The following is a 133,220-nucleotide window of genomic DNA, read 5'->3' as shown; positions in this document are numbered from 1 at the left end:
CCTGTCAGACACTGAAACAGGCTTCATTACAGCACGAAAGCCAGCAGCACCGCTGCGGCTTGAATGGACCACACACACAGGGTGGGACGAGACATCACAGCTGCAGCCACGTTAGTAATAACAGGCATGGAGCCTGCGCTCACAGGAATTGGGCCACAGACAGGGGATCCTGAGCCCACCACAGCAACTGCAGCAGGCACCATCTCCCTATCTACAATGGCCGCGGCTTCTTGCAGCTCCGTCACTGGCAAGTCACCCTCCATTACTCTTATATTATTATATAAAATGTTCTCCATTGGACCTTCACCATCAGAAACAGGAGCATTAATAGGCAAGAATTCAGATGTCAAGCACTCCTCTTTCTCAGACAACGATTCTTCTGACGGTGAGTGTAACTTTTCAATTAACCCTTGCAGTACTTGTTCTTTGTTAAGAAGGATTTCTTCCAATTTTTTAATTTCTGCTGTGAAGGTTACCCTGTCAGTGCTATAAGCATTGTTCCTTTTCCTTTTCTTTGCAGCAATTTGTTTTTTAACCCTTGCAATCCCAGATTCTAGGTCTAGTATTTGCTCCCTAACCGCAGACTCATCTTCCTCACTGGGAGCTGATTCAGGGAGGCACATATCCACACATCCTTTCTGTGCCGTATCAGTGTTGCCGGCAGGCACCGTCTCCATAGCCACTTCACATAATACAGGCTCAACATTAGCTTGCACATCCATACTACCAGTACTACCAGTTATATTTACAGTGACTGAGCTTACTTCTGTATTAATGGAGGCAGGCTTGCTTGGAACAGGGCCTGGGTTAGGAATTTGTGCCTTTTCCACTGCAGCAGCACTTTTAGATGCAGGGTCTGGACTGGATCCCTGAGCCTCCACCTTAGCAGTAGCTGTACTTGTTTCCATATTTCCAGAGGTAGGCTTGCTTCACACAGAGCCTGCATTAGGAACTTGTGCCTTTTCCACTGCAGCAGCACTTTTTGATGTAGGGTCTGGACTATATCCCTTGGTGGTAGCTGGATTCACCACCAAGTTGTTAGTAGAAACAGACTTACTTGATACAGAGCTTGAAATAGGCCCATGGGCCTTTGCAGTAGAAACAGCTGAATCCACAGTCTGGATACTCTTCTGGGTATGTGCTCTCAACACAGGGCCCGGGCTGGGCCTCTGCAGCTGGGCCTTGTTTCCATCCTCAGGTATTACCAAGGTTTTCCCTGGAGCTTGCACATTTAAAGAAGGGCCTGTGCGAGGCCCAAAAGCCTGGGAACTTGCCTTGTCCTTTTCAGCTTGATTATGCTCCTTAGGAGCATGGCCTAAGCTAGGCCCAAAAGCCTGGGGACTTTCCTTTACTCCTCCTCCAGGATCCTCCATCCTCTCTGGGCTTGATCCCAGAGTCCACTCTGGTTCTTAGACAGCAAACACACACCTCCTCACTCCAAGGCAGCTGAATCCAGAATGAGGCTGCATCACCCCTAGCGCAAGCATTTCCTGTACCTTGTATATACTTTCCTTGGCCTCTGGCGAGACCCGATAAGAGGGTTGCCTAACTGGGCTATGCTCACCAGTGTCCAAATGGTGTATCACCAAGGAAGTCCGACCGGGCTTCCTACTGAACTGAGCCGCAAAGGGCCACGGCACTGCCTCAAGCTGCTCCCTCTTGCAGGCACTCAAATTCTCATCCCAGTCTAATTCCTCTACACCACCTTCCTCTCCTGCATCTGCGAGGAGGTCAGGTAGTGGGTCATTTCCTGGTTCCTCAGTCAGTAAGCAGCAAACCACTGCTATTGACTCCACACACTCGTGGTATGCCTTCAACATTTTTACGTGGTAGGTCCGCTGCCTCCTACCATCACAATCAAATGACACCATTTAAGTGATTTATCTCAGGCATTTTGAGACCGTTTTCAGTCCAGCCTGGAGCTTGTTCTGGCGCTTGGGCATCAGAACAAGGACCTTCTGCTCTACCTCAAACACTCTGACACGCGCACCACAATCATGCCAGGTCATCTGTTTTACCTGCGCTTCCAGCTAGGTTAGCCTGCGCGAGCCCCATGAGATTCTCTAATCGATCTCTGAGCTTCAACACATACTCCAAGACAGAGACATCCTGAGTGGGTAGCTCCCCTTCCCAAGACTCCTGGAATTTTTGATAGACGGGATTGCTTTACGTGTGCGCCTCTGACGGAGTCCCTAGAAGTATATCAGCTGTGAGTATAGCTGACCCATTTGACTGACCCTCGTAACCCCTGGAACAGGTCAAGAGGTCCACAGACTTTGCGGCCATATAGTTGTACAAAGGAGGAAAAACTGGTAGACTCCCACTGCACCTCCTGATAAGCAAACAGGAGCGTTCCCAGTCCCCCCTCAAAGTTACAAATGCCCGTAGCATGTGCTTCAGATTGCCAATGAACAGCTTACACAGTTCGTTAGTCTGGAAATGGTAGAGGGCAGTACGGAGTTACCGCACTCCGCACTTTGCCCAGAGGCACTGGGACAGTTTACTCATGACCTGTGTCCCTTGATCGGTTAGGCTCTCACTTGGGAACCCTACTCTGCTAAATACTCCTAGCAGCACATCCGCTACCTTTTTGTAGTTATGGAAGACAGAGCTACAGCCTCTGGATACCGGGTAGCGTAGTCCACCACGGTGAGGATGTATCTCTTCCCCAATCTAGGGCAGGGGACCTACTATGTCCACAGCCACTCACTGAAAGGTTTTCCCCAACTATTGGCAAGGACCTGACGGGAGCACAAACACTGGGGCACACAAGACGCTGACACAAATCACAGGACTTACAGTAGGTCCAGACATCATCTGAGATTCCCGGCCAAGAAATAGCTCTGTGTCAGGTGTTTCAGTGCTCGGTCTCTTCCCTGGTGTCCCGCCTTAGGGATTTCGTGGGCAACTGACCTCAGTTGCACGTGAAAACCCAATGGTACCACCAGATGAACTTGTTCTCGGACTGGTCTATCCCATCTAGCTGCACGGCATAACAACCCTTTACGCCAGGTCACACTCCCCACCTCCATTGCTGGAAGACTGCCACCAGCTTGGAGCCTCATGCCTTCCAGTGAGGGATCAGAGAGCTGAGCTGCACTGAACTCTTCCCTGCGGCCCTCACTATCATCTAAGTCAGGAGGGGGTCTAGGTTGGGGTTACGAGGGTCAGTCAAATGGGTCAGCTATACTCACGGCTGGAGCTGATATACTTCTAGGGACTCCGTCAGAGGCGCACACGTAAAGCAATCCCGTCTATCAAAAATTCTCAAGGGCATTTAACATACAACCCAAACGCTATATTGAAAGAATTCCAGACATACTACTCTTCACTATACAACCTGAATGCCTCAAACCCGTCACCCCCTGACTTAGATAGCAAAATAAATGCCTACCTGCACTCTTGCCACCTCCCGAAATTATCTGATTCGGAGATCCAATTTCTCGGTTCTGACATAACAATCGAAGAAACTACTATAGCCTTACGTAGTATGAAGATAGCTTCTGCCCCGGGCCCGGTTGGCCTCACCACCAAGTATTACGAAAAATTTGCAGAGATTTTCAGTCCAAAGCTAACTACTTGGTTTAACTATATTTTCGATGGGTCCCCCTTTGATCTGGCCACGACCCGAGCCCGGATCACTTTCATACTGAAACAGGGTAAAGACCTCTCTCTTTGTAGTAGCTACCGTCCCATATCCTTACTTAACATAGATTTGAAAATATATGCCAAAGTCCTTGCAAATAGAGTAAACTTTATCCTCCCGAAATTGGTACACCCCGAACAGGTTGGATTTGTCCCAGGCCGGCAGGCGGCAGACAACACCAGAAAGACTATAGATCTCATCCAGCATATCAATGAACGTAAACTACTGTCCCTCCTTTTATCCCTCGATGCTGAAAAGGCATTTGACCTCGTTGGCTGGCCCTTCATGATGAAAACCCTCTCTCCTTATGGCTTCAAAGACCGCTTTCTTAAAGGGGTCTCCGCCTTGTATGCCAACCCAATTGCTTCTGTCCAGGTGAATGGGTGTTCCTCCCCATCCTTTCAAATTCAAAATGGAATGCGACAAGGTTGCCCCCTCTCCCCACTTTTGTTTGCACTAATCATAGAGCCCTTGGCCATGAAAATACGTCAAAATCCTAACATCTCTGGCATACAACTATCATCCAGCATCTATAACATTGCGCTCTACGCAGATGATATCCTCCTTTCCATTACCAATCCCCTAACATCTTTACCAAACTTATTCCAGGAACTCGATAATTTCTCTGTAGTCTCGAATTTTAAGGTCAATACGGCCAAGACAGATATCCTGGATCTCAATATCCCACCTAAGCTGAAGCAGCTTTTGGAGCTAAATTTTCCTTTTCACTGGAACTCCGATAGTATCAAATACCTGGGTATAGCAATTACCAGAAAGGTAGAGGACCTCTACCAAGCAAACTACCCTCAATTGATAGCGTGTCTTAAGAAAGACATGATTCTTGGGACAAGCTAATAATATCTTGGGTGGGGCAGATTACATCAGCGAAGATGAATTTGCTCCCCAGGCTGCTCTACCTTTTCCATACCCTCCCTATCAGAATTCCTCCTTCTACTTTTAAAATGCTACAAACTTCTATCACGCACTTCATTTGGTCAAATAAAAGACCCAGGATCTCGGCTCGTATTTTGCAGCATCCACCCACGGCAGGTGGTCTTGGCATACCCAATCTCCGCAATTATTACTATGCAGCATGTTTAGCACAATGCGTTCAATGGCACTCCCCGCCTGGAACCAGGGTCTGGGTTGAGATAGAATCAAACCTATTAGGAGGCTTGCCGATTTGTTCTATTCTTTGGCTTCCAGTTGCACAGCGTCCAGCCCCCTCCCGAGCTCACCCAGTAATAGCTCTCTCCTTCTCAATCTGGTCTTGGTGTAACAGAATGGCATCTCTATCTTCTGCCCCCCCGATACTGATACCTCATTGGTCAAACCCAGCCTTTGCGCCAGGCCTAACACGTCCTATGTACACAAAATGGGCGGGGGGAAGTAAAATGCTGCTGCTAAATCACATAACAAGGACCCTAACATTCCCCCAGTTTTCGGACTTAACTGAACGATGTGGGTTTGTGATGGGACAGTTTCACCAATACTTGCAAATCAGACATTATCATCAACAGGTTAGGGTTCACTGTGTTTGAGAATTTATGCCTATCTGGGCCATCCTCAAAAGGTCTCATCTCAACTCTGTACAATGCCCTACTTCCCACCTCCACAGAGGTCAGGGACCGAATCCAGACACAGTGGGAGGCAGATTTGGGAACATCTCTAGATCCAGAAGAATGGTTGGACATCTATGAATGGACAGCACGTTGTTCCATAAATGTCCGTATTAAGGAAAACGCCAATAAGTTGCTACATAGATGGTACTACGTTCCTTCTAGGCTCCATACTATTTATCCTCAAACAAGCCCAACATGTTGGAGAGATTGTGGCCACATTGGCACCTTCATGCACACTTGGTGGGACTGCCCCAAATTGCGCCCGTTCTGGACAGAAGTTCTCGCATTGGTAACGGCTATTCTCGACACACCTGTGCCCTCCGACTCTAAGCATGTGTTAATGCCCCTACCTCTCCCAGACCTCCCAACACATACCTTCTTCGGCATATAATCAGTGCAGCTACCTGTCAAATAGCTGCCTTCTGGAAAAATCCCACCCCCCCCAACTCTCCAAATGGTCTGTGGTCGGGTCTGGCACACCTATCAGATGGAACACATCACCACTGGTCTCCCTGGGCTTCATATTACAATCAACCCCTGCATTCTAGATGAACCCGACTCGCTACTGGAACTACCAAATTAAACGGTTTTCTCCTGCTAAATGCGTGAATTATTTTTCCCTTCCCCTAGTCCACCCAACCTGTTATTTCACCCCCCATCTTGGCCTGCGCCATTCCTTCCCCCCCTCTTCTTTCTTTTCTCCCCTTTGTTTGTACAGCTCAAAACAAAATAACATCTTCATGGTACCATGTTGACATGAAGTTGAGTTTATATTGTAAAAGCGCTGTGATAGAGTATGAAACATATTGTTCAATTTACATGTGTATATGTTATCTCACTAATGTACCTTTCAAGAATTTTTCTATTCTGTAATGTTGTTCAAGACAAGATGTTACTAATAAAACGTATTTTAAAAAAAAAAAAAAGAAATAGCAGATGTATTCTTTTCTTCTGGGCTAGCTGAAGCTGTGATTGCTGGTGATGGCTGTTGTCTAGCAGCTGTGGTCTTTTCCTCTGGGCTGGGTTGTGCAGGTGTAGATCCTGAAGACTATAGTTTAGCAGCTTGGCTCCGGATAATAGAGTTGAGAAATGCGGTCACAATTCAACCCCCAACATTGTTGCCCAAGATCACATCAGTTGGGAGGCCATCCCTAACGGCAACATCTCTCAACACTCGGCCATCTCCCCAGTCCAGATACACCCTTGCTACAGGCACTTCCTTCTCCAGTCCATCTGCCTCTGTAACTTTGGCAGAGTGACCCTGCAATACTGCAGCAGAATCACTAAGATGGGGGCTCACTAAAGTTATGGAGGCCCCTGAGTCACTCAGTCCTTTTCCCTGAAGGGGTCCCACTTAGACCGGCTGCAGGTTCCTCCACATGTTTTCGGGCGGTCTTTTGGACACGCGGGTGACTCTCTCCACTGAGTCACCTTCAGACACGCCACACTCCATTGGCAGGAGTGGAAGCAATCTCTAATGGCTCACCTTCGCCAGTTAAGCAAGTCAACCAGGTCCTAGGTTCAAATTTGGTGCATTGTACACGATTTGGTGCAACACTCTAGGTTTCAATGTAAGTTTCTTTGAAAAAGTCTAAATACTGAGTTAGCTAAAGAGTTATCCAGAGCTAGAAAGCTACCCAGTGACAATGCCACCCACCCCTGTGATGTCAAATCAGATTGAAGCTGGGAAGCTCTGGGATGATGTGACAGATGCAATTGGTTAATACTAGCACAGAGAGGTAACTTGCCTGCAAACAAAGTATATATATATATATATATATATATTATTTATCTCGACACTCAACCAAATAAATCCTTCTTCTACCTGGACTTATTGCACACACATCCACACATCATGAGTCTATGGTAGCTGTGACCTAGCAGTGTCTGGATCACTGCACAGCCCTTCCTATCTCTGGCAAGTGAGGTACCTGGCAGACAGACTCAGAAGTATGGTGGCAGTCTCTGTGCCGTTTGAAGACAGAGGGAACGAGCTCTGATGCTAAAGATAAGCTGATCAACCAGACATGCCCAATCCGAGCAGCTTCACTTTCTCCCTGCACGGCAATCTGCATGCTACAGGTAAGTGCTGTGCCAGTGACGAGGGAGGGGGGAGCAGGGAGGAGAGGGGAGAGTGGAAGGAGGAGAGGAGAGGGGAGGAGGGAGCGACAGTGTGGAGGACGGGGGAGGGGCACTTCCGGGTGAACATAATCAATAGTAAAAAAAAAAAAGTTACATTTTTTTAACTGCTGTCGGCGTTGCAGCCCCCAGGTCCCAGTGCCCCAGGCTGCAGCTTTATCAACCTATTGATTGCATGTTAATTTATTGCCACAAATATTTTTAAAATCAAAAATATTTTATGGACATGGTCACAGAGACATATAGCATCTCTGCAACCCAGTTTTTATGGGAGAAAAACCTGCATCATTTTTACTGGCATTAGGGTGACATATTTAGTTTCAAGTAATAGGAAACCTTCAAGTAGTAATGTATACTTGTAGACATATATATCCATATGCATACCTTTGCATGAAATATGAGGAATTTGTTATCATATTATTTAATCTTGCAAGTGTTGTCATAATAATTTTTTTTGTATTGTTGATGTAATTGTTGATGTAATTGTTGATGTCATAGGGGTAGTGTGTATGTCAGGGATCACTGTTGTAATGTTTGAACGTTCTATGTGATGTCATCAGTAGAGGTCATTTACAGAGTGCAAAATTGAACTATGTGCTCATCAAGTGTGAAAGTAGGATGTGAAGTTTCAGTGTAGAAACTGGCAGAGCGGGGAGGTGAAAATGGAACAGTATTAGAAGAAAGCCAGTTTTGCCGTCGCAAGTAAGGAGAGATGAGTGAGAGGGATGACAGACACCATGAGTTTGAAGTGGTCAAGGAAGGAGATAATGAGAGAGTGGATGAGAGCTTTGGTGTCATTAAGGGTGACAATGGCCCTTATCTTGGCAATGTTTGAAGGTGGAAGTGACAGCCTTGAGAGAAAGATTAGATGTGGGAAGTAAAGGAAGGAGTGGTGTCAATCATATCACCCAAGCAGCAGACAGGAAGATGATGTACTCAGTTATAGACATGTAGGGCACGTCTGCTGAAATCAGTCTGCGCATGCTCAGAACAGGCAGATACGGCCGGCAAAATAGCCCTTTTCCATGCTCCAATGCAAGCAAAGGGCATTTACTACAGCCTACGATAAAAGTGAGTGATCGGGGCGGGGAAGGGGCATGTGGCCATAGATAATGTACTGTGTGGGCGTGCAAACCTCAAGCACATGCAGCCACAGCTGTAGCAAGCTCTACAGCTATGGATGAAATTTATTTTTTCTTTTAACTTTGCTAGTGGAAATGCATTATTTTTGAGGTATATACCTGATGCAATAAGCCTTTATTGAGGAATTATTTTGTGTATTTTGGTAGGGAAATGACTAGTTTGGGGTTTTGTAACTTTTCTTTGGGAATGTGTATTCTGAAACTGTCTGAAGAAAGGACCCATGTTAATCTCATGTTAATTAGACCTTTGATGTGTGAGGGTCCAGCACCTGAAGGCACAGAAAGGTTTAATTAGACTTGCTGTTAGATTTCCTGTGTCTAAAAACAAGATGCAGGAAATCACAGTAAGTTTTAGGATATCACAGATAAGTGTAAATATTGCATCCTGAATCTAAAAATAGCTCAGACCTCAGGGGGCTGGCATACCCTGTGAGGCTGTGTCCAAAACTGTACAAAAAGCACTGTTTTGTATTGAAAATTGTTCTTGTTTCATCTGACATGCTCACTGGTACTTTCAACTAGGGCGAGCAAATAAACATCACTTGCTTCAAAGACATGCTTGTAAACTTCTGTATCCCTGTGACCTACAGATTAGACCAAACTCTAATCCGTTCCTGGCAGTTCTGAGATTTGGACCCAGCTTTCCGGTACCACCCCTCTGTCCGCTACCCAGCAGCTCTGGCCAGTGTGATAGGCCAGGGGGGATTCATCCACAGCAACCCTGATCCATAGGAAGTGGTCAGACGTACCAGCCCAGGTACCCCGATAACGGGGTACAGTAGCAGCGTCAGTTACCCAGAAGAAACCTGGTACTGGATGCCAATAAGGAGTCCAGTGGTGGCAGCATTTGTAAGCCCCACCTACTGGGGTTAGAGGGCGCATTGGGGATAACAAAAGGGAATGGTGGCAAAGTAAGCCCAGCCAGTTCCCAATAACAACAGACAGGGTGGAATAGGTGGTCTGTCCTGTCACAGATTTCTGGTGGTAAGCAGAGGGATAACCCCAGGCGGCTTTTTGTGCACCAGTCAGGAAAGCTGAGTTATTTAGGAAAGGAATAACTGCAGCCTGGAGAACGCACAAGATGTTTAAGTACAGTAAAATGTCCAAGTGGACCTTGAGATACTGTGCCAAGCAAAGAAGTTACAAATTCCTTACACAGCGACAAAGAGCGAAATGAAAAAGACACTGAAGGCCTGGGATGCACAGTACGGGTCAGCAGATGAGGAAGATGACTGAGACAGTGCCCAGGAGGAGACATTAACTCTAAACCTAGAGGTACCTGCAGTAACATTCCAGATCACAGCACCTGTTTCCAGTGACAGTCACCCCCACCAGAGTGAACCAGTGGTGCAAGTTCAACAGCATGGTGGCTAAGTGGTTAGCACTTCTGCCTCTCAGCACTGGTGTCTTGAGTTTAATTCCCTACCATGGTCTTATCTGTGAGGAGTTTGCATGTTCTCCCCGTGATTGCGTGGGTTTCCTCCGGGTGCTCCGTTTTCCTCCCACACTCCAAAACATACTGGTAGGCTAATTTGCTGCTAACAAATTTACCCTAGTCTGTCTGTGTGTGTTAAGGAGCATAGACTTTCTATAGTAGTAGATTTCTGCAGTCAAATCACAGCTATTTCATTATAAATAGATTGCCTCTTTAAACCTGTTCAATCTTCTACAACTCACTTTGTGAGCACATAATTGCAGCAAATGACCTCCCCACATCAATTCTAAAATGGTAACTGAGAACATGATGGCAATTCTAAAATGGTAGCTGAGAACAGGATCTCAATCCAAAACATGCAAGATCCAACATTTTTTGGATCTTTTGCCTTATTTTCAGATCCAAAATTGGCGCAAGAAACTGAGTCATACCCCAAAATGAGTATTTGTCAGATTCTTCAGTATCCGAACCGCTCATCTCTAATACCAATATAAGACACACTGACACACACACGCACACACACACACACCATCATCCTATGAAAAATGACCCAATTTTAGCATGTTTGGAACTCTTATTATCTGAAAAAGTGTACCAGATACCATAGTCTCCAAAAAATACACAAAGGTGTAGATTCAAATCCCCGCATTATTACTGTTACTATGGTTAATTTTAACACCTATTTATGCTGGCGGCTTAGGGAACTGCGAGCAAAAATCAGCACTAAATGACCATAGTAACTGGTAGTCTTAATGTCAGACAGTGACAGTAATCATATTCAATTAGCTCAGTGGAGTGGAGCCTTATTGCAGTGCCACGGATTACCTTTGTGCCCCGTTCCGGAGCATTACCGTTCCGGAGCATAGGCTGGAACCTAATTGAATATGCTCCTTTAAATTTACTCTCTACAGTACTTTAGAGTTATCTAATATTTATCTCTGGAAAACCTTACACTTTTTTGGAGGCTTCAGACATGTTCTTCCCTCATTTAAAGCTCTACTGTGTACACTTAGATGAATAAAGAACGACAGGGATTGTTAGAGGAATAAAAAAAATGAGCACCCCGACACACCTGGAACATTTAATTGCAATATTTTTATTTTTTATTTTTGTGCTTTCATGTACTATGCAAATATTTGTGTAATTGACAAACAAAGATAAGGCCTGTTTGGGAAGTTAGGGACAAAAGACAAACATTACATCAATAGGCCCAGACACATTTAAAGACAGAGTCATTTTCAGTTATATTCCAAAAGAAAAATGTATATCATTTTCTCAAAAGTGTAGAAAAATCATGTTTATTTACATTTTTGCTGGTGAAAATCTGGCTATATGAAAATTTTTTACATTTAGTAGACACATCTAAGTACATGAAGAACAAATCATTACTTTGTAGGCAGATATTTATGTTCTACAATCCTTATCAATATAATATATAAAATGTAATTTTGTGCTTTAAATACACCTATGCAAGAAATAGCAACTATGAAGCATAGGAAATACAAATAGTGGATAATTATGGGCTGCAAAGTGGCACATGGTTAGAATAGCTTCCTCACAGCACTGGGATTATGGGCTTCATTCCGAGCAGTTGTGGTGTTTGTATGTTTTCCATATGTTTGTGTGGATATTTTTCCAGGTGCTCCACTTTCTTCCCACAGTTCAAAAACATACTGGTATTTTACGGTTTGTTAGAGATTGGTAGATAATTTAAAATGTAAGCTCTATCAAGGCAGGGACTGATCTGAATGATTAAATACTTTCTGTAAAGTGCTGAGTAATCTGTTGGTGCTATATAAAAAAAAAGCTAGACTTTTGAATCATTTTAGATCCTGAGCTAGGCTGGCATGTAAGAGTTGGGCTAATGTTAAGGCTATTATTGGCAGTTTCATATTTTGCGCCACAGGTTTCAGTGCTAAGTCCCATTCCAGAACAGTGCTGTACAACATTACAAATGATATAACATTATAGAAGTTCAGAGTTACAGTGGAAGTGGCAAAAGTGTAAAATAAAGTACTTGAGAATAAATAATTGTCAAAAACAATAGTAACATAATTTATTTATGCCTGTGTATATATATATATATATATATATATATGTATATATATATATGTATATACTAATGTTAAATCATTACATATGAGCAGAGTAGATCGAGCAAATGACCTTTAATGGTTTACCTGACGTCAATGTTCTATGGTTATATATGGTTATATATAAGGGTAAGGAATTTAGGTTTAAGACTGAGTTTGATGTTAGCATTGTTTTTAAATCTGGAGACTTCCGTCTTTGAAGCAAGTGGTCTTTTGTTCTCTTTAGGATTATTTACCAAACAAGTCTAGCACATGCCTAAGGCACTACTGTTTATGTAAGGACTTTATTAAATCAAATTTACTTCTTTAATTTAATTTTCATAAACAATCCCCATTTCTCCAGCTCAAACAATGGAGAAAGGGGTGACAGATAATGTGGCTCAAACATGAGGAATGCACAATTATCAATTTAGGGAATATTTGCTGACCATGACTAGGGCAAAATAAACGCTAGATATGGCCTAGCCGTAGACAACAAGATCTTGAGATAGAAGCTACTTGAGAGCCTCTCCTAGTGAGTCCTATTACAAAGCCCATTACTAAAGTTGGAATACGGACTGAGGGTAAATGCCCTTTATTAAAATGGCAAAAAAGTATTGCCTATGAGGGCTTGACCAAAGAGGCATAATCATGTTAAAGTAGGCCCAGCAGGGCTAAATGAGATGCACAGATTTAAACATTTTCAACAATTTGTTGATAATCTTAATGTCCTAATAAAAAGGGCAAATGTAAATGCTACATCTTAGTTTGCATAGTTTTGTAGAGTGAGTCATCTTCACCTGTATCCTTTTCTAGTTTGTTGTTTGGTAATTTTTTATTTTCATTGTATTCAACAAGTGTATAAAGTGCCATTCCAAGAACTAACACAAAAAGAATAATGTATAACTTCACAGACACACATAAAAATGTGCTATATCCATAGGCTATAACAAATCCCAGAGACTCCCATAGACGATAGTTGGCGAAAGCAGCTTCTTTGTGATCATCAAATAATACTCCATAAAGAGCTAGAAAACAAAATGTGCACATTTATTAGCAACTGATTATGTGTTAAAGTTATGCACAAATAAGCAATATAATACAGGCAATAAAAATACAAAACCAATATACAATCAGTACAAAATCCATTCTCACTGCATCACAATTGCACATTTTAAGTAAAAAAATTATGCATTAAATTATTGCACTTATTGAGAGCAAATTATATTATTGAGAACAAATCTGGAATAGTCATGTTAAATGTCTTTATATATGTTCTAATGTATATATAAGGCAATACGTTTAATGATACACTGATGTAATAATATATGGCTCCACTCTACCAGGCACTGGTAGTGCACTTCCTACCAAATTCCCTGATCTAACTGATGGCTTTTATGGTGAATAGCATAACTCCCAATTGCTCCAGCGGTCCCAGTCCTGATGTCAGAAGAGTGACCTACTTCCCTGGTGAGCAGGTGCCTTGTGTGCCAGAGGAAGATGACTGTGGTACCTGTGGTAATGGAAGGGTGTTTTTAGGGGAAGGGCTTTGAGGGTGGCCTAGTGCTTCGAAAGTGCTGGGTATGCCTTTCAGCATGGTGCAGCAGTGCACTTAATTTTTCCTATTTATCATCAGACCTTTAATCTGTATATATAGCTCCTTCTTCTCATTTTCATCCACGTCCCTTTAGACTAGTATATAACTGAATGAACTATAAGAATCATCTCTCGACCCTGCTTCGCTTTCTAACTACCACTCAATCTCTCTCCTCCCTTTCAACTCCAATTACTAGAGCTGCTTGTCTATAACCACATTACCAGCTTCCTCTGCTCTCACTCCATCCTTGACCCAATCCAACCTGTCTTCCAACCACTCCACTGTCCTTATTATAGTCACAAATGGTCTTCTCTCTGCCAAGTCTAAGTATCATTTCTCTTTACTTTTTTACATTTCTCTTCTGGCCCTTTCTATGGCTTTCAGCATTGTGGAACAACATCTCTTCCAGCACACCCTTCAGTCCTTCTGCCTTTATAACACTGTTTTCTCCTGGTTTCCTTTCTGTTAGGACTATGGGCCGTTTTTTTCATGTAACACACAAATACTTGATAGTTAATTTGTACACTGAAATTTAAAGTTGATATGTGTGTGTTACATGAAAAAACAGACAGTATTTAACTTATGTGCAAAACAGAATACTCATTTGCACCCCTTGCATTGTAACATGGTTTTGTCCAGGAGACTGAAATAAGGATCCTCTTCATTTAAGATCCTTAATGAATCAGGTCCTATGTCTGTATTCTGAATTAGACCTGCAGTACCTCTGTGCTACCAGAGGTGCTGCTGTCATAATAAAAATTCTAATAGAGATAGTCCAGCAATGGATCACTGAAGTCTGTATTAACTCAATTAGTATAGGACCGCTAAAGCGCAGCTGATAAAAAACCTTTGAGTTCCAAATATGATGAAGAGACTAAAATCAGCGCTAAGATAGAAGCCTATGCCAATAAAACTTAATTGGTGATTGAATCCACGATAATGAAAAAAATAATCACATTTAATAAACTGCAATAAATGTAAAGCAACAAATTAAAACAATGTTTAAATAAACATATCAGTGCACTGAAAATAATAATACTTCTGCTCCAGGTAGTAATAAGCAAATATTATGCTATAATTCTTCAAACTTGTTAAATTGTAATAAAGTATCTTTATGAACAAGATGTATAGTTATCTAGCAATCTTCGGAGTATTAATTATTGAATTGAATGATCCACTAGTGGGAAAGTATGTCAGTCCCAACAAATAATATGGATGTTCAGTTCTCAAAATCCTTGAGTGATTAATACGTTAGAATTATCCTCTTCACTTCTCAGAGTGTACCAAGTATAGCAGCATACCACTGGGTGTTGTTTCATAGATAAATAAAAGTCATCGAAAACCTGGTATAGTAAGCAAATGATAACAATGCAAATAAATGATTAAATACCGTAGGTTCCCTCCGTTGGTATTGGAAAGGCACTTGTCCAGCATGAATAATCCAGCTGTAATCTCTGGCGACGCTGCAGATCTCACTCCGAGAAACCTTTCTATAGACTGGTGACTAAGTGAACAGTGAGAGCTCTAATGATATTCGGAGCCACCGTGTGTAAAAAGATTGACCGAGGGTATTGGTGATTTCTCCTACTTGAATAGACTCGTAGTGCGGTCCCGCGTTCTCACCTCTTGGAATGAAAAATATTATCACTGCAATAAATACTCCGGAGTAGATATAAAAGATGAAGTAAATTAGGCAGAAGTATCAAGCGTGACTGATAATCCTTAATGAGTACTGATGCGTTTCATCATACATGGATGATTTCATCAGAGGTAGTGAAGTCTCTGTCCCGCTGAGGTTCTCTGGGGCATATTAAATAAAGCACGATAGTGCTTTTAACGGGTAATTAAAGTCCCACAGTGTCCTCCGCAAATTTATTAAGGGGCATCGCAGCAGATATCATGGATATCTGCTGCTTTGCATTACTCTTCGTTTTTGCGAGCAGTCACCATACAACAGTATGGTGACTGCTCCTGGCCGCAATCTAACAAGTCCCGAAAAAAAAAATTTTCCGGGAACTTGTCATGTTAATGTACGCCAGCTGCTGGCGTACATCATCTGAATTGAGGAAATCTAATGCTGTCAGCTCTGCTCCGGAGAGCAGAGCTGGACAGCGCATGTGTGGAGGGATCACATGATCCCTCCCTGTCACTCACAGCTCTCTCTCTGCAACTATCGTTGCAGAGACAGAGAGGGGATCTGTGTGCGCATGTCCAGTTCTTGGAACTGGACATGCGCACTTGAAGAGTGAAGAGAAGACCCGAAGACAGCGCTTCCGAAGAGGGGGGTAAGTATGGTTTTTTTTATCACTGAAACAGCAGTTTTTCGGAACTGCTGTTTCTATGCACGGCTGTACATAAATGTGAGAAGTAGTTCAATCCTTATCATTGCGATAAGGATTGAAAACTACTTTTCACTTTATGTGAATAATGATAAATGTGCCCCTTTATATGGTCTGTCGGATTTCTCTTCTACCCGGAGCCGTAATCTCAAGCATGTGCTTAATTAGTTGATTAAATATTAACTCATTTGTTTAAATTGTAACGCAACACTTAAGCAGAAACACTCCTTAAAGTTCTATACATAAAAGAACCACAGTTTTCTAATTCATCACAATGACATATCATTACGTGGATTCAAAAAACCAACATCTATCATAATTTGAATTGACAAATATATATGTGTACAAATATATAAAAAATCTCCCATTATGGATATCAATCTGATAAATATTAAACACAAAAAAATCCCTTTAGTAGAAATTCCCTATATATATATATATATATATATATATATATATATGTGTGTGTGTGTACATACATATACATATATACACATATACATACATACATACACATGTTAATGAATATGATATAATAAAAGTTACATAATCATATTAAAAATCATAAAAAATAAAATAATATCATTATCTATTAATATTGGCCATTGGGTCATTGTTACTGCCGTTATACCTCGACAGTTTCGCCTTGCTTACAAGGGGTTAAGCCATCTTCATCTTATCCGGATCGTGATCACCTATGTCTGGCCTTTTTAAGACTGCCTTTTTCCAACAGACTTTGCCAGTTTGTTTATTTATGCTGTTGGTCTTTCTAAGTAACTTCTGTGAACTGGTCCTGATTATCTGACTCCTGTTACATCCACCGTTTTGCACCTTTGTTTATGATCCTTATTTGCAATAGATACATTCTGTTTTCAAGCGCTACAACTCTCTTCGTGGTTTTCACATTGGGAATCTTTAACAACTTCTATCTTTCCAACTTCTTCTTCTCTGTTTCCATCTCTGGTTCCTCCTCCCCTCCTCTCTCTATACCCAAAACTGTCTGTCATAAGCCCTCTTCCCTTCTTGTTGACCATCTCCTCCCTTGGCAAACCCAGTACCATCTCTACATCGACTACATTCAGTTTTACTTCCCCTTCACTTACCTCTCCCCTTACTTCCTCTCTTGAATGCCCAGGTGTCTTTCAGCCTCCTCCTTATGCATGTTCCAGTGCTTTATCAAACACATTCAACTCAACTCAACATTTCCAAAAAGGAACTTACTGTCGTCCCTGTCCTTCATTTCTGCCTGTTCTCCTATGTAATTAGGTTTATATACTAGTGTGTGTGTGTGTGTGTGTGCATGCGTGCCTGTGTTCGTGCATGTATGTGTGTGTATCTACTATATAAAAGCCTAGTGAGGTGTGTCTGTGTGTGGAAAAAAAAAAAACCAAGCTGCAGCGCCACCTGCTGGGCGAAGTTATACACTGACCTACTAAATTCTTAGTGTGTGTAGAAAAAAAAATCAGAAAGGGCTGAAATTTGCTGCAGTGCCACCTGCTGGGCGGAGTTATACACTGACCTACTAAATTCTTAGTGTGTGTGGAAAAAAAACTCAGAAAGGGCTGAAATTTGGTATACTAAGATATTTTTAATTTGTTCATTTAATTTTTTAATTGTTAAAAGTGTTTATAAAGATTTTAAATATATATATATATATATATATATATATATATATATATATATTTCTTGAAGGAGAAGTGACAGTTGGGAGTGGTTGATGCTTGCCGGGGGTTACAGTGGGGAGTGGTTGGTGGTTGCCGGGGGTGACAGAGCGAGAGGAGTGTGATACTCAGAACCGCTGAGAGAGATCCCTGTGTCTGAATAGACATCTGGAAAGATGTGGCGATAAAGATGAAGGATGAGGTGATGGAGAAAAATGATGAGGTGGTGAAATGTGGACAAAACCACGTTAAAAAACGGCGCTTGCGTCGGGAAGTAACGCTCTTCCCCTGAGGAGGCCTGGCCTAGCCCCAAATGCATGACAAGAACCTTTTTAACACCTTAAGTAGCTTGATTTGACTATAATGCATGAGTATCATGCACGGGTTAACTTGTGTATATATATATATATATATATATATATATATTTATTTATATTTACATTTATTATTATAATTTACATTCGCTAGTCTAGTTCAATTAAGGTGAATCTGACAGGAGAAAAGGCAAGAGGAAAGAGGACAAAAGACAAAGACAATAAACTTTGTTTAAATTGTTGTTTTTGACCAGGACCTTGTGAGTTTTAGTGTATTTAATCATTGAAACGTAGTGATAGCTTAATACTTACCATTGGTTTGGGTCTGCCAGATGGAGTCTGCCATACCCCAGATTGCAGGAAACACAAAGAACACAGCAAGCTGATTTGGATGAGGTTTCCAAAGTAGTAGTGCTATAATACTAGCAGCATTTGTGAATGCGGCTATAGATATAAATAAAGAAATAACAGGCATATTAAGAGCAATAAATAAGTAAGGTTAGATGTACTCTCCCTCCCACACCTTTCTCTTTACAACTCATCTAACGCTCTCATTTCTCAATTCAAGAAAATACTGTTTTACCCACTTGATAGGCACATACTGTATACTTTATGTACTATATGGTAACATATAGTAACAAGTGTTTTATTGTAGTAACATGAATTGGAACTAGAGTTAATATAAAATCAAATGGCAGTGTAGATATTCTGGAATATCATGCTCTAAGACTGTGTAGACCACATTCATTGCATCCAAAAAATACTACCAGCAATGGTTCACAAATTATTATACTAGTATTGCCCCCATATGGCATGCCAGTGCCAGACCTAAAATACAAATGGCTGACAACAGAGAAAAATCTAAGAATGTTTATACACATACGCACACAGACTATTTATTGCGCTACTAGTAGTTCCTGCAGCTCTTTTGCCTAAGTTAACTGGTATTTTAGGTTTAGTGGTCATTTAATATCCCAGCAGAGCCCCCGTATTTTACTAATAGTCCTCATGCCATGAAGCCTGTGCCAAACTTTACCAGTAGGACCCATATTATATAGTACCATATATCAGACAATATCAGACAATTCAGTAGCTGAATGAAAACTTGAAAGACACATCACACCAACAACTTTTTTGTTAACTTTTGCAATTTGATCAATTTGAAGTTTTGCTGTATGGGTAATTGACCTGTGTACCGACTTCAACATGCACATTTTATTCTAGTCGTACTGTTCTAAACACAAAATACATTATAATACTTTGTCAGGTAGCTTGTAATTTCCAGACCCTTATTTCTTGGTATAAGTTGATTAATATATATATCACATCCTCATTAAAAGTGTTCATTTCATTAATCCCATTAGTGGTAGTCACTTTTCCGATAGTGACCACACCGACAGTGACTACACAGACATTTAAAATCTGAAGACTCCAACATGACAGAAACAGCAACTTGCCATTACACAGAGACAGTAAATTCCCGACCTGATCTGTTTCCAAATGTTGAAAATTACGTCACTTGAAAAAGCGACTGCTGTTAAAGCGCCAATGCACGGACCCGGTTTACTATAATCTCATGTAAGTAGTATGTTAGGGTTAGGGGTTAGGGATTAAGGGTTAGGGTTTAGGGTTAACCTTACTGTCAAAAGCTGGGTCCGTGTATTGCCGCTTTAAAACTGAAAATTTCCCAGTCGCGTTTTCAAATTACATTAATTTCAACTGTCAGGAACAGATCGGGTCAGGAATTTACTGTATCCTTGTAACAGTAAGTCGCTGTTTCTGTCATGTCGAGTGTCATTCTTTGGATTTTAAATGTCGGTGTAGTCACAGTCGGTGTGGTCACTATCTTCAAATCGTACCACACCTAATCCCATATGGTGTAAAGAAATACATCAATCTATACTGCACATATCTTGGATGAGAATATGCTTAGAGTATGACCCTGATGTATCTTTAATATTTCTTGTGTAGTCCATATTCAGGCATGGGTGTACATGTTGTTTCTTACCAAAGAAAAAGAGAGATATCCTTCCTGTGTATTGTGAAAGTTTACCAAACAACAAAGAACAGATTGCATTGGTTGCTGCAAAGCAAATCATCACATAGCCAACAAAATGTATTCCAAGTGTGCAGGTAACATAAGACTAAAAAGAAAAAGAAAAAAATTAAATAAAAATTTACTAACATGACACTAAATACAAATATCATTTTCAGAACAGATTGACTGCGGAGAATGGTATAGCTTATATTCAAGATGTTTTGTAACAGTCATAGACATAATCAAAATAAATATATATGCTTTTAAAAGTTCGGTATAATGTAAGGAATTTCTCATTACTCATCACTTAAAGGCAAATTTCACACAACACTAAAATTTAGTGTTAGTAGAAATTAAGTAAGATAATATGTTAGGTTTTAGCAGTTGTCCTGATGCATCTACTGTCTCCATTTACTGTCTAAAAAAGGAGATCCTCTCTCCTGCTCAGGTGGTCCTGATGTAGTCAAGGCCTCTTCCTTTATATAACCAAAAATAAAGCCTGTCAAATCATGAGAGAGGTACCTCCTGTTTGAAATAGTTAGGCCCATCATAGGAACCGACTGGATCGATAGAGCACAGGTAAGCAAAATTTGCTTTTTAAAATATTGAAAAAAAAATCAGTTTTAGATAGAATTAACCTTTTATTATAAGTAGAGATGTGTGCAGACCCCCTGTGTTTTGGTTTTGGTTCTAAAACCATCTTTGTGTTTTGGCTTTGGTCAAAAATCTTCATGTGTTTTGTCTTTGGTTTTTGATCTGGATTTAATTAATTTAATTTAATCTATTTATAGCATTAACATTCTTTTACAGTCATTTACAGTCTATTTTACAATAATCTCTTCACAACTGCATCCCCACAACAGAAATGAGTTGAGAAAATTGCTGAAGCATATAAAGTGTGGAATTCCACATTGTTACTACCTCTTGCTGGTTGTTTGAAAGTTACATGTTCGACACTTATATGGCCGACACCATAATTTAGACAGGGTTGAACATTGATGGTATTATTAGGTCAATAATTTGAATGTAGACATTTTATTTATCTCAGGTGTTAGCAGGCCCGAGCTCCACGATAGGTATGGCTCCAGGCACTGAAGGGGACTAGCGCTACACAAGTTAGACCACAATGAGTGGAGTGCTGAGACAGCCACACCTTTGCACCATAATGATACCAATCTACTCTCTGAACAATGAAGGGGCCCTATAAGTCTCCATAAACCAATTTAGATAAGCCAATTTACCCTAAAATTAGTTAATTAGGGTCTCAAGGGCCGAAGCCCCGACCAAATGTGGCTACTTAAGTGTCCAACCCACCCGTGAGCACACATTTTTTAAACTTGGTCCAGAGCTGTAAACATTTTATTGGTAAGCTGTTTGCACACATACCAGATTCCTTTTCATGTTGTTTGCTCCAAATTAATAGTTTAATAAACATATACAATATAGTTATTTACACAAGATGTTGGTGGCTTATTGAAATGTGAGGGCACATATTGGTTGTTTGGTCAAAGGTATGCACAATACATGTACTGAGCAAATTTAGGCATGTTTTATGTATTGACATATAATAACAATGCGGATGAGGAATACTGGCTGCACTCGAAAGTCCAAAAATGGTTGTGTAGTTGTAGACTGTGCCAAACCAATATAAAGGACCCCATTGTGTCCCATTTTATTATTTACTATTGAACACTGCATACACTGGTGACATACAGCTGTGAACCAGAATTCCCTGCAGCTGCTCCGTTGTTTGTCTGCAATTTTATTATGTTGTTAGTGAAAGGCTGATGTAGCAACAGATTGTTTTTGGATTTTTTTTTTTATAGAAGACAACAGGTAGGACAGAATATGTTACACTAAATGAATTTTGTTTTGGAACCTGGGAAAAAGAATAATTTTTTCACATCTCAATACTGTTAAGGCTAAATTAATATAATATATTTTGTCTTTGTTGCATGATCTTACATCATTCATGATTGGGTGACAGTAACGGAGTCCTTTTTATTCCATTATTATTTACGTTTATTTATATTTTGGTTAAGAAAAAATAAATTTCGAGGTTCTTTTAGAATTGGACATAAGAGTGTGATCTATATAAGATACAGATATCTGTACCACGTATGAGCACCAAAACTGTGTTTGCACATCGTTAACTTCAATATAATTAACTTGTGTCTCCTTACAATTGAAGACTCTGTACAGGCAGGCAGGAGCTGGCAAGTGTAGGTCGAGTAGAATAAGGGCATATTCAGGTAATTGCGGCACAATTAGACGTGAACACATTCGTAGGTGCAGAGGGGCTGGGCACTGATAGGCAAATATGATGATGAGTATCTAGTGGCTTCTGAACGGCTGATTTTGTATTGACCATTCTTCCTTTAATTACTAAAGTTGTGGCTATATAATATGAAGTAGTTGGCATATTTGTATTACTTTATTTGATAATTACCTTTGGACATCACTTTTAGAATGATTGGTTAGCTTGAGGTGGACTGGTAAACGATGGTATGCCATACCACCACTTCTCCTATTGATTTGATTGCTCAGCAATCAAACTACATTCACTTACATTTTCCATACCACTTCTAAATTTCCACTTCGACCAGAGTTAATTCTGAACACAGCTACAGTCCCACTATGAAATTTTGTGCGCACTTGTGCAAGCAGGGTTTTGTTGGTTTTTTTTTCACTTCTTTTTCATAAAGTGGTTTATTTGTTTTTTACTTGAATTTTGTTAACTTGTAACTTAAAAGGTGGGAAAAGGTCTGACATGATTTATCTTGATTTTAGGTTTTGCCTCACAAGCACCTGCAATTTCAATAAGTGTGTATAGTAGAAATGCTCACTGACCCCCGTGTTTTGGTTTTGGTTTTGGATCTGGATTACCTTCGTGTTTTTGTTTTGCTGTTGCTTTTGGCAAAACCGCCCTTGCATGTTTTGGTTTTGGTTTTGTTTTGCTTTATTTTTGAAAAAAATACCATTTTGTTGGTCTAAAATAACCTAATTTAGTGCTTCACCAGTTTCTTGGATAAGTGAGGTAATTCTAAAGCTAATAAATTATAAGAAAAACAGTTTAATCCCTGGTAGGCCGTCCTTAATTCTTACACTTGCCTGCAAATTATACAGACAAACATGGTTGTCTTCCCCCTCCATCTTTGACTATTGCAATGTAGCCATCGTCTTTGGGTGTATATTACACCCTCCACTTGTAGTTAGATAGAAAAAAATCAGCCTGCATTGACTGTACGTTAAATAGAAATGGACAAAGGCAGTTTGGTATCTGTCTGCATCAGACCCCCTCTCCACTACTAGTAAAATAGAAAACTATTCAGCCATTATAGACTGTAGAATATAAATAGAAATGGACAAAGGCAGTTTGGTGTCAGTCTCTATAGCTGCCCCCCCCCCCTCCACTTGTAGTTATATAGAAAAAAAGCAGCCTGCATAGACTGAACAATATAAAAAATAAATGGACCAAGGTAGTTTGGTGGCTGTCTATGACCCCCTTCCTCCACTTGTAGTTAAATAGACAAAAAGCAGCCTGCATAGTCTGTAGAATTAGAATATAAAAAGAAATGGACAAAGGCAGTTTGGTATCTGTCTGCATCAGACCCCCTCTCCACTACTAGTAAAATATAAAACTATTCAGCCATTATAGACTGTAGAATAGAAATAGAAATGGACAAAGGCAGTTTGGTGTCAGTCTCTATAGCCGCCCCTCCCCCCTCCACTTGTAGTTAAATAGAAAAAAAGCAACCTGCATAGACTGAACAATATAAAAAATAAATGAACCAAGGTGGTTTGGTGGCTGTCTATGACCCCCTTCCTCCACTTGTAGTTAAATAGACAAAAAGCAGCCTGCATAGTCTGTAGAATTAGAATATAAAAAGTAATGGACAAAGGCAGTTTGGTATCTGTCTGCATCAGACCCCCTCTCCACTACTAGTAAAATATAAAACTATTCAGCCATTATAGACTGTAGAATATAAATAGAAATGGACAAAGGCAGTTTGGTGTCAGTCTCTATAGCCGCCCCCCCCCCTCCACTTGTAGTTAAATAGAAAAAAAGCAACCTGCATAGACTGAACAATATAAAAAATAAATGGACCAAGGTAGTTTGGTGGCTGTCTATTATGGACTCTCCACAGGGATTGGTGTCATTTCTGATTCTGAGCATACATTATCCTCTAATGCCTTACTGTTTTCTTGCAGCTCACCTTTCACACGTAACAGTAGTTGTGCACCACTTTTAGACTCCAAATTACTTGGTCTTGCTTGCTCATGAGTGACCTTACAAGAAGAAGGCTCAGTAACATTTTTAGATTTGGCAGTAATAGAGAAAGGCGAAGGCATCATTCTTTCTTTGCCACTGCATGTGTAGAATGGCATGTTGGCAATTTTATTTTTCTCGCCATTTAACTTTTCATGAGTTACAGCTCTTTTTCTCTTCAACACGGTTATTTTTTTTTTGTGTTTTTCTCCCTGACTTAAAAAGACTATGTACTTTTATATAGGCTTTACCAGATGACGTACTGGGAACACTACCATCAGGACTGGTGCCAGCACCTGCTTGCTGATTCTGCTCATATGTGGACTGCTTTGAATCCATTTTAAGGAGCCCAAACCACTTGTAGTGCAAAATATTGTATAGATAATGCTGCTAAATATGACTTTTGGCAGCCAGAAAAATTATTGTATTACACTGGGGAATATGGGACATCCCAAAGCATTTGTAGTGCAAAATATTGAAAAAAAAAAAAGCCTCCTCTAACAATTGCTAACAGAATTGCTAGCAGAATTTCAATAAAAATTGAAAGAATAAAGTATACAATTATTGCTCTGTCCCTGCTCTTATACAGCCTGTTCTCTCCCTCTGTCAAATGGCGATGGATTGCTGTGGAGGCGGGTATTTATGCATTTCAAATATCGCGAGAACCGAGCCCCGAGATCCAACTACGTCACAATGACATTTTGCCTCGATTTCGATTCCAAATGGGCGGGAGAGTACCGAGCCTGCTCGGTTCGGTACTCGGATAGGTGAAGTTCGGGTGGGTTCTGATCTCGGGGAACCGAGCCTGCCCATCTCTAGTGTATAGACAGAGTATATAGCCTTATAGTTGCTTAAAAGATCCAAAAAGCCAACAGTATTGTAGTGTATAAATGTGAAATAGCTGTCTATGTTAATTTAGATTAAAAATAAGTGGTAGAGTGTCCTTATAGTATACAGTAACGCTCATAAATTTGTAAAGCATTTTTAATAACAACCTTGGTATAGTCACCAGCAAGGAATCCTTGTTCAAAACCACTCCACATTGTGAGAGGAATTAGAAGACATTGGCGCTTATCTCGTAGATGCCTTAGTGTTGCCAATATTTTGATCCAAAATGTTTCATTCTTAATGTCTTCTTTTTTGGGTTCTTTTTTCAGGTCAATATTATCCAGAAATATGGAAACAAGCAAAACAGCAAGTATTCCGCTACCTTTGAAATGTAACGATAATGGGAAAAAAGTTGTTATTATTCAAAAGTAAAAACAGCAATACAACCAGTAATGTATTGCATACTTCACAATAACATATGTAAAGCGTGCATGTAAAAAAGTAAATGGACAATAACAAAGTTTTGTCACTTTGTATGGAAAATAAAAACATGCATTTTTATGGAAGTAGTAGCTCTGACAAGTGGCAAAGAAAACATCTATACAATACCTATTTTTTTAAAGCTGCAAAGTAAACTGTATTTATTAAGAATACTTGTGTAGCAAACTTCCTTCCTATGATTGTGGTGTAATAGGTAAACTTCGTGGTCTTACACAGTATTTCAGTCCTCACAATTTTTTTCAATGAAACAAAAGTATGGAGGTAAATTTGGGAGAATGGTTTTTTATGACACCTGGTTGCTGAATTGTTCATTTTTCAATCAAATCTGTCAAAATGACACAGTAAATAGCCATAGATACAGTGCAGAATCTGTATTACTATAAGTAAATTCTAGTTATTAATACATCAATCGATAAAAATGCAGACAATAAATAACAGATCTAAAAAAAAATTGATTATCCAAATGTTGCAGGTCTCCCAAAAAGACTTTCTTTGAGAAAGTTATATTTTTTGATGAAACGCGTAAATATACTGTATATCCTGTACCTGTAGGTGGGTCCAACAAGCAGGAATTCTTTAATCTTAATTTGTGCACATTAGATTACTGCATATGCAAAGAAAGGGACTGTGTTATAATACACACGAGCTGTACTGATTCAGGGTGTGCATTACTGTTGAGAAACCCTGATCGTGTACTATCTCTGGCTGTGTGGATAATATGAATGAGAGTCCTTCCCTAACAGCTACCATGTCTGATCGGGTGAGATTACTTCACATCACTCTCAAGTTTAAAAATTACCTGTAATTTATGCTTCTGATCAAGTCCCACACAATGTTAGAATTACAATAGGAAGCACATAAAGATTTTCTATACAGATTTTATCCAAAAGGTGAACTGGCCATTCACTTTGGAGTATATATCCAGCTTTTATGTCAGCGCTATATAAGAGATCTGATCCTGCACAATTATTTGGTATTGTGTGTATAAAGTACTCTTTTGCTGATGTGGGCAAATATGAGTACTTGGTGAGGTATAATGGAGATGGGTCTTACCCTATTCTCTCCCTGACAAAGAACCGCTACTCCACGTTCTGATGTCTTTAGATGTCTTGCACGCAGTGGGGGAGTCTTCCGAGGAAAGAAATCAGTGTATACAGGTGGTTCCATTTTTTACATTTTTATCATTTTATTTTTATTGCACTTTATTTTTTACATCTTACTATTGTGTCTTATGAGCCGAGTAAAGAGAGGAACATATTTATTTATTTATTTTTCTCTGTAATGCCCCTTTTTGACTTCATTTATATTACTTGGCAGCTAGGATACTTCTTAAAGGGGAAGCGCCGATATAAACTCTTTTTTCTATATTCTTGATATTGGCTAATTTTTTAGGGATTGACACCCCTAAGATAGGATTTGACCCGGGATTGTTTTCATGAGAAATCAGATGTTGTCATTCACCCTTGGAGTGAGTATGAGCACATGAAAGTTAATTTTTCAGTTTATAAATAGCCATAGATATCTGCAAACTATCCTTAAACTTTTTTTATTTTTTATTTTGTGAATGAGCAGGTTTAAACCATTTCTATAATTAACATATTTAACATGTATCAATGGTATTACAGTTACCCATTATACAATCTCCTTTTCGCCTGTCTAACATATGTGCATTATTTAACACCTGCTTCTGTTTAAAAGTGAATAACAAAGAAACACTTACCTGTATATATACCCAAAAGAGTGTAAATTAAGCTTTCTGAAGGCCGTTTTGAGCTCGTACTGTTCACATAGCTGACATTCACATATGGGCAATCATTTGCTCCACAGTGTGTATAATTTGATTCACCTGCATTATATCCTATATTAAAGAAAAATTAAAGTGCTACGCTTTACTAACTGGAGTGCAGTATATAAATAGTGTAAATGTTATTTAAAAATAATATAAATACATATACTATTTAGAAAGCAACATTGTTTCTAAATGTGATTCTTCAGTGTAGTTTATAACAATAAAACAAAAGTCAGATTTCAAATATTAAAACATTAAAAGTGCAGTTGTTTGGTATTGTGCTGTTACCCCTGTCACTCTTTAGTTTACTGTGTCCTTGTGCATCATGTGATATAAACAAGCAAACTCAATAAAATGAAATATAGCTAATATGACAGAGCTACTGATTCATTTTATTTAAATGTAACATACATTAATAATAAAATTATGCATAAATAAGGGATATAGCTTATAATAAAGTCTAAAATTGTTCAGCAAGACACTCCTATATTTTGTTTCAATACATAGTTGCATATAATATTTCCTCTATTATACTCTGAAATATACTGACACTTTATAAATAAAGGACAATATGGCTGAAACCACAATGGACAACCAGCCCCGTGCTGAATAATACTTGGGCTTATCCAGCACCCAAAGGTTTGAGGGTAGTAGTTTAAAATGAAGAAGTAAGTTAGATTAAGTACTATTGTTGAACTACAAAGTTATACAAGTTATTGAATGCCCATGGGTTCCAGTGGCCGTCAGAGTATGCTGAAGCTTATGAAACTAAAAGCAACTGCATGTGCTTGCAACATGTAATTCCTCAAATGTACTGAAGAGGGGGAAAAAAAAGCATACACTGTTGGCTTTTCACTTATTGATTCCTTCATTCATTCTGAATTTTAAATTTTGGGTGAAAATACCTTTTAAGCATTATATACTTGTTGCTTATATAAAAGAGAATACTATTAAATATATTTGACATACAGCGTTAATTTAATTCTCCTGTGTAAGAAAATCTTCCTGGTTTGCTGATGGATACTACATTAATACTCTTGAAGACAAAACAGACTTATAACAGAAAATTAGAACTATCAGTGAGGAATCTAGATGCCTGAAAATTTTAAATTGGTTTGAAATTCTACTGACTCTGATTTGAATGTGTGGTTCACATTCACTGTTCACTGGTCACGTTTGAGGTTGCCATTCACATTTAATGTTACCATTCAAGTTCATTATTCGAGGTTTGTGTTCATTTGCTCATGTTAAAATTGGTGTTTCCAAATATTTTCATTTTAAACACTATTAAAGTTCCCTCAGTTTTTTCCAGAACTTTTTATTGAACATAAAAAGCTTGACATGTACAATTATAAAGCATATAGTAGATCATATATTACAGTTACATGAATATCACTATGAGATGTACAATGTAGAATATTTTGTTTTAATGTTCCCAAAATATAGTTTTGGGTAATGGAAGGGTGTATTTACATCGGGAGTGGTGGGGAAAGAAGGTTGTGAGATGAAGCCAGGGAGGGACATGCCAAACTAGATCCTTTAAAAAGCACAAGCTATAAAACAAATATCAAGGGAGACATCCTGGTATGTAAGCCACGGAAGACACATTTTATTAAAAATTGTTGAATTGTCCTTTCCTTTGTAGATGTGCCACAGTTGTTTGGTAACAGCTCCAAATAAAGGGGGGGGGGGGGCTTGGATCTCTCCAGGATGTTGCTAGCAGACAGGTGGGCACACTAATTATGTGGTGTATAAGTTTGTTTAAAAGTTTGACAACTCCCGGAATCGGATGAAGGAGAATAAACTAATCAGGTGACAGTGGAACAGACATCTCTTGATGGATGACATTAATTTACGAATCCCTGGCTATTAGGCAGTCAATTTGGGGCACCTTCACCAAATGTAGGCAAACACACCTATTTGGGAGCGCTGGCACCAACTTAAGTTAGCGGAAAGTGCAGTAAAGGTACCTACCCTGGAGGGAAATAAGCAAAATTAGACCATTTAAAATGAAATTAAATGGACACAGTGTTTCCAGTGTTGAGCACGATCAAGGGGAGCTATATAGAGTTCTACAAGGATAAAAATGTCTTAATTGAAGGTATTGTTGAATGTGTTTCTTTGTAGGGGACAGTCCAGATTGTAAACCAGAGAAGTTGCACAGGGGTCAGGAGCTCCAATAATACAAGATCTTTCAGAAATCAAATTTTTCCTTTAAGTCAGGCAGAGAAGACTTGTGGAGTGAGACTTTGTGAGAATTGTGGGTTGTACCATAAGGGATTTAATGAGCTGGACACACAACAGTTTATATTGCTTAGTTGTATAGTTGTAAATGCGATAGGAGAAAGCTGTAGTAGGCTGTATTTGAAAGGTTGTGGCTTTCAATTTCTTGGGGAACCAGACATACATTGAGAATGTTACTAAATTTAAAGATGCAGATCAATGTAAACCAAGTTTCAGAGAGAGAATGCATCTGAATACGTACACTGTGCTAGATGGTAAGGTAATATTATTTCAGTTTTGCACACTTAACTTGCCATTCTTTTTATTGAGATGAAATTAAAACTGAAGTTAATCTCTAAGAATTGTTTGGCCAGGGGAATATTAAAGTCCAAAATGTATGTTATTGCAGTGTTGTATTTAGGAGAGGGCTGGCAAACTTTAGCCCAGGGGGCAATACTCAACTCAACAGCCTATTAGGAACCTTTTTAAGGAAAAATAGTGCAGGTGGCCCAGTGACCCAGCCCAAGTAACCCACTATGGGATCGGCCCGGGGGACAGATGCCCCCTGATCGCTAGCCCAGCCACCCAGCCTGCTCCTGGTTGTATCCAGAGAAATAAATATTTTTGGATTTTACTCTGAAGATTAGGTAGCAAATTTATATGACAGAGGAAAGTGAGTAAAATATCTGCATATACTTTTCTTATGTTCTTTATCTCCAACCTGGATGCCAGATGTTTTGAGATTGGCTCTAATTTTTGTAGCTAGAGGCTTTTTGACAAGCCCAAAAATGAGGGGGGAGACCAGACTCCCCTAATGCATACCATCTGTTTTCTGGAATGGAGATACAGAGAAACCATTGACAGAGGCAGATGGACTACAGTAGAGAGCTAGAATACCTTTCAAAATGCTACCTTAGAAGCACGAGTAGGTGAGAGAGCATTGCATAAAATTTCAGCTGTCTAAGATAGCGGATGCACTTTGCCAGGGCTCCATCTAAGTGACTTTATAGTCTGTCACCATTGGCTAATTTACCACATCAGTTTTGCACTACAATTTACAAAAGAGAATTTTGTGGGCTAACTGGTCAGCTCCTCAAATCTCCGCAGAACAAGCTTGTTCCCCTAGAACTGGGCGTTTCCCACTTCTCATGCCAGGAGGCATGAAGTTTCCAAGTCCCTATAGTCTCTAGAAGAACCAGACTTCATAATGCTGGCAGGCAATAGGGATATGGCAATCACCCTATTGCTGATGAGAACTAGGACCATCAGGTTCAACTCCTAAGGCACAATGGAGACAATCTGCAACAAAAACTCACTATATTGGCCTGCTAGGGCTAAGGTATCATAGCACTATTAACTGTACTTGTAATACCATAATCGCCCTGATCACCAGGACACTCTTAACTTATGAGAGGGGACTTTCATAACAAATTATATACTGCTGGGTATCAGATTTTTGTACACTAAGGCATCTCCCAGCCTGCAATGCTGCACTCCACAATTTACATTAACGCAGCACACTATATAACTGTCACTGAGGCTCCACTCCTTATTCAGCACAACAGCCGGGGTTTCTCATCACATTGTAAATATTACAGGTAATTCAAGCTTTCTAACAAGTACAAAATCAGCTTGCTATCGATATGCTGTTGTACACTGTTACCTACTCACCAACATTCATAAAAATCTCTAGCTGCAGTAATTCTGTCACTGGTTCCTAAGGCATTGCTGCCCTCAAGTGGAAGATTATAACTACTACATTTACAGCTAGTACTGTACAACAACTGAATATTTGCTTACACTTTAAATTGAATTGCATTTCCAAGTTGCGGGATCTGGTAGCATCAAGTTTTTTTTAATCTTTAAATAACCTCACACAAACTGATTAACATCTCACTTACTTCATAACAAGATGTGAACTCTCCTTTGCTCACAGGTCCACAGGGACATGCGCTATGGATAACTTACAGGAGTGCACTGTTTACCCTACTCAACATCTCCCACCCCTTTTCACTTCTTAAGTTCCATCTGATTAGATGCCATACTGTTTTTGACAAGTGTCATCCAGGAACAAGACATCTACAACAGGCAGCACATCTACAATATTCATTAAAGTGGCTTTGGTCTCTTCACATATATCTGACCAGTCTTGTTCTTCCAGGCCTACCTCTTAACCTGAGACTGAAATTGACCCTAACATTCAAGCAGCCATAACATATCTGACAAATAATATCAAAATTACATTTCAACAAGAGCCCAAAACATATATTGCTGAATTTAAGACAGAAATAGCTACTCTTGGCTCCAGGACTGATATCCTTGAATTTAAACCTGATAAACTGTATTGCACTCAAGCGGTCTTCAATAGAAACCTCGAGACATTGAGAACGCCAATGCAAATTATCAAAGAAAAGCAAGAGGACCAGGAACATAGATCCCATAGTGTCACAGTCAACAGGTATCTGTGGGATCCTAGAGCCTGCTAGGTTCAGCACCACCTACAGGGAGGCGTGGGGTCTAACGGGACAAAAGGTTTTCACCAGTGACCCCTGTAAGGGAGTTTGGGCTTAGCGGCTTCTGCCCCACAGGTCACGGCCCTCCAGGTAGGTACTCAGTAAGGCCCAGTGGAAAGGGCAGAAAGGAAGATGTACACGGAGGTCCGTGTAAGGGCAAGCAGGAGACTGGATCATTTGGGTAGATAAACTGCAGCAGGTAGACAGCAGTAGGGTTTGATGAACTGCAGCAGGAAAAGACCAGGGTCCAGGTAGCTGCAGCAGGAGACTAGATCAGAAGGTACTATGTACTGTGAACAGGTATCTACTGGAATAGCTGTGCAGGACATACTGGTAATATGGCAGTACAGATAAACTGGATAGCAGACCTAAATCAGAGGCTGGAGAAGGAGAGAAGCCAGGCTTAATCAGGAGGCACAAGACAGGCTCAAGGGGCACAAGACAGGATAAACCAAAATAAGCAGGGATCGAGATTTTGCCAGGAGGCACGAGGCACAAGGTACTGGATAAAGCACGATAAGCAGATCTTGCCATGATGTATGAGGCACTGAATAGATCCTTGGGTAACAGAATAGAGGAGAGTAAAACAAGCCAAGAGGTCAAAGCCAGGAGAGCCACAATGGTACCAGGGAATGAGCTGGAGTGTAGTCAAGAAGAAGTCAGGAGATAAGCAGCAAAGCTGAGGAACAAGCTAAGGTCAATACCAGTTAAGTTAGCAACAACAGGCAAAACAACAATGAACTGCCACAGTTTTCTGGGAGAGGCAGACTTATAAGGGCAGTGAACAGGTATGGATGCTGATCGAGGAATGAGGTAACTCCTGCTAGTGGGGTGGTGTTTGTAATGATGAGACAGCAGTACCTCTGGTGGTAGAGGGGTACTATAGGCCAGATATACACAAAGGCAAAGTTCAAGCATAGTTCTTAACAGACATAAGCTGCAGGAGGCAAGCAATAACTCAATGGAAGATGCTGCTGTGCAGCCAGAGGCAGATCCTGACACAAAAGAATAATCCATAACATACCATAGTCAGTAGAAAACTCCTCCTTCCAGGATTTCCTCAAAGATATTTGTAAATATCTTATTTCAGATATCTCAGGGGATGATCTCCTGATGGATGGAGTTCACAAAGCTCTTAGGATGTCACAAACTTACCTTACTCGTTCCCCCTCATCTCCGTCGGTCCCGGAAACCGCACTTCCGGGTTTGGCGGTCACATGACCGCAACTCGGGGTGGGGAGTTTGAATCTCAGCTCCAATTTAAAACCCACTCTGACACTCATGGAGTGACAGAGCAACTTACCTGGTTCCTGGCTCCTGTTCTTTTGGATATTCCTTGTGCCTGCTCCTTGTGAAGTGTCTCCTGTGTACCAGTCCCTGCTAGTCCCACCTTCCTGGATCTCCTGCTCTCATGTACCGACCCGGCTTGCTGACCATTCTGTTTGCCTGTGACCCTGACCCAGATTGCTGATGTTCCAACTCTCTAATTCCGTTTATCTGCTATTCCTGTGTACCGACCCGGCTTCCTGACCATTCTGATTGCCTGTGATCCTGACACGGATTATCTGACACTTCTTTGCCTCTGCTTGTAGCTCTGCCGCCAGTCTATGTACCGAACCCAGATTCCTCTACGCTGCACCTACCTGTCTATCCGATTCTATGTGTACCGGCACCAGTTGTCATCATACATCTCCGCTACTCACTGCTCTATCCGCGATACTACATCTTGAGGCGAGCCTGAGGACCATCCCTCCTTGCGGCGGTTCTTGGTCAATACTGGGGAATTTGTTAGACCCCGCACCTCAGGTAAGCCGGCGCTAATGAAGATTAGTTCCGAATCCAGCTAATCCGTTACATAGCACCAAACCGGCCTTGGATCAGAGACCAAGAGATATCATAGAGTGTCTCCATTAATATTGAGCTACATAAAAACTCCTAGCTGCTTTAAGAAACAGTGACATAATTGATTTTCAAGACACCCAACTCCAACAGATTCAAGACTTTGCTCCAGCTACAATTCAAAAATTGCAGGGACCTCCAACCGGATAACTACAAATACCAGTGGGAATTCCCTTTTAAACTACAAGTCCTTTCAGGAAACTCTGTTCATCTGACAAAATCCCTGATACAAGGTCAGCAAATCCTCTCTAAACTCGGCATCCTACTGGAACCAAAACTATATCTTAAGCAAGGCAAACCTTATAAACCTCATAAAGAGGCATACCGATGACAACCTGTTTGAAAAACTAAGCTATGTCATTGCAACATGGCTTATCCCATTTGGACTCTCCTGAGGATATGCCACTTATGATAACGCCACCAATATTATGAGAGCATTACAGCTGGGTAAAATCCGTCATATTCCCTGCTTTGTTCACACAATGTACTTGGTGGTACAGAGCTTTTTGAAAAATGACAGGGACGGGCAGGAGATGCTGTCTGTTGGGCAAAAAGTTTCGGGACAACTTTGGCATTCTGCAACATCATATTGCAGCAGCTGTAAGAACAATTTATTTTGCCCTGCCACCAAATGAAGCAAGAGGTGGTAACAAGGTGGAATATACCAAACTTTCTATGCTTGTGAGAATGCAGGAACAGCGAAAAGTCATCCACACTTACTCCACAAGCCATGACATTGGGAGAGGAGGGGGAATGTATTTTAGTCCAGCGCTGTGGAGAATACTTTCTGTGCTGTGCAAAGTGCTGAAACGATTTGAAGTAGTCCCCGGTGAATTGAATTCAGACACTGATAGCTTGAGCAAAGTGATTCCCTTAATTAGACTTTTGGAAAATCACCTTGAAAAATTGAAGGAGGAGATGACAGAAAGAAATTGTGCAAAGTATGTAGGACATGTAGATGAAGTACTTTAATCGCTTAACCAGGATTGAAGAGTTATCAACTTTTGGAAATCTTATCACTACATTTTGGCGTCTATGCTTGACCCTAGGTTTAATAGCTATGTCTTCTCTTTATTTCCCAATGTTCCAAGGTCAATTCCATCTTACACCCCTTTTCCTTTCAGCTACCGCCATGTGCCAATGTTGCCTACATGTGCTATAAGTGCTGAAGTTTGTTTTCAATCAATCTTTTAATTGCTTCTCTCTCGTACATGTGACTACATACTTTGTTTTTCACTGGGTTCACCATCTCCAACTGAATTTTAGGAGTGCTCTGGGTGACGGCGATATCCTCGTCTTCATCTTCCAAATATTTGCCTGCAGGGGCCGGTGACACACTAATTTGTTTTCTCAGGACTCTTAGCTTTTACTTAACTTGACATATTTATCATCCTGCCTCAGGGCCTTCTCAGTATTATTCTTCTGGAACGCAGTGTATCTATCATCTACAAGCTCTCTTAAATCTGGGATCTCATCCGGTGGGTCACATTTTAATTTAAGTATGGTCTCCTCAACTGCATCTATATATTGTTTTAAATCTCTGTTCAATGCAGCATATTCCAAGATGACGAATTCCATGCTGCCCACATGTTCCGTGTCACAGTCTGTCTGAAGCAAATGTAATGCCACTTCAGTTGTAATATCCATTCCTGTGTCTATAGAAGTGTGGCAGTTCTTCAGGGATGAAAGGGAGGTATCCAGAGAGCAGGAGGAGATTAAATATGCAGCACGAGCAGACATGCTTTAATAATGTAGAGTTCATTGACAGCACTGTTGGGCTTAAGGCAGCTAAGTTATTGGTAAAGATGAAGGATTCCTCGGCGCTATGGTAGTATAGTGTCAAAGAAATTTAGTTTATTTTGTACAATAAACATAAAATGGTTCTGACCAGAACATAAATACAGAGACCAATCAGGCAAAGAAAAATTACTAATATTGGTATGTCATACACATCCCAAATTCTGTAGCAACAAGAAATGTTCCTAATAATATATAGGCAAAGTCCTTAGTAGTAACAACGCAGATTGGACAAGAACTGTCACAGCCAAAGTGTAAATCTGTGAGTTGTCCACGTCTGACATGAAGTTTCTGCACACGGCAGCGTGCAGTTAGTTAAGTCCATACGCTGCATCCTGCCTTTAAACATTGCGGGCCTGAGTCATTAAGGAAAGTAAGGCAAAAAAAGGGAGTAAATGTTCTCCGGGACAAACCATGTTACAATACAAGGGGTGCAAATAAGGACTTTGCCTATATATTATTGGGAACATTTCCCGTTGTTACAGACTTAGGGATGTGTATGATATACCAATATTAGTAATTTTTCTTTGCCTAATTGGTCTCTGTATTTATGTTCTGGCCAGAACCATTTTATGTTTATTGTACAAAATAAACAAAATTTCTTTGACACTATACTACCATAGCGCCGAGGAATCCTTCATCTTTATAACTGTTTCTAGGGATAGGGGTTTCCCTACCTTCCTCTGGCAGGAGCACTGCACTCTATCCCAAATTTATATTTAAGCTATTGGCAGCTTGTTTTGTGGGGGCCCAAACAAACCAAGCACTTCAGCCAGAAAAGTGGCACTCCTTGTTGCTGTAGTACTGGCTTTGTTAAAATGTACATGTCCTTTTTAATATCTTACATAAGGGTGGGTGGGAGGGTCCAAGAATAATTCCATCTTGCACCACTTTTCTTTTCTGCCACTGCTGTGTGCCAATGTTTCCTAGAAGTGCTATGAACTACCGTGTGTTTGTGTCATTGCTCTGTCGTTTAGCCAGGTCGCTGCAGTCTTTCTCCAAAAGTGTATGAAAACAATATTGTGAACTGTGAGGTAGTCAAAATTGACTGGAAATAACTGTAAATTAGTGTTACTGAGGTTAATAAGAATGTAAGAACAAAAAAGATCAAAATTATGTGATTTAGCACATTTTAGCTATTTTTCATAAAAATACAGATCCAAAACCTAAACCAAAACCAAAACACGAACTTAATCCAGATCCAAAACCAAAACACGGGGGTCAGTGAACATCTCTACTTATAAGGAACCTAGATCTCCGAATCTCCTGAAGATTATTGGCGGTCGAAGGCCGGGATGGCCTCACCTAATTGTGGAGATACCTACTTGCAAGAACAGTCAGTGTTTACTTGGCTGTAATGAAAGGCTTTTTATAATATATTGAAGGAGTTGAGAGGCAGCAGGTGAGGGAGGGGGCAATTGTTTAGAAAATTAGTGCAGGGAGTGGGAGAAAGGGGAGCATTTTAAACTTGTAGGTCAGTGGGCACTTATACAAAAATCCCACTGGGCTTGGATCTGGGGGTCCACAGAACTGTGCAACTCCACTATAGGGTTAAAAGGCCTTCATATCGCGTTATTGATTTGAAAAAGCCTATGTCTCCTTAATTGTCAATGGATTAAGAATGGCACCAGTGTTTCTGATGACCAAGTTAGGTAGTAGTGGATACTAAACCCTACTGAAAGGCTAATGTCACAGCCTCTGGGAGAAGGTGAACTGATTATTGTGAATGGCAGTGGGTGCTATCAGGAACTTTATCATAACGTGTCTGTCTCCATTAACCACCAGTCCATGCTTAATTAATCAGAAATACAAGTAATTCCAGTAATGTTTCACATTTTTGTACTTATTCAACAAACTGGTGTGAGAAACAATATGTAGACAGTTCAAGCATCTCTAGTGAGGAATATAACAAGAACCCTTACAATCATCATCATCATCACCATTTATCATCATCATCATCACCATTTACAATGTCAAAATCATAACTATTTCGGTATAATATTTTTTATATATATATTTTTGATTAAAAATATCTTTTCATTTTATAGTTTCCAGATCCTTTAAATCAATTCAATGCAATTATTTTCTGGACTTTCCAATATGGGACTGAACGATAATTAAAATCCACATAAATCTGTATAGGCTGGCTAGATAGAGTAAAAAAATTATATTGTGTTTGCAAATCTTGAATAATGTAATCTTAGCTGCTATATAATCAGCTAAAATCAGTTATATTGGTATGGTTTAGAAACACATTTTGGGGGCGCATATTAGCAGGTGTACATGTGTATACGATTTTAACTGAATTAAGAAATATTAAGTGCAAAGACAAATGTGTACTGTAGATAATTGCACATTTTGGTTGTGAGCTTAATTGTTAATTAAAATATAAATCAATACCACATATTTGTATGGTGCTATATACAGATTTACCCTGGTAAGGATAACAACAGTATTATTTTTATAATGAAAGTCTATTTAAATTGTGCATTAGATTAACATTTTACCTGCATCTGGAGTTTGTCCAAATATTAAAGATGATATCAAATTCCCCCACACACCGGATGATTGGAATATTAGAAAGAAAAGTCCAAAATATTGATTGACAATATCTTTTCCCACCTTCCCTACTTTTTCAGCATATCGATTTCCACTCTCTGTCAGATATGTACATTTTGCAGCCCACAATGGTGCACCTCCAAATCCCAAAATCACAGACGTTGGAATTAGAGTGTACCTGAAAGATAAGAGATTATCGAGATTTAACTTCCTTCATTTGCTAAAATAAGCCGTACCAACTTCAAGCTTCAAATATTTACTAAAAGAGCCTTGTTTTACTTTACTTACACATATGTATTAAAATCACTTAATAAATAATGTAAGGATAAAACCCTAAGTAATATTTTAAGGGCTATTAGAACATAGACCTTTATCCTATGTTAGCAATGAGTATATAGGAAAAAGAAAGATTTCAGTTTAGAGTATAGCCATGAGTCTCATTGAGTAGATGTTTGTTTACTAAGTGCTTTACCAAAGGTGAGCAATATGGACCTTGTTATCTGTATGTTATGTATTCCTGTTATTCTTCTCCTGGGAATGTGTCTTTGAGTTTTCTGTGCAAGCTGAAATTTAATTATTTACTATGTAAAAGTATATCATTTCTGCACTTATATTGCTTGGAGGGTGTTATGTTAAACAGCATGGTGTCTCAGATTGTCACAATGTTATTTCATTCATTAATTGGTATATACCTTGCTTATAATAAAAATACCCTTATCATGAATTTTTTTTAGCATTCTCTTTTGTTTAATTACTACAATAGATATTGAATTAAGGATTCCCTGTTTGTTGAGAGGGAATGCAGTGATCAGGTCTGGGAGTGTGCCAGGAGTAGATTTGAAACTTAGATTGGCCCTGGAAATAAATGTGAAAGTGTTCCCATGTTGTTAGTAATGTCAAATTATTGGTAGGTGACGTTAAATTGCCATGAGGTAAGGACAGCATGAAAAGTCATGGTCTTGGTCATTAGACAGTGCTAGGCCACACCTCCTCCCTTTCCCTTCAAACACACCAGCAATGCTGCAGTAAGGTGCACACAGCTCCTTCCACCAGCAAAGTTTTGAGAAGCTGGACATAACTCCTGACTATTTCAGCAAAATCAGGACTGTGGTGCCAGATTAGCAGACTGTTCTACTTTCTTCTATTAGTTTTTGCAGCTTTTACTGCCTGTTGCTGCTGTCTCTAAAGCTTATTTTTGCTTGCCTTTATCCTGGAATCTTGGGGTCCTGTTTGTAAAATAGAGAGGTACTATTGACCTCATGGAAAGCCGAACAATGAGTGAACACTCTAGAACTCCCTCCCAGGAATGCAAAGAGGATTTTTTTTTGCCCCGGTACAACTTCTTGGGGCCCCATCCACACCCAGCAAAAGGGACATGTACACACCGGGTCAGTGGTTCCTCCCACTACACAGACAGACCTCTTGCCTGGCACTTTGTACCTGCTCCCCAAACCCCCTCTCGGTGTCCCTGCTGCACCCTCTCAAGCAGGCCAACATTAAATCAATAGCACCTACATTTAATAAATAGATCTCCTTCCCCCACAAACTAGTGACATATTTAAATTAATTGCATTCACAGTTATCATATAGACCTATTTCCCACCATTTCTGACATTAAATCAATAGTGATTATATATAATAATAAAGGCTCCCCCCCATATATCTAAATTTAATAAAGAGAACTATTTTCCCCAACCAGCCATTATATAAAGTTAATAGCCCAGCGATCCCCAACATTAAATATATTAATCCCACATTGCAGAAATGACACCTACAATATTTTAATAGCCCGCACTAGACTCACATTATATTAATAGCTCCCCATTTAACAAAAAACACTCACATTACATTAATAATTCTACCAATTCCCACATAACATTAATATCCTCAACAAACCTTGAAAGTAATCGGAAGTAGACTTTTCTGTCTGCATTCCATGCATTTTGTGCAACAGGCCCTCATGTGCAGAGAGGAAGAGGGAGAGTAGAGAGAAGGAGAAGTGAGGGGATGGAGAGAAGGTGATGGGTGTGAAGCTAGGGAGGAAAGTAGAGGAACAAGATTGCTTATTTATGTCACCCAGCAGTCAATTAGGTGGCTGGTCCCAAGGAAGGGGCCAGTCACCAGGAAGCACAGCAATGGCAGTGTCACCCCTCTCCTTTATGTCGATAATGAGGCCATCCTCCACCCCTAATCTGTCCTCTAACCTACCTGGAAAACCAGAGGCATAGTGGTTAGTTGTTAACTTACAGCGCTGGGGCCATCGGTTTGATTCTGACTAGGGCGCTATGTGGAGATTGTGGGCTGATTCATATTAGAACTCAAAGTGACCGCAATTTGCTCGTTTTTTAAAATCGGACCTAAATTACACACACGTTTACTCACATTCAAGTTCAAGCAGATCTCAAGAAATGTTTCCATCTGAATACAGGTATAAGTACACTCTGGCTATACTTACACCTGAAGATGAGTCAGGCCTTATATGTTCTCCCTGTGCTTGCATGGGGTTCCTCTGGGTGCTCTGGTTTCCTCCTACACTCCAAAGACATACCGATTGGTGTCTAATATTAATTGGTATCTGATAAAATTCACCCTAATGTGTGTGAGATATAAAGATATAAACAAATATTTGTGTTGTCTAGTTAAAGATGTAGGAGTGCTGCCAATAGGGAGAGAATTTTAGAGGAAACCCCCAAGTCCTTAGAAAAGCTAAAGGAAATATCAAGAATGATTTGCAAGGCGCACTGTGTAAAGCTGTGTAGCGGTGAAAGTAATATGCATGTAGTTAGGAATGTATACACTAGGCAAATACAGATAACAGCTAAGCTATCTTATCTAATAACATACAGTTTATAGTATTAAAATTAAAAACAGTTTTAACATTAGCAAGCTTAAGAGTAACTGAAATAGCGAGCATGTTAACAGGTGAGAATTGTGTCTAAAGAACAGATAAGTAAATAGAGATCCCTTTATTTCATCCAACATACAAATGTACCAGTAAATAATGTACCTATTGTTAGGAGGTATATACACTTACTTGACCTTTCCAACACTGCAGGCCGGTTAACTATTGGCCTATATATTAAACATTTTCATGAATTAATTTAATATACACTTTTACACTCACGTTTAAACGATTCACTGTTGCGGCGATGGGTATTCCACAGCACACATTTAAATATACAATTTTATTTTAATAAATACATTTTTAGTCATAACATATGCCCCTCAGGCACTGGGTATTAACCCTCCCGGCACTGTAGTTCATTTGAAGGTGGCCGCCTCACATGTGCGGTGGCCAGACTCCCGGGGACCCGGCCATGAAGGCAATGAGAGGTCTTCACCTATAGCGAGCCACCTTTCCTCTAGAAAGTGATATTCTCACAGGTGCTCAGATGCTCCCAGGACTTTTACTCAGATTAGAAGAAGGTATCTTAGAAACCAGATAGCAATGGGATATGGAAACTGGGAGTAGTAGTACACCAAGCAATGTACAAAAGATAAACCAGTGCAGCAAATTATTGAGGTCAGGCAGTGCGCCGGAATAACTGGAGACTAGCCAGAGCTTAAGGAGGGTAACTAAAACGGAGGTCCAAAAAACAAGCAACAGGTCTATGGTGGATAGCAGACAGAATATCCAGGGACTAGCAAAACGTCAAGCAATGGGTAATCTGTAGGAGGTAAGGTTTCAGTAACACAGCAGTCTTCACGAAAATGCAGGGTACAAACACTGTCATTAGCCTGGAGGCTAAGCCCTCCCTGCTATTTAAAGTACAGCAGACCAATCACTGGCTCCTAATGAGGCAAGTCCTCCTCTCCACAGGTATAGGAGGAGCAAGTCAGATGGCAGCCTGAGCAGATGGAAGAAGTGTCCTGATTGCTTGTTAACCAGACGGGCCTTAGCAGAGTGGCAGCCAATCAGAAAGCATCCAGCTGCCTAGCAACAGCCAGGGTGGGAGAATCATAGTGAGCCGTCGAGGGTAGCACAGCAGCTCGTAACAGAACCCCCCTTGAGAAGGTGTTAATAAGCATCTACATCCAGGTTTATTCAGAAACGGATTATGAAAAGCTCTTCTCAGTCCTTCTGTATGAAGATTTCTCCACAGGTCTATAGCCTTTCCAATGCACTAAATAATTAATTCAGCCTTGAACACATTTAAAAACTCTCTCCACTATGAACTCTTAGGGGGGAATTCAATTCCCCCCGAATTTCCGCGGTGTTAAAACTATTATCGTTATTAACCCGGTTTTCTGCCAGGAGCTGGTATTATGTACTTCAGGGAAATCAGTGGGCATCAGATGATTATTAGCATGTTGACCAAACACGTAAAAGAATGGGGATGTAATAGAAAAAGAATGACAGTAGTTGTTGTAGTAAACTCTGCCGACGATAATTGTTTAAGACAGTTATTGTGAAATCCAGAAATATAACATCACAGGTACTGTTACAGAAACTGGTTTACTCTCTGTCTTGTCAATAGATTTATAGGCAAAGGATAGGGTTAAACTAATAACCAGTAGAAAGCAAAAATACTTCCAGAATTGAGCAACCAATTGAGATCATCTGTCCGAGATTATATCAAAAGGCAATCCAAGAAGCCTGAAAACATGTTGAATGAAAAGAGCGGATAAATATTTAGCAGTGGGTAACTTGGTGAGATAAACAAAATGAGCCATCTTGATAAACTGATCAGCAATTACCCAGATAGTAATATGACCATCTACAATGGGTAATTCCACAATAATATCTATAGACACAGGAGTTGAATGTTTATTGGGCACTGTTAGAGCCTTGTGTTGACCAGATCTAACATTCCTAGGAGTTTTATTTCTGGCACAGGTCTCACAAAACAGGGGAAAAAAATTGACATGATGTTTGATGGCAACCAGACTGAATGAGATAACAATCTTCTGTGTTTTGAAAATACCAGGATGGCCTGAGATTTTGAAGGAATTAAGTTAATTATTTACAGCTTTCCTTATACCTTCAGGAACAGACAAGAGTCGAACCAGGTTCAGGGAACTTAATCAATTGAGTTGAGAGGTCTTGTGTGAAACCATCTAAAATTGATGAAGCAGAAGTTATGGGTAAATTCTTAATACTAGGATTGTGCCGAGGAATGTAGCTATGGGATAAGGCATCAGATTTTAAGTTTTTAGAGTCAGGTATAAAAGTAATAACAGAATTGAACAGAGTGAAGAACAATGGCCAACGTGCCTGTCTGGAATTTAGTCTCGTGAGTGAATCAATACATAACAGATTTTTGTGGTCTGTAAACTGAAATGGTATGGTCGGCTACTTCTAGCCAATGAAATATATATATATCAAATCAGGTAGACCTAACTCCTCCTTAATGTCTCAATATTATAAAGGTCTATTAAAGTAATTCTATAATTTTCAAATAAGCATTGCATAGGCGATTGTATTGTGTTTCCAACGCACAAAGTGATTTTTTTAGCAGATGTAAATAGTTAACAGTTCAATACATTATTATATTATGATACAGTACAGTACAGTACAGCCAATACCAAAAGATACATACATACCGCTGCATTCGCATGCACTCGCACTGCGCTCCCACGGTACCATTGGACAGTAGGTCACCCTTGAATACTGTGGTCAGAGTAGACTGCAGACTGGGAGCGCAGCTATGATTATATATACATTCAGTGTTACAGAGAGAACAATGCAGATGACGTGGCTTGCTTCTATAGGTCCAGACTTCCGGTGGGTCCAGGGTAAACAGGACATAGACTAGTTCAAACAACCCCCTCAAACGCTGAGGTCAACATTCCAGATGATTCTCCCGCCCAGAAACCAGTTACAACTAGTCCATTAGCATTTTACAGTCTGATATCAATCTGACAAGATATTGCCTAACATCAATAACTAGAGTATGCAATAAGCGATGTCTTCGGCGATGAAACCGGACAGCTGCTGATGAATAGGGGAATAAAATGATATAAGACATGACACATTTCCTATAACCTGAACCTTAAATAACACTGAAGTGTACATATAATCATAATATATAAACTAATAATAAACTAAATACTATCTGCTCATAAATTTCTGTATAACGGAACAAATATGAATATGAATTATATAAATAACTAAATGTTGTAATGCGAGTGTGTACGTGCGTATTTTACCGTGCGATCGCCGTATGCCACGTGTAGCGACCAATCGACCAATAAAACAATATTAACCAATATACTTTCGTTCATCCAATTATACGACTTCGACAGGTCATTTCACCTTTAAGTCTTAATTCTACCTAAGACATCTAAGGAAAGGTGCACCCACACATATGGATCAATCAGTAAACAAGGAAAAAATTGATAGAAAATGTGTATAGCGGAGCACTCAGAGGTCTAATCTAAATAAAACACGTTTTCCAACTTTATTGGTATGCATTAAAATTGTCTTAATATTTTTACAAGAATTATCTTTAAAATAAAAATAACAAATAATATTAGCAAAATATTTAAAAAAGGTATGGATTCAAGAAATGTGAATGGTGCTATACACTGTTAAAATAGCAGTTATCAACTGCTATTGCGCTCCGCTGCTGTCAGCTCTTATTGAATTATGTAGTATATACCTATGACTCAAACCACTATCTTTTCTGTCTGTATTTTAGAAAAAATAGATTATACATACACATTAGGACAAACAAAAATTTTCCGAAGTTGTTTCCCAACAAATTATTTCACAAGAGGTCCAATCAATAGAAGGATTATGGAGATATAGCTACAGATGACCTTGGAGGAGAGGAATTGTGGGAAAATTAATCAAATATAGGGACAACTGTTCCAAATACAGACTCCCAATAGCTAAGCGTATAAGTGGAGTTTCGCTCCAAATTCTATTCCTTATTGGCCGATGATAATGTAACGGCTCCCACTGGAAATAAACCTTTAGAACAAGTTAATGAGAAGTATTTACCTATAGCCACCTGCCTTTCCCTTAGTCAGCGATATTTTCACAGATCAGACAAAGGGTAATCAGTAGGAGGTAAGATTCCAACAGCATAGCACTCTTCATGAAAATGCAGCGCACAAACGTTATCACTGGCAAGGAGGCAAAGCCATCCCTGCTATTTAAAGTATAGCAGACCAATCATTGGCTCATGAAGAGTCTAGTTCCCCAGCACCCTGCACAGACAGGGATAGGAGGAACGGGTCACATGTTCGCCGAACCAGATGAAAGAAGCACCCTGGCTGCTTGCAACCAGCAGGGCCTTAGCAGAGCAACAACCAGTCATGCCTAGCAACAGCTGGGATGAAAATATCATAAAATCATAGCGATAAGACCCAGCACGCAGTATGTCTTACTCCATGGCCATAAGGCTGATGTGGGTGAACAATGGGATAATGGGAGCTCAGTCCACTGGCTAAATGGGACTGAAAAGGAGTGGAAGCAGTTCTGCTGGCACCCCCTAACACGCTGAGCGTTTCCACCCAATAACATTCCTTGAGCTGCTACTGCATCTCCTATTCTCTCAAGCACTCAAGCTTTAGCACACAGCTTAAAATACTACTGGAGCTGACTGTACAAGCTGCCTTAACAGTTGAGAAAAGTATTAAAGTTTCACACTACAAATCCTAGCATTCAGTGTTTGAATCAAAGAATACTGCTAAATTACAGTTTGCATACATGATGGGACTTTGAAGGATATCCATATCTTTCATTACCTAGAGTAGATGCATTACCTAGAGTGAATGCATTACCTAGAGTGGATACAATGAATTTAGTTATCTATTTACATTGAAATTCTTCCACTACTTGTTACTAGAGATGCTCAGGCTAGGTTCCCCAAGAACCGAACAACCCGAACCTAGCAGATCTGTAGAGCAGTTGGGCAGCAACATAGGTAGAATAAAAAAAAGGAGGGGGTAGCACTGTTCTTCAAAATCTGCAGTGACATCAGGCACGGGCTGGGAGAGGGAAGCCCGGGGGGCACACAGGCGGCCGCATCACATGAAACAGGATGCGGCCGCTTCATTGATGACGCGGCCGCATCGCCTGTCATGTGATGCGGCTGCCTGTTGGTCTAAATCTGCATTTTACTGTACCATAGCTCACTCAAAAACAGGAGAGGTGGCAGGGTTCAGTGCTGAAACAGAAATTGTAATAATAGAGATGTCAGTGTTCTTAAAAGTCTCCAGTGACATTCTACTCTGCCATAGCTCATACAGAAACAGGAGGGGTGGCATTGTTCTTGTCACTCTCCAGTCTCAGTCATGATGATACTAATCTGTCTACATCATATGCTAAAGCCTATGTTCAAGTGCATAGTGGTTTTAAGTCAGGAAAATGAAAATGTAAATAAAAACTTGTACCTTTTTAAAGAAAAAAACACCTCTCTAATAAAGGTGAAAGTTTACTGTAGGAAAACATAAAATTGCCAAGATGCCATTCTTGACAAAATATTAACAAGCATACCAGCATCAGGTACCTTCCTTCTCTCAGCTAGATTTCAGCACCTGCAATCTACTCTGTCATCTTATTCACCCTCATCAGTGTGTACATCATCCTCAAATAATACTAATTCATCCCCGCCGGAAGCCACCATCACAGATGTCTGTGTACTTTGATGTAATTGCCGGTAATGGCCTTCCTCATGGAATTTGGAGTTCATTTTATGGCAGAGTTTTCACGATTTTTGGACAATTCTTTTAGACCAGACCAAATGTCAAAAGGTTGTGCTAACATCTGCATCACCACTGGGTGTCTTGGGAAAGCTTAGTTTTTTCCTAGAAGCAGTTGTCAGAGAGACTGAAGGAGGAGACGTTGTTGTGTCATGTACCACTTGAGTTGTCAGCCTGCTGACCCAGAGCTCATTACATCTCTTGAGATCTGGGTCAGTTGGAAAGAAAGAGAACACATAGCTCTTAAACCTACGATCAAACACAGTTGCCAAAATGAAGTGATCCGATTTCAAGATGTTGATAACTCTTGGATCCTGTCGAAGCAAATTAAGTACTTAAATCTACAATTCCAATATAGTTAGCGGATTTGCTTTGTTTAATTTCCTCCTTCAATTTCTCTAGCTGCTTCTCAAAAAGTCTAATTAAGGGTAATCACTTGACTCAAGCTAACTGTGTCTGCACTCTCTTCACAAGTGACTGCTTTTCTGGACTAAAGTACATTCCCCCTCAAATTCTATTCTTCTTGCAGCTGCTGCATTCTCCTACATGCTGTTGCAGAATGCTGAAAATGAACCAAAATATTTCGGCACACAGACAGCATCTCCTGCATGTCACTGTCATTTTTTAAAAAGTTCTGTACCACCAAGTTAATTGTGTGAGCAAAACAGGGAATGTGATGGAATTCCCCCTGCTGTAATGCTCTAACAATATTGGTGGCATTATCAGACATCACATATCCTCAGGAGAGTCCAAGCAGGATTAGCCATGTTGCAATGACATCCCTTAGTTTTTCATTATCATCTCTTTATTTATATAGCGCCACTAATTCCGCAGCGCTGTACAGAGAACTCATTCACATCAGTCCCTGCCCCATTGGAGCTTACAATCTAAATCCCCTAACATACACACACACACATCGAGAGAGACTAAGGGCAATTTAATAGCAGCTAATTTACCTACCAGTATGTTTTTGGAGTGTGGGAGGAAACCGGAGAACCCGGAGGAAACCGGAGAACCTGGAGGAAACCTACGCAAACACGAAGAGAACATACAAACTCCATATAGGTAAGGCCATGGTTGGGAATCCAACTCATGACCCCAGTGCTGTGAGGCAGAAGTGCTAACCACTAATCCACTGTGCTGCCCACAAACAGGTTGTCAGCGCTATGCCTCTTAGTAAAGCAGATGATACACGAAATAGCCTGCCTCTGAAAGATCTTGCATTGTTTGTTAGATGCTGCTGCTGTTCCTGCTGCTGAAGGCGATTTACCAACCCAGTGGGCTGTCACAGTCTTATAGTCTTCAGTTTTCTCAGTTCCGCTTGTTCCCATATATGTGGTTAAGTGTACAGTGGGTAGAATGACATTTTGTATCACAATTATTTTCTTTTTTTTAACCTCCTGGTTCAGGAGAGGAATTGCTTTTTTAGTAAAATGGTGTAGTGATGAAATTTGGTAACAGGGACACAAGACCTCAATTAACTGTCTAAAACCAGCTACATTAATAGTGGATATTGGATGCAGATCTAATACTAGCATAGTCTGTGATCCGCTTTGCAACTCGGTGACAGCTTTCAAACTTGCTTCCTCTTGCAAAGGATTGTTTAACAGTCAATTGTTGTGAACTTCTACTAGTCTTCTTCTTGGTCTGCTTCTGGGTTGAAGATCCACCCACAGCAACAGGAGCAGCAGCAGTGGTCCTAACGCTCAAGGATTCTGCAGTGGAGTCCTGGATAGGGGATGAGTCATCTCGCATTAGCAATTTGTGAATATATTGATGATGAAGGCAGTGCCGTAACTAGACATTTCGGTGCCCTGGGCGAGACAGGGCACCGGCGCCCCCCTTCGAAGTGGGAGTGACATTTGCCAAGTGGGTGTGGCCAACCTAATGTGGGGGTGTGGCTAGAACTTTATATATCTATCAGAGCCAGATTCACACCTCATGGGGCCCTAGGGAAGATATTGGTTTGGGCCTCCCCCTTCACACACACAGTGGCCCCTCACATACACATAATACACACACACGTGGTGGCCCCTCACATACAGAGCTGGATTAAGGCTTTGGGGGGCCCGGGGCACTTAAGGCAGGGGGGCTCCTATGATGTAGCATAGTTATCATTTTACACAAATAAACAGGCAATACAGTGTGCACTACTGTTAGTTGCACACAGCTCTGCCTGCACAAGCAGTACGTGGTGAAGCGGGACATACCTCCCAACTGTCCTTTTAGTCGGACCAAATCCTGACTAAGCGAGACAGCCACCCAAATTCAGGGCTGTCCCATCAGATTCAGGACAGTTGGCAGACTGTCCTGCTCTCTCCTACCTGTCTTGGTCACTTTCATCACTTGTAGCAGCTGGTTTCTTTAGCTCAGTTCCTTCTTGTCTTGATCCTGTGATGTTGGATCCCTATTTTGAAAAAAATGGGTACATGAGATTTAGAAAACTCCAACCAGCCCCGTTGTTAAATCAATAGTACTCACGCTTTATAATTAGGCCTCCCCCCATTCCCAACAATAATATTCACATTTAATAAGTAGACCCATTTCCCTCCAACCAGCCCCAACATTAAATTGACAGTATACCCATTTAATCAAAACTTATTTCCCTCCCTCCAAACAGTCCCAGCAATAAATAGCATTTACATTTAATAAATATAACCATTTTCCACAACCATCCCCGGCAATGAATAATTCATATTCACATTTAATAAATCGCCCTCCTCCCCAAAATCAGCCCCATGTTCAATTAATAGCCCCAAACCACCCCAGCATTAAATTAAATATTCTGTCACCTCACCTTAAATAATTAGCCCCCACCTTCACTCCACCATTAAATAGCCCACCTTCCACACTATATTAAGATCCTCCTTTCCCTCACACGCCTAATTAAAATACTGCAGCCACACACACTATATTAACAAACTTTCACTCCCCCCCTTCAGCAGCCATGGTCACTCACTCAGCCCCCCCCCCCAGCCGCCATGTTCACTCACTCAGCTCCCCCCCACAGCAGCCATGTTCACTCACTCAGCCCCCCCCAGCAGCCATGTTCACTCACTCAGCCCCCCCAGCAGCCATGTTCACTCACTCAGTCCCCTCCCCACCAGCAGCCATGTTCACTCACTCAGCTCCCCCCCCAGCAGCCATGTTCACTCACTCAGCCCCCCCCCCACAGCCATGTTCACTCACTCAGCCCCCCCACAGCCATGTTCACTCACTCAGCCCCCCCATGTTCACTCACTCAGCCCCTCCCCCCACAGCAGCCATGTTCACTCACAAATGTCTTGCTATTGCCTTGATGAAGTAAAATAACTCTGCATCCATTTTATTTGAAATGTAGAGCACAAATTTTTACGATAGCTGATGTTTCAGTAAATTGTTTGATGGAAAGTGGATTTCCACATTAAAATGTTAACTCATTGGACTGTATATCTAAGCAACATTTACTAAATATCTTGTTTGATACTTCTGTCTTCTCTTGCGTGTTTTTAGTTATTTATTTTTTTGCCATGCAATACAATACAAAATTGATCTCTGGATAGGTTTGTGCCCATTGCAGAGAGCCCAGAGGTTGGAGATAACTAAAAGAAGCTACACACACCCCGCCCCCCCTCCCCTGTACACATGTTCACTTATTCCCCGCGGTGAAGTCTTCTTTACTTATTCTTCCCCCTCCAGTACCTGTCCCTATCCCCCGAACGGAATAAAGACTCTAAGAATAAAGACAATCAAAAACACTCACCTCATCAGCCTGCAGGAATTCACTCTGCACCACACTCAACACATTGCGAGTGCACGTCAGCCAGCCACCACACTAGCCCCTCCCCCCTCTCGCGGCATCCGCCCCCCCCCCCTCGCGGGGGTGCCGCGAGTTGGGGGAGGGGACACAATTTTTTTTTTTTTTTTTACTCTGTGCCAGAGGGGAAGGTAGCGGGCGGCTGCTGCGCCCCCCTCGGGATTGCGCCCTGGGCGACGGCACCGCCCGCACCACCCTAGTTACGGCTCTGGATGAAGGTGTTGGGGGTATAAATCGCAGATGCTGGGATTTAGATGAGAGAAGGGAGGTAGCTGATGCTGGACTGTTTGTTGTTATTTTTTTAGCATAAGTTTCTGATTTTTCCAAGAGCTTTCCATGAACTCGCTTCAAATGGCGTAACATGGATGTAGATCCTAGATGGTTAAGGTCCCTACCTCTACTGACTGTGGCTTTACAAACATTACAAATGGCTAGACAACTGTTGTCAGGATTTGGGCAAAAATAATTCCACATATAAGAGGTGAATTTTTTGGTCTTATGCCTAAGCATGACAATGGCCTTCTTATCACTGGCAAGAACTGCTGCAGTCTTTATTGGAAAGTGTATGAAAATAATATTGTGACCTGTGAGGTGGTCAAAACTGACTGCATATGACTTGAAATTAGTGTCATTGAGGTTAATAATAGTGTAGGAACAAAAAAAGTGCAAAATTATGTGATTTTAGCATATTTTTTAGCAATTTTTCTAAAAAATACAGAACCAAAACACACGAGGGCGGTTTTGCAAAAACCAAAACACAAAGTTAATTCAGATCCAAAACCAGAACATGGGGGTCAGTGAACATCTCTACTTGATACATCATGTATTGCTACACTTTTCCATTATTTTAATGCCACACAGTGCTTTTGTTTTGCACAGACCAGAAATCAGAATGAAGATTTATTGGCTTTGCTCTTCTGGGGGAGAAAGTTATTTTGAGAATTTTGGGCGACTCTGGACCAATTCATTAATTATTTAAATTGACTGAACTTCAAATCATTTTGCCAATCTCTATTCTTTAGTGCTTATACCTGCATTTCCTCCTATTTAAAGCACATGTTCTTAGCACTCCTTGACTGTGTAAGATATTAGTACTGAGCATTAACTGTGAGGACGTCTTTGCCTATTGTTAATCTGTTGCTGAATCTTGGTCTGTTTAACCACACTGTTTTCTACAGCCCTTGACTTTGGTTAATGACCTCAACCACTCTGCTTTATTCAATCCTGACCTTGACTTTTGGTCTTGATTGTTTTAACTTTCCAATCCCTGACTGCTGTTAGACTGTTCCAATATCCTTCTGCCTAGATCATCAAACAGGAAATGATTTCTGTTTTCTTACTCCTTATCTTTGCCAGTCAGGATCTACACTTGTCTGTAATGATTAGCCTTACATAGGCTGCTCAGGCTAATATGGATTCACAGTGTGGCTGTTTCTAAGTACTCCATGTGACAAGGTGTCCATTTGGAACAGAGCCATACAAGATATTAATTATTGTCTGGATAGAATGCTCCATCATGCACCTCATTCCCCCAGCAATGGTCTCTCTACCTGAAACTCCCGATGTCATTAGAAGGGAGGTTTGCAGTCCAGGACTTTTCCATTGTTATGGAAACCCTTATTCCTGTTGAGACTTCCTTAACATTTTAGCTTTGGTCAGTTTCACTATTCACATGTGGCATATACAATATCACTGTTCATCAAAGAAGCTTGGTCATGGGCATCCACACTGTGACATAAAGATTCACCTCAGGTTTACAGTTTTACTAAATTTGTGCTAATGTCACAGGCTGCACTTCTGCTCAACTACTGCACATTTCGCAGGGTGACTGAATTGTAGAGCAATATGCAAATTCATTTTGCACCCTTACTGCTGAAAATATCTGTAATAATAACACTCTAGTTGCTTCATTTTGTCAAGAAACTCAGAACACCTTGAAAATTAGATTATTCGTAAATATTTAGCTATAAAACTGAATTAAATAATTGCCCTTAGTAATCAGGTGTATGTTTTGCATCATGGAGCATAAGTAACAGAATGACAGGTCTAAAATAACATCTAATGTTCGCCTGGCATCCATTTTAAAAGTTTCTATGTTCACACCTTCCTCGGAGGAGGAACCTATGCAAATTGTTCGCTGCAACTTAACATAATCTTCCTGTCCTCTCCAAACCAGGAACACAAGAGATTAAAGCCATTCAATGGTGGCCTTTTTCAGATTTATATTAATAAAATAACATATTTATAATAAACCCTAAAATAGAAGTAACGTATAGAAACATTGAATATTTAAATTAGTTCATAAAACCACAACTCAATCCTGCTCATATAGGAGATACTTCACTTGCAATTAACAGAAAGCTGGGGTTCAACAAATTGTTCAGACTTAAATGTACCTTTTCGTTAGGAACTCAATTTAGTCCCAATTGTATTCTGAGGGGAAAAAGTCCTAAGAATCAGTATATACAGTGATGGCCAAAAGTTTTGAGAGTTACACAAATATTATGTTTCATAAAGTCTTCTGCCTCAGTTTTTATGATGGCAATTTACATATACTACAGAATGTCATTAAGAGTGATCAGATGAATTGCAAATAATTTCCAAGTTCCTCTTTGCCATGACAATGAACATTATGCCAAAAACCACATTTCCATTGCATTTCAGCCCTGCCACAAAAGGAACAATTGACATCAGGTCAGTGATTCTCTTGTTAACACAGGTGAAAGTGTTGATGAGGACAATGCTGGAGATCACTCTGTCATGCTGATTAAATTAGAATAACAGACTGGAAGCTAAACAAGGAGGGTAGTGCTTGAAATCATTGTTCTTCCTCTGTTAACCATGGTTACCTGCAAGGAAACAGGTGCAGTCATCATTGCTTTGCACAAAAAGGGCTTTACAGGCAAAGATATTGCTGCTAGTAAGATTGCACCTAAATCAACCATTTCTCGGATCATCAAGAACTTCAAGGAGAGAGATTTAATAGTTGTGAAGAACAATTCAGGGCGCCCAAGAACATCCATCAAGCGCCAGGACTGTAAAGTTTATTCAGCTGCGGGATCGGGGCACCTATAGTGCAGAGCTAGCTCAGTAATGGCATCAGCCAGTTGTGACTGCATCTGCATGCACAGTGAGGCAAAGACATTTGGAGGATGGCCTAGTGTCAAGAAGGCCAATTCTCTCCAGAAAAAACATCAGGGACAGACTGATATTCTGCACAAGTTACAGAGATTGGACTGCTGAGGACTGGGCTAAAGTCATTTTCTCTGATGAATCCCCTTTCAGATTGTTTGGGGCATCTGGAAAAACGCTTGCCCAGAGAAGGAAAGGTGTGCGCTACCAACAGTCCTGTGTCATGACAACAGTAAAGCATCCTTAGACCATTCATGTGTGGGGTTGCTTCTCAGCTAAGAGAGTGGGCTTACTCACAATTTTGTCTTGAATAAAGAATGGTACCAAAACATCCTCCAAGATCAACTACTCCCACCCATCCAAGAACAGTTTGGTGACGAACAATGCCTTTTCCACCATGATGGTGCACCTTGCCATAAGGCAAAAGTGATAACTAAGTGGCTTGGGCATCAAAACATCAAAATTTTGGGTCCATGGCCAGGAATCTCCCAAGACCTTAATCCCATTGAGAACTGTGGTCAATCCTCAACAGGTGGGTGGACAAACAAAAACTCAAAAATTCTGACAAGCTATAAACATTGATTAGGCAAGAATGGGTGGCCATCAGTCAGTATGTGGCCAAGAAGTTGATTGGCAGCATGCCAAGGCAAATTGCAAAGGTCTTCAAAAATAAAGGTCAACACTGCAAATATTGACTCTTTGCATAAACTTAATGTAATTGTCAATAAAAGCCTTTGACACTTTTGAAATGCTTGTAATTTTGCTTCAGTATACCATAGCAACATCTGACAAAAAGGTCTAAAAACACTGAAGCAGCAGACATTGTGAAAACCAATACTTGTGTCATTCCCAAACCTTTTGGCCATGACTGTAGGTTTTAACTTGTCAAACAGATTATATGAGATTAAATAAATAGAAAACATGTTGGTAATTTTTTTATTTTTTTGTAAATGTGGTGATTCAAAACTATTTGGTGGTGACATTCGTATTCTATTTGAGATTGCAGTCACTAGGTCATTTAAAATGATGGGCAGTATATTTTAAATGAAGAACTTATAATTAGTTTTGCTCAAGCAATTATTGTTATTTATTTATAAACAATATATATGAATTATTAAGGTTCTTGTCACTCACCGGACCGTGAGTGCCTCTGCGCTGGTGCATGGTTCTCTAGCCTTCCTGCCGGCGTCTGTCCTGAGCCGCGGCCATCCACCATCTTAATGGACTGCGCATGCGCAGCATCCAAGAACTCTTATGACCTTTGCTTTTAATCTAATTGGTGAATCAGGCACCTCTCCCTATTTAAGGCACCTGTGCTTATTACATCATTGCCTGATCTTGAGTCTCATTCCCTGTGAGTCTCTGAAGGTGTCTCCTGTGTCCTGCTCGTGTCTTCAGTTTCCTGCTGATTACCTGCTCTACTCATCGGTGGTTCCCATACCCGCTACTGACTCCTGTGTCCTGCTCGTGTCTTCAGCTTCCTGCTGATTATTTGCTCTACTCATCGGTGGATCCCATACCCGCTACTGACTTCTGTATCCTGCTCGTGTCCTCAGCTGTCTGCTGGATTACCTGCTCCGCTCATCAGCGGTTCTCATACTCGCTACCGACTCTTGTATCCTGCTCGTGTCCTCAGCTGTCTGTTGGATTACCTGCTCTGCTCACCTGCAGTTCCCATACCCGCTTCAGCCGTTCAGCGCTCCTGCTGTGCCTGCATATCCTCGTGGACAAGCTTATCTACTCAATAGCGGTATGCTTACTTGTTATTGACTATCAACTGTTACCTTGCATATCCACTTAGGACAAGCTTCTCTACTCACCAGCGGTATGCTTACTTGTTATTGACTATCAACTGTTACCTTGCATATCCGCTTTGTACAAGCCTCTCTACTCAGCAGCGGTATACATACCGCATAGACTAATAGCTATAATGCTGCATATCTGTTTGGAACAGTTCCTCTGTGCTTTCATTGTCTTCATACTGTCACGGTTCTTACGATGAGACTCGGCAGATGTAGCGACCCCAAGGGATTCGAACAGTTTAGCACTACTCCAACAGGGCGCGGAGTCTAACGAGGAGATGGTGTTCACCAGGAACCGCCGCAAAGCGGTATGGGCTTAGCTGCATCTACCTCGCAGGTCGCGGTCCCTACTAGAGCACTGTACGGAAGTCCCTGAGAGAGTACAGGCAGTAGTACCGTAGTAAGAGTGGTAAATATAATAAGTAATGGCAATGAAGATGATGCAGTTCAGTGTAACTCTGCAGACCACTATGTGGTGTTTAGGTTCAGGAGAATGAGCGTCAGCTCTGAAGACAAATGTAGAGAAGTTGTCCGGAGATGAGTATCAGCTCTGCAGGCCACTATGTGGCGGAGAGTCCAGTAGAATGAGCATTAGCTCTGCAGGCCACTATGTGGTATAAAGTTCAGTAGAATGAGCGTCAGCTCTGTAGACCACTATGTGGTATAAAGTCCAGTAGAATGAGCGTCAGCTCTGTAGACAAATGTAGAGACGATGTCCGGAGATGAGCGTCAGCTCTGCAGACTAGGATGGAAGAAAATAACTGGAAGATAACAGGAAGCCACTTCTATCACCAGGAGGTGACTCAAAGAACAGGCACTGTAGGTAAGGAGGAAGTGCCTTTTAAACTAAGCGCCATTAGAATCCACCAATGAGAGGAGAACAGAGGTTTTAACGAAGCCGTCAGGTCTGCGCATACGCAGACCCGAATCCAAGATGGCGGCGCCCAGGACGGAGTGGAGCGCTGGAGCCAGGTAAGTCTGCCGGGTGTCGGGTGCGCTGCCCGCACACCCGGCGTGTGATACATACAGTTATTGACTCTTTTCATTCCTCCACTTATCCGCACTTGGACAAGTCCTCACCTACTCGCAGTGGTACAACTTGCTATCCGCAGACCACTGACGCCTCCTCTATCTACCTGCACCTGGACAAGTCTTCTCATCACAGCAGTGGTACAACTTGCTATACGCAGACCACTGACTTCCCGCTACCTACCTGCACCTGGACAAGTCTTCCCTACACAGAGGTGGTACAACTTGCTGAACGCAGACCACTGACTTCCCCGCTACCTACCTGCACCTGGACAAGTCTTCCCATCACAGCAGTGGTACAACTTGCTATCCGCAGACCACTGACTCTCCCATTACCTTCCTTCACCTGCTCACGTCCACCCTGCTCTCCGTGGTTGAAACCTGCCTTTCTATTTTGCTATGTTGTTGCGTAATATTGGGGCCTTGCACTTTTTTTTAAATAACACAATTTCATCTAAGACATAGGGTGAAATTAGCCACAATATTTGCTCTCCACAGTTATATCTCTGTGAATATATAAAACCTTTGCTTTTTTTCTGAATTGAATACTGTATATCCCTTAAAATCAGAAAATGAAAAGAAATAGCATTGACTAAATTACTGAAATTCTAGACTTAACATTTGGTAGCTCAACCTTTGGTCAAAATAAATGCAATCAACTTCTACCTATTGCAGTGTTTACTCTTCTTATGTAAATGGCTTCAGTTCTCCCAGATTTGAAGAGCACCTTCTCCCAACTGCTGTTTTCAGATCTCTCCACAAGTATTTTACGGGATTTTGATCTGCACTCATTGCTGGCCACTCCAGAACAGTCCAGCATATTGTCTTGAACCATTCGTGGGTGCTTTTTGAAGTGTGCTGGAAGATCCATGACTTTTGAAAGAAACCCGGCTTTCTGACATTGTGTTCAAAATTGCATTCCAAAATGTCCTGTTGATCTCCAGATTCCGTGATGCCAAGCACAGAGCAGGTGCGGGCGGTGCCATCGCTCAGGGTGCAAAGGCCAAAGGGGCGCAGCAGCCGCCCGCTATCTGCCTCTGTACATTCATGCCTTAAGTTCCACTACCAGGAAGTTCGGCATTTGGAACGCAAACTTGCGTTCTAAATGCGGAACTTAAGGGATGGATGAAGTAAGTTTCGGACATGCATTTAAATGAAAATAGGAAAAACATGCAATGTTTTGTGGAGCTATTATTTTGCCTTTGTATCTTGAACTGAGGATCAACAAGAAAGTAAGGATTAATTTTGATATTATGTTGATGCCTATATTTGCTTCGAACTGCTTAAATGTGAGTTGACCCCTATATTTGACTGAATGACTCCTGATACTTTGCCTCTCTGCGCCTGTGATGAGTGACATGAGAATGAATATTGCAACATGTAATGCTCACTGAACCTATAGCACCATAACATTACTCCTTTTATTGTCTTTTATTACCACTTACACATTGTAATTTTACTGACCTGACCAAAAACACTTAGCAGCTTTCTTTCATTTCTAGAGAGAGTTCCTGATTATCTGACCCTCCCTGGGTTGGCAATAGAGGAACGCCTGATATTTAATCTTGTGTGAAAGCAGTGGTATTATTTTTTTTTTTAATGTTGTAGAAAGTGACTAAAATTCATATTTCTCATGCATTTCTCTCCCTTCTGCTGCTTCACTTTCCCCCCTTGTGTCTCTCTTGTGTTTTTGCTTTATACCTTTGGCCTCCATCTCGCACAAAGTCTTGCATTTGCCTTGTTGCCTAACCTTTTGTATCTATCAATACACATGTAATACACTGTTGCATGGTGCCTGTTGTTCCCTTTCTGCTATAGAAACTTCACTCTCTGTCTCTTCTCTACCCAATTATAGTTTGTCTATTTATGACATGTTGCTCATGTTAATTATCATTAATATGGAAATTTATTAACATTGATTAGCAGAGATAGGATCTCTCTCTCCCCCTCCCTCCCTCCCCAGTACAGTTTATGTAAAATAAATATGTACTTTGTCCTCTACATAAAACAGCTAAACTTATGAATTTCTTCAGCAGCGCTGTACAGAGAACTCGTTTACACTACTCCCTGCCCCATTGGGGCTTACAGTCTAAATTCCCTAACACACAGACAGGCATGTTCTTATTTGAGTCGTAAGTGTATGAAATATTAAAATACTTTAAATAGTCATTAGGGCAGAGAGCCGGTTGATAATTTATTTCAATCCCACCACTGTATATATATATATATATTGATGCAAACAACAGATACCACATAAAAGGGGGCGCGTAACCCTATTCTGTATACAGTCACTAGGCGGGATAAATACACCCAAAGTCTAATGTACAGGAGGCAGCCAGTTCCAAAACAGGAGGTAAGTCTGGAAAATCTATAGAGGAATAAAGGAAACACGGCGCCACATAGTGTATTACCACAATATGAATACGTAATATAGTGAGAGAAGATAAGGTGTGATGAGTCAGATGCACACTCAAGAATTGTAACAACTCTCCAATATGAAGGATGGAACCGAAAAGGTGATTAGAGATACACACACGTGACAGCACACTGTATCCAATGCCACAGATAAAATCACCAATAACCATATATCTGCGTACCAGATGGTAGAACTAGAAGGTGTAAGAATCAGTTGAAATGATGTCTCCAAAGCTGTACAGATGTTACCAGTAACGTCACTCATCCAAATGAATAATCTTGTTAGGACTGGAACCTCAGCATCATAGGAGCAATAAAAAACTCATATAGTGTAATATTGTAAAAATCTGATTTTACTAATAAACAGTAAGTATCACACTTACATAAAAACACAAGGTAAAAAGCATATAATGGTATCTTTAGGTACTCATCTGGGATGCATTCAGAGATATATAGATAGATATCAATCAATTCATAGATGAATCTCCACAGCGCTCCCACCACGCTAGTACCATGATGTCCAAACGATAATAAAAATGTCCTCAGACACTCCTCAACGCGTTCCGTCTGTTTAAATGTTCAGACTTCATCAGGAGGTGAAAATTGAATCTTGAAAATTGTTCTTATTTGAGTCGTAAGTGTATGAAATATTAGAATACTTTAAATAGTCATTAGGGCAGAGAGCCGGTTGATAATTTATTTCAATCCCACCACTGTATATATATATATATATATATATATATATATACACAGGGCCGGACTGGCCATCTGGCACTTCTGGCAAATGCCAGAAGGGCCGATGGCTGGATCGGCCGGCCCGACTCCTCCTGTCTTCGTGGTGGCTGGTTCCTCCCCAGGAACCAGCTACCTCTGTTGCGCGCTCCTCAGCTTCCTCCCCCGTTATGCTGTGCACTGTTACACTGGTGAGTTTCCTGTTTTTTTTTTCACTGAATGGGGGGTCATGGGGGTGCCGCGATTTTCGGGGGGGAGCCAGGGGTGCCGCGATTTTTGTTGGGGGGGGGTCGCGGGGGTTCTGTCATTCTCGCGGAGGAGGGGTGAGTGAGCCAAAAGGGAAGGGGTGCTGTGAGAGGGGTGAGAGAGCCAGGGGGAAGGGGGTGCTGGGAGTGGGGGTGAGAGAGCCAGGGGGTGCTGGGAGAGGGGGTGAGAGAGCCGAAGGGGGTACTGGGAGAGGGGGTGAGAGAACCAAAGGGGGTGCTGCGAGAGGGGGTCAGAGAGCCAAAGGGGAAGGGGGTGCTGGGAGATAGGGTGAGAGAGCCAAAGGGAAAGGGGGTGCTGGGAGAGGGGGTGAGAGAGCCAGGGGGTGCTGGGAGAGGGGGTGAGAGAGCCAAAGGGGGTGCTGGGAGACGGGGTGAGAGAGCCAAAGGGGAAGGGGGTGCTGGGAGAGGGGGTGAGAGAGCCAAAGGGGAAGGGGGTGCTGGGAGAGGGGATGAGAGAGGGGGTGAGAGAGCCAGGGGTGCTGGGAGAGGGGGTGAGAGAGCCGAAGGGGGTGCTGGGAGACGGGGTGAGAGAGCCAAAGGGGAAGGGGGTGCTGGGAGAGGTGGTGAGAGAGCCAAAGGGGAAGGGGGTGCTGGGAGAGGGGATGAGAGAGCCAGGGGGTGCTGGGAGACAGGGTGAGAGAGCCAAAGGGGGAGGGGGTGAGAGAACCAAAGGGGAAGGGAGTGCTGGGAGAGGGGGTGAGAGAGCCAATGGGGAAGGGGGTGCTGGGAGAGGGGGTAAGAGAGCCAGGGTAGTAGGGGGTGCAGGAAGATTGGTGAGAGAGCCGGGGGGTAGAGGGTGCAGGAAGACGTTTGAGTGCCAGGGGGGTAGACGGTGCAGGAAGACGTGTGAGAGAGCCAGGGGAGTAGGTGGTGCAGGAAGACGTGTGAGAGAGCCAGGGGAGTAGGTTTGTGCAGGAAGATGTGTGAGAGCCAGCGGAGAAGATGGTGCATGGGAATGTCAGGGATACAGCCATCATAAAACACAAGTAGTGATGAAGAATGGAAATGCAGAGAGGGGACAAGTGTTAAAAAAAAATAAAAAAATCAAGCCTTCATACTCCATTCACTTATATTTTCTATACCCCCACTTCTAAATTTCTGCTTCGACCACTGCCCTCTGTTCCTGCTGGGAAGGGGTGCTGTGAGAGGGGTGAGAGAGCCAGGGGTTAAGGGGTGCTGGGAGAGGGGTGAGAGAGCCAGTGGGAAGGGGTTGCTGGGAGAGGGGATGAGACAGCCAAAGGGGAAGGGGTGCTGTGAGAGGGGGTGTGAGAGCCACTCAGTGTATGATGCAATATAGCAACCACAAAACACCAATGAACCTCCTCCATGTTTGACTGTAGAGAAGGTGTTCATTTAATTTTCTTTGCTGTAAACATGGGGATAATGTGATTCATCAAAACCTCTTATTTGGCCTAATCTGTCCACAAGACATTTTCCCAGAAGGAATCTAGCTTGTTCAGGTGTTTTACACAAACTCCAGTTCAACTTTCACATGTCTCTTCCTCAGCAGTGCGGCCCTCCTATTGTAATTTGTATCTAAAGGTTATCTTGAATCAGCTTGGCAGTTGATTGAGATGCTTTCTGTACCATTCGATTAAGCCTGCGCTGCAATCTTTTGATCACATTTTATCTCTTCAGAGAGGTTGTCTACAGTGCCATGGGCCTTAAACTTCCTATTAACATTACGTGCACATCAATGTGAACATCAAGGTCCCTGGCAGGGGCGGGCTGGGCCGGGGGTCAGGGGGGCATGGGTCCCCCGAGCCGCTCAGTCTAACCACTGTTAGGGCCGGCCGCCCAGCCCCCCTCCCCCCCTGATGCAATATTACCTCATTATTACCGGCTTTATTAAACGCGATGCGGCCGCGTCATGTGATGCGACCACCTGTGGGCACCCCGGGCTGAAACTTGCCAGTCCGCGAATGGTCCTTGGAGATTGATTTTCAGCATTGAGATTGTTAATGTTTGGCTACGATCTTTTGTCCAACATCCTCAGACAATTATATGACTTTCTTTCTTTACTCCGTGCTAATTGCAACAGACACAGGTACACAAAATGGAAGAATGGGTCCTTTTCTCTATCCAAGCTGATTTACTGTGATATATATTGCAAGCACCTGCTAATTACCACAAGTGAATGCAGATCCAAATTGAAAGAGAAACACCTGCTTGTAAAATAAATAATTATTTCTTAAAGGTAGCTATTTAAGGATTTCTGTGTTGAATAAGCTATGACTAATCTGTTCAGTTTTTCTGTGTTTTATTCCACTGCAAACCAAATAAGTACATATGTGAATACCAAAACATTTTTTAATTTCACCATTTTTCTGGAAAAAATGGTGCCTTGTTAGAAAATTTTGGAAGGATATCAATAAATTTGTCCACGACTGTTATAGCATTCACCAATGTTACAGGTTAGGTAAACATAAATGTAATAGGCTTTTTCAGGTACTGATCATGTGATTTATATTCAAATGACATATAGATAAATTGATTCAATAAATAATGTATTTCTGTTACCATCATCATCATCATCTTTATTTATATGGTGCCACAGAAACCCCAACATTGCACAATCAACACAATTTTAACAGAAAAAATACAGATAAGTAAAGGACAAAAGAAACAATAGAATCAGTAAAAATCAATAGTAAAGACTAAATAGAAGCAATTACATAACAAGACACAACTAGAACAAAGGAGACATAGCAAAGAGGATAAGGAGATAGGAGCTATAGAGTGCCAAACCTGTGAGAGTTAAAATTAAAGGGTTTAGGATAGTAAATGAAGATGAAAGAGGTGGAGTGAAATGGGCAAGTGGAGCGTGAGTAGGGAATTGTCTTAGGATGGGGTTGAGTAGTCAAGTGTGAAAAAGGTGAGTTTTGAGGGAGTTTTTGAAACATTTAAGGTTGTTGATAAGTCTGATTGGGCGGGGTATAGAGTACCAAATGTGGGGAGCAGTGTAGGCGAAGTCCTAAATGCTGGAGTGTGGGGTGGTGATAGTTGATGAGGAGAGGCGAAGATCATTGACAGAACGTAGTGGGCGACTAGGGGAGTATTTCTTGACGAGTATTTATTTCTTGGAGATGTAGGAGGGAGAGGCAAAAAAGAGCGGTGGTAGTTATTAAAATTATGATCGGAACCCCAACAATGGATACCCTGACAGGAATACACCAAAGGTGTGTTCCCCGACAGACTGCTAATACTGACAACCTGAAACATAGAACTGAAACACTGCAGATGAATGAAAAACCCGGCAGGCAGAGATGATGCCAGTGTGGACCTTCAAAGTGACATCATCACAACCTATCTTCATTCATCGGCAGTGTTTCAGATCTGTATTTCAAGCTGTCAGTATTAGTAGTCTGTCGGGGAATACACCTTCAGTGTATTCCTGTTGGGATGTCTGTTGTCGGGGTTCCAATCATCGGTAATAGGTACCCATCGTTAAAAGAGAGCTTTATAAGTGAGGGTATGCAACTTGAATTGTATTCTGGAGCGAATGGGGAGTCAATGGAATTTCTTGCAGAGAGGCATAGCAGGAGAGGAACACCGCATTCAGAACAGATTTCAGGGAGGACAGACATTTGTCAGGCAAGTCAGAGAGGAGAAGATTGCAATAATCAAAGAGGGAGATGACAAGAGCATGGATGATGGTATTGGTGGCATCCAGGGAGAGGAAAGGGCAAATCTGGGCAATGTTGCGAAGATGGAGGTGGCAGGAATGGGCAAAGCACTGGATGTGGGGAGTGAAATTGTGGGCAGAATCAATAATGACCCCCAAGCAGCGTGCATGGGAATTATGGTAAAAGGTGACACCATCAACCTTAAGATTAGAGGGAGGGATTTGACGTTAGGTGGGGGAAAGATGATAAGCTCAGTTTTGAATATGTGGAGCTTAAGGTAGCATCCAGCCATCCAGGCGTAACTGCTTCAGTTCTGTCTCGCTCTCGTGGCTGCCTGGCACTTCCAGGTATCGGCTCATGTGACGGCTCACTGGGGCGGGTTTTTGAAATCTGCTCTTGTATTTTAACAGCGCCCTGACCCTCGTGCAGTGTCAGAGCAACTTTGTTGCCAGCTCCTGACTCCTGGACCTGTTCCCTGTATCTGATCTGGTCTCTCCCCATGATTGATCTCTGTGTAACGAACCTCTGTCTGATGACTACTCTCCTAATTAAACCCTGTGCACCGAACCTCTGCCTGCTGAACACTCTCCTTATTTATTCGTGTTATACCAATCTTGGTTTCCATTTTGACTCTGCTTAGCCTTCCGCTTGTGTCCTGTCTTGCCTGCACGTGTACCGTTTTGGCTGTTGTAATAATTTTTCTATCTCACTGTACCCCTGTGTAGCTCTGTGTTCTCCAGTTACTTTTTCCGTAGTATTGTGCCCTGGGACAACCCAGAGGACTGCGACCTGCGAGTTCTCGGCAGCAAAGTCCATCCGGCCTTGCGGCGGTTCTTGGTGAGTACCGGGAAACTTGTTAGACTTCGCACCTCTGGGCCTGCCAGCGTCAACCAGGGTTAGTACCTCAGTTCCATATTCTACGGGTAATGTGACACCAGGTGGAGATGGCAGAGAGGCAGTTGGACACACGGGAGGGAGGAAGACAGAGAAGGTGAGGAAAGGTATAATAAAGTTTCATCAGCATAAAGATGATATTGGAGGTCAAAAGAGCGGATGAGTTGACCAAAAAGAGGTATAAAGAGAGAAAAGTAATGGGATAAGAACAGAGTCTTGGGGAACCCCAACAGACAGAGGGAAAGGAGAGAGCAGGTACCAGAGGAAGAAACACTGAAATAATGATTGGAGATGTAGAAGGTAATCCAGGAATGGACAGTGCCATGAAGGCCAAGAGAGTGAAGGGTGTAAAGGATCAAAGGGTGGTCAGCTGTTTCAAAGCGGCAGACAGGGAGAAGTGGCCTTTCAACTTAGCTAAGAGTAGAACATTAGTCACCTTGGTGAGGGCAGAATCAGTGGAGTGGAGAGAGAAGTAGCCCGATTGCAAGAGATTAATGAGGGAGTGAATAAAGTGAAAGTATGTTAAATAATTTAGACACCGTGGACCACCCCTCCTGCTGCAGAACTTTCTTTCTCATGACCTTTCCGGCTCTGTCCTCTCATAGTTCACCTCATACCTCGCCAACTGCTCCTTCTCTGTTTCCACTGCTGACTCATCCTCTCCTCCCTCTGCCCTACCCAAAGGAGTTCTTCAGGGCTCTGTTCTTGTGATCTCTTCTCCTCTTTCGGTCTCCATTATCACCTTTTACGTTGATGGCATTGAACTTTACATCTCTTCTCCTGAACACTCTCCCCCCAACTCTCGTGTATCTGACTGCCTTTCCACCATCTCCTCTTGGATGTCCTCATGCTTTCTTAAAATTAACATTGCCAAAACATAACTCATTGTTTTCCCTCCTTCAAAAACATCATCCCACTTTAATCTCTCTATCACTATTACCAACACCACCATCTCTTCTATTCCCCAACTCCGCTGCCTGGGTTTTACCCTCGACTGCTCCCTCACTTTTGCCCCCCACAGTCAGTTTCTTGCCCAATACTGTCGCTTTCAACTACGTACCTCCCTTGCTCTATCCGACTGTCCTCTAGCCTGTGCACCTTCAAACTGGCACCTAAATCTGTTCCTCAAAGCCTACCAGCCATCCTCCTAACCCTCTCCATTTCTTGTTCTGCTCACCTCCCTCTTCCACTGTCCCTGTACGTGCACCTCTTGCGCCTGATACCCTCCACTGTCTCCCTTGTGTGCCTGCTGTCTGTTTGCCCTCCCTTTAGTATGTAAGCTCTTACAAGCAGGGCCCTCTTCGCTCCTGTCTCAATACTTATTACTTCTGCTCCAGCTACACTGATATTGGCCGTGCTTGGAGCCTTTGGAGTCTAAATAGTACTTGATTATTGTTATGTGCTGTTTATCCTGTAATGTGTATTGTTTATAATATGTGAAGCAATACAGAAACCTTGTGGTGCTTTATAAATAAAGGTTCAAAATAATAGTAGACCAGCCATTCAAGAAGTTTGGAAAGGAATGGGAGTAGGGATATGGGGCAATATTTGGAGAGAGAGGCAGGGTCAAGGGATGGTTTCTTGACATTAGGAGTGCTGAGCACGTGTTTGAAAGCAGAAGGGAAGTTGCCAGTAGAAAGAGAGGTTGAAAAGGTGAGCTATGTGAATGCAAGTGTTAGAGGAGTGAGAGTGGAGAATGCGGGATAAAGCAGGGTCAAGAGAACATGTTAAAGAGGAGGAAAAGCTGAGGAGGAAGAGAACATCAGAGTCCGTGACTGGAGTTAAGATTTCATTATGTGATTCTGTGGAAGTCTGCTGAAGATATTATAACAAATGTCGTTGTTGATTAATAAATTAATTTGATTGGTTAAAAGGACTATAAAAAGTTTTACAAACTGACTTTTAGATCCAGAGAAGAAATAAGCCCCTGCTTGATTAATCCATATCATTTACGGTCCCAACTGCATGGCAATATAAACGCCCCATATGTAAACAAAACAAGAGTTTTTATCGCTTATTCCTAAAACTGCATATCTGCGTATCTAACAAAATAAAAACATGAGGTATTGGTTCATATTTTGATCCAAACAAATAAGTCTGCATCCCAGCATCAAGTGTATGTTGTTGTATGCAAGGTGTTAGAGTGACATATATGCTTTTATCATCATTAAAATGCAGCTAAAATCAGATGCACTCACCTCCCAGGTATAGGGGCTGATAAAGTTACTGACAAATTGTTTGTAAGAACAAATCTAAATGCTATTCTCTGCAATGAACAATATATAAAAGGTTATTATTTCTTACATGGGATAAGCATTTGCCAAGAGTTTTATTTTAATTAGGTGGAATAAGGTTATATTGGTGGTTACCCATAGATTGCTGGGGGAATTGTTATTTAGGATCCATCCTACTTGCCATCAGACACACTCAAACTTTGCTTTCTGGGACACTCAGACACCTTGTAGCAACAAACAAAGGTTGTCTATTCTAAATCTAGGTTATGGTGAATAATGTGCCATTGAGGAGTTACCGTTGTTATCTGTGATATTGGGGATGGTCTGAAGTGAAACTGCATATGCACTTTCTAATATTAGTCCTGAGCTTTCTGCAAATAGATCAGTTGTTTTGCAAAGTAGAATAGCATTGGATTTTCTGCTGGCTAATGGAGGAGAGACCTATGCCCTCATAGGTAAGGAATGTTGTACTTTCATCCCTGATAATTCTAAAGAATTTATAATTGTAGAATGTAAGTGTTGTACTATAAAACAAACACAAGAGGAGGGATTCTAAGCATTAATAGAACATAGGCCTTTTTTCCTATGCCTGCAAGGAAATGTGTGCTGATATGTATGTACTGTAACAATGAATATCCAGCTTGTATATCCAAATCCTTAGTTTTAAACTTTATTATTTTCCAAATGATTGAAAGGAGTCAGTACACTGATTTAATTTGTTTGCCTTGCTTAGACTTGTAGTTTCACAAATGTACTTAATTAATTTAATACTTAAAACCATTGCCTTAGCGCCCACCATCTAGGGGTGCCAGGAGGAGCTCCAATGCTAGGGTTGCCAACGTGCAACGGAATACACAGAGTTTATTATTTGGGACCCCACGCTGAGGATCAACCTGTTATAGTGAACTGCCACAGCCTGACATAGCCTCATGCTGGTTGCCGCTTTTGCAGGGGGACACCACACTCGCTGTACCCTTTCATTAGCAATAACCAGCCCAGGTTGTAGCACTTTGCGGGGAACAGATTTTTTTTATATACAGTAAAGATACTGCTGAAGATCTTCAGAGTAGTATGTATGTTTACAGCAGCCATTCAGAAGTTGCAACAGATACACCTCTCCTAAGAGGCATATCTGGAGATGTGACCTACTGTAAATAGGCTGCATCTCCATGGGGTATTCTCAGTGCCTGATTATCCAATAGACTGACTACACTACAGCCTAGGGTGCAAACATTTTGGGGGTGCACGATTTTTTGGGGGGGCAAAATTGTGAGAGGGAAAGGTATAAACTGAAATGCGTTTTAAATTATAAGAGAATAATTGTTCATATTATTATCCATGCGAAGGCTGAAGACAACTCCCCCCACCCTCAGTAGTGCTCTTTCATGCCTCCGTTCCACTATATAGTTATTTTAATAAAAACTAAATGAATGGCAAAGATTACCATGACCCATATAAATAGCCAAGTGGAGTTGAGTGTGGAAAACGGATTTTAAATTAAAGATGAGTCTGTTTTTATATTTAGCATGTCATGTAATGCAAAAGTATTAGTCATAATCAGGCCCAGAGTGTTCTACAGTTACATATACAAATCCATACTGTAAGTAACCTGTACCAGCTTTTCACAAGCCACCTCAAGGCAGGTAATAGCAAGTTCAAGCTACGTCTAACTCAAAACTCCACTTTGTTTTACTGTGCATGTGTGCATATGTTGTGAAGCAAACTGTAATTTTGCAACCTGCAGTTGGACTCGCATCCTAATCAGGCTCTAAATGTTCAAGTGTCAGTAAAGCCTTGTTATCAATATGTAAGCTCTATATATAATATTCTTTATTGCATGTATGTATGCAAAATGCAATAAAGAATATTATTTTCATTGAGTAAATATATTTAAATAGAAAATGTGTGAAAATTGTTACATTAATGCTAAGACCTCCAAATGTGTAAATAGTGCCTTTTGCTATTTAACAATGTAAAACATCTGGAGGATTTATGTGGAATGTATGCATGTATAGTTTAGGCTTTAGTTTTTACAAGAAAGTTTATAAAGCATTTCTTACATTTTATTCAGTAGTGTATGAATATCAAGCATGCCAAATGACAGCACTTCATAATTATATTAAATTAAATATGAGTCTGAAAGACTAACGCTTAGAAGGGGTTGATTGCTTGGCTGTGTTAACCCTTTAAATACCAGTGTGAAAAGTGTTAACTCTTTTAGCCATCAGAGCACAGAGTGTGCACAACTACGTATTTCAGTCATAGGTTCTCTACGGGTCTTATAGATAGATTTTGGCAGTTCAGGAGAGGTGTGGAAGTGTGTGCTTGTATTGGGGAAGGGATCAGTTAAATCTGTAACCTAAGAGATATCTGAGTGCAAAAATTAAGTTTGGAATCCTGTGTGTCCCCTTACAGTAAACTTCCAGGTCACGATTGCGCAGAGTGCGGTTTGTGACTGGTAAAGGTAGACAGGAGCGATTTCCTAATAAAATAGAGGTGATATATTTCTTGACTGTTTGATTATTTGATAAGTTATTAGGTCGGGGAGTGGGCAGAGTCGGGTATCCCTGACAAGCATCATTATATACTTACTCCTAGAGAGGCTGATGATTTTATACTTGCACCCAGAAGGCACTTGTTTTGCACATGCTTGTGAAGTCTTATGCTTCTCTATTTAAACCATTTCAGGCAATTCTTTGGTACCTTAGCAACATGTTAGCATTTGTTGTGCTTGTGCTTTACTCTGTATGACCTTCTGAAACTGACCTGACTTTTTCTGGACTCTGACAGTTTACTTGCAACACTGACCCTGGCCTGTTCTACTTTTTCTGATCCTCTTCTGCCTTTCATGCCCTTATCTTATAAATTCACTCCAGTTCCTTTATACAATGACAGAACTACACTAGTGCAGGGGGTGTGGCCACTACAGAGCCCAATTATGCATTTATGCCTGATCATAACTCCCTTGAAGGGTGACTTGGGAAAGCCAATTAGAATCCTCGCCTCAGATCTAGACGATGCCAATGACTTGAATATCTGCCTGATATCTAGGCAACTACTAGCTATATAGTAGGATTACATCAAAGACAACTTGTTACAACAGATATTTAACTGTATATTAGCATAAAATGTATCATTATATGTTTGGATGCCACTGCAAATACTATTGGATTGTGTTCGCTGTGCAAACAAAGATAGAAGAAGAAAAAAATAGAAAGAGATTAGATGCTTCTTTTCCTAAGTGATGTAAATCACAAGAGGGAATAGCAAATTATAAGTACTTTTAAAGGTTGTGGAATTTTTTCATATATTGTTTGTGATTTACATGAGGATTTTAAAATATGTTGCTTGCATGTGATTTGTCTGACACAGGGTTGGAGATAACACAGTTTTTGTCTGGTAGGAAGCGGGAGAACTGTTTAATATGGTCCTCTTAACAGAGCATTCCACATGGCAAACTCCCACACTCCAACACTGGGGAAAATTGTTCAGGCACTGGGTCAGCCACTAGACAATAATAAGTAAAAATCTATGTTGTTAGTTACAGGGCTACAGTTGTGTTCCTATAGTAAACTGTATACTACAAGCACTGAACTGTATATGGTGGGCATGGAAACGTACATGATAATGTATTTAAAGGTATATGGTGGTTATGGATCTGTTTAATATGCCAGATGTTCGACCATTTGGTTCCTCCATTTGCCAAAACATGCATATCCATACTTTCCCAAAATAATTTCCGACCATGTCCTTATCTGAGTTTGTATGTTCTCCCCGTGTTTGCGTGGGTTTCCTCTGGGTGCTCCGGTTTCCTCTCACACTCCAAAAACAAACTGGTAGTTAATTGGCTACTAACAAATTTACCCTAGTCGGTAGGGCAGAGACTGATGTGAGTGAGTTCTCTGTACAGCACTGTGGAATTAGTGGCGCTATATAAATAAATGGTGAAGATGATGATAGTCTAAATATATAAATCATAAATTCACGTTATAACTACAACTATGAGGCTAGAAGTGGTATAAAACTTTTCAGAGAGGCCACAATGTATGCTGTAAAGTATATAGTATATTATATTGTATATGTAATTGGAATTTTTCTGTGGGCTAGGGCTAAACATATGCTTGCAGTTTTAAGTAGACACGGGCCGCTACTCAAAGAGTTTGGGCCACTTACTTGTATTTGCACTTCAATCAGAGGTGTCCAGCCCTATCTAGAACTCCATCTACCACACTTAAATAATTCATCCTAGGTAAGTCTATTAGGAAAATAAGTGTGGATTTCAGGTACAGAATAAATTGTAATGTGTGTGTCATGTTGGGAGGTCTGTTTCATATGTGCACAGGGGACAAGACTGACAGCACATTTCTTCTCATAAGACAAGATGAAAAATTAATCTCGGATGGCACCAGGGGGGATTTTCACCTGAGCTCCTGTTCCCCAGCATGGCTCTCCCCAGTCTCCAACTCTGTCAGTGCTCCACTCACTGGGCTCTTTTGCAGTAATTAATTACAGAATGAGCACAGGAAAACTCAAGCTCCCTGTGCTCCTTTGTAGAATCATTGTATTCCAATGACTGGCATGAGTGGTGTAGGTTACAGGAGAGGGAGTGGAAATATTCCTGCTTTTCTCTCATTCCTTTGCTTACCATTTTAGTCACCACAAGCTGCGGTGTAAAAGTGCAGCCTCATGTAGCCAAATGGTCATATCAATTTGGTTTTATAGCCAATAATCAATTGTCTGATGGTTATTTTAATCATAATTTGCAGATGTTCACTTGCTATTGGAACTAGTTTTATTAGCAGAAGCAACATTTAATAATAACATTTCTCTGTAACTGCTGTAAACTGAAATGATACCTATAGTAAAATGCAGTTATTGAATTCTGAGACCATGTGAAAAACTAATGAACTGCTTCAGCAAACTCTTTTGGACCAATATTTGCACAATTTTTTATCCAACTGCAAAATCCTAATAAATAAACTGATTGGATTGTTGTACTTGTGCAGCTAATTTGCATGCCACACTATGCAAGGCGAATGTCACTATAAATAATACAAAGTAAACATAAAGTCCAAAGCAATGAGTATGTTAAGAGCAATTAAATAATGAACATCATCCTATATAGTCCTACATATATATATATATATATATATATATATATATATATATATATATATATTTATAAGAAGTTTGTTTGTTTGCTTGTTTGTTGACAAATATCTTCCACATATCTCAAGGTAATGCTGCCAAATCTTACATAGTTAAGTATCTAAAAAAGTAAGCTATTAGACCACATAGCGACAGCGTGAAAAAACAGGGTTCTGAAATAACACTGGCAAAGCTGTGCAACAAAGAGCATGCCTCTTAAATGTAATCTAATGTACATTAAGCATACTGTCACAAATGTGCAGCCTGTCCCAGATACAGCAATCTGAACAGCTGGCCGTGATTGGTGTCACCTTAGTCACTTAGCAATGAATACACCTTTTCTGCCACCACAAAGGATTTTTTATGGTGTCCTTACGTTCACCAGAACCACTTATTAATGTTTCACAAATAAATCACATACACATGTAGCATGAGCCTCCCTGGGCTTCCTAAATTCACAAAGAATCACAGAGAGTATGATAGATAAAATATGTTTAATCTTAAAAATGTTTCCAAGGTTTATTTACAAAAAGTTAATAAACAGAGAGATAATAGGTTTGCACAAATGAGTTTCAGAAAATAAAATAGGATATAAAACCAGAATCCCTACTTACAAGTTCAATAATCGGCATGTGAGGAGTACACATTGAGAAGAATGGCAAATTTAAGTCATGGTAGACCCTCCTCAAAGAAATGAACAATCTGATGTCTGTAACAAAGGATTTTTAAACCATTTCTTGTTGGGCTCTTCACCCCCCACCTTAGGAATTTTATTTTTCACCTAAGTTAGATGGATGCCCAAAATGAGTTTTCCCAAAGTAAATTATCTATCACTAAGATATATGTTTGGGCACCCCAGAGAATATCTCACCTCTGATCTTTCTACCTGGCTACGCCTAACACAAACTACTCAGAGATCTGTCTCTGGGCCTGGCTACTTTCAAAAGACCATTGACACTTGCCTTGGTCAGACTCAGGTGCGATAACAAAATACACTTTGAAAGGTTACATAAAATATTCACAGTGTTATACATAGATTCAACAGAAAATAGTCATTAGATATACTACATTTCGATACACATACTATCACACATCTTAAATTCTGTCAATGTATGGGAGCAAATTTATTGGCAAACTTTATCAGTAGCTATTTTATATAAGCCATGTTCAGAGATTGAAACATCCAAAGAAGGGGGAAGGGGAGATTGGCAGAAAATTACATGCAGTGTTAATTATGGCTTATGTCTGTACTAGGCCCAATGTGGTGGTGGCTTGATTTTTATTTACTGTATCATCACCCTCTGTGAACAATACAATACGATACTTCAGCACCGAGCCACAACAGGAAATTTGAGGTGGAATAGTAACATTTCAATGCCCCACCACCATCTACTTTCTGAATGAAAGTGGATAAATAAGAAAACATATTTATCCTTATGCAAGCTCTTAACAGTAATAACCCCAAAGTTCAGCTTAAAATAAACAATGCTCATCAATAACGTAGTTGTTGTGCTAGGCTGGCTATCATTAAGCTTGCTCAAAAGCATATACGTTTTAAGCTACTTAATTATATATTTTATATTATGTGATAAAATAAAAATACTGTACCAGCTAGGGTAGAAATTTCCAAGAGAATACGTGATATAACAGCACATCGAGATAACAATTGTCCATTTGCAGCCAAGTTTTTTAATCATAATCGGAGGGATGAACATTGAAGAGATAATAAGAGCCCCATAGATGATACTCAGTGAAGCAACACCAAGGCCTTCATCAGCATTGAGGCTACTCTAAAAATTAAAATGAACATTCAATTATTAGGACAATTTTAGCTTAATTATAAAAAATAGTTATAGAGTTTAAAATGAATTTTAAATATGAATAAAATAAAATATATATGAAGAAATTCTATATGTTTAGAACAAAACATGGAACAGACTTTAGTGCACATTTTGTAGCTCAATTAAACTAAATGAAAGTATTTGTATCAAGAGTCAAACCTCAATTTCCATATGCCCAATGCTCTTACACTGCCAGCATGCACATGTTCCTTACTATAAATGCATTCTTTATATTCATTAATTATACATCATTTAGATATTGAAAAATGAGTACAATGAATGAATATCTGTGTTGCCTTATTTCAAGTGTCATATGTATATTGTAAGTTATGCAATTATTGGAGAAATATAATTCAGTACAGGTCTTAGTACATTTTATTTATTTTAATATTTGAACTTTGGATGAACAAATGTAATTTGTGTTTTGTTTAGCAAGTGATGCAATGAGGGAAAGAGCCATATATCAATCTTATTTTAAATATATTTGCCTTGAACTGTAAACTCAGTTTATCTGCTGTAGAGTGGATGAGCAAACAGTCTACTGCTGAATTTAGTGGGTGTTAAAAACAAAGTATTGTGCACAGTGAGAAAGCGTTCACTCACCAGCTCAATTAAAGGTGCCCTTATACACTGCGGACAATTAGTCCATTACAGACCTAACTGTCTAGAATTAAGTAAATAGGCCCAAAAATGACCACCAAACCTAATAAAAATGTGACAAATGGTTGTTTAGATTATGCACATATACAGTATGTCCATGGTCAAGTATGACAGGGATCTCTTCTTAGCATTTTAAATAATTTTACCAGAATTCATACTACCAACTTTTTATGAATGTTTTGCTGCTAACATAACTTGTACATCACAGAGGGGGTAATTTGCAAAGAGCAAAAGTATACATTTACAGCTGTACTCTCCTGCTGAGCAATCACATTAGACCCACACTTTGGCCCATTACGCACTTTGGGTCAAGCAATATGCTGATTGCTTGACCCTCATTTATGCTTTATATAACCCCTGAAGGTAAGCCTCCATAGGGGCAGAGCCGGATTTAGACCTCATAGGGCCCTAGGCAGGATACTGTTTTTGGGCCCCCTCCCTGAAACAATCCATAGCACTATATTTTTGCAGCCTACCATATACCCCTATAGTTACGTAGAAGTGAAAGCATGTGCCGCCGCATGCCTACCATATACCCCTATAGTTAAGTAGATATGAAAGCATGTGCCGCCGCATGCCTACCATATACCCCTATAGTTAAGTAGATATGAAAGCATGTGCCGCCGCATGCCTACCATATACCCCTATAGTTAAGTAGATATGAAAGCACGCCGCCAAAGGAGGTGAGGGCGTGGCTTGCATCTTTGGGGACGTACCTAACATGTGAAAAGAGCAAGGCCACCCTGCTGCAGAAAAAGGCACCCCTAAATAATTACCAAGCAGTCCCGTTTTTTTAAGTAGTTGGGTCAAAACAACATAATAAATATTGAAGTCAGGGCAGAAATACTTAAGTTGTTTGCAAAAATAATACGCATAAATCCAAGTATGTGCTCTTGTCACTTTTGTCCCTCTATCATCACACTGTGCCCCTTCATTGTCACTTTTGCCCCTTCACAATATCACATGTGCCCTTTCACCATCACCTCTGTGCCCATCACCATCACCACCTCTGTGCCAATCACCATCACCACCACTGTGCCAATCACCATCACCACCTCTGTGCCCATTACCACCTCTGTGCCCTTCACCATCACCACTTCTGTGCCAATCACCATCACCACCTCTGTGCCTCTTCACCATCACCACCTCTGTGCCCTTCACCATCACCACTTCTGTGCCAATCACCATCACCACCTCTGTGCCTCTTCACCATCACCACCTCTGTGCTTATCACCACCTCTGTGCCTCTTCACCATCACCACCTCTGTGCCCTTCACCATCACCACCTCTGTGCCCTTCACCATCACCACCTCTGTGCCAATCACCATCACCAATTCTGTGCCCCTTCACCATCACCACCTCTGTGCCCTTCACCATCACCACCTCTGTGCCCATCACCACTTCTGTGCTAATCACCATCACCACTTCTGTGCCAATCACCATCTCTGTGCCCTTCACCATCACCACCTCTGTGCCCTTCACCATCACCACTTCTGTGCCAATCACCATCACCACCTCTGTGCCTCTTCACCATCACCACCTCTGTGCCCATCACCACCTCTGTGCCTCTTCACCATCACCACATCTGTGCCCTTCACCATCACCACCTCTGTGCCCTTCACCATCACCACCTCTGTGCCCATCACCACTTCTGTGCCAATCACCATCACCACTTCTGTGCCAATCACCATCTCTGTGCCCTTCACCATCACCACCTCTGTGCCCTTCACCATCACCACTTCTGTGCCTCTTCACCATCACCACCTCTGTGCCTCTTCACCATCACCACCTCTGTGCCCATCACCACCTCTGTGCCTCTTCACCATCGCCACCTCTGTGCCTCTTCACCATCACCACCTCTGTGCCCATCACCACCTCTGTGCCTCTTCACCATCACCACCTCTGTGCCCTTCACCATCACCACCTCTGTGCCCTTCACCATCACCACCTCTGTGCCAATCACCATCACCACCTCTGTGCCCTTCACCATCACCACCTCTGTGCCAATCACCATCACCAATTCTGTGCCCCTTCACCATCACCACCTCTGTGCCCTTCACCATCACCACCTCTGTGCCCATCATTACTTCTGTGCCAATCACCATCACCACTTCTGTGCCAATCACCATCTCTGTGCCCTTCACCATCACCACCTCTGTGCTCTTCACCATCACCACTTCTGTGCCAAGCACCATCACCACTTCTGTGCCAATCACCAACTTTGTGCCCTTCACCACCTCTGTGCCCATCACCATCACCACTTCTGTGCCCCTTCACCATCACCACTTCTGTGCCCCTTCACCATCACCACTTCTGTGCCCCTTCACCATCACCACTTCTGTCCCTTGTTTTACTTACCTTTCTATTGCGCGCTGCTCCTCCTCCGTCAGTCCAGATGTAAAAAAAAAAAAAAAGAAAGAGTCACGTGATTGCTCGTCGGGTCCCGGCAGCCTCTCCTCCTCTCTCTATCACTGAGACACTGAGAGGAGAAGAGGCTGCCGGGACCCGATTCGCGGCACCCGACCCCCCCCCCCGTGCGGAGAGGGGAGGGGCCGAATTTATTTATTTATTTTTTTAAATTGCTCCTGTCCCCCCCAGCTGTGCCCCCCGAGAGCCGCTAGGCCCTAGGCAGGTGCCTAGGTTGCCTAGCGGTAAATCCGGCCCTGATCGCAGGTATATGTGAAATGCCCTGCCTATATGTAAAGAGATTGTTTTCTATTGCCCACATATTGCAGCGATAAAATCCACTCATAAAATCCATCTTGATAACTAATGAAAAGCCATATCTTTAGTCCAAACACCTGTTTAACAAATAATGCTCTATCGGACAAATTAGTCTAGGGGGTAAATGTATCAAACAGCAGATTCTGCAAGTATCCAATTTCTGGCGACTTTGAGGTGGAAATTTAAAATGGCAATGACTTCCAAGGCAAGTTTTGCCTTAAACGCTATTGCGGATTAAAATTTCCCCTGCAATGTCGCTGAAAATCGGTGCCTTGCAAAAACCGCTGGTTGATACATTTACCCCTAGGTCTGTTTTTACATCAAGATTGTAGCTATAAGGAAAGCAGAGATACAGACCACGTAGACATTTGAATCCAGTAAGAATTACGGGGCCTATTTATGAAAGAGAGAAAAGCCATTTCTCCAGTGAAAATGAGTGTTTTCACCTGAGTTAGGTCTTGTCCATATCCATCACTGGGTAACTGGGGTGGGTACGGAATAATAAAGCTGAAAATAATGACACTACATACCCCGGCTCAGTCGATGTAGTCAAAAGTCGTCCTGCAAGCTGGTCAGGTTGGGGGTGCCCATCGGTGTCTCCGAGTCGGGGTATGTAGTGTTGGGGTAGTTAGCATTGATATGCTGACTACCACCGGGGTAACTGCCAACTTTTGCCGGTGGTAGCCCCCAGTCTATTTAACAAGGAACTTCACTGTCCTGCTTTCTCTATTGCCATTTCAGAATGGTGATAGCATAGGATCTTTACAGAAAACAACATGTTTTCTAAGAGGGAAACAGTGAAACCTGGTGATTTTTGTGTACAGCTTAGCACAGATTTGGCTGAAAATAAAACTGATATGTATGAACAAAAGACATAAACATTCTAAATGTAAATTAATAGCAACAGCTTCCCCAGTTCCAATCCACCATATAATTTCTGTCTAATTTTTGTTTTGAATTATTTTCAAATTATTCATATCTGTGTCTAATGATCCAGAATACAGGACCCCTATTTGTGAATGTGGAACTGGAAGCCCAAGGCAAGACTTCCAGTTCCACTGCACATGCGTGAATCGGCAATTTCAGGTCACATTCTCAGAGACAGCCTGGCTGGCTGGTGAGACGGTAAGATTACTCTTACCATACTTGCCTACTCTCCCTTAATTCCCGGGAGGCTCCCGAATTTTGGGGAGGCAAACCTCCCGGATTTGCCGAAATTCACGACATTGAATGGTGGGGCGGGGCTTATCTGTGTCATTAAACCCACCCTTTCCCCCCCCCCGCTATTGAATGCCATGAATTTTGGCATTTTATAGTGGTGCTATGGCAGTGCCGTAACTAGAAATTTTAGTGCCCTGGGCGAGACAGGGCACCGACGCCCCCCATCTAAGTGGGAGTGACATTTGTCAAGTGGGTGTGGCCAACCTAATGTGGGGGTGAGAGAATTCTGTTACACATATTTGCAAATACATGATATATAATTTATATAGAGGTAGGATTGAAATAATTTAACAACCGGTTCTCTGCCCTAATGACCATTTAAATTATGCAAAAATACATACCAAAAGGTACTGTAATATTTCATGCACTTAATACTCAAATAACAGTAAAAGATACACAAAACTATATTGTTATAAGAAAGAGTTTTAAAATGTTAAAGAAAAAATATTAAAGAATACCTTACCTGACAAAAATCTGTTATTTAATATTATGCCATAGTAATGGCTCTCTTCATCACACTCTGCCATGCTGCCTTCCTTTACTGCCCCTTGCTCCGTTCCTTCACTTACCTTCTCTATCGGCTTCTTTCTTCTCTTTTCATTCCTTCTTGTCGCCGACTCCTGTCTGCGCTGCTCCTCACTGACGTCACGCCTGACATTCAGTGCGGGCGGAGCCGGTGCCGACGCCGCAGAGAGAGATTTTTTTCTTTTCCACGGAGCCTTAAAGGAACCAATATAATGGGGGGGAGAGATCGCATGTGTGTTCCACTAACAGGAAGTTACTGCATTTGGAATTACAGAGGGGGTATTCTGTGTGTGTAAGACATTACAGAAGGGGTCGTATATAGAGCAAAGGTAAACAGGAACGGAGTACAGGGCAGTACAAAATAACAGAAACACAGTGTAATTATAACCGAGAACAGATGCACAGGGCAAAGAGGGCTTATAACTAAGTATAACAAGCCTTGTAACTAACTGGTTGTAAAGAAAAGAGTTTTCCATAAAGCTCAATCATTTAGACCTGTAATAAGTGATATATCACACAAGCATCTTTTAGTTATGATTTCAACAACTATGCAAATACCGTAATTGGTTTTGCACTCTGTAAAAGTAATGTCAAGAGCAGTAGAAAGTAAATATAAGCAGATTTATTGAAAGGAGATGAGAAGGATTCAGAAATATGTTTAAAATGTACAGGATCTTGTGAGATGAGATTTAAAGGGTACATGTTGTGAGGGAAGATAATTTTTGTGTTCCTAAGGGGGGGAGGGAGAGAGAGAGAGGGGGGGGGGGAGAGAGAGAGAGAGAGAGAGAGAGAGAGGGGGGGGGGAAGAGAAAGACACTGTGGTATATTTACATTTTTTTCCCTGCTTATTCCTACACTTTTAATTCTGATCATGTCCCTTGAAATCCAATGACTGCTGACAGCTCTGACTGTGTTATGTTCTGTTAAATTCTAATAAAGCTTTGTAAAAACAAAAAAAAAGTAGAAAAAAAATGAGTCAGAGGATAGAGCTAGAGACCCTGAATACTGTGCAGTTCACATTGCAGCAATGTTTTAATAGGAGCAAGCCATCCTTTATTTGCGTGCAACCTCTGAGTGGCAACAAAAAACAAACTGAAGTAGGGACTATCCTTGCACAGCAGAGTGATAACGGAGTAGCATGCTAATCCCCTGCTAGCGCTGCAGCCTGCACTCCCGAGTAAGTACAAGTTTGCAGTGGTGCACTGTGAAGAAGTAAAGTTAGGATGGTGTCTAACTGCCACATACTCCAAGATGACTGAAGTCCTTCCAGAGCCAGCAAGTGCGCTAGTTTAAGCAGGCGCACATGCCTAGTTAAGGGGGAGAGAGAGAGGTTTTCTTCATCCCTTCAGTTCCACAGTGGTTCCACTAACAGGAAGTTAAGCATTTGGAACGCAAGTTTGCGTTCCAAATGCCGAACTTCCTGTCACTGCGGAACTGAAGGGATGAAGATACAGAGGCAGGTAGCGGGCGGCTGCTGCTGCGCCCCCTTGGCCTTGCGCCCTGGGCGACGGCACCGCCCGCACCACCCTCGTTACGGCTCTGTGCTATGGCGACGCAGCGTCACCATGCCCCTTCCTACCCCCCTGTCACTTTCAAGTTTTGAAAGTTGGTGTGCATGCTCTTACCACTGCCAACAAGTATCACTCAACTACAAGACTATATTAGAGAAATGTTAAAAGTTAAACTGCAGTGACAGCATGTCTCAATGCTGCTTGATCATATATAGGCCCCTGTGTATGCAAAAGTATAATGGTAATCATGTCATGGTTATGAAAAGCTCTGTTTTGCATAGTGTATTGTGTATATGTTACATATGTAAATGTTGTAAGTCAAAACATTCTTTTTCACAAACCTGACAGGTGATTTTTAATTATGTCATATATTTTTGAATAGTGAATCTCACACAGCAGTTACAAAGTCTACAGATTTAATGTTGAAATCAGAGCACACAAATAAAATAAACATAATATGACAATGACTAAAATCAAATCAAATGGAAGTGAAACGAAAAATGAAATGTTTTTTGTTTTAAATGATATTTTTTCCCCCGATTTAAATAACAGCAGCATGTGCATGTCCAGCATTTAATAATCAAGATTAGCATGTCATTACTTACCTGTAAACTTTGAAGTCCTCCAAAGGCTGTAAATAATAGCAAAAATCCAAAAGACACAACAAGAATGTTCTTTAGGTATCTGTCCATTTTTCTGATCGACTTGGAATGATTGCTAATGATCTACTGGATCTTTCCTTTCTTATTCAAATGCAACATACAATACATATGCAAGGCAGAAAGTGTTATGTTAGCCATGTGTTAATACTGTGAACTTTGACATGAAAAGATTGATGATATTTAAAATAGTTATTCATTCACTTGTTGCAAAGCAATAGCAAGCAACAGGGCATATAATTACATCCATTATCAGTTCATACAGGATTTCTTATATCTAGTATCTTAAGTACTTAATTGAACTGTTATTGTTTTTCAGTTTTCAGTATGTGAGACTTAGGAAACCTCAGGAGCGATAACTTTAATTTATACTTATTATTAGTTGCAATCATCATGAATTTTGCATTTTAAAATATCACAGGTCTGCGATGAAAAAGCTATTTTAAAAACTTATGTGAAAATGTACGAAAACGACTACCGATTTTGCATTTCACATCCCGTTTTTCTGCATAACATGTATTTATGAATAAGTCAATTTTCCACATTCTTTAAAATATTAAATGTATTCTGCCTACATTTATTATAAAACATTGTCTTAAATTAATTCAGTCGATGTTATAGAACGTTGCAATTCAGTTCTCGTCATAAAACTTCCCCCTGCCCAGTGCCAGATTAAGGTCTACATGGGCCTGGAGCTGAAATTTACAAAGGGCCTAAACCCCATACTGTCTAAAGGAACATTGCACACACACAACAACTACAACTACAAGGTGAGTTGGCGAAGGTGGAACCAAATACAACAGATGCAACACAGTTTTGCCCTGTGCCGGCTCATTTTAACCCCTGCCTACCACCACATAAACACACACACAGTACACACTACACACAAACAGTACATATACATTCATAGATTCTTCAAAAACAAGTTTAAAAGCAGTTTTATTGCACAATGCAACACAAACGCGTCAATACCATTAGCACATTCAGTCTTAAAGAAACATATAAATATTTGAAAACTGTTTTGGAACTGATTGGATATGCAAGACACAACTAGGTAATATGTGGAGATCTTAAAATTTTATGCATGGTACTTGGCCAGCAACAAGGTTACACCAAATTCCCCTGTTTTCTCTGTGAATGGGATAGCAGAGCTACAAATTTACATTGGCAAAAAAACAATTGGCCAGTTCGAAAAAGTTTAGAAATGAGAAAAAATAATGTCATCAAATCCAGTTTAGTAGATCCAAATAAAGTTTTACTTCCACCTCTACATATAAAATTATAAAATTAGGTCTGATGAAACATTTTGTAAAAGCACTGTCTAAAGATGGAGAAACTTTCAAATATCTTTGCACCAAATTCCCTAACATATCCAATGCGAAACTGAAGGAAGGCATTTTTATAAGCCCTGACATTAGAAAGTTAATAAAAGATGAACATTTCGGGCGTGTAATGAATATTGTGTAACTTTCGGCGTGCCTAGCAACAGAGCGCTACGGCGCGGGGGGCAGGAGTTCGTCCCCGACTGACAGGGGATCAGCGGGGATGGCGCGTGACAGTACCCCCTTTCCTCCTCCCTCTCAAAGAAGGATTGGTTTTCTCCAGAAATTCGGCAAGGAGACGAGGAGCATGAAGATCATCCTCTGGGACCCAGGATCTCTCCTCAGGACCATAGCCCTTCCATTGCACCAGATACTGAGGGCTGCCTCGGACAAAGCGGATGTTCAGAATTCTCTCTACTTCAAATTCGTCCCCCAGAGAAGTCTTGATAGGTGGAGGAAAGACAGGTTCTTTGAAGAATTCGTTGAGGACTAAAGGTTTCAGCAGGGAGATGTGGAAAGTGTCGTGGATTTTGAGGGAAGGAGGTAATGAGAGCTTGTAGGAAACGGGGTTAATGACTTGAGCGATAGTGAAAGGACCGATGAACCTGGGAGCCAATTTCCTCAATGGAACTCGGAGTCGGAGATTGCAAGTTGCCAGCCATACACGGTCTCCCACCTTCAGAACTGGAAGGTTTCTCCTACGGCGGTCAGCAACTCTCTTATGTCGTTGCACAGAAGTAGAAAGCGCTGTTTTCGTCTTGGTCCAAATTTGAGAAAAGTTATGGATGAGGGAGTCAGCAGCCGGCACAGGCGAAGCTGGAGCCTCTGATAAGAGGGGAGGAGTAGGATGTCTACCATAGACAATGAAGAAAGGTGAATAGCCTGAGGAGGAATGTAAAAGGTTTTTATGAGCAAATTCGGCCCAGTAAAGGAGGTCACTCCAGGAAGTTTGGTGGTCAGAAGCAAAGCATCGCAAGAAACACTCCAGGTCCTGATTCACTCGCTCCGTCTGTCCATTCGTCTGAGGGTGGTAGCCTGAAGAGAACTTGAGTTTAACCCCAATCTTAGTGCAGAAGGCTCTCCAGAACTTAGCCACAAACTGTACTCCTCGATCGGAGATGATCTCCTGGGGACACCCGTTTTCTAAAAACAGACTTCCAAGCTTGGGGGCTGAAGGAAGGCCTTTACATGGGATGAAGTGAGACATTTTGGAGAAGCGATGTACCACAACCCAGATGGTATTGTAGTCGTGACTCCGAGGGAGATCAGTGATGAAATCCATCGTGATGCTGATCCAGGGAGAGTCGGGGATGGGAAGAGGAAGGTGAAGACCAGAAGGACTTTGTCTAGGAGTCTTGTGGCACGCACATATACAGCATGCTGAGACAAATTTACGAACGTCAGAACCCAGAGAAGGCCACCAGTAGTATCTGGAAAGGAATTCCTGCGTCCTCTTGTAGCCGACATGGCCTGCAAATTTAGATTTGTGTGCCCAATACAGTAATTGGGGTGGAGATGCGGTTCTACGAAGGAGCGTCCAGGAGGAGGAGAGACGGAAGAGGAGTTGGTAATAGCCACCTTTTGAATCGGATTCAGAATGGTTTTGTTGCACGAGGAGGCCAGGGAATCTGTATTATCAAATGATCTGGATAATGCATCAGCCTTACAATTCTTGGAACCAGGACGAAAAGTAAGGATAAGTTGAAAGCGGGAAAAAAAAGAGACCAGTGAGCCTGGCGGGGGTTTAGACATTGTGCCTCCTGGAGGTAGGTAATGTTTTTGTGGTCCGTCATTACAGTTATGGGGTGTAAGGCCCCTTCGAGAAGGAAGCACCATTCTTCTAGGGCCATTTTGATAGCCAAGAGCTCCTTGTCTCCGATCCCATAATTTGACTCACCACCGGAATTTTTTTTAGAAAGGAAACCACATGTCTCCAGAGTGCCGGAAGAAGATCTTTGGGACAAGATAGCCCCAATTCCTACAGACGAGGCGTCAACCTCAAGAAGAAAGGGTCTCTCCTGGTCTGGTTGTTTGAGGATGGGAGCCACAATAAATGATTCCTTAAGGGTCTTGAAGGCCATTATTGCTTCGGTAGGCCAGGGTTTGCAGCAGGCTCCTCTTCCAGATGATGGAAGAGAATCCTTTAATGAACTGACGGTAATAGTTGGCAAACCCGATGAAGTGTTGCATAGCTTTAAGACCAGCGGGAAGTAGCCAGTTGATGATGGCTTCTACCTTCTTGGGGTCCATTTGGAGACCAGTGCCTGAGGCCAGATACCCGAGGAAGGGAACCTGGGAAGATTCAAAGAGGCATTTTTCCAGCTTACAAAGCAGGGAATGTTTCCTAAGATGGGAGAGGACAGTCTTTAAATGAAGACGATGAGAATACAGATCGGATGAGAATATTAGAATATTGTCGAGGTAGACAATCACAGATTGGTACAGAAGATCCCTGAAGATCTCATTGACGAAATTCTGAAAAACAGCAGGAGCATTTCAGAGCCCGAAGGGCATCACTAGGTACTCGTAGTGCCCATCGCGGGTGTTAAATGCCGTCTTCCACTCATCACCCTTTCGAATGCATATCAAATTATAAGCCCCTCTGAGATCCAACTTGGAGAAGATCTTGGCACCCCGAATGCGATCAAACAGTTCTGTAATAAGGGGGAGAGGATAGCGGTTTTTAATAGTGATTGCATTAAGGCGACGGTAATCTATACAGGATCTTAAGGAGCCATTCTTCTGCTTCACGAAAAAGAATCCAGCCCCCGCGGGAGAGGAGGACTTCCTGATGAATCCTCTTTGAAGATTGTCAGAGACATTGCCTTAGTCTCAGGTAGAGAAAATGGATAAACTCTACCCATAGGAATAGTTTTGCCGGGCATGAGTTCGATGGGACAATCCCACGCACGATGTGAAGGGAGATTCTCAGCGGCAGTCTTGCTAAATAAGTTAATAAACTCCAAGTACGGCTCCGGAAGCTTGACTTGGGAGGTAAGAGAGAGACAAGGTAAGCGGGTGGGTGGGAGTACTTTAGAAAGGCACCGGTTGAAACACAAAGTACCCCAGGAGGATACCTGGGCATGACGGATATCAAATTGTAGTGAATGCGTCCTGAGCCAAGGTAAACCCAAAATGATGGAGTTAACGGACTGTGGTATGACCAGGAACCTAATCCACTCATGGTGAAGAACCCCTACCTGCAACCAAACTGGACAGGTGATACAGGTGATTGAACCGTTGCTGACATGGTTAGCGTTAACTGCGGTGAGAACCAATGGTTGCGGCAAAAGAGAAAAGGGTATGTGAAGCTTGGACACCAGAGTGGCGGATCTAGATCTAGAATCCACGAAGGCGGAGCATTCCAGAGATATATCCGTAGACTTCAGGGTGACGGGCATCAGGAAGTTGGTATCCTTAGGGGAGGAGGGAGTATGTAGACTGGAACCTAGTGTCACGGTCACTAGGAGTTGCTTACCCGAGTTTCACCAGATGGAACTCTGCTAGAGAGGCGGGGTTATGGCACGCACCTCAAAGCAGGCAGGTGAATGATTGGAGCGACACAACAGCAGAAGAATAGAGATATTCTGAGGAAGTCAGCGACTTGCAGCTATGGTTAGAGAAAAGTCAGCGACTTGGAGCAGTAAACTGGAGGCTGAAGATAATGTAGACACGAGGAGTGGACGTGGATAGGTGATGGTAGGTAGAGGAGGAGTCAGTGGTCTGCGTACAGCAAGTTGTACCACTGTAGTGATGGGAAGAATAGTACTGGTGCAGGTAGGTAGCAGGGTAGTCGGTGGTCTGCGTTCAGCAAGTTGTACCACCGCTATGGTGAGGAGTCTGGTCCAGGTGTAGGTAGGTAATAGGAGAGTCAGTGGTCTGCGTATAGCAAGTTGTACCACCGCTGTGATAGGAGGACTTGTCCAGGTGCGGGTAGGTAGCAGGGAAGTCAGTGGTCTGCGTGCAGCAAGTTGTACCACTGCTGTGAGAAGGAATGAGTCCAGGTGCAGGAGAGTGAAGTTGAAAGGCAAACTGTGGCTGTATGGAAACAGCGCGAGTAGAGCAATGTCTTGTGAGGCAGAGATGGAAGGCACAATGAATAGTCTGTATGGAGTAGATGCCTTGCAGTGAGGAGAAGCTAGTCACAGCAGATATGCACTATAACGCTAAGTAGTAGCGTGAGGAGATATCGTAGCTTGAGTGAAAGCTTGTCCTAAATGAAGCAATGCAGTAACACAGTCTATATGGGTACTTGTACCCTGTGCAGCAAACAACAATAGATACAACTGGTATGCGAGCAATAGGCAATAGTCAATAGTCAGTAGAGCATACCCAGTTGTGTAGATCCGGAATCAGCTCAGAAGTGAAGCGTTGTAGCGGTATGGGAACTGCCGCTGAGTTAAGCAGGGAGCAGCGTGGAAGCTGAAGCACAAGTAGAGCTGGAAGCAGTTTGGAAACTATACAAACGAGTAGAGCTGGAAGCAGTTTGGAAACTGCACACAGGAGTAGAGCTGGAAGCAGTTTGGAAACTGCACACAGGAGTAGAGCTGGAAGCAGTTTGGAAACTGCACACAGGAGTAGAGCTGGAAGCAGTTTGGAAACTGCACACAGGAGTAGAGCTGGAAGCAGTTTGGAAACTGCACACACCTATAGAAGTTCACTGGGAGTGAGACTTCAAGATCAGCCCACTACCTAAGGCTGCAGGTGCCTTAAGTAGGGAGGGGTGATTGATCTATCAATCACATTAGTGGTCAGGTGTAGTTGTTAAAGGGACCTGCGCATCCCCAGTGCGACAGGATGGCGGACGGCCGCGGTTCCACACAGGTGTGAGCGGGAAAGATGGAGAACCACGTACCAGAGTGGAGGCACTCACACTCCGGTGAGTGACAGTACCCCCCTTTTAAAGGTGGGTACAGAACACTTGGAACCGGGTTTGCCCGGAAATTTTTGGTAGAATTTTTTAAGCAGGGCTGAAGCGTTGAGGTCCTCAGCGCGAATCCAGGAGCGTTCTTCTGGACCGAAGCCCTTCCAATGAACGAGGAATCGGAGAGTTCCTCGCGAAATTTTAGCATCCAGGATCTGAGAGATCTCGAACTCCTCTTCTTGATGAATCTGTACTGGTTTAGGTACAGAAGGAGGAGCAGAAAAACGATTGATAACAAGAGGTTTGAGCAGAGAGACATGGAAGGCATTGGAGATCCGGAGGTTCTTTGGTAAAAGTAGCTTGAAGCATACTGGATTTATGACTTGAGTGATCTTGTATGGTCCGATGAAGCGTGGCGCAAACTTCATGGACGGAACCTTCAAGCGGATGTTTTTTGTAGAAAGCCATTCACGGTCTCCAAGCTTGAGTGGTGGAATGGCTCGCCTCTTTTTATCTGCGAAGAATTTGTATCTGGCTGATGCTTTCCTCAGGGATGATCTCACCTGAGTCCAGATGGTTTTAAAGTTTTGACAAAGTCTCTCGCACCGCAGGGACTTGGGTGGGAGAGAGGTCAGGAAACTCTGGGAGAGACGGATGGTGACCATAAACCACGAAAAAAGGAGTTTTTGTTGAAGACTCATGGTACATGTTATTGTGGGCAAACTCAGCCCACGGGAGTAAATCTACCCAATTATCTTGATTGGCTGAGGAAAAGATTCTTATGAAGGTCTCGAGATCTTGATTGACCCTTTCGGTCTGGCCGTTTGATTGGGGATGGTAAGACGATGATAGAGACAGTCGGATACCCAAGTTCTTACAAAGGGCTCGCCAGAATCTGGAGACGAACTGCACTCCGCTATTGGACACAATCTCAGACGGACAGCCGTGAATTCGAAAAATCTCTTTAATAAAATGGTCAGCCAAGGTAGAAGAAGATGGAAATCCGGTGAGAGGGACGAAGTGAACCATCTTGGAGAATCTATCCACCACTACCCAGATGGTATTACATCTCTTGCTAAGAGGGAGTTCGGTGACAAAGTCCATACTTATGTGGGTCCAAGGTTTGGTAGGGATAGGTAGTGGTTGGAGCAATCCCGCTGGTGTTCTGCGGGAAGACTTAAATTGAGAGCAGATCTCACAAGCGGCCACAAATTCTCTGACATCCTTTCTGATAGAAGGCCACCAATAACTCCGGGAAAGGATCTCAAAAGTCTTTCGTTCACCAGAATGTCCAGAGAAGCGTGAAGAATGGTACCATGACAATATTCTCTTGCGTAGAGATGGCGGAACAAGAGTTCTCCCAAACGGTAGCACATTGGTGGATGAAGTGGCCAAAGTCACACATTTGGGATCCAGTATAGGATGATCGGAAGAATCCAAGATGTCAGAAGAAGGAGCAAATGCCCGGGATAAAGCATCTGCTATCCTGTTCTTTGCAGCAGGTTTGAACGTTATAATGAGTTTGAAGCGAGAAAAGAAAAGTGACCACCTCGCCTGTCGAGGGTTTAGACATTGGGCTGTTTGTAAATAGAGGAGATTTTTGTGGTCGGTGAAGATGGTTACCGGATAATGAGCCCCCTCCAGTAGATATCTCCACTCCTCCAATGCGACTTTTATTGCCAACAGTTCTTTGTCACCGATGGTGTAGTTCTTTTCCGCGGGTAGAAGACCCCGGGAGTAGAAGGCACAAGGATGGAATTTCTGTTGCTCAGATCTTTGGGAGAGAATAGCTCCTAGTCCGACATTGGAGGCGTCCACCTCGAGAAAGAAGGGAAGGTTTACATCAGGCTGCCGAAGAACAGGGGCGGTAGAAAATGCTTCTTTAATGCTTTGGAAAGCGTGAAGGGCCTCGGAGGACCAGTGTTTAGTATTGGCGCCCTTCTTTGTCAGGGCCACAATAGGAGAAGCAATAGATGAGAAGTTCAGGATAAAACGTCTGTAATAATTCGCAAACCCCAGGAAGCTTTGTATAGCCCTAAGGGTAGTTGGCTGGGGCCAAAGTAGAACGGCATTAACTTTGTCTGGGTCCATCTCCAGACCTACTCCGGACACGATGTATCCCAAGAATGGAATTTGGGATAATTCGAAGGAGCATTTTTCTAATTTGCAGAATAGGAGGTTCTTCCGCAGTCTGGAGAGAACTTCTGCCACATGTTGATGGTGGGAGACAAGATCTTGAGAGAAGATTAAAATGTCGTCCAGATAGACTACAACGCACATGTATAATAGGTCCCGGAAGATCTCGTTCACGAATCCTTGGAAGACAGCTGGGGCATTACACAGTCCAAAAGGCATAACTAGGTATTCGTAATGCCCATCCCTGGTGTTGAATGCTGTCTTCCATTCGTCGCCTGACTTGATCCGGATTAGGTTTAAAGCGCCACGGAGATCAAGTTTGGTAAAAATCCGAGCACCTTTTATACGATCAAAGAGTTCGGTGATACGAGGAATCGGGTACCGATTTTTTACGGTTATGGCATTGAGCCCCCGATAATCAATGCAGGGTCCTTAGGTCCCATCTTTCTTTTTCACGAAAAAGAAGCCCGCTCCAGCGGGAGAGCTGGAAGGTCGAATGAATCCGCGATGAAGGTTGTCCTTGATATACTCTGACATAGCCTGTGTCTCTGGTAGCGAGAGAGGGTATACACGGCCCCTAGGAGGGTTTTTGCCAGGTAGTAAATCTATGGGACAATCCCATGCCCGATGAGGTGGCAGGCGTTCAGATTGCACCTTATCGAACACGTCAGTGAATGGGGCATACTGTGGAGGAAGACCCGGAGGACCAGGTGTTATAGATGATCTGTTGATTTTGAGTGGTACCACTCGGGTTAGGCATCTATGATGACAATCCGGGCCCCAGGATGTGACTTGGGGAGTACTCCAATCAACTTGTGGTGAATGAAGCTGAAGCCATGGAAGGCTAAGAACGATGGGACTAGTAGTAGCAGGAAGGACCAGCAAAGAGATTTTCTCTCGGTGTAAGGCTCCAATTTGAAGGGTCAAAGGAGTCGTACAGTGGGTGATAAGTCCATTAATGATGCGAGAGCCGTCTATAGCGGTGACCGCTATGGCGGTTTTTAACGGGGCCACTGGTAGGGACCACTGGTTAACAAGAGCACTGGAGATAAAGTTGCCGGCAGCACCGGAATCCAGAAGTGCTTGAGAGATAAAAGATTTGGTGGCTGAGAAGATGGTAACATCAAATGCACACACTTTGGAATCCATAGAAGATGGAGAGGAGTCCAGGGACCCTAACCTTACCTCTCCAGAACTGGTTAGGGCCTGGCATTTCCCGCCTTCTTAGGACATGAGTTCAGGCTGTGAGTAGGGTCAGCACAATAGATGCAGAGTCTATTTTGTATTCGTCGATCCCTCTCTCTAGATGTTAACTTAGAACGTCCTACCTCCATGAGTTCCACTGGAGGGGGAAGATGACGAACTTGAGGTGATGGGCGAGTGAACCCCTTAGAGGTGCTTGTTCTTTCAGACTCCCTCTCACGGAATCTCATGTCTACTCTATGATATAGGGAAATTAGATCGTCCAAGGAGGAGGGTAACTCTTGTGTGGTCAGTGCGTCTTTGATCTTATCCGTCAGACCCTGTCAGAAGGCAGCTATCAGGGCCTCGGTGTTCCACTGTAGTTCAGAGGCGAGTATCCGGAACTGAATGACGTACTGGGCCACAGAGTGTGATCCTTGGCATAGTTGGAGAATGCTGGAAGCCGCAGAGACAACGCGGCCAGTTTTATCAAAAATTTTGCGGAACGTGGAAATGAAGAGTGCACTATTCTTCTGGCTTCGGTCCAGAAGAACGCTCCTGGATTCGCGCTGAGGACCTCAACGCTTCAGCCCTGCTTAAAAAATTCTACCAGAGGGGAGGCCCACGCAAGAGCCTGTCCGGAAAACAGAGAAATGAGGTAGGCAATCTTGGCACGGTGAGTGGCAAAATGGTGAGGTTGGAGTTCGAAATGGAGAGAGCACTGATTCAAAAAACCTCTACACGTCTTGGGATCTCCATCATATTTTGAGGGAGTATGCAGGTGTAGCGTGGAAGCAGTAGACACCTGGGATGGCACTGGGGAAGGAGAAGGCGCTTGAGGTTCAACAGTCGCTGAAACAGTTTGTAGAGGAACCCCTCGGGTGGCCAGAGTCTGGAAACACTGGAACAGATGTTGCTGCCGAACATCCTGTTGTTCTACCCGAGTGATCAGATGCTGCAACATCTCCTTAGCTGTTGGTTCCAATCTTGGGTCTGTCATGGCCTGATCTTACTGTCACGGGCACTAGGAGTTGCTTACCCGAGTTTCACCAGATGGAACTCTGCTAGAGAGGCAGGGTTATGGCACGCACCTCAAAGCAGGCAGGTGAATGATTGGAGCGACACAACAGCAGGAGAGTAGAGATAGTCTGAGGAAGTCAGCGACTTGCAGCTATGGTTAGAGGAAAGTCAGCGACTTGGAGCAGTAAACTGGAGGCTGAAGATAATGTAGAAACGAGGAGTGGACGTGGATAGGTGATGGTAGGTAGAGGAGGAGTCAGTGGTCTGCGTACAGCAAGTTGTTCCACTGTAGTGATGGGAAGAATAGTACTGGTGCAGGTAGGTAGTAGGGTAGTCGGTGGTCTGCGTTCAGCAAGTTGTACCACCGCTATGGTGAGGAGTCTGGTCCAGGTGTAGGTAGGTAATAGGAGAGTCAATGGTCTGCGATTAGCAAGTTGTACCACCGCTGTGATAGGAGGACTTGTCCAGGTGCGGGTACCACTCCGGTGAGTGACACCTAGGACAACCTCCCTTACATTGCCTAGGAGGTGGAGTTTCCCGGCCTCTGTGGACAAGTTGATAGTAGGTGACCGGATTCCCCACAATACAGACAAAGGCGATTCCTAATGCGGCGTTCCCTTTCATCCCGAGACAAACGAGAACGCCCAATCTGCATAGGCTCCTCAGCTGGAGGGGCCGGAGACTGAAAGCGAGGGGCCAAAATGAACAAGTCGGCAGTCCTGATTTCTTTCAGCAGAACGTTCTTGATGACGGATGTCCACTTTGATGCTAAGTGATACCAATTCGTCAAGTTTGGTGGGAAGGTCTCGGGAGGTGAGGGCGTCCTTAATAGGATCAGACAATCCTTGCCAGTAAGTAGCTGTCAGCGCTTCATCATTCCACCCGAGTTTAGAGGCAAATGTACGAAATTTTACGGCATATTGACCAGCTGAGAGGGAACCTTGATGAAGGGTAAGAAGACTAGAAGTGGCAGAAGACACCTGGCCAGGCTCATCAAATACCTTTCGATAATTCTCTATAAAAGTAGCAGAATTATAGAGGGATACATCATCTCTTCCCAAATTGGGGAGGCCCAGGCCAGGGCTTGTCCAGTGAGGAGAGAAATAATGTAGGCTTCTTTAGCTCATTTTAGAAATGAAATTCTCTGGTGCAATTTCAAATTGAATGGAGCATTGGTTTAGAAATCCTCGACATCCCTTTGGATTACCATCATATTTTTCAGGAGTGGGAATCCGTAGAGTCCTGGGGGTAGTGACATTCACACTAGGAGGAGCAGGAGGAGCCGGAGCAGCCGCCTGAGGAAAATTCAGGGAATCCAGACGGAAATCACTCCTTGTATGCACTGCAGGAGTTGAGCCTGGTTAGATTCTTGCTGTTCCACTCGCTGCCCTAAATGGAGGAGGAGATCTCGAGCAGAGGGTTCCCCAGAGCCGTCAGTCATGGCCAGAGTAAACTGTCAGGCCGATGGCCTATATAGGACTACAGAGAGCAGGACACTAACCGATATTAGCACTACTGAACCAGCAGGGGCGGAGTCTAAAGTACCCCTGGTATTCGCCAGGGACCCCCGCAAGGAGGTTTGGACTTCGCTGCACAGGGTACGCAGGTCGCGGTCTTACTAGCCAGTTACCGGTGTAGTGTAGAAGAGTGAGACGGTCTGGGTCGAGCCAATCGGGAATGCAAGGTATCCAGAGGAATAGTCAACAAGCTGAGGTCGCGGGAACAATATGGGTCACACAGATGCAGGAATGGTCGCCAAGCCGGGTCACAATGGGAGAGCAAATAACAGGAATCACCAACAGGAAACTAGGAGCAGGGGAACCAGGAACACTAGGTAGAAACCTGTTACTCTGGCACCCTAATGGCGCCAGAGCCAGGTTTAAATAGAGGCAAGAAGCAACTGATAGGGAGAACCAGGGGGCGGAAGCATGGGAACAGAGTAGCGTCCCGTTGTTAGGCAACAGGGCAGCAGCAGGGCGCATATGCCCAACAATGGAGCTGGCCGGAAGCCGCAGCGCATCTGTTACCTAGCAGACAGGAGAATGTCCACAAAGATCTTAAAGAACTCAGAGGTTAATCCATTCGGACCTGGATATTTCTTTTTAGACAACTCATTTATGGCCACTCTGACTTTATCCAACGTTATCTCGTTGCCCAAGCGAACTGCTCAGATCCTCAAGACCAGGTGTTTCCCTCAGGAACTGATCCATCTTCTCTCTGTCTAGTGATTTCTCAGACAAGAGATCAGAGTAGAAAGATTGCACAAACTAAGGATGCCCTCCTTATTCTCTCTGAGAACACCCTCAGCATTGTATAGGCCCCTCACCTCTTTCATATCTAGCAACTTCCTACAGTTCAAGTAAGCGTCGGGCGACTGGTACTTCCCGTAATCCCTCTCCAGAACCAAGGAAGCATCCCGGTCATCTTGTACCTCCCTCATCTGAGTCCTCACTCGGGAGATTTCCCCACCATCTCCCTGTTCAGAGATCAGGAATCCAAGTTTCCTTCTTGATACTGAATAGGTATTTTCTCTTAACAAATTGTTTCTAGCTATCAGGTCACGGAAGAAACCCAGGGTCCTCTTTATGAATACCTTCCACCACTCTGACACCTGCCTTCAATAGCATCTCTTAGGATTCAAAGAAGTCCCTAAAGGATTGTCTTAGCACCTCCTCCTTTAGGAGCTTAGAGTTTAAGCACCAAAGGCCCCTACCTTTCTAAAGAGTCTCTAAAACATTCAGGAACACTAAGATAAACATGGTCAGAGAACTCTACTGACTGCAGCACTGGAGCCAAAGTTTCGAACTCTCCTTAACAAAAAACCTGTCTATGCTAGACCTCAAGCTACCTCTATAATAAGTGAAACCTGTGTGGTCTGGAAAATGTCGCGCATATACATCCACCAGACCTGCCTGCCTAGCCATACTAACTAGAAGAATTATAGCCCAGAGAAATCCTTGAACCTTCCTTGTTTTTGGTCCTAATAAAAGTGTTAAAGTCACTACCAAAGACTGTCTGCCGGGTCAAAAAAAGATATGGCTTTTTCTCCCTAAAAAGACACTTCCTTTCACAGTTGATATGTGGACCCTGCTTATTTCTTCATTACTTGTTTGATGGAATCCTCGTCTGAGGAACCCCATCTTTTCACACTTACACCAGGTGGAATGTTATCATTTTCCAACAATGCAACATCCTCCCCTTCCCCTTCACCCACAACCACAACCACAGGAGCCATGCCAACTACACTATTACCCACTACCAACTTGCTTTTTACAGAGACCAGGTTAGTACTGAACAAAGATGGAGAAATTTGAGAATTTCAGGATCCGAGGGAGGGGGAACCAAGGGAATGGGAAGGGCCAATGGGACTTCCACTGTAGGAACTAACAAACTAGGGTCAACCTTAGAAGGAATAGGACCCTGGGAACTAGTGGATTTAAGGGCAGGGGAACAAAGAGAAAAAGGAATGGGGACCAGTATTACTTGCAAGGCTAATACTAGCTTTTGGGTCTATCAATGTATTAAGTAGATTTCTCCCTGGTTTACTGACCACAAAATTCACCACTCTGTTCTTTCTCTTATCCTTTGGCTTTATATACAAGACTTTTGGATCACAAGGGACTAAGGACTTTTGCTTCTTTTTACATTTGTTTATCTTGGGTTTCAGGACTAAGCCACCATCTTCTTCCTTAATGACCTCCCCTTCTGATTCTTCATCACTGGAGAATACTAAGAACCTGTTAACCAGTACCATCTCATCCCTATCAGCCCTACCTGTGCTCTTTTTCTTCCCCCTCTTTTTTTGCACAACAAACTGCTCCCCCTCCTGCGCCTTAGGTTGGCGATTAGCCAATGGAACTGGATCAGGCACAGAAAGAACAGGATCAGGTGCTTCAGATCTATCTATCACCTTCTCAACAAGCTCCGCAACTCGAACCAGCTCACTGTCCAAGACCTCATTGTGGAAATCCCGGGGACACCAGCTAAAAGGGTGGCCTTTCAAACCACACAAATTACACCTATGATGTTACACAACCTCGCCTCATGCCCCAGGCCCCCACAATTTCCACACTTAGTCACCGGACATTTCCTGCTAAGGTGACAGAAGTCCTCACAGCGATGGCACATCCTAGGCTGGCCAGGATAGAAACATTGAATGTGATCTCGGCGAAAAAGGCAGAGGAATATGTGCAGTGTCAGCCTCCGTGCTCCTTAGTTTTACTGTGGCAGACCACTCACCACCCCAAACATGCCGGCTCAGGAACTTTAACCAAAGATGTTATAATATCTGCATACCTCCTTAGCCAAAAATTTAAATCTGCAACATGTATGCATTAATTTCTCATTTATATAGTGACTTTAACCCTTTCTTGTCTGGTAATCGGTACTGTCCTTAAATTACACCAGGGATCAGAATCTTTACAATTCAGCCACTTAAGCCAAAAGACTTGTAACCCATGGTATGTTTGGAAGCTAAGATCGTATTCTGGAGACCCAGAGGGGTGTATACAAGCAAAGAGTTCTTCTGCTCTAAACCCAAAACTATCAAATAAAGAATCCAGAAACTCAGGTCTCGCTGGTGGAATGAATCTTAACACATAAACTTGACTGCACCACATTTCTTCTTTTAAAAGGTTGGCCGAATGCCCCACCTGATTGGGGAACACCTACCCTGCCACCTGCCTGACCTGTTACAACACTAGCATAAGTAGATATACTTGGTGTAGAAATTGGAGGTACTTTTATTATTATTATTAATTTTTTTTTATTTATAGGGCGCCACAAAGTATCCGTAGCGCCGTACAAGGACAAACAATGGCACAGTACAAGGTGAAACAGCACAGTACAAGTAACAGTAAGCACTATAACTCTGGGGGCTCAGGCACAGCATGAAAGAGAGGGAGGGAGGGGAAAATTGAGTATAGGCAGGTAACTATGGCCCAAGAGGGTGGGCACGGATGACAGGTTGAGAGTCACTGAGGGGAGTGGAGAGAAGCGAGAGGAGACAGAGGGCAGAGGGACTGAGAGGAGGTGAGCTGAGTAGCTGGAGAGCGCAGTTAAAATGATGGAAACAGAAGGTAGGAGAGCCCTGCTCAAAGGAGCGAACAATCTAAAGGGAGGGGAAGACAGACAAACACATGGATGAGACGGAGAGACAGGAGAAACGGAGACAGAGTCGAGGAAGGGGGAGAAAGGAAGAAGGGATGAGAAAGAGAGGTAGCCGACCGGTGGGAGTTTAGGCATGAGACTGGAAGGCTTTAAGGAAAAGGTAGTTACAACATCTTATACTTATCCTGCTCTGCTGATATCACCACAGGTAATTTAATTGCCTCTGGATCTTTCCCACAACTTTCCCTCCTGGTTTCTGGGCCCGGAGTAGGCCCTGGAGCCTGGGGACTCCCCTCCTACTCTTCCCCAGGCTCCTTCATAGTTCCCTGCGCGTGATCCCAGGGGTCACTGAAACACAAAGCGTGCATTGACATAACTTGTCTCTGCAGCAGCTGATACCAGAATGAGGCTGATCACCCCTAGCTCAAACTTTTCTTGTACCTCCTTGTATATACTTTTCTTGACCGCTGGTGAGACCCGATAAGCAGGTTGCCTAACTGGCCTATGCTCACCAGTGTCCACATGGTGCATCACCAAAGTCGGACTGGGCTTCCTACTGAACTTAGTTGCAATGGGCCACTGCACTGCCTCAAGTTGCTCACTCTTGCGGGCACTCAACTGCTCATCCCAGCCCACTTCCTCTACACCACCTTCACAAAAGTTTTCAAATGTATTAAGCTGCGATTTTTACCCTGATCTTCAAAATCGCTGGTCATCTCTGGTGATTTGCTGCAATGTCAAACACTCCCGTGTTTAGCTAACTCCCCTGTGTTGTCCTTATCTGCCTGCGAGATTAGTAAACATATCACTGTTACACTGCCCCTGTCAATAGAGCCGGAGGTCCTGGCAGCTGTCAAATGTTTAAAAAGAAATAAAAGTTGAAAAAAATAAAATCGTGGTGTTCTCCCCCGTCCTACCACTATTAACCCTAGTGCTGCCAGCCTACTGCTGGTTGCTTGAAAATCGGGGAAATTTTTTTTGTAGGGTCCCCTCGATTTTCACTTAACCAACACTAGGCAAACCAGCCTGGGGTGGGTGGCGCTGTAGCAGGGGGACACGCGGCAGGGGTCCCCCTGCCATAATGACAACCAACCCCAGGCTGTTCAGCGCTGGGGTGGATTCCCTAGGGACCAGAAAAAAACGAGCAGCCTTCCCCCTCTACGAACAACCATCCCAGTGCTGAAAGCACTAGGGCTCTTCATACACCCCTTGGTGGTGGGTGTAGGGTAATTACAGCAATATAAATGTAAATAAACAAAGAGACGCCATTTTGTTTTGTGGAACTATAGCTCCTAGCCAGCCAAGGTGCCATAAACAGTGTAGGCATGCTGCTGCTTGTATAACTACACGCACCAGCATACCCATGGCAGCCAGAGCATGTTGGCACTTGGAGAACCATAAGTGCCAACATGCCCTGACACCTACGGCTGGCTGGGACCTGTAGTTCCACAATACAAAATATTAAATAAACCACAACTCCCTAATTCACACCACATACATTTAATAAAAATAATAAAAACCCAATAAAGACACTAAACACCCTCATTTATACCACATAATTTTATTAAAAATAATAAATCCCCAAAATACTCACCACTGATGTTTTCATCTGTCGTCAGCAGCTTTTAATCCTAAAATGTGTGAAAACCAAGTCCCAATAAATTTGTATCCAAAGTCCGGCTTGACCATGTCCCCAAATAATTTGTAATTCCAGTAGTCCATGCTTGAAAAATTAATAATTTCTTCTGGCCAGGAAGGCCCCCTTGTTAATTGAAGTCTTCTTATCTTCAGCCAGAAGGGCCCCATATTTGTAAGATCCAATCCGGAACATGCTTGTTTACCACAAATAAAAAAAGATAAGAGATGCCGCAAACAGTTTCTACACTGCAGAAGCTCCGATACGCAATGAACTTAGCACAGCCACAAGGTCTATTTATAGTATTAGGGGTTTCCCACGACAGCGTGGGAAAATGCATCCAGCGAGGGATCAGAGAATTGAGTTGCCCTGAACTCTTCCCTGCAGCCCTCACTATCGTCTAAGTCAGGATACGCTGCAGGAGAGTCTATGTTGGCATTACTAGGGTCAGTCACAGTAGGGTCAGTAAAAGGGGGGGTCACTGTGGTCAGTTATACTCACCGCTGGAGCTGGCATACTGCTAGGGACAGAAGCATCACTGGGCACCCCACAAGATCAGGTTGGCAGGAGACAACATCTTCTGTGTTGCTAGGGGACGTAATCTTTCCAAATGCTGGCTCTTTCCTGAAGAAATAGCAGATGGAGTATTTTCCTCTGGGCTGGGTTGTGCAGGTATAGTTCCTGAGGACTGTAGTCTGGCAGCTTGGCTCCGGTTAATAGAGTTGAGAAATGCGGTCACAATTCCACCCCCAACATCGTTGCCCAAGATCACATAGGTTGGAAGGCCATCCATAACGGCAACATGTTGCATCTCCTGGTCATCTCCCCAGACCAGATATACCCTTTCTACAGGCACTGCTTACTCCAGTTCATTTGTCACAGTATCTTTGGCAGTACAAACCTGCAATACTGCAGCAGGATCAATAAGATGGGGGCTCACTACAGTTATGGATGCCTTGAGTCTATCAGTACTTCTCCCTGCAGGGGTTCCACTTGGACCGGCTGCAGGTTAATCCACATGTTTTTTTGGTTTTTTTTACACATAAGTGACTCGGCCCTCAAAGTCAGTTCCCCCCTGGCATATCACACCGCCAGAGCTGCAGGTAGCGGGCAAAACGTTGGTACTGAAATGCTGGGTCCACCTCAGAACAACTGGAGAACAGATTAGATTTTGGTCTAATCTGTAGGTCACAGAAATTTACAGCAGGGTAAGTAGTCGTCAAAGCACGTTTTTGAAGCAAAATGTTATTTCTCTTTCATCGTATCTGGGGGACACTGCTACCACGGGGTTGTATGAGGAAAGCAGGGAGTTGGCACTTAGCTAGTTAACTTGTTTAATGTATCAAAGCTGACAGACCGCTCCTCTCTGCACCCCCCTGTAGCTCCTCAGTTTAGAGTAAGTGCCCAAGGGAGTTGGGCTTACTTTTTGTGCTAGAATTTTTTTTAACTTTAATTTACTTTTTTATCTCTTTTTTTTTAGAGAATTATTTTTACTTTTGCATTTTTATCTGAGGAGTGTGCTCTAGAAATAGAGAGCGCACGTCTATTAGGCATCGGCACTACTCTGTCTTGTGAGATCTAGACGGCTCTCACTGACAGCACTGGCAGTGTTTAACAGTGCTGACCGGCGGCTTAGTGAAGCCGCTGTCACACTGACAGCCACCCGACATACCGGCTCTGCCTTCATAGGCATAGAGCACCGGTACTTGAAGCGATGGCGGGCACCATCTTGCTGTGGCATACCAAGTTCTCCCTTCAGAGAAAGGTCGGGGGAATCTTGATTTTAAGCTGCAGGATCTTAAGAAGTAGGGAGAACAAAGGATATAAAATGTGGTGACCTGGTAGAATAAAAAGAAAAAAGCCACCAATTTCAAGAGCAGGAGCAGGAAACATTGGGGGGCGGAGCTAAGGCATATAGGGCTCCCCCACCTCTCCTGTGTACTTGGACTCCCTCATCTGTAAGAGAATTACCTGAGAAGACAGCAGATTCTCCTCAGCCTGACATCAGGGGACACTGCTGACTGACTCCTCTCCTGCATATCATGCTTAGCTATTCATATTACAAAGAGGGATATTTTAGTCAATGTGTGCAAATTGTTTTAAAAACACTTTGTATTCTACTTAGCCAACTTAAACCCTTTCATATTGCTTGTTACAAGATACAACTTTTACGGTTATAGATTAATTGCTATACTTAAGGGGAAAGAACCACTTACAAAATATTTCACTTGTTCAAAATGTAAGGTTAAGTTGCCAATTGGACAAAGGACCCGGGGGCACTTTGTACTGCCTGTGATGTGGAGACACACATTACGCAGTCCCAGTCTAATGTACTACCACTACCGGAGGAACTGGCATGGGCCCGGAAGAATCCCCTAGATATCACGGCATTGACGATTGGGTCTTAGCAGTAGGGCAAGCCCTGGAACTTATGGATTTGGATGAACCCAAATCATCAGATCAGGATCTTTTCAAAAAAGTGAGAAGACGTGCTATCCGTTTTCCATCATCAGTGAAATTATCAGACATCGCAGAAGTAGCTTGAAAACAACTGGACCAGAGTTTACTATTCCAAGGAGATTCCTTACCCTGTAACTGTTACAGGAAAAAGACCTGGCCCACTGGGAGCAGATCCCAAAGGTTGACGCTCCGGTAGCTTGTTAAGCTCGCCAAGCTACGCTTCCGGTGCTGGGAACAGTAGCCCTGCAGGATGCCACTGACCGCAAGGATGAGGATCAATTAAAATCAATTTATGTAGCGGCAGGCACCTCTTTCAGACCCATGTTTTCATCGGCGTGGGTTGCCAGAGCGATGGAAGCACGGGCAGAACAGTTGGCCGAGGGACTGAAAGATTCAGAATTGCTTCCCCTTGCCTTGCATCTAAAGGAAGCCTCTGGATACTTATATGAGGCAGCCCAAAATGCAGCCTCTATTTTGTCCTCTGTATCGGCTTTGGCAGTGGCAGCCAGAAGGACCCTATGATCCTGGGATACAGAATCTAAAAAAATCGCTTGCAACGTTACCCTATTCAGGCGCAGTGTTGTTTGAGCCCAAGTTGGACAATATTATTTGCCAGGCCACAGGTGGCAACAGTACTTTTCTGCCAGTAAAAGTTTATAAGGCAAAATCTTCTCGACTTGGTTCTGTTCGGCATCCCTTTTGGTGAGTCTCCTTTGCTAGGGGTACACGAGTAGAGTTAGACCGACTGGTAGCAGGGGACACTCTTATAGAGGTAGGTCCACCATCTCTACGAGACGGCCTTCCGCAAATGTTATGGAAAAACCAGCATCCTGACTGTCATCCACCCCTTCTTGTGGCAGCAGGAGTGGGGGGGGGGGGGCGATTGAGTATGTTTAGAGAACAGTGGATAGAGTGCTCCCAAGACCTTTGGATTCGCTGGATTATGATGAGAGGGTATATGATAGACCTGTCGGGTCCAGCCCCTCGTCGCTTCTGTGCAACATCTTTACCCAGCGATCCAGAAAGGAGACAGGCGAAGCGGCTCTGTGTCACTTCTCTTCTTTTCGCAGGAGGTTAAATCTACACCTAAGGGTGGACAATTTTTGCATGGAGTCCCTCCGATCAGTAATCAATGGACTGGAGGCAGACAAATTTTTAGCGTCAATAGATATAAAGGACGCTTACCTTCACATCCCCATTTGGGAGGGACATCAGTCACTACCAATTCCATGCACTCCCCTTCAGCCTTTCCACATTGCCCAGTGTGTAGACAAAAATCATGTCAGTGATGGTGGCATGTCTTAATTTCAGAGGGGGTCAAAATCATACCATACCAGACGATTTCCTCATCAAGGCCGCATCAGCGAATCTATTGCAACAGCATCTGATGTTTACCATCAGGATCCTGGAGCACCATGGATGGTTCATAAATCTAAAGAAATCACAATTCATTCCTTGCCAGCGGATGACTTTTCCTGGGGCTCATCATGGACACCAGAGAAAAAAAGGTGTTTCTCAGTTCAAGGGCAGGTTATTACAGGAAGTAACTACACAGGTCTTGGTCACTCCATCTTAATCTCCGGTAGGAGCCGGATGCTTCTTCGTATCCAAGAAAGATGGTGGTCTAAGACCCTGTATCGACTATAGAGGATTAAACTTAATCACGGTCAAGAACACCTATCCCCTTCCCCTCATCTCTGTATTATTCGACCAATTAAGAGACGCGACTGTCTTCACTAAAATTGATCTCCGTGGAGCATTTAACCTCATCCGCATCAGAGAAGGAGGTGAATGGACGACAGCGTTCAATACGCACTCTGGTCACTATGAATATCTGGTCATGCCATTTGGTCTTAGCAACGCACCTGCAGTATTTCAGAATTTAATTAACAAAGTTCTTCATGAATTCCTTGACCACTTCGTGGTTGTTTACTTAGATGATATCCTCATATACTCTCAGTCGCTATACATACATCAAGCACGGGTCACATCAAGCAGGTTCTACAGAAACTTCGGGAACACCATCTCTATGCCAAACTGGAAACATGTGAGTTTCAGGTTCAGAAGGTATCATTCCTGGGATACATAATCTTTTCTGCTGGGTTCTCCATGGATCCATCCAAGGTCCAAGCTATTCTTGACTGGGTACAACCCAACAATCTCAAGGCGGTGTAGAGATTCTTGGGCTTTGCTAATTATTATAGGAGATTCATCCGTGGCTTTTCTGATATTGTGACTCCTATTGTTGCCTTGACCCGCAAGGGAATGGATCCAACTAACTGGCCGCCTCAAGCAGTAACCGCATTTGAGACCTTACAAAAGGCTTTTGTGTCCGCTCAAGTCCTTAGACATCCAAATCCAGAAATACCTTTTGTACTAAAGGTCGCCCCAGCACCGCCTCTGACGCCGGTGCTCGGGCTAGCCTATCCTAGAAGGACCCCCATACTCGCCGCTACATCCATGTGCCTACTTTTCTTGTAAGTTCTCTTCTGCAGAAGCAAACTTTGATGTGGGCAGTCGGGAGCTGTTGGCAGTTAAATGGGCCTTTGATGAGTTGATTCACTGGCTGGAAGGTGCTATACATGTAATCTCCGTTATAACGGATCATAAGAATTTACAGTACATCCAGTCGGCCAAACGCTTGAATCCGAGACAGGCCCGCTGGTCACTCTTCACCCGCTTCAAGTTCTTGATCACCTACAGACCAGGTTCTAAAAATGTCCAGGCAGATGCTCTAACTAGGAGCTTTTTGTCACATCACGTTCCAGTTACGGATCCTATGCCTATCATTCCCTCATCTATAATCCATGCTGAGTTAACTCAAGATCTGAGCACCACGCTTTGTAGGTTTCAAAGGTTAGCTCCTGACAACACTCCAAGGATCACCTATTTGTTCCAGTCCACTTAAGGAAGGCGGTTCTTTCAGAGGCACACAACAGTAAGACTGCTGGACATCCAGGAATCCATAAAAATCCTCTCCCGTACTGTATGGTGGCCGTCATTATCCGCTGATGTCAAAAGTTTTGTCCTCTCCTGTGAAGGTCGTGCCAGGAATAAGGTCCTCAGGAACCGTCCTTCAGGCCAGTTGGTTCCATTGACGATTCCTTCAAAACCCTGGACACATTTGTCAATGGACTTTATTGTCGATCTACCACCTTCTGCAGGACATAACACCATATGGGTGGTTGTAGACCGCTTTTGCAAGATGTCACACTTCATTCCGCTAACCAGGCTTCCTAGTGCTTGAGATTTGGCTATACTATTCATTCAACATATATTCAGTCTCCATGGACTTCCTACTGATATTGTTTTCCGATCGTGGCTCTCATATTCTGGCACAGTTCTCTAAATCTTTCTGTATCCTTCTTGGAATCAAGGTCAGTCTGTCATCCGCATATCACCCTCAGTCTAATGGCCAAACGGAAAGAGGTAACCAGTCCCTGGAGCAGTTCCTGTGATGTTATACTACAGAATTCCACGATAACTGGTCCACCTTGTTACCCTGGGCAGAATTCCCCTATAATAATTCATGTCATTTTGGTTTCCATCCCAGGTCCAATTCCTTGTATTCTCTCAAATCCACTGGTATTCCGCAGATTTATTCCACAGTTACTGATCTTAAGGCTATCTGGAAGAAAGTGCAGTCCTCTTTAAGACGAGCCTCATTTTTTCCTAAAAAAATTCGGATCGCCACCGTACAACCTGTTCCTTCAAAGTGGGGCAAAAAGTTTGTCTTTCGACACGCAACATTAGGCTCAGACAGCCCTGCAGGAAACTGGGGCCTAAGTTCATTGGTCCATTTAACATTGTTAACCAGATTAATTCTGTAGCTTTCAAGTTGAAAATCCCTGGCTCATTGAGGATCCCTAGCACATTTCATTGTTCTCTTCTTAAGCCTATGTTATGCCCAGACCAATCTCAGCCTTCAAATACTCGTGTACCGGATTGGAACGAATCTTGGAAGTATGTCATCCAGAAAATTCTTGACTCTAAGAGAGTGCAGGGTCAAGTGCACTTCCTAGTTCAGTGGCAACAGCCTAACAGATAGAGACCGATTTGTTTAGGAAACCACAGCTACCAATAGATTTTTACATCATAAAATTGTACATTTCCAACCAGCACTAAATGTAATCCTGAAAGGTGTATTTCTCAACTCAGAATAAATTGTTCTAAACAAGATCTCTTTGTACAAAGAGAAAATAAATTGATGAGTTGACCGCTAGAAAGGGGGTACATCAAAATATCAGTAAAACAGATGAAGGGTGAAGTCTGAAAGTAGATCACCAATCACTAGTATATCCACATAAAATATTTTCAGGTAGGGGCACGAAAATCAGATTTATTTGCGATTATGGTCATGAGTGGGTAGAAATCAAAAACACTATAAAAAGGCAATGACCGGTCTTGTTGATAACGATCTTGCTGAGACCCTGGAACCCTGTGTAAATTCAACTTGGAGATGCTCCCGTAAACCCAGAGACAGATTAGACCATTGTTGCATAACAATATAGAACAGAACCCGGTGACCAAGGTCTCTTTTCAATGTGAGAGATGACAGTTTATGACCAAACCACCACTTTTCATGATAAATTTGGAAAAAATTGCCACATTAGAGAATTCATTATTTGCAATTCAGTTGGTGTAATATATTGCATACGATATACATGCTCAAAGTGTTATGTGGGAATGACCATACGCCCACTTAAAGAGAGGGTCCGTGAACATATAGGCTCCAAATGGAACACAGTAACATATACAAAGAAGATTAAATAACTTACCTCTGTAGCTAGGCATCTCCATACTGTGCATCATAGAAAATTGTTACAACATGAGAGTGAGTAGACTTTCAAAATGGGAGGTTTGGCTCCATGGACTTAACAATTATATTAATTATTTTGTCTTCTTACCATGACAGAGTCCTTTTGATTGATCTTGATCATATTTGCTTTTGAATGAATTGGGTGTCATTTTTATAGATCTCAAATCATTTCTGTCTATCTATAACAGTTTCCTGATTATAATAATAAACTATATTTTAATAATACTATTTAAAAAAAATGAAAGGGAGGTTTTCACATTTCACTTTGTTTTTCAGATATGACATCAATCAAAAATTAGTGGAAATAATTTAATGTTAAATTTCTACAATACATATATCTTCATCATCATCATTTATTTATTTATATAACGCTACTAATTCTGCAGCGCTGTACAGAGAACTCACTCATATCAGCTTACAGTCTAAATTCCCTAATATAGACACACACTCAGACACAGACAAATCATGAAGGCATGCACTCTGAGTGGTCAATATTATGCGCATGTATCTAGGCTTTCTATTTGCCCAAATTCATCAAGGCACTGATCTCAAGATCTGTGCCTGTTGAATTCGGGTGCAGGACTACTCTATTCAGCCCTACTACACAGGACGCTGCAGGTACGTATGTACCTGTCAGCGCCTGCTGTAGCCTGTGGGTCCGGCAATATTACAGTTGCTGAACCCGCTGTCTCTATACAGTGTAAAAATAAAGAATTACAACAAAAGCGCAGGGTCTCCCCCTGATAACGATATTAACCCTTATGCTATCAGCCTAGTGCTGGTATTTGCAAATTTGAGGGGTAAAAAATGCACTATAGCCTGGGCTGGTGGCACTATAGCAGGAGTTTCCCCTGCCAAAATAACACACCAGCCTCAGGCTGTTCCTCACTTGGCTGAATTCCCTATGGAGTGGGGTCCGCAAAAATATGTGCGGGCCTCCCCTCTAGAGACACCCAGCCCCATGAAAGCACTAGGACTCTTCCCATACCCCTGGGTGGTGGGTGTGGGGTAATAAAGTGTGAAAAAAAAAATGTTTAAAACACTATTTTATTTTGTGGAATTACTAACACCAACATACCCATGGCAGCCAGGGCATGCTGGCACTTGGAGAACCACAAGTGCCGCCATGCTCTGACACCCAGGGCCCACTGAGTCATGTAGTTCCACAGAGTAAAATTTAAATAAGCTACACCCCTCTTTTTAGCCACATACTTTTATTAAAAATAGTAAAACTACATATACGGACCATCTGCTGTCATCATCTGTAAGGGATCCAATCTTGTAATCTTTTAATCCATAATGGTTGAGTCCATAATAAAATAATTTTCTTTTCTTCTTTCTTGAAGCACAAATCATCAACACGGTGCTGCATGGCAAAATAAAAAAATCATAAACAGGAAGACGTGTACTATGATCCTATATGAACGCTCAATGGAGCAGAATGATATATTAATAGATGCGTGGTCCAGTTATAAGCTAGGGGGTTTCCCATGACAGAGTATACAATTGGATACAAATACCATGGTTCGCAGAGGACAGAAGAATTTCTGATATACAATGGAAAAGACTAAATGTATGAATACATGGAGTAGGAAACTGTGTCAGGGGGCTGGAAAGCGGATCAGGGGGGCTGGAATCTGGTGTAGGGCAGCCAGAAATATGGCTGTCTTTTTGAGCTGTAAAAAGAAGTAAAACAAAATAGATTTCCAAGCATAGGTCATTTTGACAACATATTTTACTTCTATAAGTATACTTTGTTTACACATTTGCTGTCACAAATCAATGCAAGAATACAGCTAAGGAGCCATGAATAAGGTGAAAAAACATTTAAGTTTATTGCTGAAGAGTCTGAACAGATGATGTAATAGTGAGCTTGCAGTAATTACCAGGTATACAGCAGTTGCAGGTAAACAGGAGGTGTGTAAAGATTCCAGGCAGCAAGTACAGGGAAATGCAGAGGTAAATACCAGATTCACAGATGAAACAGGTCAGCAGAATGTAAGTAGAGATCTCAAGCAGCATAAACCCAGGAGCACAGCAGGAGGAAGTGACCACAGACTGAACATCAATAACCAGCAATGAATGCTGGGGGAGACAGGTATTCATAGGGGAAATGAGAACACACCCAGGTGCATGGGATAATTAGTGAACAAGTTAACCCCTAATGCAAACAAGAAAGGCACAATAGCAGCACCTCTGGTAATCAGAGGTACTGCTGCAATACAATAATAAGGACAAAAGGCAGGAGCTGCCAGACAAAGCAGCATGTAATGCATAAGCTTGCAGGCAGATCCTGACATTTGCTATGCTCTGCAGAGTTCTGAAGTGTTACATAACTGGAAACTCTCTTCAAAAGTTAAGCTGCACAACAGTTCGCTGGCGATTGAGTTGTAACCATATGTGTCGCTGAACAGTATAATAAGCTGATAGCTTATCTTCATTGTTATATACCGGCCCCTAGACCTGTACAAGTCATTCATAGTGGCAGTTAGGATGTGGAGCTCTGCCTGAGGGAATGTCGCAGCTCTCAACTTTGCAAGTGAATGACTCTACAACATTCAGTGCAGTTATTGCTTCTCAGTGCACGTATAGGTGTAGACACGTCACTCACAGATCCCTTCAAAACCTTATGTAAGATGTCTGCCTCACCTGTCAGTTATTTTCAGTCATGAACCGTATCCAAGCAATTAGGGGCATGCCTGGCCATCGCAAATCATACACCAGCATTCGCAAGTGAATACACCTGAATTAAATTACAGTAAAACTCACCTGCCTGCACTATTAAGAACTTGCAAGATATTCATTCAGTACTGCTATTTTGTGACTTCAGGAGCTCAGATATTTGTGAGATTTCGGACATTTGTGAGATTGCTTTCCTCATGAGTATTATTGGTGAGTACAATGGCATATGTCAAACCTATGTCTTCTTGCACAACTTTTAAGTGGTACTCATGAGATCAGCACTACCCTCACCCATATAGATTGCAAGTTGGACACTACCCTCTAACCTAACTATTAATTCCATGCTCACAGACATCCGCAACAGCTTTTGACATTTCACTGACCAGGTTTTCCACTATATCACTTCCAACCTTCCTACCCAATTGTCTCAAGTTTTCTCTCCTTCCCCATAATCTCAATTATTCACTCCTACCCATAGGAATAATTTACCCACAACAGACCCTCTGCCCCTTCATGCACCATTTTCCCCGCTTTATTGTTCCCAAGTTTCACCTGTTGCCTCACTACCAACTCCAACCCAAATCCATAGTTCTATCTCCAAACCATCTCTTTCCCCCAACCTCTTCTGGCTACCCCCCAGTGCCCTATAGCTACCTACCAGCCACATCTTTCCCTCCAGCTCGCTATGCCCACCCTCCAGTCACTTTTTGGCGCAGCCTCTGTCACTCTCTGCTGAACAAGTAACCACAGCTTTTCACATCATGGGTAACCAGAAACCAGGAGCAAAAGCAAGCCACACAGTCACGGTGCAAGCGGAAAAGAACATGACTCGAATTTTTCTTTTTTTATTATATATGATTTGTGTTTTTTTATTTGTTTGTTATTATTAGAGATGGGCGGGTCCGATTCTCCGAGAACCGAACCCACCCGAACTTTGGGTATCCGAGTACCGAGCTGAGCAGCTCGGTACTCTCCCGCCCATTCCGAATCCAAATCGAGGCCGAACGTCATTGTGACGTCGTCGGATCTCGGGACTCGGTTCTCGCGATACTTCAACTTTATAAATACACGCCTCCACAGCAATCCATCGCCATTTGACAGAGGGAGAGAGCAGGGTGTAGTCATAGGCTAATTAGAGCAGGGACAGAGAATACCATATTGTTCTTGCAATTGCTCTAACCAAAATCGCTAGTGCAGAGAGGAGGATAGAGGTTTATTATTTTTTCTTCATATTTGGCACTCCCCAGCGCTTTTGGGGTGTCCCCCATAATTGTGCATTAATATTTCTGGCTGTCAAAAGTCATATCTGTCAGCAGTATCTACTAAATAATTTGTAGCACACCTCAGTGTTTTTGGGGTGTCCTCCCTAATTGTGCATTAATATTTCTGGCTGTCAAAAGTCATATCTGTCAGCAGTATCTACTCAATAATTTTTAGCACTCCTCAGTGTTTTTGGGGTGTCCTCCCTAATTGTGCATTAATATTTCTGGCTGTCAAAAGTCATATCTGTCAGCAGTATCTACTCAATAATTTTTAGCACTCCTCACTGCTTTTGGGGTGTCCTCCCTAATTGTGCATTAATATTTCTGGCTGTCAAAAGTCATATCTGTCAGCAGTATCTACTCAATAATTTTTAGCACTCCTCAGTGTTTTTGGGGTGTCCTCCCTAATTGTGCATTAATATTTCTGGCTGTCAAAAGTCATATCTGTCAGCAGTATCTACTCAATAATTTTTAGCACTCCTCAGTGTTTTTGGGGTGTCCTCCCTAATTGTGCATTAATATTTCTGGCTGTCAAAAGTCATATCTGTCAGCAGTATCTACTCAATAATTTTTAGCACTCCTCAGTGTTTTTGGGGTGTCCTCCCTAATTGTGCATTAATATTTCTGGCTGTCAAAAGTCATATCTGTCAGCAGTATCTACTCAATAATTTGTAGCACTCCTCAGTGTTTTTGGGGTGTCCTCCCTAATTGTGCATTAATATTTCTGGCTGTCAAAAGTCATATCTGTCAGCAGTATCTACTCAATAATTTTTAGCACTCCTCAGTGTTTTTGGGGTGTCCTCCCTAATTGTGCATTAATATTTCTGGCTGTCAAAAGTCATATCTGTCAGCAGTATCTACTCAATAATTTTTAGCACTCCTCAGTGTTTTTGGGGTGTCCTCCCTAATTGTGCATTAATATTTCTGGCTGTCAAAAGTCATATCTGTCAGCAGTATCTACTCAATAATTTTTAGCACTCCTCAGTGTTTTTGGGGTGTCCTCCCTAATTGTGCATTAATATTTCTGGCTGTCAAAAGTCATATCTGTCAGCAGTATCTACTCAATAATTTTTAGCACTCCTCAGTGTTTTTGGGGTGTCCTCCCTAATTGTGCATTAATATTTCTGGCTGTCAAAAGTCATATCTGTCAGCAGTATCTACTCAATAATTTGTAGCACACCTCAGTGTTTTTGGGGTGTCCTCCCTAATTGTGCATTAATATTTCTGGCTGTCAAAAGTCATATCTGTCAGCAGTATCTACTCAATAATTTTTAGCACTCCTCAGTGTTTTTGGGGTGTCCTCCCTAATTGTGCATTAATATTTCTGGCTGTCAAAAGTCATATCTGTCAGCAGTATCTACTCAATAATTTTTAGCACTCCTCAGTGTTTTTGGGGTGTCCTCCCTAATTGTGCATTAATATTTCTGGCTGTCAAAAGTCATATCTGTCAGCAGTATCTACTCAATAATTTTTAGCACTCCTCAGTGGTTTGCGCTCAGAATGGATTCAAAGCAGTCCACATATGATCTAAATGAGCAACCAGGTTCTGTCACCAGTCCTGATGTTAGTGTTCCCAGTACGTCATCTGGCCAAGGCGATGTCAAACAACAGAGTGTTTTCAAATTAGTGCAAAAAACAAAAACCAAAAAAAAATTTACTGTATTGAAGCGAAAAAGAAGTGTAACTGAGCAAAAGTTAAGTGACGATAAAAAAAAAATTGCAAGCATGCCATTCTACACACGCAGTGGCAAAGAGAGAATGAGGCCTTCACCTTTGGCTATTAGTGGCAGATCCCAAAAAGTTACCCAGGCTACAATTGGTGCACAACTACTGTTACGCGTCAAAGCTGAGCTGCAAGATACCAGTGAGGCATTACAGGAGAATATTTGCTCTGATTCACAAATGACAACAATCCCTGTGGAGAGTCCATCCAACAGTGGGATGTCTAATCGTGAGCATTCTGCTGATGTGTGCCTTAATAGCCCGAGTGTAGCCGGTGATACCCAAATTGAGGATGCCACTTTGGAATTAGAAGAGGATGAGGGGGAGATTTGTGTAGGCGACGAGGGCGCTAATGAGGATGTTGATGAGGATGAGGTTGTTTGTGTAAGTCCTGCACCAGTGGCAGCAGTTCTGGCACGTGACAAGAAAAAGGCCATTGTCATGCCTGGGCATAAAACAAAAAAATCCACTTCTTATGTGTGGAATTATTTCTACCCAAATCCAGACAACAATTGTATAGCCATTTGTAGTGTATGTGAAGCCACAGTCAGTCGAGGGAGGGACCTTAACCATCTTGGAACCTCGTCTATGTTACGCCATTTAACGAGAGTTCATGGCAAAGTGTTGGGAAAAGCTGAAAGTTCTTCCCAAAAGAATACAAGCACTCCCTCATCAGCTAAGACCCTCCGCTCACCGACATACCGACGGCTACAAAATACACCCACCACACCATCCTCATCAATATCCTCAGTAGCGCTCGGAGTTAGCCCGGCATCCCACTTAAGGCTGGATGACTCCGGCACTATTATTGATTCCTCTGAAGAAAGCGTTAGTCCTGCTGCTGCTGTTGCTGCTGCTGGGGGTGAATCGTCATCCCAGAGGCAGGTGAATAAAATGAGCAGTCCTACATTTCAGCAATTAACTGTGAAACAATCATTTGCGAGGGGAAGCAAATATGACAGCAGTCACCCAGTCGCCAAGCGAATCACAGACGCCATGGCTGCAATGTTAGTGTTAGATCTGCGTCCAATCTCCACAATAAACGCAGCTGGTTTTTCACAGTTAATTGAGGTTTTGTGTCCGCGTTACAGAATTCCATCGCGACACCATTTCTCCCGTAAAGCTATTCCACAACTATACCAAAAAGTGTGTAAAAATGTAGAGATTGCGCTGAAAAATGCCATTCTGCCCACTGTTCACTTAACCACAGATATGTGGACAAGTGGAAGTGGCCAAACCAAAGACTATATGACTGTGACAGCCCACTGGGTTGGTCATTCACCTTCACCAGCAGGAACAGCAGCAGCATGTACACCACTACGTAACATTTGTCACAGGCAGGCCACTCTTTGTATCACCGGCTTCACTAACAGGCATACGGCTGACAATTTGTTACGCAAACTGAGAGATGTGATTGATGCATGGCTTATACCACTCGGACTCTCCCCAGGGTATGTCATTTCAGATAACGCCAACAATATAGTGCGAGCATTACAGCTGGGTGATTTCCAACATATTCCCTGTTTTGCTCACACCATCAACTTGGTGGTGCAGAGCTTCCTACGAAATAACCGTGAGGTGCAGGAGATGCTTTCGGTGGCCCGTAAAATTTCAGGCCATTTCAGGCATTCAGCCACAGCATGTAGGAGATTACAGCAGCTCCAAGAGCAGTTTAACTTGCCCTGCCACCAACTTAAGCAAGAGGTGGTAACTCGGTGGAATTCCACCCTGTACATGCTTCAGAGGATGGAGGAACAGCGCAAAGCCATCCAAGCATATTGCACAAGTCATGACATTGGGAAAGGAGGGGGGATGTATTTCACTCTTGCACAGTGGGGAATCCTTTCAGTGCTGTGCAAGGTGCTGAAACCATTTGAAGTTGTGACATGTGAGGTCAGTGCAGACTCTGCTAGTTTGAGCCAAGTCATTCCTTTAATTAGACTATTGGAAAAGCAGCTTGAGAAAATGAAGGAGGAGCTGAAAGCAAGCAATTCAGCAAAGTATGTTGGCCTTGTCGATCAAGTACTTAATTCGCTTCACAATGATCCTCGAGTTATTAAGATCTTGAACTCGGATCAGTACGTTTTGGCCACTGTGCTTGATCCAAGGTTTAAAACCTACATTGAGTCTTTACTTGTAAATGAGCGAGATGTGAACTTTTGCAAGGAGCTATTGCTCAGCAAGTTGGCCGCTGAACTGGGCCTCGGCTTGACGACGTGTCCTCCTTCACTTTCTCAAGCTGTTGCTCGTAAAAAATTAAATTTCCAAAAAAGAAGCAGGGAAGACACAGGGGGCAGACGAGAACAATTTAACATCTGGGCTGGTTTGAAGGATTTTTCAAAAAAAAGTGTCACTTTGCCCATAAGTCCATCCAATATGAGTATAAACATGCAAAGGATGGTGGAGGATTACTTTCAAGAGGTAGTTGATATGGAAATGTCAGACAGTCCCTTTCCTTACTGGGAAGAAAAGCAGGCCATTTGGAAACCCATGTACAAACTTGCTTTGCAATACCTAAGCTGCCCACCCTCCAGTGTGTACTCTGAACGAGTGTTCAGCACAGCAGGGAACTTAGTCAGTGATCGCCGTAGAAGGTTACTTCCCAAAAATGTGGAGAAAATGATGTTTATAAAAATGAACTACATCTTCCACGAGGAAGGCCTTCACCATCCAAGACATCCAAGCACTGACTGTTCTCTAATGGCGGATTCAAGCGGCGATGAATTGATAGTCTGTGATGATGACGTACACACTGATGAGGGTGAGGATGAAGCTGAAGATGATGCCGATAACATCTTTTTAAAACTTTCTATGTAAGTGTAGGGTGCAATCTACCCCCAAAGAGGAAAGGGACTTGTGGCATTTCCATATCACATACCATCTTGAAAGGCTGCTGTTAGGGCAATTTATCCTTAAGGGTAGGGTGTCATAGACAGAGTGACCCTAAACTGGCTTTGTCCATTTTTCATAATATTGTACAGTCTATAATGGCTGAATTTTTTAGTATTTTATACAAGTGGAGGGGGGCCTAGAGAGACAGAAACCAAACTGGCTTTCTCCATGTCAATTAATATTGTACAGTCTATAATGGCTGAATTTTTTGGTATTTTATACAAGTGGAGGGGGGCCTAGAGAGACAGAGTGACCCCAAACTGTCTTTCTCCATGTCAATTAATATTGTACAGTCTATAATGGCTGAATTTTTTGGTATTTTATACAAGTGGAGGGGGGCCTAGAGAGACAGAGTGACCCCAAACTGTCTTTCTCCATGTCAATTAATATTGTACAGTCTATAATGGCTGAATTTTTTAGTATTTTATACAAGTGGAGGGGGGCCTAGAGAGACAGAGTGACCCTAAACTGTCTTTCTCCATGTCAATTAATATTGTACAGTCTATAATGGCTGAATTTTTTAGTATTTTATACAAGTGGAGGGGGGCCTAGAGAGACAGAAACCAAACTGGCTTTCTCCATGTCAATTAATATTGTACAGTCTATAATGGCTGAATTTTTTGGTATTTTATACAAGTGGAGGGGGGCCTAGAGAGACAGAGTGACCCCAAACTGTCTTTCTCCATGTCAATTAATATTGTACAGTCTATAATGGCTGAATTTTTTAGTATTTTATACAAGTGGAGGGGGGCCTAGAGAGACAGAAACCAAACTGGCTTTCTCCATGTCAATTAATATTGTACAGTCTATAATGGCTGAATTTTTTGGTATTTTATACAAGTGGAGGGGGGCCTAGAGAGACAGAGTGACCCCAAACTGTCTTTCTCCATGTCAATTAATATTGTACAGTCTATAATGGCTGAATTTTTTAGTATTTTATACAAGTGGAGGGGGGCCTAGAGAGACAGAAACCAAACTGGCTTTCTCCATGTCAATTAATATTGTACAGTCTATAATGGCTGAATTTTTTGCTATTTTATACAAGTGGAGGGGGGCCTTGAGAGACAGAAACCAAACTGGCTTTTTCCATTTCTTTACATATTTAACTATAAGTGTAGGGTGTAATATACATTCAAAGACGATGGCTGCATTGCCAATATGCATAGATGGAGAGGAAGACAATCTGTTTTGTGTGTAGAATAGGCCTACCAACGAAGAATTAAACTGTTTTTTTGGATGATTTATTACCTCAACAATTAGATTACTTGTCTCTAAAACAGTTGGAGCACTAAATTGGGTTAATTTAGGCCCAAAAACATGGATTTTCCCAAAAAATAGCAAAACAAAACCAAACAAAACCAAAACCAAAACCAAAACACGCAATGGCGGTTTTGCAAAACCAAAACCAAAACCAAAACACGACGGTAATCCAGATCCAAAACCGAATCCAAAACCAAAACACGGGGGTCAGTGACCATCTCTAGTTATTATTTCTAATACACTTATTTGATTATCCACAAAACCAAGTCTATGTTGTTTTTTAATAGACTTTAAAAGTGACATGTATACCAGATTGTAACAATTATTTACATTAAAAGTAGGTGGATAACACATACTGCCTGAAGCAGGTTTTAACCTTTGTAGTTTGCTCGTTCACTAAAGAGTTAAAATATACTTGTATATTTGTGTATACTTCGCCTCATCAGGCTATTTATATATCTGTTTGAGATAAATTTAAGAATTTTTGTTAAAAAAGATACAGCATCTTTTAAAAAATAACTTTAAAAAAAATAAGACTAAATAATATCTTTGTTGCAAGCCTTGGATAAATGTACACTAAAAATAAATCAACAGGATGTCAATGTATATAAGCATTGCGATTATAAATGCTCAAAAGAATTCACAGGTAATAAAAAAAATATATATATTGTCACCTGGTTATAATAAAAGCATTAATGATAAAACATGTTTTGTACATTGAGGTTGCCAAAACTTCCCTTCCTCGCCCACTTCACTCACTGAAGTAAGTTCTCCTTGCGCTAACTGTCGCATGAACATTGCTTGCGTACACATCCATATCTCTCTATTTCTCGGGCCGTATCTGCTTGTTCTGGGCATGCGCAAAGTGATTTTGCAAAATCAGCAGTTACGTGCCCTAATGAATCAGGCCCATAAAGCGTGAAATTTATCTGATGACAGTATATTGCAAGTAATACAGATAATAATAAAGTAATAAATATAGTAATCTGTTAATGGTCAAGAATAAAACTTTTACACTTTCTCTATGAATCACCTTTTTATCTTGCAGTCTTTAAAAGTATATTTTAGATTATTTAAGTAGATATTATACTTCCTTTTAGTATATAACATTTTTTATTTTGGTATAAAAATATTTAAATTTTCATTTGGATATTGCAGGCAAAAGATTAAGAAACAGAGAAAGCTACGATTTTGCCCATTGCTATTTTTAAACAGTGTTATTCCTACGCATTACAAAATATATTTTATTACTTATATATTTTTTAGGGTTAACTATTATGTGAATTTTATTGCAGATTATGCCTATTGTTATGTAATATATAAATGGTGTGTATGTTTGTATGTATGTTGTTTGTTTTTTTACATTATTTGCACTTTATTTTAAACATTTTATTTTATTGTATTCTACACTTAATAGAATCAGCATGTTTACATGCAAAAACATTAGCTCAATCTGGACATCTGGACAGTAGGTCCAGATGACAGGTATGCAGTCGAAGGCTAGACATTCATTTGTCTGACTTTCAGAAAGTCAATATTAGGTCGACAATTCAAATGAAGACAGTGGGCCTGATTCATTAAGGATCTTAAATGAAGAGGATCCTTATTTCAGTCTCCTGGACAAAACCATGTTAAATGCAAGGGGTGCAAATGAGTGTTCTGTTTTGCATACAAGTTAAATACTGCCTGTTTTTTCATGTAACACACAAATATTTGATAGCTTATTTGTACACTGAAATTTAAAGTTAATATGTGTGTGCTACATGAAAAAACAGGCAGTATTTAACTTATGTGCAAAACAGAACACTCATTTGCACCCCTTGCATTTAACATGGTTTTGTCCAGGAGACTGAAATAAGGATCATCTTCATTTAAGATCCTCAATGAATCAGGCCCAGTATTATTAGGTTGGCAATTCAAATGTAGACAGTATTATTAGGTCAACAATTTAAATGTAGACAGTATAATATGGTTAGTGTTAGGGTAAGTGGGTTAGGGATACTATTGTCGATCTAATAATACTGTCTACATTTGTATTGTCAACATAATAATACTGTCCACGTTTTAAATGTTGAACTAACAATACTGATGATGTCATTATTGTTGACTTTCCAGCCCTGTCTGTATTATGGTGTCAATCATGTAACTGTCAAACACCCAAATGACATCACTAATATTTCCAAGGAAGGAAAATTTGGGACTCTCCATGTCAACTGACCATATTGAATGCTGTGAAGAGTGATTTAATGGATTGGTACCATTCGAAATATTCCCCAGCCAGGATTCTGCGTAGGTCTTGCTTGTAGGAGTGGGCTGACAAAAAAATTCAATAAGAAATATCTGTACTGTCTGATGTATAAAGGCACCGCACAGCATAGTACAGTTGGGAAACTGGCATTTTATTTTATAGGGATATAAATAAATAAGTGACCATTTATCAAGTGAGGAGTCAGTCGGGCTAGATTTATGTTGACTCAGGCTGGAAGGATTAAGTCCTCCTGAACTCTGCACTGCAACAGTTGTAGTTACATTGTGGTGTGGTCCTACTCCCAGCTTTAATTAACAGCTAGGACCCAGTGGAAAGACCCCCCATATTTAAAACATAATGGGGGGGCATAAAGTGAGAGTGTTGTGCAAAAATATAGTTGGTATTTTCACACTAGATAAGGACTAGAGATAGATATTCTGGTGAGTCTGCTACCTATTTCTGCCTAGTGACTGTGACTATTTGTATTGAAACTAACATGAAAAACGCATAGCTCTGTTGCAGTTGGTCAGTTGTGTCCTCTGCTTTAGCATCTTATATCAATTGTAGACATGCAGTTGCATCTGAACTAGAGATGCTCAGGCTTGGTTCCCCGAGAACCGAACACACCCAAACTTAACAGATCCGAGTACCGAGCTGGCTCGGTACTTTCGCATGCCTTTGGAATTGAAAATGAGGCAAAACATCTTCGTTACGTCGTTGGATCTCGGGAGTTTTGGATTCTATAAGTACCGACCCTTAACGGCGATCCAGCGCCATTTCACAGAGGGACACAGAAGAGATGTAAAAGGTACCTGTCTCGTTACCTGCATCCCATTGATCTGGAAACTGCTATATTTCAGCATCAGATACTAGTCATTCATTCAGCTATTATCAGTTCTGCGCAGGTGCAAGTCTATTGCACTTCAGGGCCTCCTCCCTCTTTTCATTGGCTAAGCATTATTGGAGCACCATTTAAACCTCCTGCATTCACCAGTCTGATGCCTGTTCTTCAAGCTCACTTCCTGCAGCCTGTGGTTCTGGTTCCTGTTCTCCTTGTGGTTTGCGTGTATTCCAGCCTGCTCTCAGTTCGTGGCCTGTGTTGAACTAACGCTGCTCCAGTACTCTCTTACCATCTCCAGTGTACTTCATCGTGACAGCTCTTGTTCTCTCATCGCTACCACTCAGCGCCACTACTATATTTGTGACTCATCAGCTGTTACTTCGAGTTACCTCCGCTACTCCAGTCTGCTCTCAGTCTGTGGTCGTGTTGAACTACCACAGCTCCAGTACCTCTATTACCATCTCCAGAGTACTTCATCGTGACAGTCTGGGTTCTCTCACTCTTGCCTCTCTGAGCCGCTATTACGTCTGTAACTACAAGCTGTTGCCCCGAGTTACCTCCGCTACCCTAGACTGCTCTCAGCTTGTGGCCGTGTTGAACTATCGCTGCTCCAGTACGTCTATTACCATCTCCAGAGTACTTCATCGTGACAGCCTCTTGTCTCTCACTGCTGCCTCCCAGAGCCATACTATCTCTGTGACTCATCAGCTGTTGTCCCGAGTTACCTGCACTACTCCGGCCTGCTCTCAGCCTGTGGCCATGTTGAACTTTCGCTGCTCCAGTACTTCTATTACCATCTCCAGAGTACTTCATCATGATAGCCTCTGTTCTCTCACTACTGCTTCCCAGAGCTGCTACTACATATATGACTCATCAGCTGTTGTCCTGAGTTATCTCCACTTTCTCAGAGGTCCTATGCCCAGTGTTGAACTACCGCTGTTCCAGTATCTCTACTATCTACTCCAGAGTACACCATTGTGACAGTTTCTGTTCTCTCATTATTCCTCTGCAGAGCACCTATTCTTCTAGTGACTCATTGGCTGCTAACCATCAGCATATATTATTGTTGTTCCTGTATCTATACTACTTACCTGTGGGTTTCATCGTTTCTACCTGTTAATAGTAATGTAGGGGGGAAAAAAAGCAAAAATATGTGATTTTAGCAAAAAAAATAGGGATTTTAGAAAAAAATTGGGATCCAAAACCAGAACACGAAAGGGCGGTTTTGCCAAAACCAAAACCAAAACACGAGGTTCATCCAGATTCAAAACCAAAACCAGAACATGGGGGTCAGTGAAAATCTCTAATCTGAAATAATTGAAATTTGCAGGTATATTTCATGGGATTTAAATGTTTACAGGATTTACATGTTTATGCCACAGTTTGCTTTTTTATTACCAAGGCAGCATTTTTTCATAGCTTTGCAAAATGTCTTTGTAACCTTGTGCTCTTCACTTTGTAATAAAACCAACCATCATAAATTGCAGAAAAATATCAGAGATTCAGATTTACCTTTAGGTTACAGAAAATTATAAGAATATTATTACAGCCACAAGCTTTTTTTCTATTTACAGGACCCCTTAACTCCATAATGACCAGAGTTTTTTACTCCTTAACATGCAGACTTCATTTAGATAACATGTCAGTTTAAGAGGACTGTCAGAATTATGTCCAAAATCCTGTGTTAGAGATGCTGGGGCTCGGTTTTCGGAAAATCGAGCCCGCCCGATAATAGCCGATTCGAGTACCGAGCTGTGCCGTCTCAGTACTTTTGATCACCCTCGTAACTGAAAACGAGGAAAAACGTCACTGTCACGTTGTCGGATCTTACAAATTTTGGATTCTAGAAATACCAACCTCCACGGAGATCCTGTGCCATTTCACAGAGAGACACAGAAGGGGTAGCAGGGTTGTTTGCAGTCTCCAGTGCAGTTGGGCAGCGTCATAGCTAGAACAGAAAGAGGAGGGGTGGCAGTAATCTTCAAAGTCTCCAGTCACATTCTACAGAGTTATAGCTCACACAGAAACAGGAGAGGTGGCAGTTTTCAGTGCTGAAAGACAAATTATAAGGCTGGCAGTGTTCTTCAAAGGCTCCAGTGACATTCTACTGTGCCACAGCTCACCCACAAACAGGAGAGGTGACAGTGTTTAGTGGTGAATCAGAAATTCCAATAATAGGGCTGGCAGTGATGTTAAAAGTCTGCAGTGACATTCTACTGTGCCATAGCTCGTCCACATACAGTAGAAGAGGCAGTGTTTAGTGGTGAATCAGAAATTCCAATAATAGGGCTGGCAGTGCTTTTAAAAATCTGCAGTGAGATTCTACTGTGCCATAGCTCACATAGAAATAGGAGAGGTGGCAGGGTTCAGAGCTGAAACAGAAATTGTAATACTAGGACTGTCAGTGTTCTTAAAAGTCTCCAGTGACATTCTACTGTGCCACGGCTCATACAGAAAGAGGAGGGGTGGCAGTGTCCTTGTCACTCTTCAGTCTCCAGTCACATTGTTCTTGTCACTTTAAATTCTTCAGTAACATTGTTCTTGTAACTTTCCAGTTTCAGTGCCTTTGGTCTCACAGAAACAGGGGTAGCAGTGTTCTTGTCATTCTCCAGTGTTCAGTCACATTGTTCTTGTCACTCTTCAGGCTTAGTCATGATGATACAAATCCCTCTACATCATGTGCTAAAGCCTATGTTCAAGTGCACAGTTGTTTTAAGTCAGGGAAACAAAATTTTTTAAAAAAAGTCTGTACCTTTTTAAAGAAAAAACACCTCTCTAATAAAGGTGAACGATTACTGTAGAAAAACATAAAATTGCCAACACGCCATTCTACTCAAAATATTAACAAGTATACCAGCATCAGCTAGCTCTCTTCTCTCAGCTAGATCCCTGCACCTGCAATCTACACTGACATCATCCTCACCCTCATAAGTGAGTACATCACCCTCACACAATACTAATTCATCCCCGAATCCACCATTACAAAAGTCTCTGTACTTTGATGTAATTGCCGGTAATGGCCATCCCTGTGGAAATTGTAGTTCATTTTATGAAAGAGCTGTCACAATTTTTGGGCAATTGTTTTACACAAGACCAAGGGCTAGATTTACTAAGCTGCGGGTTTGAAAAAGTGGGGATGTTGCCTATAGCAACCAATCAGATTCTAGCTGTCATTTTGTAGAAGGTACTAAATAAATGAAAGCTAGAATCTGATTGGTTGCTATAGGCAACATCCCCACTTTTTTAAACCCGCAGCTTAGTAAATCTAGCCCCAAATGTCAAAATGTTGTGCTGACTCATCTGCATCACCACTGGGTGTCTTGGGAAAGTTTTTTCCAAGCAGAAGTTGCCAAAGAAACTGAGGGAGGATGAGTGGTCATGTCATGTACCACTTGAGCTGTCAGCTTGCTGACCAGGAGCTTATTGCATCTCTTGAAATCTGGGTCAGTTGGAAAGAAAGAGAAGACATAGCTCTTAAACCTAGGATCATGCACAGTTGCCAAAATGTAGTGATCCGATTTCAAGATGTTGATAACTCTCGATCTCGGCGAAGCCAATAAACTACTTGATCTACAAGTCTTACATAGTTAGAGGAATTGCTTAGTTTCATCTCCTCCTTCAATTTCTCAAACTGCTTTTCCAAAAGTCTAATTAGGGGAATCACTTTACTCACTTTGCTTTGTTAAACTGTACATGTCCTTGTCAACATCTTACATAATGGTGGGTGGGAGAGCCCAAGGACAATTCTATCTTGCACCACTTTTTTTTTTATGCCACTGCTGTGTGGCAATGTTTCCTAGATGTGCTATGAACTGCCGTGTGTTTGTGTCGTTGCTCTGTCACTTAGCATCCAGCCAGCTTGCTGAAGTCTTTGTCTGAAAGTGTATGAAAATAATATTGTGAACTGTGAGGTGGTCATAATTGACAGCAAATGATTGGAAATTAGTGTTTTTAAGGTTAATAATAATAATAATAATAATAATAATGTAGGAAAAAAAGAGCAAAATTATGTGATTATAGCATATTTTAGCTATTTTTTAAAAAATACAGATCCAAAACCAAAACATGTAAGGGCGGTTTTGCCAAAACCAAAACATTAACTTAATCCAGATCCAAAACCAAAACCAAAACCAAAATGTGATGTTAGGGATTATTTTGTGACTCTATTTGGCAGTACCCAGTAGGGTATTTACATGCACAATAACTATGAGATAAATTTGTCACTGCTGAAGGGGGTTAAGCTTCAAAGAACCTCTGGTGTAGACTATGTCCTGCCTTTGGAGTAACTTTGACATCTAACAAGACATCAGGTCTCTAGGAACACATACTCCCATAGTACCGGCTTAAGGGGTGCATCACGATCCGGGCCTGCCGATCACTCAGTCGGGTCCCGATTCACTTACCTAAGGGGTCCCCTGTTGATGGTTTCTGCCGTGGAGACACTGCTGCTCTGATGACCGGCGCCATCTTTGATGTCTGGCTGCGCTTGCGCAGTCCTTCCTTTTGTCTGCTCCCATTCACTCCTATAGGCTAGTGCCCTCTATTGGCTGTATTATTTTAGACACCTCTTTTTTTCAATCTGTGTCAGTTGTTTTAGTCCCTCCTTGTGTGTGTACATGTTCTGGCTCCCCTGCTCTATTTCACTTTTACCCGTTAAAGTGTCCTGAACATTATTGGACTTCTACTGCATTCCGCTATATACCATCTGATCCAGTCCCAGTGCTTCCTAGCATACCTGAACCCAAGGATACCCCTGGCCGCAGATCTGTACATCTGTTATATCCACTATACCGTTCTGAACATTGTCTGGACCTCTGCTGCCTATCATTGTATTCCATCTAATCCAGTTCCAGTGTTTCCTAGCATATTTGGACCAAAGGACACATCTTGCCGCAAATCTGAATATTCTGCTATACTTGCCATACTGTTCTGAGCATTCTCTGGACTTCTGCTGCTTAGTATTCATTCAACTAGCTTGTACCTACCTGTGCAGCTCCTATCTCTCCTATAGACCTGCGGCACAGGACCAAGCCCATATCCCCTTCCGGGAGTCACTGGTGAAAACCTCCTGTGTCGTTAGACTACGCACCTCCCTGGAGGTAGTGCTAAACTAGGCAGGTTTAAGGGTCCAACATGTCCCTGGATTGTGACAGTAAGAACTGACCAGACATGGAACCTGCTGGAAAACCTTTGGTTAAAGATATGTTACAACATCTGCTAGGACGGGTAAAACAACAGGATGCTACTCAGCTTCAGCTGCTACAATGCCTGCAAGTCTTGGTCACTTGTCTAGATACTCTTCAGGCCTCTCTATCTAGTACTCCTCCTGTACCTGCCGCCGAGCCTCAGGCTCCTCCGCAAGTACCAGCTGCAGCCTCTTCTCTGAAACTTTCTAAGCCTCCTAAGTTCTCTGGTGATACTAAAGTATGACGAGGCTTTCTTGATCAGTGTTCAATTCATTTTGAACTATTGCCTTAAACTTTCCAACGAGAGATCCAAAGTGGCCTTCATCATTTCTCTGCTTTCCGACCAATGCTTGGCTTGGGCATCACCACTTTGGGAGAAAGACGACCTGTTACTTCAGGATTCCTCAGCCTTCATTTTCATCTTTTGTAGGATTTTTGACGAGCCGGTCCGAGCCTCTTCGGTAGCTACCATAATTTTCAGGCTACGCCAGGGATCTTCCTCCGTGGCCCAGTACGTCATAATTTTCCGTACTTTATCTTCTGAACTACGTTGGAACAATGAGATGTTGGTGGCAACTTTTTGGCAAGGCCTATCTGACTGAATTAAAGATGTACCAACCACCTTGGACGTATTGATATCCCTCTATAATGACCAAAATATTCAGTTTCAGGAGAGGTCCTCTGAGAAGGAATTTCCTCAATGCCCGGCTATCAAATTGGCCCCTGATTTCCAACTACCACATCCCCCAGATGAACCTACGCAGTTGGGTCATTCTAGACTAACCCATGAGGATCATCAGAGATGGATCAGAGATAATTTATGTATTTATTGTGTCGAATCTGGCCATATTCTTAACTCCAGTCCTAAAACACAGGGAAATGCCAGATCCTAACTTGTTCTGGGGAGGTCAAGTTAGGGTCCTCCAAATCTCTCTGTAATAATCTAATTCTACTATTTGTTCTATTCTGGTTCTCAACACAGGTTTTCTCAGCTGCCTTCATAGACTCCAGGTCTGCCAGGAATTTTATATCTGCATCTTTGGTTCACCAATGGGCAATCCCCATCTCTCTGGTTGCTGTTCCGGTCTCCATTTCAGCTATTAACAGAACTCTGATCTCTAGCATCCGGCACCAGACTGTTCTTATTAACCTGCAAATAGGGTGCACTTCATTCTGAACTAATTTATTTTCTGGTCCTTCCACAAGCTACAAGTCCAATCATCCTGGGCCTTCCCTGGCTCCGTCTACACTCTCCTCAGATATACTGGTCTCTTTCTCAAGTTCTAGCCTGGGGTCCCGCTTGTAAATCTGGCTGTCTCGCTGTGGTTAAACCATTATGCTCCATGTCTCCAACTCCTCCAGCCATGGTTCCCTCTCAATACGCTTCCTTTATAGACATCTTTAATAAGAAGCGCTCTGAAGTTCTTCACCTCACCATCCATGGGACTGTCCAACAGACCTTCTACCTGGCAAGACTCCTCCCAAAGGACGAGTATATCCTCTTTCTGTAACTGAGACTCAGGCGATGTGGGAATATGTCAAAGAAAATCTCTGCAGTTTCATAAAGCCTTTTACTTCTCCCGCCGGAACGTTTTTTTCTTCGTTAAGTAGAAGGATGGGACTTTATGCCCCTGCATTAATTACAGAGGACTGAACACCATTACTATTAAGAACAAATTTCCAATTTGTCTGGTAACCAAACTATTTGATCTGATCAAAGGAGCCTGTATTTATCCTAAACTGAACTTACATGATGCCTACAACCTGATCCGTATTTGCAGTGGAGACGAGTGGAAGACAGCCTTCAACACCACCGATGGGTATTATGAATATCAAGTTTTTCCCTTCGGGCTCTGTAATGCTCCAGCTGTCTTTCAGAGTTTTGTAAGTGAAATATTCCGAGACCTATTTTATTCCTTCGTAGTGGTTTATTTAGATGACATTTTAATTTTTTGCCAGGTCCTTAATTCCCATGGCCAGCATGTTTCTGAGGTTCTCATCAGACTGTGGAGGCACCATCTTTTCTGCAAATTGGAGAAATGTTCCTTTGAGACTACTTCAGTTCCTTTCTTGGGTTATATTGTTATCGGGTCCTTGCTCCAGAGAGACCCCGAGAAAATCCAGGCTATTCAAGACTGGCCTCAGCTTTGTGGTCTTAAATCCATCCAACGCTTTCAAGGCTTTGCTAATTACTATTGACAGTTTATCGCAGGTTATTCAACTCTGGTTGCCCCCATCGTGGCTTTAACTCACAAAGGAGCCAATACCAAAACCTGGTTGCCAGAAGATGTTGAAGCGTTCAAAGCACTCAAGGGTGTAAATGTATCAAGCTGAGACTTTTCCGGTGGGTTTGAAAAGTGGAGATGTTGCCTATAGCAACCAATCATTCTAGCTGTCATTTTGTAGAATGTACTAATAAATGAAAGCTATAATCTGATTGGTTTCTCAAAGCTGTCGGAAAACTCTCAACTTGATACATTTAACCCAAGGTGGCTTTCACTACTGCCCCCATTTTATACCAACCTGCATTTTTAGCTGGAAGTCGATGCATCATTAGTAGGGACTGGCGCTGTTCTCTTCTAGCATCATCCTCCGATGAAGATTTTACATCCATGGGCCTATTTTTCACGTAAATTCTTCTCAGCCGAAAGGAATTATACTATCAGTGAGAAAGAGCTCTTCAATCAGCAGTATAATTTAATACTATAATATATAATATAGAATTTTTGTATTTACTATACTTCAATAGCGTGACAACACAGCGATCTGCAGCTAGATCTGCATTTTTATTTTCACACAGCACATGTTTTTAATATATTTCGCTAGTTGTTAGATATATTATTATTTTTTAATGCATACCAATAAAACGTTATTTTAATTTTAATACCCCGGAGTGCCTCTTGACATACTTTCTTTTCCTCTGTTTCTATCTTTCCATTCTGACAGCAAACAATTTGTAGCTGCCAGTGATATCTGTGCTTGAAATAAGACACAACGACAGCTTTCTTGTGGCCCTCTTCTTCCATTGTCGACGGATATCATTCCTGATCTCCCATCTAGCAAAAGATTCAATACGATATGGGTAGTCATTGATTGTTTCTTCAAGATGGCTCATTTCATTCCACTCATTGGTCTTCCCTCTGCTCCCATCAAGGCTGAACTATTCATTAAGGAGATTTTTCGTCTTCATGGTCGTTTCCGTCCGGAGTCCAGTTTACGTCTAGATTTCTGGCGAGCTCTTTGTAAACTTTTTAATATCCAGCTAATTTTTTCTTCTGGTTATTGTCCTCATGTCAAACAGAGAGGGTTAATTAAGCCCTTGAAACCTTCATTCAGATGTACTCCATGGCTGCTCAAGATAACTGCTCAGATCTTCTCCCCTGGGCGGAATTTGCCCTCAACAATCTCTATCATGAGTCTACTATGGTGTCTCCCTTCTTCGTGGTATGTGGCCGTCATCCTGCTCTTCCCAAATTTTCCTCCCTCCCAAGTTCTTGCTGTTGACTCTTTATGGCGGGACTTCTTGTCCATCTGGTCTTGGACTTTGAAGTGCCTTAAATTGTCGTCAAGTTATAAACTCTTCACTAACAAAAAGAGATGATCAGTTCCCCATCTGAAGGTGGGAGATCGAGTCTGGCTTTCTACCAAAAATATTCGACTGAAGATTTCATGTATGAAGTTTTGTTCCTCGCTTCTTCGGACCTTTTGAAATTCTTCAAGTTATCAACCTGGTTACCTTCAGGTTGAAGCTTCCAACTTCCCTCCGGATTTCCAATACCTTCCATGTCTCCCTCCTTAAAACTTGAATTATTAATCACTTTTCCTCATCTACCGCTGTTTCTTCTCCTAATGCTGTTTCTGAAGAAGAATTCGAGATCAATCAGATTCTGGGCTCCAAGATTGCTTGAGGAGGAATTAAGTCTCTTGTTGACTGGAAAGGATTTGGTCCAGATGAACGCCCTAGGGTCAAAGCCCATTAAGTTAATGCTCCTGTTCTGGTAAAAATAATTCATGCCAAATTTCTGAATAAACCAAGTCCTGGGTGTTCTGCCCCCACTTTTAAAATAGTGTTACTATCATGATCCGGGTTCACTTACCTAAAGGGTTCCCTGTCGGTGGCCTCCGCTACGCTGCTGCTGCTGCTGCTATACCATTCTGAAAAATTGTCTAGATCTCTGCTGCCTATCATTGTATTCCAACACATCCAGTTCCAGTACTACCTAGAATATCTGGACCCAAGGACACACCTGGCCGCAGGTCTGAATATTCTGCTATACCTATCAAACTGTTCTGAACATTCTCTGGACTTCTGCTGCCTACCGTGATATTCCGCCTGATCTAGTTCCTGTGCTCCCTAGCATATCTGGACCTAAGGATACACCTGATAGCAGGTCTGAATATTCTGTTATACTTGCCATACTGTTCTGAACATTCTCTGGACTTCTGCTCCCTACCGTGGTTTTCCGCCTGATCCAGTTTCCGTGCTGCCTAGCATATCTGAACCTAAGTATACACCTGGCCGCAGATCCAGATTCCCTTCCACATCCGCTACAGGGACCTGCATACTATTGGACCTCTGCCATACCTTTGTAGTCCCTCTGATCCAGTTACAATGCTCACTAGACTACCTGATGTCACAGGAGCGGGAATGTTCTCACCACCCATTTCCTCATCTGGCTCCTCACTTTTAGTCTCCAATTGTTTCCACGGAATAGCCTATGCAGATAGGTCCCTCCTGCTTAACCCCTGAAGAACAGGAGAGGCATATCAAGAATCAGCTGTGCTTATTTTGTGGAGATTCCAGGCATCTTCTCTCCACTTGCACTAAGAGGCCGGGAAATGTCACTTCCTAGGTGATATTACGGAGGTCAACCTAGGATCCCAGTCCTCTTCTTCCTATCCGAAAAAAGAATCTGAGTTCCCGATGCCTACCACCCATCTTACCCATAAAGAACCCCAATCATTACAAGCTTTCGTGGACTCGGGATGCGCCGGGAACTTCATATCCGCCAATTTAGTTTCTGAACTTTGCCACAGCCCTAGGCATTAACTCCTGTTGATGGTAATCAAGTCTCTAACGGCTCAATCACAAGTAGGACCTGTCCCATTCGGCTGCCGGTAGGAGTTCTGCACTCTAATTGGATTAGTTTCCTAGTGCTCCCACAGTCTATCAATCTGAACATTTTGGGTCTCCATTGGTGAAGAATGCATTCACGACAATGATTGGATTTATGCACAAGTTATTTCCTGGGATCTGTCCTGCAAGGAACGCTGCCTGACGTCTATGCGACCTGCTGAGTCCACTATTCCATGGCTCATCACATCCTCACTCGAGATTCTGCCTGTACCATATTCTGAATTCCTCAATGTCTTCAGTAAAGCTGTGTCTGAGGTTCTGCCTCCTCACCAGCCCTGGGGTTCTCCCATAGATTTGATTCCTGGTAAAAGCATTCCCAGAGGCAAGGTGTACCCTCTGTCCTTACCCGAGACCCAAGTTATGTCCGATTACGTAAAGGAGAACCTCAAACGAGGCTTTATTCGGAAACCCTCCTCCCCGGCTGGTGTGGGGGGTTTTTTTGGTTAAGAAAAAAGACGGTACCCTAAGACCATGCATCGATTACCGTCAACTAAATGCAATTGCGGTAATCCTCTTCCTCTCATTTCTGAATTCTTTGACCGTCTCCATGGGGCACAGATCTTCACCAAATTGGACCTAAGAGGTGCCTATAATTTGATCAGAATTCGCCAAGGGGACAAATGGGAGGCCGCATTTAACACCAGGGACGGTCACTACGAATACCGTGAGGCTATTCTCCATTGGCCCCAATCCGTCAGTTTGAAAGCTATTTGACGCTTCATTGGTTCTACCAATTATTACCAACAATTTCCCTACTGTTATTCTTCACCTTTCTTACCCGTAAGGAAGGATGAATCAGATCTTAGCCTCAGGAGGCTATCCTTGCATATAAGGCCTTGAAACAGTCTTTCTCTACCACCCCTGTTCTGTGTCAGCTGGACCAAAACAAACCCTTCTTTTTGAAAGTTGATGCTTCTGCAGTAGGAGTAGGGGCGGTACTCTCTCAAGAGGATTCCTCCAGTAAACTTAAACTTTGTATGTTCCTGTCTAAAAAAAATTCTCCTTATGAAGCCAATAACTGTATCGGCGACAAGAAATTGCTGTCCATCAAAGCTGCCTTTGAAGAATGCCGTAACCTATTGGAGGGGGCTCTCTTTCCCATTACAGTGTTTACAGACCATAAAAATTTAACCTACCAACAGTCTGCTCAATGCCTAAATTCTAGACAGGCTCGATAGTCATTGTTTTTCAGCAGATTCCAGTTGATATTGGCTTTCCGGGCACAAAGAACTTGAAGGCTGATGCCCTTTCTAGGTCTTTCGACCCCTCTGACTCCAATTCTTCTCCGGTATTCAAGCCCATTATTACCCTGTCTAAAGTTTTAGCGTGGTCCAAATCCTCTGTCAAAACTCCTCCTATTGGCAGATCTTTTGTCACCACTTACCTGTGCACTAAGGTCTTGGCGTGGGCTCAAAAGTCTAGGTTCACTAGACATGCTGGTATCAAGAAGACAGTGGCTCTCCTCTCATGTCTCTATTGGTGGCCTTCCCTGGTCGCAGATGTTAAGATATATATTTCTGCCTGCGAGGTTTGTTGGAGACTCAAGACTCCCAGATGTTCACTTCCAGGTCTCCTCCTTCTTCTCCCCGTACCGGAGTCTCCTTGGACTAGTGTTTCCATGGATTTTATCACTGACCTCCCCAACAGCCAAGTTTACAATTCCATCTGGGTCATAGTTGACCATTTTTCTAAGTTTGCTGACTTTATTCCTTTGAAGGGACTACCACCGGCTCCTACTTTGGCACTGCTCTTTATAAAGAACATCTTCCTTTTTCACGGTTGTCCTCTAGAGATCATTTCGGACCATGGGGTGCAGTTTGTCTCTAAATTCTAGAGAGCGTTCTGTAAACATTTAGGGATTAACCTGAAATTTTCTTCTGGGTACCACCCGCAGACTAATGGCCAGACCGATCGAGTCAACCAAGACCTAGAATCTAATCTTCGGTGTTACTGTTCCAAGCATCAATCCTCGTGAAGTGAGTTCCTACCCTAGGCGGAGTTTTCTCACAACAACCATTAACACGAGTCCACTGGTCTGTCTCCCTTCTTCATTCTTTTTGGAAAACATCCTGTGTTACCTACTGTCATGGAGCTAACCGAATCTTCAGTGCTAGCAGCCCAGAGTATGGTACGTGATTTTGCCCAGGTTTGGTCCCAAGTACAGTCCAAATTGCAACAATGTTCAGATCTCTACAAACGTTTTGCGGATCACCACAGAAGAAACCTTCCGGTTCTCCATGTAGGGGACAAAGTATGGCTGGCCACCCGCAACCTTAAGCTCAAGCTCCCTTCAATGAAGCTCGCATCCCACTATATTGGTCCCTTTCCTATCTCTCAGATAATTAATCCAGTTACCTACAAACTCCGGCTACCTCCTTCTCTCCGGGTACATAATATTTTTCATATTTCTTTACTGAAGCCACTTGTCCTTAACGAATTTACCCAGGTTTCTCTTCCTATCAAGACTATCAGGGCGAAGAGTGCAAGGTAGATCAAATTTTAAAATTGCGCATCCTTAGGGGCAAGGCTCATTTCCTGGTGTACTGGAGGGGTTACGGCCCCGAAGAGAGATCTTGGGGTAACAAAAAGGATCTTCACGCTCCTCGTCTCGTGAGGGCAGTTTCTGAGGAATCAAGCCACCCATTCAGAGTGGAGGGGTGCCGTCCCTGCACTCTTCTTAGGTGCAGGGGATGGTCGCCTCTCATTGTCGCTCGGTATGTCCCATTGCCTAGCAATGGGATGCACCTCCGTTTCTCCGGGCCTCGCTATGCTCGCATGATCGGGCTTCCTGTCGGTGGTCGGCGGTCAGCTGATCATGACCGCCGAATCATCCCTCACTTCCTGCTATTAAGGAACACTCTGGTACCCTAATGATGCCAGAGTGTTCACACCAGCTCTTCCTGTTTATATGCTCCATTGTGGTTTACTGACATCTGTCTTGTTCCTTGGCTCATTCTTCTGGATCCTGATTTGCTACTGCACAGTCCATTTGGTTTTGACGTTCTTCTCGTCTCTGACATTTCTCCTAGCTCTCCCTGTGTCTTGCGCTACTGTTTGGCTCGACCTGGACTGTCTGACTATTCCTTTCTACAACTCCACAGTGCTGGTAACTGACTTGGAGAATTGTGACCTGCGCATCCCATGCAGCGAAAACCAAACCTCCTTGCGGGGGTCCCTGGTGAAGACCGGGGGTGCATTAGACTGCGCACCTAACTGTTCAGTTAGTAAATACCAGCCGGTGCCTCCTTCAGGGTCTATAACCATGACACCTGGACCCAAGGATACACGTGGCCGCAGATTTGAATATTCCGCTTTACCTGCCATACTGTTCTGAACATTCTCTAAACTTCTGCTGCCTACTGCAGTGATCCGCCTGATCCAGTTCCCGGTTGTGAAATACTCTTCTTTGTATTCATTCTACCTGTACCTACCTGTGTAGCTCCTATCTCTTCTATAGACCTTGCGTAATACCAACAAGGAGGACCGTTACCTTCAGCACAAGAGCAGCCAGGCCAATATACCGTAGCTGGGGTCACTGGTGAAAACCTCCTGTTTCGCCTCCCAGGAGGTAGTGCTAAACTAGGCAAGTCTAAGGATCCTACCAGCTACTGGATTGTGACAGGGTGCTAGCGGGCCACAGTATGGTATCCTCTACAGCCAGCAACCTTCCTTCATGCAGCCGCGGATCTAATGATCCGTTCCTCCCTCCCCTCCTTCCCCTATGTGTGGCTGCCTCCAAATATCCAGCTACTGACATACAATATGTCACATGGGATGTGCACCACATGTCAGGCGCGCTGTCCCATATGTGCTGACCGCAAGAGAGGCAGATAGAAGAGACTACCTCTTCAACAGAACGTAGAGGGAACAAGACAAGTGTGAGGGAAGGTAGGGTGTCTTAACTTAATGTGGGTTGGAGGTAGGCTATTAAATTAATGGTGGAGACGGGGGCTTATTATTTAATGGGTTGATGGTGGGATTATTTAATATAAAAGAAGGCCTATTAATTTAAGGTGGGGTGGTGAGTTAATATGAATTATTTAGTGTCAGGGATGATTTGCTTAATTTGCTTCCGGAATGGGAAGGTGTCTTAATGTAATGTGGGTGGGAGGTGGGCTTTTAATTTAATGGTGAAGTATGGGTGGGAGCTAATTATTTTATTGTTTTATTATTTTATTTAAGTGTGGGTTC

The 133,220-nt window shown here is 42.2% G+C and overlaps 1 protein-coding gene across 1 annotated transcript; it reads right to left on the bottom strand.

The window, feature by feature from the left end:
• Window positions 1-12,082: 12,082 nt before the first annotated feature.
• LOC142144515 (protein unc-93 homolog A-like) lies at window positions 12,083-81,385 on the bottom strand. Its single transcript, XM_075203489.1, has 8 exons — window positions 81,198-81,385; window positions 73,719-73,900; window positions 38,333-38,562; window positions 27,325-27,462; window positions 25,271-25,485; window positions 19,976-20,111; window positions 18,280-18,411; window positions 12,083-13,084 (listed from the first exon to the last, which is right to left on the bottom strand). The coding sequence occupies exons 1-8, from the start codon at window positions 81,282-81,284 to the stop codon at window positions 12,813-12,815; spliced, it is 1,392 nt and encodes a 463-aa protein (XP_075059590.1). The 5' UTR covers window positions 81,285-81,385; the 3' UTR covers window positions 12,083-12,812.
• Window positions 81,386-133,220: the final 51,835 nt, after the last annotated feature.

This window comes from Mixophyes fleayi, chromosome 3 (genome assembly GCF_038048845.1).
Source record: "Mixophyes fleayi isolate aMixFle1 chromosome 3, aMixFle1.hap1, whole genome shotgun sequence".
In the NCBI taxonomy this organism is placed as follows: Eukaryota; Metazoa; Chordata; class Amphibia; order Anura; family Limnodynastidae; genus Mixophyes; species Mixophyes fleayi.
Note: the sequence above shows the minus strand (reverse complement) of the source record. Positions and strands in the feature narration are given on the sequence as shown.

Bases quoted from the DNA above. Each gene is read 5' to 3' on its own strand.
- LOC142144515 (XM_075203489.1), bottom strand. From the start codon at position 81,284: ATGGACAGATACCTAAAGAACATTCTTGTTGTGTCTTTTGGATTTTTG. The intron at 20,112-25,270 runs GTTGTTATTAAA...TTTTCTTTTTAG, and splicing joins TTGCTGGTGACTATACCAAG to TCTTATGTTACCTGCACACT. The intron at 18,412-19,975 runs GTAAGAAACAAC...TTATATCTATAG, and splicing joins GATATCTCTCTTTTTCTTTG to CCGCATTCACAAATGCTGCT.